The following is a 109,751-nucleotide window of genomic DNA, read 5'->3' as shown; positions in this document are numbered from 1 at the left end:
GGTTGGGCTTTGTGACATCAACCTGTCCCCGCCCCCCGATGTGCAGCATTGGGACCTTCTCTGGATTTCTCCAGTGGGTAAGTATGTTTTGCGGGTATGTTTGTCCAAACGCAGGCATGCCAAGGCTTTTTTTGGGTGGGTCTTTGACATCAGCTGCTAGCGGACACAACTTCCTTACCTGTCCAGTCCACGGACATTCCACATAGCGACTCGTACTCTTTGGGCACCATTGGCCTGCAGTTGCACTGGGTGTGGTACTTGTGAGCACATCAGCAAATTATTTAGCATCTTGCATTGTTCAACCTTGACACTGACAGTGAAAAACTCCAACATCTAGCGGCTCGGTCATTAATTGGATGCATATAACCACATTAAGGGGGTTATTCTGGTTGATTTGCAAGGCTGTGAATTCGTAGCCTTGCGAGTCCACCAAACCCCGCCTGGCGAACGACCGCCCCCCCCCCCCCCCCGCCCGCTCAGCTGCGAATGGATGTATTGCATAAACACCAGGTAACCACCCACATCTTTCGATGGTCACCGACCATTGAATGATTTTTAGCGTGCACGCCTATAAAATTGACTTTTCAGTTACTTACATTTGCGTGCACGCTGGCGGGGATATGGGCGGGCAGCTGGTGATGTCAGCTACCCGCCCCCCACACCCGCGTCACTGCCTCATTACCATGAGAACGCCCATGGAACGCTGGGCGTTCCCATACAGTAATGGGGCAGCGAAAGGTCGCCGTGGGTGCGCGCACCATACGCCTGCACATGCACAGACGCGCAACATCGGTACTGCATGCGAATGCGCGCAGTACTGATGAGATCTGAATGAGGCCCTAAGCGCGGTGGATACACTTTGTATGTTTCAGGAATATGTTTCTGAAATTCGGTAAGGATTAACCAATCCAATCATTTTCTTGTTAAATTAACATATTGATATATAAGGAAATATAATCAAAAATGATTTAATTCTACCATAAAAAAAAACTATGGTACAGAAGCCCGGCTAAGTCAGAGCTGGATTTTCCACAAGGCAACATAGGTGCCTGCCTAGGGCCCAGTAGATCAGAAGGGGTCACATAAAAATATCCTGGCCATCTAAAACTCTCCCAGCGGAGCATTGCGCTACTGCCGCGTGATGTAATGACATCACATGGACCCGCCCACACTCCCAAAGTTCCACACTCCCAATGTTCTTTAATAGGATAAAAACTATTTGGACAAAAATAAAAGGTTTCCCCCACTGTGTGCATTCAGGTTACTTTACATAAGACTTAGATTCATGTTCATTTGGAACAGGCGAGTCCGCCCCTGTTCCAATGTTTGGCAACGCCGAGTTGTTCACAGGGGCATAGATGGTGATGAACCATGGGTTTTATAGGCGTTCCCATGGGCACGTGGGTGGGCTGATGCCTACCAGGGGCAATCGGCTCGACGTCAGTCTCCCGCCCCGTCTTTGTCCCTGCGGTCGCATATAAAAGTCAGTTTTCACTGACTTTTATTTACCAAGGCAGGAGAAATCATTCTATGGTCGGGGAACATTCTCCTGCTAGCGGAGACATGCAACGGGATGTGTTCTTGCACACGTCCCCTCGTATGGTACCAAGGGGATTCGGCGGCGGGGGTGTGAAATTCAGCCGGGCGGCGTCTCAGGCAATAAATAAACTGCGATGTTCGGAGCTTACGGAGCCAACCTGAATTAGGGCCATCGTATAGTGCTATGGATTGTTTGAGGGAGGAGGTCCCCAAACCGCTACCATGCCTTGGGCCCCATGAGGTCTGAATCCGCCTCTGGCCTTACAGCTATTTACGCGGAGGCTTACATAATGAGAGGCGGCACGCAAGGATTGGTGTTAATACACAATTTCTTTACTTTGGATAATTCTCCATATGTCCAAGTCTTTAGGATAAAGTGTTCTCTGTGTTTTTTAATATAACATTTAAATTGAAACAAAAATAATTCTCTACAAAAAAAATTAAATATACAATATATATTGTTAGGATTTGTTTCTCTTATGTCTTGTCCTGCGATATTTTCTTTAGATATATATTTGAGCCTTACCACCGGCAGAGGAGAACTCCGCGACCCGCAGCTTGAGCGCTCCGTGGTTCCCACAACCCCCTCCCCCCAAGCCAAAACCTTCCTAAGCACAAAGATCAATGAATTTTGTGTCACAGTGAATGTGCGAAGATCATACACTAAAATTATAATTAGAAACATAAACCTGTATATATATTTTTTTCCGTTTAAATAAAATATATTTGGGGCTCAATAATTTGGATTTGCACGATTAGAAATGTATCTCCCCTCCCCCCAAAAACCCAACTGGGATTGTATAGGCTGCAAATTTTTCATCACACAAAGAAACAGCGAACAGTCAGAGCCAATGAGTTTTGATTCCGATGCTCCTCCCCCCTCCTCCATCCCCACTGAAAATCCTGGTTGAGGGAGATCCTAGAAGACCATCTATAATATTGTGTCTGTCCTGTGTTTTTGGCACGGGTCCATATTGTGCATGGAGATATGAAAGAGCCTCACGGTTAGGAATCTCCCTTTTGTGAGTCATATCGCTGTTATAAGTGTTCCTCCCCCCCCCCCCCTAGTTTATATTAAATGGGTAGGGGGGCTTAATGTGACATCTCTGCATTATTCAGCACTGAGTCAGCTGGTGCTTGTTGTAACGGTCACCTACCAAGAATCAAAAGCGTGGATAGATATTGCCACTAACAGTTAGTTCAAGTAGACGTGGACTGCACTACGATCCTTTAAGGACAACATTCTTCCACCCGAAGACTGCAGCGATATATATCTCCATATTGTTTGCAATAACATGGGTTTTTTCAAACTCTCTCTCCCAAAGTCCCATGCGGAAATAAGGCACTGCAGTAGTTGAGTTATCATTACAGACCCTCCCCCCGTTCATCGGAGCTTCCTCCCAAGGGGACAGCATGACTTGTAGACACCTCCTGCAGTGTGCTCAGCCATTGGATGCTCATGGTTTAAATGCCTTCCAAGCTCATTAGGAGTGTAGAAATAAGGAGCAGAGTGGAGAAAACCAGGGCGCTGCAGGCGGAGTCACAGTTCCTGTGGGTGGAGTCGCATTTGGCATCCTGGCAAAGTGCACCTTTGAAGCCAGAGGGACACAAGCACCGCTGTCCGTGGTGGCAGGTGCCACCATTCTGGCAGATCAGCAGCTCTTCATCGCACACATTAGCTGGGAATGAAAGGACACATCGGTAAGAGAGATGAGGTATCCCAAGCTGGTCATACCAATGCTTCACACCATTATACAATTCTAAGACTTTACAGTGTATATAATATAATACCAAAGTTGCAAATCTACGTAATAAAGGTGGCCATACACCAGAAATATAAAAATCAAAGCTAAAATGGTACTTGTGTATTTTGGCGGCGCCCATCGCATCGCATACCATAACACATACAATGGTATGCGATGCGACGCGATATCGTACGATAGTGCACGATGGCATACAATTTTGAAATTGTATGCCATTGTACATGGCATACGATGCCATACGATGCGATGCGATGCGATTATCCGACGTGGATAGTGGGGGTATGAAAAGGTCGTAGGACGCGTACCCCCGCCTCTCGCGGGCTCGCTGCGCTCGCCACGCTTCGGGTTCACGTTTATAGTGGGGGGGTGGCGTGGGGGTGCATTTAACATTGTAAGCACCCATTTGGGTGCTCAAAAGCACCCTTTAGGGTGCTTATACGATTTTTGGTCGTATAGGGGGTCAAAATCGCGTCGCATCGCATCGCATGCCATCGGGTGCATGGCATGCGATGCGATGCGATCTGTTCGTCGTACGACGGACATCGGGGGCGCCGCCAAAATACACAAGTACCGCTAAAATATATGCAAAGCTGCAGTTTATATGTTATTTGTTGTATGTCTAGTCTGTCTATGTTAATGTTAATATTGTGCACAATTCTACAATGAAATAATATCTTATCTGATATTTTAATAAATATTTTCATTTTTATATAAATTTCACTGTGTCAGAATTACTGAGCAGAACTGCGCTTCTTAAAGCAACATACACCTAGGTGTTAGTTGCTTATTTTTTCTGTTGATACACCAGAAAGGTATCAGGCTCAAACTCACAATTTCGGTCGATCGATTGTGTGCACATCGTGAGGTATATCGGTACGATGCGTGGGTCGAGAGGTCGATTCTCAGATCATACAGCATTGCTTGCGGTTATAAGCAGATCCTATATCCTTTTACAGCACATACGATCACTCATTCCATCACTCTTCTGACCTGCATACGATCATTCTAGTGTATGGCCAGCTTTAGGGGCAGATTTATTAAGCTTGGAGAAGAGATAAACTGGAGATAAAGCAGAGAAAAGGTAAAAGGAGATAAAGCACCAGCCAATCAACTCCCAACTGTCTTTATCAAACACAGCTGATTGGCTGGTGCTTTATCTCCTTTTACCTTTTCTCCGCTTTATCTCCAGTTTATCTCTTCTCCAAGCTTAATAAATCTGCCCCTTAGTCTTATACGTTTACAATACTGATACTATACCTCTCACCATTGTACTATATTATTATGATGCTACATGAACGAAAGTCTTATAGTCCTGCAATTATGGCTTGTGGCCAGCACTTAAGTCGGCAACAGATCCTAAAAACCTACCGATGACAACTTCTGCATTGCTGCGTAAACCAGTGGCGGGTGAGTGAGGCTCTGCCCATGGGCTTCCTAACAGCATTGCAGGCCCCAGCCAAAGCATTGCACTAGGGACGCTACATACCCATTTAGGGGAATAAATAAAGGGTCCGTCATACAGATTGCATCAGACAGACAGGCTGAACGATCCGGCATGCCCGACCCAACGATATTTTGGTATTGGTCGACCGCATACACTCCGCAATTATCTGGTGATCTTCCAATATCGGAGTATGCCCAGCATTAGACCGTACTCTCCCGTGGCGTAAAAACTGATATGAATAATAATATAATCTCTGCTTAGCGCTATGTAATATGGGGACGCCATAACTGTACAATAAATTAATAATATACAGTATATATATATATATATTATCGTTAATTATCCTTTTTTTCGTGTACTACCTTTCTGTATAGACCTGTAAAGCTCATTTCGAATTCTGCTGACAATCCCGGCATCATTTTGCAACCATAATTTGTTATCCTAATTTTCTATGTCCCGGAAATTTATCGCCCTGCGCGCCCGATATAAACATCATTTAAACTCTTAATTTAGGTCAAAGGAACATAAATCTTCTAACACGGCAGTGCAAAGGGCAGTCTGTAACCTGAGCAGATTTAATGTGTCTGCATTACTTAATCACTCTCTGGCAAAGGTCGTACACACAATCATATACGGAGACGACAGCTCAGCAATGGCGGCTGCTTCATTCCCGGACAGTTCTGCTCCTTAGTGTTCATTGGCTGAATCTGTGGTACACTCAAAGTATATGGCGCTGACGCTAGGGATATCTGTGTGTAAAATAAACATATGTAAATGTAGATTAAACCTATGATGATCAAATGTAACCCCCTATCACAAGGTAGAAGTGAGGTGGTCCAGCCAACAATGAGCTTTTAACAAGGACTCTTCCATCTGTCATAGAACAGGGGGGTTCTGCCTGCGGTGGTTGTGTGGAGAGCAGCGCATGCAGTCAGTGGGTTGTGTGACTGCAGCCTAAACTTTAGTACTTAAATGGGTACGACTGGGGCTTGACATCCTGTAAGTTGCTAATAATCTGCCAACCGTTATGACAGTCCTTACACTGACCCTTTCTCTTTTCCACTCGTTTCAGAACAATCTGCCGGCTCTGATTGGATGCAACTGTTGAATAAATGCTGCTGGCATTTGTTACCATGAAATACACAACTGTTATTAGCATACCTCCAAACTGTCCCAACTGTTACATTGGGTCAGTCCTAATAATTGGACAATGTCCCGCTGTCCTATCCGCAGGTCGCAGTGTTCCGTGGTTGGTGGGGGACAGTTGGGTGAGCCAGTGATCACCGCTGCTCTACAACTGACTAGATGCTGTTACATGCTCAGGGAGTTTCTCGTGGAGCACTTGGCACACCTCTAAAATGACAAGGTTGTGGAACAATTGGGGTTCTGGTGCTCGGCCCCGCCCTCCATCCAAGGTCCCATCCCTCCTCTCATAGACCCACTACTATAACTACGACCACTACTAAGATAGGTTCCACTTGTGGAACATCAATTGGTTGGGAGGTATGTACTAGATCTCCACCTCTGACATGAAGGAGGGAATGTAAAATATTTTCTCATCCTTGTTTGCCTCAGAGAACTCAACTGGGAGTACCAGGAAGTCTGCAATTGAAGAAGATATTCCAAGATTTGCAACAGAAGAGCTCAAGACTTGTAGAGCGCCGATAGACTGTGATGTTTCGCACTGCTCATTCGCTTGTAAATCCCGGAATCCAGCATATTTTGGAAAATTACAAGCATTTAGTGTACACACAGTGGCACTACAATGGGAATGTGGGCCTCACCTGTCACCCACCATATCTTCTCATCACACTGTCTAAGAACATGGGGAACCGACCAATGCTTGTGACAGCCCCCATGTAAAATCTTCAAAAAATGTACTTGTGCATTGAACATCTTCTTAAGGGGGTTGCGCTCAGTTCAATCATCAACTTGCTTTGTAAAGAATATCCCAGAAGGTGGTGTACCTTCTTCTCTATGTTTGACAAGCTGCACCCTACTTAACCAATTGCGCTACGATACTCCACAAACACTTGTTCTTCTTCAGCCCCCATGTAATGTTATTAAAAGAAATCCGCAGTTTCCGAGTTATCTGCATTTGTAGAAAGTAATAAGGTTGATTTTGCCATGACAGTGATTGCCGCTTTTAAAAAAATGGGAAAACTCTCCCAAATTCTCTCACTTTCCGATTCTCACCCCCTCTTACATTTGGCCCTTAGTGTCAGTGCCAAGCTCCGAGATGGTATTGAAAAGTAATGGCTCCATGGCTATAAGTTTTTTATTTGTGATCTTAGCCAGAAGGCCGAGCTGTGAGGCTACTGATGTGCCACGTAGGCATCATCAGTGTAGGGTACTACGTGGTTGGCTGGAGATCTGTGTCTTAGTGAGTATACAATTTCTCCTTCTTTAATACATGGAGGTTTCTCTGCTATAGTCACCACAGTGCTCACAGGTAAGCAGGAAGCGCGGAGAATACTGTGAGTACTGTGGTGACTCTAGAGGGGAGAAACCTCCAGCCAACCACTACATACATCCCCGTAGTACTCCACACTGCCAACCAATACATACATCCCGTAGTATTCCACACTGCCAACCACTACATACATCCCTGTAGTACTCCACACTGCCAACCACTACATACATCCCCGTAGTACTCCACACTGCCAACCACTACATACATCCCCGTAGTACTCCACACTGCCAACCACTACATACATCCCCGTAGTACTACACACTGATGGTGCCTGTGCCGCTTTGTGCATGTGTGTCCCACTATTATTAATCAAATAACCACGCATAGTGTACGTGATTCATACACCTTATATTCATTATTTGTGTTGTGTTCCCATCCCATGACAAGCTAACAGAGGGCACTACTTACGTTGGCATCCTTGCCTCCAGTGATAGCCCAGCAGGCACTCATCGCACTTTGTACCAGTGGCTCCTGGTCGGCAAACACAGTCCCCAGTCTCGTTGCAACGTTCGTGCTCGGATCCATGTTGGTTACAGTTACATTCTGTAAGGACGATAGATCTATGTGATTGATGGTCATAGAACGTCAGTACCAATAAATGTATGCATTATATAACCTATAGATGGGCCGGAGGTGTAATGTGGCCCTTCTCACTGCCTAAGTGATTACAGACATAAAGGGTACGCATCACAGGATGTAGAGCTATCTATTGTAATAAGCAAACACATATATACAGTATATACAGTATGTGATCTCAGCATTATCCTATTGGTTATATAGGGATGTATACCGCATTTCTGTATTCTCTAACCCCCCTCTGCATGGTCAGCAAAAGCTGGAGATTCCCTGCAAAACCCTATGGGCTTCTTACCGCAGCGCTGTGTGAGCCATCCGTTACGGATCCCTCCCAGCATGCCCTGCGGTCGGCGCTGTCACTCTGCGCATGCACAGACAGACTCCCGGGTCTCATCGCAAGAGTTGTCCCTTGTGTTAATGATCGCATATGTTAGAGCATATGCGATCATTAACAATGCGGTACCTGGCGAAGGGGGGGCGATACAGGGCAGCGGATGTTAGAACATCCCGCCCACAGCCTGTGACATGTCAGGCAGGAGCTGATTGGTTGGCTGTTTATCATTCTCCATTTTATCACTTTTGAAGCTTAGTGCATCTGGCCCCGTATCCCACAGAATACCTTCCCCATTGTGTCTTCCAGCACCTAGCAATGAAGCGCTATGAATGAGAATGATGCGATACTGCTAAATGCCCCCTCCTTACTTACAAATAGTAAAGGGGATGTCTACAGCATCCTTACAATTATCATTTTGCTATTATCTATATCTGTGCCATTATCAGCACTAAAAGAACATATCTGAGCATAGTTTGGCATTTGCCTTTGTCCCTCTTTGGTCTCTGTATTCTAGAAATGGCTACCTCCATTTTTTTTCTGCCTTTTCTTATGTCAATAAGTGGCCAGAGTTTGTTAACACAGAAGTTCACAGAATTCACAGAATTTACATAACACCGTCATTAATTACATCATGTTTTAGAACTTCATCTGAAAGAATAGAACTTGTAATGCTTAAAGAGATTAGATAAGTATAAAAACATCTATTTTTCTAAAGAAAACGAAAAAATATATATATTTTAAGAAATAATAAAAATACAGCATTTAAAAAAAATCAGAAATCCAGGTGTATATTCAATTAGCTGTGACTAATTGTCAGGTAATTACAGTGCAGCACAGGGAAAAAGCCTATCAATTAAATAGCCCTTTTCTGTTGCCTAAATTTGGGGAATACCAAGTTGAAACGGTTAAACAATGATATATAAAAGATTTAATATATTATACGTTTCCTTTTAGTGGAATAAAGACAGCTTAAATAACCCTAAAGTGCACATTGAAAAATAACATCTATCCTCTATCCTGTCACATGCAAGAATATCAGTAGTCTCTACACTAATAACACTGACAGGACACAGGAGACTTGCTGCGTGTCTCTCTCTCTCTTCAGTCCCAAAAGCTCTCCTCAGATAACATCATACACATAGCTTGCTGTGTATGTGGGTCGTGGGGAGAGAAGCTAGGATCCCCGGGTCACTTACAGCCCTCTCCCTCCTATCTCTCCTCTGGTCGGGAAGAACTGTGTTATATTGATCACAATCTGTCCGGTTCTTTCTTCTGCTGCTGCACAAGAGGGAGAGCAATTTATGTCAGTGTTCCCCCTTAATCTGGATCTGTGGGGCAGCATTTGACATGTGGGAAGAGTCCTCCAACAGTACAGACACATTTTGTTTGCCCTCTGTCCCCCTGATACAGGAAGCTGTGTGGTCATTTGCTCCTGTACAGTATTTGAAAACACTTCATACAACCATTTTGTATTAGAATTATTGACGGAGTGTTCCATTAGGGGAATTAAACAGTATCGGCCTATGCCTAAGGTATGTCATTGGTTACCAGAGGGGGTGTGGCCAGCCCCTTAGAGGCTTGGCCAGCTATTACTGGATATGTAACTGACTCACTAACAGAGTGACAATGCAGTCTGGAACCTGAAAACAGAGGAAGCAGTGGGCCCATCTGGGATTTCTGGCCCACTGTGTATGCTTTACCCTTCGGGGTGCTTAACTGCATCAACACAGATAACAGGAAAACTGAGGAGCTTCTGTAGCAAGATCACAGTTCCAGACAATCATAATGGGGTGTTAAGAAGACTGAGATATATAGTATATTATAGCTATCCTGTAAAAATACAGTAGCACCACATAGTGGAGCGCTACACAGGTGTCTGCAGATGACAGTGGGGAAATGGCAGATTATTTAGCGGTAATTACATTAATCCTGTAACAGTCAGTAACCTCATATGCTGTTAGGAGTTTGTTAAGTGTCAGGATAACAGATTGCCGGAATATTCTGATCTACTCCAGTGCTGTCCTCCGCTGAGAAGCTTTACCAGCAAGAGGCAGCACGTGATTAATTGTAATCAAATTACCAAAGACTTGTGACCCATTATTGAGCAGGCAGAGCGTCCGCGGCCATCAGCTCAGTGTTACAGATGTAATGTACTTATGTCTTGTCTATATACAGACTGAGTGACTTATTCCTTTATCTCAGCAGAAGAGACATTTATTGTAAGGGACTGAATAATACAAGTGACAAAGGCGAGGGAGCGGCGAGTTGGCCGCCCGTGGATCAGTATCAGAAAGTCAGAGATGATTATTAGTTTAATCTGTTTAACCTGATTTGTTTATTGAAAAATGAACGAAAGAATTTATTTTTTTTAAATGTAAAAAATTCAATGAAGCTATAAACCCAGGAGGAGCGCAGTACGCAGGGCAAAGCAGGGGTACCCAGGAAAATTCACCATGTTGGGTGTTGGGCTACAGTATTACCCAGTGCTGTGCGCATTGTCCATCATGTGCCTACTGTTGTGTTATTACCCCACATTGGACTGAATTGACTGCATGGAGAAGTGATCACATACTGTAGGACAGGCATGGGCGAACTATGGCCCTCCAGCTGTTGTGAAACTACAAGTCCCATCATGCCTTGCCACAGTTTTGCTATTAGAGAATGCTAAAACTATGGCAAGGCATGCTGGGATGTGTAGTTTCACAACAGCTGGAGGGCCACAGTATGGGCAGGCCTGCTGTGGGCTTTACATGTGCTTAGCCTGAGCAACGTCCTGTTTTATCGTACTGTATACTGTATACTGCACCTAACAGGCATCAACCAATAAATGGGTGATGTAATAACTGCGTCATGCTCCAACATGATGGTATATCGCCATGCTCTCTGCGCGTCACATAGGGGAACTCTGTGGTTTCTGTGATGTAGTCTCTAGTAGTTTGGGGGGGGGGGGGAGAGGTAGTGGAGTATCTAACCTGCTAAACAGGTGATGAAGTGTCCCATAACAACCAATCAGCTTCTTGAATGCATTTTATATAATGTACTTGATAAATGATGAGGCGACGCCTTCCCTGGGTCATTCCCTCTTTAGAAGGTTTATACATTTCTACCAAGAATCCATTGTACAGATGTAGCGCCGCTCATTCAGTGCTGGGGCTCGCCAGACCGCCCCCACTGGCAAACCGGCGCTCCATCTGACTGAAACGCGCGAACGTCCCACACGCACTCACGTCCCAGTTTTCTGGCGGTGGGGGACGGGAACTCTGCCCGTCTCCACTTCAGGGAGACGAGCAGGGTTAGGGAAGGGGGGGGAGCGGGGAGGTGGGATCGGCCGGCGGTGAATTGGTGGGGACCGGCGGGGAGCTCCATAGTAGCAGCTGGCGGCTGGCGAATCTACCGCCAGCACCTGCAAGGAAGAGAGACGCTCCATCTGTACAACTGACTTCTGTATGTATTGGCCATTTTTTAATTCTTTAAAATGATAGATAGAAGCTGTCTGGTTGCTATGGACAACTTCTTAAGTTGTCCATTTTTTCAAGGCGGCCTGATACATTTTCCCAGCGGTTTAGGAATTACACCAGGAACAACCACGTCCAAAACGACCTTTATGGTGATCAGTGAAAGTGTTTCATGTATAACTTGCTTTATTAGACCTCTGGGATATTTGGGCTGTGATGCTGTGCATCCTTCCAGTCCATACTGTACACCAGTGGTTCTCAACCTCGGTCCCCAAGGACCCCCAACAGTTCATGTTTTCCAGGTCTCCACACAGAATCCCAAGGGAAATAATTAGCTCCACCTGTGGATCTTTTAAAATGTGTCAGTGAGTAATGAGTGCACCTGTGCACCTGCTGGTTGATCTAGAAAACATGAACATTTGGGGGTACTTGAGGACCGAGGTTGAGAACCCCCGCTCTAAACCACCACACTCCCCCGTCATAATAACCCCAAACAGGAGTCACTCACGTATGCAGATGTTCTCATCTTCTAGTTCCGCAGACACGTTCCGGTAGAAGCCCAACCGGCAGTGCTGACAGTGCTGCCCTCTAGTGTTGTGCTTACAGCTGACACAAGTCACCACATTCAGGAAGTCGATGAAACTGCAGCGGCTAGAGTGACCGTAACACTCACAGTCTGAAAAAGCAAAAAACGATTTAAGCAGAGATAAAGGGGTACTATTCCTCATCACCGGGGGCTGTCCAACCGCTGCATGTAATGCCTGGACCATTTGGGGAGTGTATATTGGCTCGGCATGAAGATTCAACACCTCTAGATTGAAAACGTTGGACCTTAATGTCTCACGAAGCCATTGTCCCCTAATCGTTCCTATAGCAGGAATAATGGAAGTTGAATTACAGTTCCTGCAAGTGCTGGATGTTTCAATTAAATGTTGCTAAATCTGAAGAGGCCTTGTGCCAGATCCATGACCTTGCCGCAGGCCACGGGCAATGTTACCAGATTTAATCAAACACCAGTGGGGAACCTCGCACGCAAGTGTCAGTCTCCCTGCAGCAAGGCTGGAGGGCAGCAACCGAATGGGCCTGAGGGTCTACAAGGGGAGGGCCAGACGCTCACAGTCCCCTGTGAGGATATTATGATTACATTTAGCACAACCATTGCAGCGGTGGGCAATTTTAAGCATGATGGTGGCTGTGGACAATGATAGAAGTCATGCAGGGGTGAGATGAGGGGGGAAATGGAAAAGATTGGGTCACATTCAGGCACCCACTCACCAGGAATAAATTCCCAACATTCCTTTGACCTTGCAAGACTTGTATGCGCTCTGAATGCCAATAGTACCCTCAGCACCTCTAATCAGAACAGCCGCAGCGAGACAGGTTACACAGCAGGAGGATGTAACCAATGAGAGACACTTATTAGTGAGCATAGTTGTCACTTACGAAGGTGGCCATTTTGTGGCATGGACCAATATTTGCATGAGAACAGCATGTCAGCTCCCTAGGATTCAGCAACCTTTTGGGGTCTATGTACTAAAGCCTTGGAGAGGGATAAAGTGGACAAAGATAAACTACTAACCAATTAGCTGCCATTTTTCAAACAAAGTACCAGTCAACCATCTCCTAACTGCCATGTTACAGATTCTATCTCACTCTACTCTATCACTCTCAAGGGGGCCCATTTATCACCAGCTGCATCTGAAGATGCGGCTGTAATTTGATAACATCGTCCCAACATTGAGTGCGCCTCACCTGCACTCAATGTCGCTAATTCCTAGCACTTATTAATATGCCCCGTTCTTACATTTAATGATTTAGACCATATAATTGCTGCTTACATGGATATCCTACAATCTGTTGTCATTGATACATATAATCGTTACCTTTTGAATTCTTGACCAAGGTGTCAGTGACATAGGCCGGCGTGGGTTCCGGAGATATGAATGCCTTTGAGGATGCTTAAATTTGAGAAATAAAATACTGTCCAGTTATGCTGCACAGATGGACTGGCTACAGAGTACTACTAGGGATCCCAGCGATGGACTGGTTACAGAGTACTACTAGTGATTGCAGAGATGGACTGGTTACAGAGTACTACTAGTGATCCCAGTGATGGACTGGCTACAGAGTACTACTAGGGATCCCAGTGATGGACTGGCTACAGAGTACTACTAGTGATCCCAGCGATGGACTGGCTACAGAGTACTACTAGTGATCCCAGCGATGGACTGGCTACAGAGTACTACTAGTGATCCCAGCGATGGACTGGCTACAGAGTACTACTAGTGATTGCAGCGATGGACTGGCTACAGAGTACTACTAGTGATTGCAGAGATGGACTGGCTACAGAGTACTACTAGTGATCCCAGCGATGGACTGGCTACAGAGTACTACTAGTGATCCCAGCGATGGACTGGCTACAGAGTACTACTAGTGATCCCAGAGATGGACTGGCTACAGAGTACTACTAGTGATTGCAGAGATGGACTGGCTACAGAGTACTACTAGTGATCCCAGCGATGGACTGGCTACAGAGTACTACTAGGGATTCCAGTGATGGACTGGCTACAGAGTACTACTAGGGATCCCAGCGATGGACTGGCTACAGAATACTACTAGGGATCCCAGCGATGGACTGGCTACAGAGTACTACTAGTGATCCCAGCGATGGACTGGCTACAGAGTACTACTAGGGATCCCAGCGATGGACTGGCTACAGAGTACTACTAGGGATCCCAGTGATGGACTGGCTACAGAGTACTACTAGTGATCCCAGCGATGGACTGGCTACAGAGTACTACTAGTGATCCCAGCGATGGACTGGCTACAGAGTACTACTAGTGATCCCAGCGATGGACTGGCTACAGAGTACTACTAGTGATTGCAGCGATGGACTGGCTACAGAGTACTACTGGCGATCCCAGCGATGGACTGGCTACAGAGTACTACTAGGGATTCCAGTGATGGACTGGCTACAGAGTACTACTAGGGATCCCAGCGATGGACTGGCTACAGAGTACTACTAGGGATCCCAGCGATGGACTGGCTACAGAGTACTACTAGGGATCCCAGAGATGGACTGGTTACAGAGTACTACTAGTGATCCCAGAGATGGACTGGTTACAGAGTACTACTAGTGATCCCAGCGATGGACTGGCTACAGAGTACTACTAGTGATCCCAGCGATGGACTGGCTACAGATAACTACTAGCGATCCCAGCGATGGACTGGCTACAGAATACTACTAGTGATCCCAGCGATGGACTGGCTACAGAGTACTACTAGTGATCCCAGCGATGGACTGGCTACAGAGTACTACTAGTGATCCCAGCGATGGACTGGCTACAGAGTACTACTAGTGATCCCAGCGATGGACTGGCTACAGAGTACTACTAGTGATTGCAGCGATGGACTGGCTACAGAGTACTACTAGTGATTGCAGAGATGGACTGGCTACAGAGTACTACTGGCGATCCCAGCGATGGACTGGCTACAGAGTACTACTAGGGATTCCAGTGATGGACTGGCTACAGAGTACTACTAGGGATCCCAGCGATGGACTGGCTACAGAGTACTACTAGGGATCCCAGCGATGGACTGGCTACAGAGTACTACTAGGGATCCCAGCGATGGACTGGCTACAGAGTACTACTAGGGATCCCAGCGATGTACTGGCTACAGATTACTACTAGTGATCCCAGCGATAGACTGGCTACAGAGTACTACTAGTGATCCCAGAGATGGACTGGCTGCAGAGTACTACTAGTGATCCCAGCGATGGACTGGCTACAGATTACTACTAGTGATCCCAGCGATAGACTGGCTACAGAGTACTACTAGTGATCCCAGCGATGGACAGGCTACAGAGTACTACTAGGGATCCCAGCGATGGACTGGCTACAGAGTACTACTAGTGATCCCAGCGATGGACTGGCTACAGAGTACGACTAGTGATCCCAGCGATGGACTGGCTACAGAGTACTACTAGTGATTGCAGAGATGGACTGGCTACAGAGTACTACTAGTGATCCCAGTAGTAAAACACATATAATATATAATATCTACACATATAATATCTACAGTACTGGTTTCTCTACATATGACGACTAACACAACGTATTACACCTGGCAAGGGCCAGATCCTGCTGCATCAAGGTACCTGTCTTAGGATGTTTCTTTCCAGAAGAAGGTGTCAGAGGCGGCTCTCTGTGAATGGGTGGGGGAGCTGCATGTTATAAATGCACAGGGAGAGATAGGACTACTGTTAACAACAGGGATATTCAGAGGAACATCAGTTTGCTTAAATCTACCCAGCACAGGTGAGGGTATGCTGCATACAATACATTTATAGTGTCCCTCTGTGCAAGCTACATAGCCGGACTAGACAGAGGCGTCTGGTGCCAGCTGCCCAGTGAGCAGCATTTATATATGGCCTGGAAGGGACCCCTGGAGACTCGCCCAGGTTGTGGAACCTCCTTACTATAGCACTGGCAGGAGATAAGCCTGGGTTGTGGAAGCTCCCTACTATGGCACCAGCTGGAGACTCGCCCAGGTTGTGGAAGCTCCCTAATATGGCACTGGCAGTAGTCCTTACTATGGCGCTGGCAGGGGGCCAGTCCATGTTGTGGAAGGTCCCTGCTATAGCTAGGGTTACCACCTTTCCCTTTTAATTCCGGACACATATTAATTACACAGGTTCTGTGGCTGGCTGACTTCAAGACTCCATATCACCTGGTTTTAAACTTCCACAGAACCTGTGTAATTAATATGTGTCCGGAATTAAAGGGGAAAGGTGGTAACCCTAGCTACAGCCCTGGCAGTAGTCCTTACTATGGTGCTGGAAGGGGGCCAGTCCATGTTGTGGAAGGTCCCTGCTACAACCCTCCCAGGCCATGTATGTGCAAAGTGTGCATGCTCAGTAATTGCTCCTAGTCCTTTATAGACATGACAAAGCTCCTATGACTTTATCCTCCACAGCCACTGATACGTACCACATGTACACCTGAAATAGGCCAGGTCCCCAATATCACTAAGAGTAACAGTGGGGTCAGGTAGAGAGTTATACATTGGTTATATTCCGTAACCTGTTTGGGCAGCCTGAACAGGCAATGTCACCGAGGTACGATACAGCTTATTGAGGCTTTCCTTGCTATTCCGACCATACGCCAGTGCAGGCATGTGCATTGCCAAGTGTGATGTATTAGACTGACAGCCGTGGGGTCCAGAGAGTTCCCTGTGCAGTGTTTAACACAGTCACCGCTGCGGGGATCATTTCACTTTAATATGCAAAGCTCCTGTACGCCTCCTAACATCAACAGATGGATCGTTACAAGTCAGTGCGGACTAGTGTGAGACCTAAGGCTACCGGGTGCCATTGGACAGGTGGCAGCAGCTCGGGGCAGTTTTCTTAGGTCCATGTTTCCACGGTAACAGCCCCGCACATTATCTGCAGTGTTTGATCAGCTGTGATGACAGGGAGAGCGAGATGGGCAGGTGGTACTGTCGGTATTTATACTGAATATAAAGATTGCAGAATCTGAACATAGAAATAGTGACATCATCTGGTTAATAAAACCCCATTTCCTTACATTGAATACACAAAATATTTTTTATAGCGGAAATTTGTGCATGAAATTCTATATTCCTCACATTGTTTTTACTGCTCCAGATCTGTCCTGTCTTTTCTGCATTTCATCAATAGACCCTAAACTGAGCAAATGGATTGGGCCTGATCATTCAAAGGGGTTAATGGGTTTGGAGAACTGTAATGACCCATGCGAGGGTCCCTCATAGATATCGCTCATTTTAGTCTTTCAGTGATAATGATATTCTTACTCAATATTGTTAATGATGACTCTTGCAGGTCATTAACGATGTCCTCCGTCACCTGTACATGCAGCTCACTTTGACGACGTACCCAAGGAATGCATGTAGGGAGCAGGGACAGGATGACATCGCTGAATGATAACATTATCAATAGTGTGCATGCTCTATATTATTTGCCCAGGAGTTCAACATGAATCGTTACCGATATCATACCCTCCAACATGACCCACTCCATTAGGTACAAAATGCTCTGTTCCTGGACTTCCCTGCCAGTGGTAATTACAGAGGTTGGACTCCAGCACAGTCCAAAATTCAAAGAGGGGCAGTCACATCAACTGCCAGTGAGTCCAGGACAGTGATGTTTGGAGTGGCACTAGGTGTGGCTTCCCTATTTGAATAGTGGACTGTGCTGCAGCCCCACCTCTGCAACTGCCTCTGGCAGGGAAGTTCAGAAACAGAGCATTTTGTACCTAATGGAATGGGTCAGGTTGGAGGGTATGCGATATTGCATATGGAGCGAATCATCTAGGGACAGATGTATCAAGCTCCAAAAAGTGTACAGTGATAAACAACCAGCCAATCAGCTCCTACCTGTCATTTTTCAAATCCAGCCTGTATCATGACAGGTAGGAGCTGATTGGCTGGCGGTTTACTCGTTGATGCCTGCACCGCTCAGACACATTACCAAACCTAATTCTGTTATGTACTGTTCCAGGAAAACAGGGACACCTGGAACTTAAGATTAGCATTAAACCCAGCGGCGGCTGCAGCACTGACCCTGAGGTGGAGGGGGGATTGCTAAGCATATATATATCTATCTTTACATACATGTTATCATTGATTTATATATGTGGAGTATTGATTATTATTATTTTTTTTATTAAGTTTCTTATATAGCAAAACAAATTCCATTGCGCTATACAATTGGACACACAGATAATACAAAACTGGGTAAAGACAAACAGTAGTAGAGGTAGGAGGGCCCTGCCCTCAAGCTTACAATCGATCCCTGGGGATCACCCGCACTGAGAGCATTGGCCATACGGAGCCTCAGAATCAGCATATAACATTACACAATGTTATCCGTTCCCACGACTCCTGTTTAACTAGATAATTGGGGGATCAATCCTGCACACATATTACATACATGATAACATGTATGTATATACTGTATATATGTGCTTAGCGGTCTCCCCCTGCACTTCATGGTCAGAGCTGCTGCTGATTAAACCTATTCCTGGCTTTTAGGGGAATTCAGGGGAAAGCCGTTAATTATTGCAGTCACACAATGACCACCAGGTGGCAAAGGAAAGTTCTTAATTCTTCCTTTGGATTCCTATTGGTCTGTAGAAAGTTCTAGGTCAGGACTTTATATTGTTAGCATACATTTCTTCACAGTATTGTATAATAAAGTTATATAGGGATGGCCAATGGTGGGTTATCCAACAACGGTCACCATCGATGAAACTACTGACTGTTAACATCAATGATTTCATCCTCCGATTGTTCTCACGACTCTATTACTCGCCAGGCAGCTGGCCAATCCTAGTTAGGGGGAAGGACTATGCTGGTTGCATCAGGGGTGGCCAAAGGCTCTGTGCCCCTGGCAACAAGGAGATAAAAATAAAAGCCATGGTTTGTTCTATCAGTGATGGAGAACCATTGGATGATTGCTATTGATGGCAAATACATCTATCAATGAATGTTCACCATTGATGGTCGATGGTAATCCCTATTACATACTATATGCAGACTGTAATGCTGCAGGTTTGTTTCTACATAAGACAAAGGGAGTAATCAACTTCAGCCCAAATTAAATATCTCCATACCCCCCCCATACAGTGGAAGTTACAATCACAGACATACCTCGGATTTTTTCTGGTAGCTCTTGGCGCTGGACTTTAGGTTCCAGCAATGGAGGTGATGGTGAAATCCACGGAGCTTCAAACAAACACATTTTAGGATGAGACTTGCAGGGAAGAATGGACTCTGCAGAAGACTAGGCAATGGCACCGCTCCTAGCTAGGCCTATGAATAATAAGGGAACTGCCTGGCGTGACTAACGCAATCGTAGAGAACAAGTATCGTATACTGACTTTATTGTCGACAGGTAAAAAAAATTGTCAACAGGTCAAAATGTCGACAGGTCAAAAAGTAGACATTCTTTTTAAACTTGTTTTTGGGGTGCCTATATCGACACCATATCAGTGTAATGCGTCCCCTCACATGGCTCACTGCGCTTGCCATGCTTCGTGCCTAGGGCCTGGTTATATTCCCCCTCCACATGCACTGGGATTGTAAAGTATGCACAAGTTGGTTTAAAAGAAAATATCATGAAAAACTCATGTCGACTCTTTGAGCTGTTGACAGTTTTTAAAATGTCGGTATTCTAACCGTGTTGGCATTTTGATTGTCAGTCAATAGTGGTCGGTATTTTGACCGTCAGGATTTTGACTGTAGGTAAATTGACTGCACCCCGTACTACGTTATGCCATGTAATTGATATTAAGCAGATTTTATTCTCCAGCAACTAATTATCTGCAGGTAGCATCCTACACAGGGCTGCATAGCGGCAAGCTGCGGTGCTATCTGGGGTGGCATCATAGCCCATTGCGGCAGGATGGGGACCTACCTTCATTGTGGTGGTGAAATGTTCCTGAGTAGGGGGAACCCACCTGTAAAGGAGCCGCAATAGAGGAGCTGGTGTGCTCTGGCAACAAAGCTGACACAGGAAAAGCTGATAAGTTCCGCGAGTAGAAGAATAAACACTTACTGAGCTCTGTCATCCTATGGTGCGCCCCCTACAGCCCTGACAGAGGAACTTCAAGAAACAACTTTTCATTTGACTGAGTTAGACACCCAGGGCCGCCATTAGGGGGTGCTGTGGGGACAACTGTCCCGGGCCCAGCCGCTCTGACTGACTTAGAGAATAGAGTGTCACACACCCAGGGCCGCCATTAGGGCGGGCGCCATTAGGGGGGTGCTGTGGGGACAACTGTCCCGGGCCCGGCTGCTCTGACTGAGTTAGAGGATAGAGTCTCACTCACCCAGGGCTGCCATAAGGGGGGTGCTATGGGGACAACTGTCCCGGGCCGGTCTGACTGAGTTAGAAGATAGAGTCTCACACACCCAGGACCGCCATAAGGGGGTGCTGTGGGGACAACTGTCCCGGGCCCGGCCGCTCTGACTGAGTTAGAGGATAGAGTCTCACACACCCAGGGCTGCCATAAGGGGGGTGCTATGGGGACAACTGTCCCGGGCCCGGGCCGGTCTGACTGAGTTAGAAGATAGAGTGTCACACACCCAGGACCGCCATAAGGGGGTGCTGTGGGGACAACTGTCCCGGGCCCGGCCGCTCTGACTGAGTTAGAGGACAGACTGTCACACACCCAGGGCCGCCATAAGGGGTGCTGTGGGGACAACTGTCCCGGGCCCGGCCGCTCTGACTGAGTTAGAGGATAGAGTGTCACACACCCAGGACCACAATTAGGGGTGTGCTGTGGGGACAACTGTCCCGGGCCCGGCCACTCTGACTGAGTTAGAGGATAGAGTGTCACACACCCAGGACCACAATTAGGGGGGTGCTGTGGGGACAACTGTCCCGGGCCCGGCCACTCTGACTGAGTTAGAGGATAGAGTCTCACACACCCAGGGCCGCCATTAGGGGGTGCTGTGGGGACAACTGTGCCGGGCCTGGCCGCTCTGACTGAGTTAGAGGATAGAGTGTCACACACCCAGGGCCGCCATTAGGGGGGTGCTGTGGGGACAACTGTCCCGGGCCCGGCCGCTCTGACTGAGTTAGAAGATAGAGTCTCACACACCCAGGGCCGCCATTAGGGGGTGCTGTGGGGACAACTGTCCCGGGCCCGGCCGCTGTGACTGAGTTAGAGGATAGAGTGTCACACACCCAGGGCCGCCATTAGGGGGTGCTGTTGGGACAACTGTGCCGGGCCCGGCTGCTCTGACTGAGTTAGAGGATAGAGTGTCACACACCCAGGGCCGGCATTAGGGGGGTGCTGTGGGGACAACTGTCCCGGGCCTGGCCGCTGTGACTGAGTTAGAGGATAGAGTGTCACACACCCTGGGCCGCCATTAGGGGGTGCTGTGGGGACAAATGTCCCGGGCCCGGCCGCTCTGACTGAGTTAGAGGATAGAGTCTCACACACCCAGGGCCGCCATTAGGGGGGTGCTGTGGGGACATCTGTCCTGGGCCCGGCCGCTCTGACTGAGTTAGAGGATAGAGTGTCACACAACCAGGGCCGCCATTAGGGGGTGCTGTGGGGACAAATGTCCCGGGCCCGGCCGCTCTGACTGAGTTAGAGGATAGAGTCTCACACACCCAGGGCCGCCATTAGGGGGGTGCTGTGGGGACATCTGTCCTGGGCCCGGCCGCTCTGACTGAGTTAGAGGATAGAGCGTAACACACCCAGGGCCGCCATTAGGGGGTGCTGTGGGGACAACTGTGCCGGGCCCGGCCACTCTGACTGAGTTAGAGGATAGAGTGTCACACACCCAGGGCCGCCATTAGGGGGTGCTGTGGGGACAACTGTCCCAGGCCCGGCCGCTCTGACTGAGTTAGAGGATAGAGTCTCACACACCCAGGGCCGCCATTAGGGGGGTGCTGTGGGGACAACTGTCCTGGGCCCGGCCACTCTGACTGAGTTAGAGGATAGAGCGTAACACACCCAGGGCCGCCATTAGGGGGTGCTGTGGGGACAACTGTGCCGGGCCCGGCCACTCTGACTGAGTTAGAGGATAGAGTGTCACACACCCAGGGCCGCCATTAGGGGGGTGCTGTGGGGACAACTGTCCCGGGCCCGGCCGCTCTGGCTGAGTTAGAGGATAGAGTCTCACACACCCAGGGCCACCATTAGGGGGGTGCTGTGGGGACAACTGTCCTGGGCCCGGCCGCTCTGACTGACTTAGAAGATAGACTGTCACACACCGACCAGTTACTTGTACTGGTTACCCAGAGAGAGCCTGGACCCCGGTACAGTATGTACATTATGGCTTCATAACGAACAACAATTTCAAAATGTAACATTTGACACTGAACAACTGTATATTATAGTTTTTGTTCTATTCACTTATTCCCATAACATTTCTGTCATATAAAATATATAGAAAAAAAGAATTATAATAACTGCTTCATAAAGTAGCAGCTGACAATTGACACATTATCTATCTACCTATATCACACACACACACACACACACACACACACACACACACACACACACACACACACACAGCTACATAGCTATCTATATATGGACATTATCCGCTACGCTGCTATGTACTGATATTGGTTTTCAGGTATTTGCTAGAACATAAATTGTTGAATTGCATCAAACTATATGACGGCGGTCTCCCAACATCTATTCTACTGCTGGCACAATACAATCTACCCCTTAGGGTACCTGCTTTATGTTTCGTCTCCGGGATACGAGCGAGGTCTGAAGTCTGAAGAACCGGATCCACTGATGACCGTCAGAAATGACAAAAAAAACCTATCAGGTGCAATCAATGGTAACATCCTAAATACGGGGTGAAGCATCTAGATTGCATTCTACAGGAAAAGTGCAGTCTCCACTACGTACTCTATATGATGAGATTTCCCACCAGTGATTCTTCCTCTGCACCTACAGCACCTATAGCAATACACTGAGGAACACAAGGGCGTTTCAGATGCTAATATGCTTCTTTATAATTGCCGTCTGTGTTAACAACAAGAATGCTACCTTGATGTTTTACAATACCTCCATAAGCTTTCTACACAATTACATCCAGGGCCGCCGACAGGGGGGGTGTCCCAGGCCCTGGCCTCTGCACACAGCCTCCCCCCGCACCCGCACACAGCCTCCCCCGCGACTGGACCGGCGCCAGGAGTGCACAACACACAGTGCAGCCTGCAGAGCACTGAGCCTAAAGGGGGGCGTGCGGCGGAGATATGGCACTGTGCTGCTGAGGGCCTGGACTGTAGCCCCAACATTTCTAGTGGCAGCGCTGATTACATCCCTTCTATACAGTCCACACATACCGTAGCTCTACATATTTTTCCCTTTTTTTCACGTTCACATCCGGCTAACCCTAGTTCAGCATTGAGTGATTGCATCATGCACCCACCAAGGACCTCTGCAAGCTGGCGGAACCTGTATCATTCCAGCACCTATCCTTCTGTATTTCCCTATAGATTGCCAGCATGCGAGCAGGGCCCTCTTGCCTCTATGTCTGTCTGTCATTACCGAGCCTTCTTAACCCTAATGCTAACCATAGCCATAACCCTAATGCTAATCCAAATCGTAACCCGTATTCTAACCTTACCTGTCATGCTAACCCTTACCCAAAGCCTTACTGTAATGCTAATCTAAACCCTAACAATAATTATATGGCTAGCAATAGCCCTGATACTAACCCTAACCCTTATTCTTACTGTCTCTGTAACTCTAATCCTCACCCTGAACCTAACCATATATCTAAAGGCCCCCATACACCGAGGCGATTTGGTCCGATTTCGGCCGATTGCGTCCAATCGGCCCATTAAATCAGAACAAATCGTCCCTCCCTGACAAGCCATCTGGTCCAATGCGCGGTCCCGTGCGCATAGGACCCGACCAGGTGGTCGGACCGGCAGGCATGCGATCCATCACAACGGATTGCATGCGTCCCTGGCGCCGGGAAGGTCCCGGCGACTCGCAGCCTGTCGGGTGTCCGTACACTGCTGCGAGACATCGCAGGCAGTGTATGGGCACCTTAACTGTAACACTAAACCTAACCGTAACCCTAACCATAACCCTAACTGTAACACTAATCCTAACCGTAACCCTAACCTTAACGCTAATCCTAACTGTAACCCTAACCATAACACTAACTGTAACACTAATCCTAACCGTAACCCTAACCTTAACGCTAATCCTAACTGTAACCCTAACCATAACCCTAACTGTAACACTAAACCTCACCGTAACCCTAACCTTAACGCTAATCCTAACTGTAACCCTAACCATTACCCTAACTGTAACACTAACCCTAACCGTAACCCTAACCTTAACGCTAATCCTAACTGTAACCCTAACCATAACCCTAACTGTAACACTAATCCTAACCATAACCCTAACTGTAACACTAATCCTAACTGTAACCCTAACCATAACCCTAACTGTAACACTAATCCTAACCGTAACCCTAACCTTAAAGCTAATCCTAACTGTAACCCTAACCATAACCCTAACTGTAACACTAATCCTAACCGTAACCCTAACCTTAACGCTAATCCTAACTGTAACCCTAACCATAACCCTAACTGTAACACTAATCCTAACCGTAACCCTAACCTTAACGCTAATCCTAACTGTAACCCTAACCATAACCCTAACTGTAACACTAATCCTAACTGTAACCCTAACCATAACCCTAACTGTAACACTAATCCTAACCGTAACCCTAACCTTAACGCTAATCCTAACTGTAACCCTAACCATAACCCTAACTGTAACACTAAACCTAACCGTAACCCTAACCTTAACGCTAATCCTAACTGTAACCCTAACCATAACCCTAACTGTAACACTAATCCTAACCGTAACCCTAACCTTAACGCTAATCCTAACTGTAACCCTAACCATAACACTAACTGTAACACTAATCCTAACCGTAACCCTAACCTTAACGCTAATCCTAACTGTAACCCTAACCATAACCCTAACTGTAACACTAAACCTCACCGTAACCCTAACCTTAACGCTAATCCTAACTGTAACCCTAACCATTACCCTAACTGTAACACTAACCCTAACCGTAACCCTAACCTTAACGCTAATCCTAACTGTAACCCTAACCATAACCCTAACTGTAACACTAATCCTAACCATAACCCTAACTGTAACACTAATCCTAACTGTAACCCTAACCATAACCCTAACTGTAACACTAATCCTAACCGTAACCCTAACCTTAAAGCTAATCCTAACTGTAACCCTAACCATAACCCTAACTGTAACACTAATCCTAACCGTAACCCTAACCTTAACGCTAATCCTAACTGTAACCCTAACCATAACCCTAACTGTAACACTAATCCTAACCGTAACCCTAACCTTAACGCTAATCCTAACTGTAACCCTAACCATAACCCTAACTGTAACACTAATCCTAACTGTAACCCTAACCATAACCCTAACTGTAACACTAATCCTAACCGTAACCCTAACCTTAACGCTAATCCTAACTGTAACCCTAACCATAACCCTAACTGTAACACTAAACCTAACCGTAACCCTAACCTTAACGCTAATCCTAACTGTAACCCTAACCATAACCCTAACTGTAACACTAATCCTAACCGTAACCCTAACCTTAAAGCTAATCCTAACTGTAACCCTAACCATAACCCTAACTGTAACACTAAACCTAACCGTAACCCTAACCTTAACGCTAATCCTAACTGTAACCCTAACCATAACCCTAACTGTAACACTAATCCTAACCGTAACCCTAACCTTAACGCTAATCCTAACTGTAACCCTAACCATAACCCTAACTGTAACACTAATCCTAACCGTAACCCTAACCTTAACGCTAATCCTAACTGTAACCCTAACCATAACCCTAACTGTAACACTAAACCTAACCGTAACCCTAACCTTAACGCTAATCCTAACTGTAACCCTAACCATAACCCTAACTGTAACACTAATCCTAACCGTAACCCTAACCTTAACGCTAATCCTAACTGTAACCCTAACCATAACCCTAACTGTTGGGTAGATTTATTAAGCTCAGTGAAGTGATAAACTGTCTGGTTTTTATCACTGGCCAATCAGCTGTTACCTGTCATTTTTCAAACCAATCCTGTAGCTTCACAGGTAACAGCTGATTGGTCGGTGATAAAAACCAGACAGTTTACCACTTCACCGAGCTTAATAAATCTACCCCTGTAACACTAATCCTAACCGTAACCTTAATGCTAACCTTAAACCTAACCTTTATTTTAATGCTAATTATAAACCTAACCATTACCGTAACACTAACCTTAATGCTACCGCCAATCCTAAACCTAACCAGGACCCTAACGCTAATCCATACCTTAACCTAACTTTCACCTCAACCCGATTGGAAATATCTACATTATGACAATGTCAATATTTCCTATGTCAACATTCTGTTAATGTTGACATTTTGACTTTGTCAACATTATCAATGTCAAACTTCATAATATCAACATTATGATGGAAGATATAGTGACTGCCTTTAATTACGTGAATTGTATTCAACACAGTTATTTGTCCGCTTCTTTCAAATAAGATGTTTTACCCACAGACAAGTACTCCCCCAGCAATAGCAGCATGAAGCAAACTACAAGGGAATCTGCTGACATTCCCAGGAGCAACAATAAAGTTTGGGCATAAATAGGGGAGTATCTATAAGGTGGGATTTTTACAGACCACAAATTTTAGAAACAATTTTAAAATACCCGTTTCGGACATGAAGCAGTTAAAAGGAGAGTTACATTGTCAGGTTTTATAATTTTGTTTGTACAGTAGATATTAAATGATAATATTTTCATAATATGCATTCACAAGATAACAAGAAGTTACTCTGTGTCTGCAAAATGTGGTTGTTTACCCCCCATGAAGTAATTCTCACCAGAGGAACAGTCCCCTTCCTTATGTATTAAGAAAGTATGGAGTTTTTTTTTTTTTTTTATTATTTTCACATTTATGTTTGTTTCAGCTTAAATATGTTTAAACTATCAAAGAAGCATTGAAAAATGAATAATAAATATTAATATCAACCATATATTCTTAGGCTCTGGGATAGAGGATCTACCATGTTCAGGTGGACAATACCATGGTTGACTACTAGTGGTCGACAGCATCTAGTTTTTTTGTGGGTTTTTTTTGGTGCCGAATACCAGAGAGGTCCCCATGGACACTATACATGTGCACAGCATCCCCTCGCATGGGTCGCTGTGGCCCCATGCTTTGGGCACACTATTGTAATCTAACTCTATCTCCACTTGGTTAGCAAAGTAGGAACCAAGTGGACCGGCACCAGAAAAACACAAAAAACTCCTGTTGGCCTTGTTATTTTTGACCACGTTCCTTCATTTACATCCATCTGGCTTTACTGTCTATCTAGATGCCGTCGACCACTAGTATTGGTGTTCCCAACATCCGGATATGATATTTCTATATAGTGTTGTCCCCCCCCCCCCCTAAATATTACACAATTCTGAAACATTAACATATAAATTTGAAATAGAATGGTAAGGCACAATTTGGGTGCCCATTGATGTTCCCATACTCTATGTAGACCCCACTCGGCCTTTCTGAGCATGTCCAGGGGAAGGTATATGTATAAAAAGCCCTTTAAAGGCCTTCATTGATGGGACTGTGCATATGCTGGCCCCTGCGCAGGAACCGGGGCTTAAAGCCTCTGCGCCCTTTGCCACCACCGTAGTCCTCTTCTCACAAATGTTATGCCCATCTTCTGCTTTCGGTAACTCCTGATACAATGTATTGGTCAACGAAATTCTCCCATTAACTATTTTTCTAGAAGTGGAACGTTTCATGAATTTGAATTCTCAGGATACATCAGGAATCGGTTCCCAGAGCTACTGCCTTTATGCTACTTGGGACCTACGGTATAAGCATGGGGTGAATTCTATTGTATAAAATCATTTCAGGTCGTTAAAAAGTCTAAAGTGCACATTTGTTTTCTTGTGTTTCTAACTAATTTTTTGACAGATTGGGTACATTGGTAAAGCTGGTAAGTTGTTTTGATTGATTAGCCTCGCCACGTAGAACGATTGCAACTCTGAGACTACTCTTAGAAATTCTGTGACGGCAATTGTGCCCACTGCAAAGCCGTATCTGCAAAATCACTATCGGTGACGTTACACTAAATCTACTTAGTTTTCACTTAACTGTAGGGTTCCACAAAGTGCAAACAATGAATAATCCGACATTATTTGACTGATTTAGTGCAAGTTACAGTAAACGGTGAAAGTAACGGATTGTTGCAGGTTAATACACGTTCTCCAAGCACATAAACATCAATACGATTATACAATGTGAACAGTCTGACTGCATTTTCACAGACGTTACACATTGACGTTTCCCTGGCACAGAGAAAGTTTTGAATTTGTGATTGAACCTTGCGCCGCATTTCTCCGCTCCTGATTAATTACTTTGTAATTTACAGGGCAGGAGCTGACCACACATAAGCATTCTCTGGCAGATGTATGGACCTGTAATGCATGGGGAAGACTTCTAATAATTACTCAGTTCACACAGAGGTGTTTTTTTCTCCCATTTTTTAAGCTTTTACAGTTTTTTTTACTTCTTCTGTTTTAGACTCTCTTAATACTGTGTGTGTTTTTTGTATCATATACTAGCCCATTATTATTATTATTGATAAATTTATGGATAGACAGAGGTGCAACTGCATAAATGTACCTAAAGGTGGGATGCAGTCAACCATTGGCAGTCAAAATCCTGACACATTCAAAATGTCAACATGGTTGAAATGCCGACAGTCAACTGCCGACATTTAAAATGTCGACATGCTTTTTTGTTTTGTTTTGTTTTTCTTTAAAACTGACTTGATCTTACTTCACGAGTGGGCATACAGTTAGATTTTAATAAGTGTGCCCAAAGCATGGTGGGCGCAGCGAGCCATGCGGGGGGACATCGTACACTTATACAGAGCCCATGTTGACCTATATTGACATAGACACCCAAAGATTACATGTTGACTTTTTTGGGCATGTCGACATTTTAAATGTCGGCATTTTGACCATGTTGGCATTTTAAAGATGTTGGGATTTTGACTGTCTGCCATTGCTTGTCGGCATTTTGACGGGCTGTATTTTGAATGTTGGGAATCATACTGACCCCCTAAAGATGACAGGTATGCACAATAGACTTAATATCATTTTTGCTGATTATCTTAAAAAAGAACTAAAGCCTAAAGGTGCCAGGAGAAAGACAATGCCAAAGTTCTAGAGCACAGTGATTCCTGAACGTGACCACTGATATAGGGCGGCAGTATTATCATTAGCTTAATAATGTGTTTGTGTGGAAAGTTCATGTGTCAGTTCCATTGGCAATGCTTGGCACGGAAAACTGGGTCAAACATTCTCAGAGCAATGGAAATTACGTCGGCAATGTGGTAAGTTACCACTTTGGGGCGAGGATCACTACCTGAAGCTCAGCTGCTGCCGCCATTTCTATTCCTAACTTCAGATATTTTTTTAACATTTTTATTCTATAGCTGCATAAATAAGATAAACTTAGTGCCGGGATGGGCGAGCGAGTGATATAAGATAACATGAGGCGGCAGGTACAGGAACACAGATATTTGTGACCTATTGCTGATTCAAGCATTTGTTCTCCTCCTGGGGTAGCAGGCCCCAGTGGCATAGAATGTATAATGGGGTCTACACACGGGGAGATATCAGGGCATTTTCCAACGATCTCACTAGATAGAACATCGCTCTGTGTGTAGGGGCCATAGCGATAGCAATGAGCAGCCACAAGTGTTGCTATCGCCCGGCGAGTAATATCCAGCAGCTGGATAAATCTACTTAATCGCCGGACAGGGCCAATGTTGTCCCTGGAAAACACTGGCCCTGGCAGATCGCTCAGCACACAGCGCTGTGCGCTGGGCTAACTTGCTGAGCATTCTGAACGATCTAGCATCACTCAGAACGCTCCTCACATATCCCCGTGTGTAGGGCCCATAAGAGTTAGGGTCAGATGTACTAAGCTTCAAAAAGTGATCAAATTAAGAGTGAAAACCAACCTGCTAATTTGCTCCTAATTGCCATGCTGGGTTTGATAAATGACAGGTAGGAGCTGATTGGCTGGTTGTTTAACACTCTGACTATGTGGCATACAGAACAATGGGGGCTTCCTCTTGGCCTGACCATGTGGCATACAGCACAATGGGGGCTTTCTCTTGGCCTGACCATGTGGCATACAGCACAATGGGGGCTTTCTCTTGGCCTGACCATGTGGCATACAGCACAATGGGGGCTTCCTCTTGGCCTGACTATGTGGCATACAGCACAATGGGGGCTTCCTCTTGGCCTTACTATGTGGCATACAGCACAATGGGGGCTTCCTCTTGGCCTGACTATGTGGCATACAGCACAATGGGGGCTTCCTCTTGGCCTGACTATGTGGCATACAGCACAATGGGGGCTTCCTCTTGGCCTGACTATGTGGCATACAGCACAATGGGGGCTTCCTCTTGGCCTGACCATGTGGCATACAGCACAATGGGGGCTTCCTCTTGGCCTGACCATGTGGCATACAGCACAATGGGGGCTTCCTCTTGGCCTGACCATGTGGCATACAGCACAATGGGGGCTTCCTCTTGGCCTGACCATGTGGCATACAGCACAATGGGGGCTTCCTCTTGGCCTGACCATGTGGCATACAGCACAATGGGGGCTTCCTCTTGGCCTGACCATGTGGCATACAGCACAATGGGGGCTTCCTCTTGGCCTGACCATGTGGCATACAGCACAATGGGGGCTTCCTCTTGGCCTGACCATGTGGGCTACTGGGTAGTGAGCAGGTTCTGTTCCTTGTACACTAGTAACAGTATAAAGGAGCACGTTGGTTCATGTAACTGTTAAGTTGTGGTCTAATGAATACTGGTTCCAAGCTAAGAATGGGGCATCTACTGTTTAAGTGACCGGTGTGCTATGCAATCCTGTAGGAACAATTCAAGATACTTGTATGTACGGTATGAGGACACCTGCTGTATGTATGAAACTGCTCCATAGCCCATAGCAGCCAGAAGATTAGCATTCATTCCCTAAACTGTACTACAAAAATGGCCATATCTGATTGGTTTATAACACCATCCTATTGACTCACTTTGACCGTACTAGACTTCCTGTATCTTGATCAACCTACCAACATACTAAGATATAGCAGGGGTTTGGAACCATTGCTAAGCCAGAGGAGGAACACAGGCGCTAGGTAGGGTGGGGTGGGGGTGAAGTCACACCTGCTTGCTGGAATTCACAAACCTGGTGTAGTGATGGAAACAGGGGTTGCATAAGAAGTGTTTAGATCAGTTGTAAGAACTTGTTGGACAGTGGTGACCTCAGGCCTTGCTGTGTCTGATACTAGTGAGACATAAAGACAGAATATGTATTTGCCATGTGGTAAGGATTTTTCTTATCCACTGAAGAGTTTGTTATGATCTTACAGTTCCAAAACCTTTACGTCCCGATCCACGAATTGACCCTGGTACAATTATTCTGTTGCGTTTCAGAAGTATCAACATTCGATAATAATCACCTGTACAGAACACCGCAAATATTATTGGTCTTTGATGTCATAAAGGCTTCAAAAACATGGTTGACAAAGTACCGATTTCTGTTTTAAGAAAGCACCTGTGGAGTAAATTCATATTTGGGCAATGACAAAAATCCTCTTAGTCTGTTTTAACTTTTTCCTAACGCAGCAAATGTCATACGCCTGGTAACGTGATAAGGCGGTGATAAAGTGGAGGGTGATAATGTACCGGCCAATCAACTGCTGTAATTTTTCAAACACAGCTGATGCGTTATCTCCTTCCAATTTATCACCACTTTACCAGGCTTAGTACATCTGCCCTAAATTGTGCAAATGCATTCCTTTACTGATTAATATGATCACCGAACTGTAGTTACTTTAAAATGTCACAAGGTGGCGCTGTAGAGTCAATACTGAATGCTGCAAGGTCACGTCATTTGTGTTTATAACATAATAATTAAAAGAAATAAAACGATTGTAGGTACAAGTTGCTGGTCACAGTGAATTATAATTTTGGATTCTGTAGTACAGTACAGTATGTGAAAAACTACAGATGGTAAGCTCCTAAGAAGGTTCCCTTCCCTTCTTCTTCTATACACAACTATGCTAACTGCAAATTGTTATTCTATACCGGCGTGAATTTATAATCTGTGTATATAGTAGTCAGTACTTATGTGTCATGTATGTCACAAACCGCTACAGAATCCCTTATAAGTACAAATAATAGCTTAGGGGGCAACCTATTAACCATGAAAACATATTTTTTGCGGCAGAAAATGCGGCTTTTTTTTACACCAATCCAATTGTTCATACAATAATTCTCCATAGGATTTATCACAAATTTCTCTTCATATACTCTGAGCAGGTGAAAAGTTGGGTAAATCCCTATTTTTGGGTAAAAATGTCAATATCCCTTAGAAGTTTGAATTATTTTTAATTAATTAATTAGATTAGAGTAATGGTATAATATGCAGCGGAGAAGGAGGAGATTAGAGGCCCCGATATCGTCATCTAGAAAAATGAATAGGTAACGGTTTCAAATAATTAAAAAAACCTTTGTAAACGGTCAATAAACCTTCTGGTACAACCTGGACAAGAAGCAGCAAAGTTCTGACAACTCAAACAGAATTCATTGCAAGGTGCATAAAATACCCTAATATTATAACAGAGAACAAAAACCTAAAGCACAGAGGTAAAGTGACATAAGCCAAGGTTTCCCAACTTTCATGTATATATCTGGGAATGTTCTGGGAGCTTCTGTCATGTAAGGAAACTTAATATATACTCAGTTACGTGGCCCATAAGATGCCAGTGATCGGACGTGGGCATCTCCCCAAATTCAGATGCTTTTGTTTGTTGAATCATTGGGGATTAGAGCCAAGCTGTGGGTCACACACGACTATTAGCGCTCACAAGTCACTGACATCACTGAATGTACTAATAGGATGCGGGGTGATGAGATGGGGGGGGGGGGGGGGAGATGAAATGGGGTGCAGATGGAAAGGACAAGACAGCCATGCCAGGGATCTACTCACTGCCAAGAGCGGAACTCGATGCTGCACCTGGAAGGAAAAGATAAGGCGTTAGCTGGGCCCTACTTTACTAAAAGGCTGTGAGAACACAAGGTTGCCGCAAACCAGCAGCGTCGGCCATTCTTCAAAGTCGTCCTGTTGTTTTGGTTGCAAGAAAAACTGAAAGAGATTTTTGGTTACTTGTTGGAAATCAGGTTTTGTATTTACTAATGAGAAGTTTTTTCGGAGCTGCAAATCGTTGGCAACTTTGAGCGTTCGGTTTCAAACGGCAATAGGAATCAATTCTAAAACTGGCTTTTTAGGCATTGATTCCTGTTGCCGTTTTAAAACTAAAGGTGCCCACACACCGTGCGATGGTCAGGTGCATCTTAAACTTGATTGTTCAAAGCGCATCACATGCAATTCACATCGCACCGTGTATCTTTTGGCTTACAATGCGACGCGCACTCCCACGTATCGCATATCACAGTCAAAAAGTATACGCAGCCAGAACTTTTTGTACTGTATCGCATCTAGTTCAAGTGACATGCTGTTGTAGCATATCGCAAACAGTTTGAACTAGATGCGATCTACATTAACGGTCAAAGCTGCTACCGATTGGCAGCTTCAGCTAGCTGACAGTAAGTAAATATACACCAAGATCTATGAACTGGAAACACTGGTAATAGAAGAAGACTTCTATTCCTTATACTACTAAAGGAGGATTTATGAGATGCTTAGGTAAACAGGTAAGTCTTGAGTCTTTTAGGTTTAATGATCATTAAAAAAAAAAAGTGAACTAATTTCTAACTAATGGACAAAACCATGGGCCTTATTCTGATCGGTGCGGCCGGATCCGAATATGCGGCCAGGACCGTGCGTGCGAAACCCCGCCTTGCGTACGGATCGCCAACTCCGTCCGTACGGGGTAAGAAGCTGGCCGAACGGACCGCACGTGTATTTTTCATGTAATACGCCTCCTCCATCTCAGGGAACCTCCCCCATCATTCGATGGTCGCAGACCATCGAATGCAGGACCGAGTGGTCCACCAGCTCCCGCAACCTCAGACCACACAGACATTTTTCCGTGCAAAAGCAGGGATCTGGGCGGGCAGCTGACATCCGGCGATGTCATATGTCCACCCCCTACACGTGCGTCACGGCCGCATTACCATACGTACGCCCAGCGTTTGCATGGGAACGCCCATGAAACGCGGGGCGTATGCATATGGTAATGAGCCCAAATAGCCCTTCACGCCCCTCTCCACCCCCTGTTCGGAGTGTTCACATTTCATGCGGGATTTGGCCGTACGCCCCGCTCGCACATGCGCAGAGACGCCTCTGCACATGCGCAGACACAAAACATCGGCGGCACGTACGCACGCGGATATTACCGCACCAACCAGAATAAGGGCCCATGTGCACTGCAGGTGGGGCAGATGTAAAATGTGCAGAGAGAATTAGATTTGGGTGGGGTTTTAATTCAAAGTGAGATCTATATTGCAGTGTAAAAATAAAGCAGCCAGTATTTACCCTGCACAGAAACAAAATAACTCACCCAAAATCTAACTCTCTCTGCACAAGTTACATCTGCCCCCTGCAGCGCACATGATTTTGTCCATCTAAGAAGGATTTTGTCAGAAAGAGTGAACTAGAATAAGGCCCACAGTAAGATGCTAGTGTGACTCCCCTATGTGTATTTTGGACTGCGTTACAACCAGGGCACTGGGTGGACTCTGGGGAAGGGGGTGTGTAATATATTGTACATACCTCCCCACACAACCCATTCCATAAGGATCAAATTGCATTCCACCCGCACTTCACTCTTAATAAATGATTGGCACCACCACTGATTACATTGATAATAAAGTATTTATTCCTAAGAATTGTATTCCTCCTGGACTGGGTCATGTTGGGAGGTATAGATTGTGTACATTACATTTTAGATTAAATGTGAACCATTGGATAGATTAGATTTAAACTAATAGTGTAACTGGCTACTGATTGTATCTACACCTCACTGAGATACAACTGATTCCTAAATGTTTAGTATAGAGGAGCAAAGAGCACAGAATTCACATCAATTAGAAGGCTGTAATAAGGCTGGACGTTTAACCGCGCATTCATTATATCAGGCAAGGAGTCTGCAGAGAATGTGCAATAGGCAAAAATGTAAAATAATCAACTGAATACTTTCATCCCTGTATTTTATGGGACATTGTAACTGGTTATAAGTTGTTAAGTAACGTGGATTAAACCACAGTTGTCCTTTGCAGGTCCCTGGGCCAATGCAGACCTCCGAGTTTTTGGATGTTTGTCGCCCCCTGTTTGTCACCATACCTGAAACAGACTTTGTTGTGTCACCAAAAAAATTTAATATTAGTTTTAAACCAAATGCAGCCCTCTTGGACCACACTGCACTGAACGAACATGAATCATGTCCACATATAATGTCACAGAACTGTAGCGAATCCAGGGTTAAATATCACCCAGAGAAGGACAGATAGGAGGATGGGGAGCGTTCAAAAAGTACAGAGAACAAGGATCTCAGTCTAAACCCTGCTTGTCTTTGTCAGGTCCTTTGAAGGGCTGCAGGCTCCTGGCTCAATCTGACAAGCTTGTTCTCTTTGAAATTCTCCTTCTCTCCGCAGTCCTGGTGACACCTCAGTCACAGTTCCTCTGAATGCTTCGGTTTTTGCTTTGATCAATTTAAAGTGCAGATGTTTAAAGAGAAAGCGAGGGGAGAATCACACCAGTCTCCGCAAAGCTCCAAGAGGACAGGAGCTTAAAAATAAATGTGTTATTGTTCGTCTAGTGAAAGTTAAGAGGGAGAGTCTGTAAGATCCCCCAGCTTGGAGTAACATTTCATTGTAGCGCCAAGAGATTCCTGGTTTACAAGGACATGTAAATATTGTTATTGTTTTTTTCTAGCACTTAAATAAAAGATATTCGCAAATATTTCTGGGGTGCACAGTCAAAGTGATGGCCGTGGCCCACTGGTCGATGCAGAGAAGTGACTGGTAGACCACATGTCTCAGTATTTGAAAGTGCATGCCCCTGTACTTACTAACACCCATGGTGGTTGTTAGAGGAAACACAATGACATGTGACTTCAGGGGTAGCCCCAGTGCAAGATATGGTATGGCGGTCCAACAACCGGGATACCGACGGTCAGTATCCCGACATCGGAATCCCGACTGATGGTGCTTTGCTTGCGTCACTTACCACAGGTTCTAGTCTCCCTCTATGGGGTTCGTCACCCCCCACAAGGGAGAAAAGCCCCTGTTAGTTGGAATCCCGACTGTCAGGAAGTCATCCGGCACCCGTGAAAGTAAGAGGGCTACAGCTTCACAGGAGAGATCAGCCCCAGAGGAGGTTAGGCAGAAGAAGAGAGCAGCCAGAGGGAATGATCAGCCAGACTAAAAGATCGGCCACATCTTAGTGTGTCCTGCTAGATACATACTGTACCATTTGTTTGCATTATAATTGATTGTACTCTATTGCCATATCATGTTGATAGATATTACATGATATGTTTCACAATCAATAAAACCATTTTGAAAAAAATAAAAATACCAGCCAGAGGGACAGACCAGCCAGTGGAAAGGACCAACCAGAGGGACAGACCAGCCAGTGGAAAGGACCAACCAGAGGGACAGACCAGCCAGTGGAAAGGAACAACCAGAGGGACAGACCAGCCAGTGGAAAGGACCAGCCAGAGGGAGAGACCAGGCAGTGGAAAGGACCAACCAGAGGGACAGACCAGCCAGAGGGAGAGACCAGGCAGTGGAAAGGACCAACCAGAGGGACAGACCAGCCAGTGGAAAGGACCAGCCAGAAGGACAGACCAGGCAGTGGAAAGGACCAACCAGAGGGACAGACCAGCCAGAGGGAGAGACCAGGCAGTGGAAAGGACCAACAGGAGGGACAGACCAGCCAGTGGAAAGGACCAGCCAGAGGGAGAGACCAGCCAGTGGAAAGGACCAGCCAGAGGGAGAGACCAGCCAGTGGAAAGGACAAACCAGAGAGACAGACCAGCCAGTGGAAAGGACCAGCCAGAGGGACAGACCAGCCAGTGGAAAGGACCAGCCAGTGGAAAGGACCAGCCAGAGGGAGAGACCAGCCAGTGGAAAGGACCAGCCAGAGGGAGATACCAGGCAGTGGAAGCAGCTAGCTAAAGGAAGAGCTTAGCAAGAGGGAGAGACCAGCCAAAGTGAGACCAGCCAGAGAGAGAAAGAAAGAGGCCAGTCAATGAAAGAGACGAACCAGATAGAGACACCAGCTAAAGAAAGAGACCAGCCTGAAGATGCGACCAGCCAATAGAAGAGACCAGAAAGAGTTAAGAGACCAGCCAGTGGGAGACCCCAACAAAATGGATAGACCATCCAGAGAAAAGAACCAGCCAGATGATGTGACCAGCCAATGAAAGGGACCAGAAAGAATAAGAGACCAAACAGAGAAAGATACCAGTCTAGGGAAGAAACCAGCCAGAGGAAACACCAGTCATGGAAGAAACAAGCTGGAAGAAGAGAGCAACCAGTTAGAGAAAGACACCAGCCAGATGAAAAGACCAGACTAGGGAAGAGACCAGTCAGACGAAAGGACCAGCAAGAAGAAAAGAGTCAACATTGGCGACACATGACATGGAAGAGAGATAAAAAGTTCTATTCTAATTCTCTCTCCGCTTAATCATGGACCCGCTAGCGTTACCATGTTGTAATTTTGACAACTGGTCCTTTGGTGGCCATAAAAAAAGCTATTTTTTCTTTATTGACTATTATTGTGATAGTAGATAAAAAGATTATTATGTGAAAAGTGGTGTCATTAAATTTTTTATTAAGTGGTATTTTTTCATTGACTCTTGATGTCCAGCAGCAAAACAACCGCTTTCATTGAGATTATAACAGGCCTTTAGCCTTATATTGGATGTTGTTGTAACACCCACAGGAAGTGGTCAACCATGGAGAAGCTGGAAGAGAAGACCAGCCACAGAATGGACAATACGGAGGAGGAGACAATCTAAGGAAGATATCATTCAATAAAATATCCATCTACTGTAGTAAGATGGTAAAACATGTGGGGAGGTCTTCAAACATGTTATTTCATAAACATATTAATAATAATAATAATAATAATAATAATAATAATAATAATATTGGGTTTGCCCCAGTCTGTACAAAACATAGATAACATGTCAAAAATTTCCAGGCACCTAGGTATTGGGTATTACAAGGGCAGCAGTATGCCAAGACAATTTCTCTTCTGATACAGTTAGGAGGAGGGTTGGGAGACACACACACACACACACACACACACACCCACACACACACACACACACACACACACACACCGTTTGGAAAGCCGATCCATACTAATGACTAGAGACGCTGCTTTAGCATAAGGCACAAATAAAAGATGAATTGAAAATCTTTTTGTCACTCCAACCCATACAATGACAAGGAGGGACCCAGAATTCATCAGCAGTCAATGTAAGTGCATATTACTCACATGCATTAGGAGATCCATGAGGCATGGGAGTGTAGGAACCGGCACGCCAGGAGCGGTTGCGGAAACTCTTCTTGCACCTGCCACAGTCCTGTCCGGTGGTGTTATGTTCACACTCGCACTGCAGAGCCCCATCTCGGAAGTTACACGCGTTGGAATGTAAGTTACATTTACACCTGCGGCAGACAGAGAATAAAGATCTGAATGAACAATGGTTGTCCCTAAATACACAATAATCTACCCGCATGGTGTAGTAATACAACACAACATCTGAGATCCACTTCTAGAAACCCGCAATTCAGTAAATATACCCCCAAGACTGGCAGGAGCATGGCCAGGGCCCGTTCTACCAGGAGCATGGCCAGGGCCCGTTCTACCAGTTCACATTTAACCCAAGGTCTATTAATATACACTGTGCTTAATGTGTGATTAGACATGTTCCGTATTTGGGGTATTGAACAGCACCAGCATTTCCCCAACACTCAGCCCCCGGCCGCTACATAACTCTGACTTGTCTGACCAATCACACGCTATTTTTCACAATATATTTTAAAGAAGACCTGTTAACAGAAGGGGTTGTCCCTGAGTCGGCATACAGTCATTAGGTTGACCCGATTTAGGTTGACATGCATTGGTTCGACCACTCAAGGCTGACATGGCTTAGGTTGACACCTGAAATAGGTTGAAAGGCTAAGGTCAACAGAGTTGGAAGGTTGACACAAGCATTGGGAAGGTCAACAGTCAAAAGGTTGACATGAGTGTTTACATTTTTTTTAGAAGCCAACATGTGCCGACAGGCGGTACTTCATGCCCTGCCATCCACTATGGCATGGTGGGAGAATAATATAGTGTGCCCGGAGCATGACGAGCGCAGCGAGGAGACACGGTACACTTCAACAGTGTTCATGTCGACTATGTCGACCTTCGGGACAAAAAAATTGTGAAAACTCATGTCAACCTTTTGACTTTGGACTTTCCCATTGTCGACCTAATGCGTGTTTTGACCTTCCAACCCTGTCGACTTTAGCCACGCTGACCTATTTCATGTGTCCACCTCCAGTAATCTACCCAATAACCCGCACCCCCTGAGTCCCCCTTTATTGTGCTGATTCTTAGGGGGAAATATACTAAGATGAGAATTAGACTTCACATGTGATGTTGCTGTGGGCAACCAATAAGGGAAATGATTTAGGATCGCCATTAATAAAGGTAAACTAAGGGGCATATTTACTAATGTTCCTAAAAATAGAAATAGCTAATGATGCTCACAGCAACCAATCAGATTCTATCTTTATAAATGATAGAATCTGATTGGTTGCTATGGGCAACATCACCCCGTTTCATTGTTAGAAGCTTTAGTACATTTACCTCTAAGGGTTCTATTCCATGTTGTTTCCAACTCTCCAACGTTTCCGACAATCGGAATATTGGCTAAATCAATGTCAATGGTCAATCGGAACTCAATCTTCTGACTGTCGGAAACGTTCCGGCACCCAGAATACACCTGCGTTGTCGAATCCACGTGTATTTTGTCGAAGATGGCCCAACCCCTACATAGCTTTATTCTGACGCTCTACATAGACTTAGGGAGCATTTACTGAAATGGGAGATCACATGGGATATCGCTATGGGCAACCAATCAGAATCTACTTATTTATTTAGCACCTTCTAGAAGGTAATAGATAGTATGCCATTGGTTGCCCATGTGAAATAGAACTCCCATCCTAATAAGTTCCCCCCTTGGGTTGGGATCGTTTGGTCGAATGCATTATGGTCGAATGTCATTACATCGAATCCATTAGGTCGAATTGCTAAAAGGTCAACATGATTCTAGGTCGACATGGGAAAAGGTCGAAATGATTCTAGGTCGAAAGGTCATTAGTTCGACAGGTCATTAGGTCGAAAAGGTCATTAGTTCGACATTGTCTAGGTCGACATTCACAAAGTCGACATGGGGTTTTTCACTGTTTTTTTACCTGAATGTCAACACAGTAGACATGGACACAGTTTAAAGTGCACTGCATCCCCTCGCATCGCTCGCTGCGCTCGCTATGCGTCGGGCACGGTGCCTCGCTACGCTCGGCACACTATTTTATTCTCCCACCACGCCCTAGTGGATGGTAGGGCATGAAATACCGCCTGTCAGCACATGTCGGCTCAAAAAACAGTGAAAAACCCCATGTCGACTTTGTGAATGTCGACCTAGACAATGTCGAACTAATGACCTTGTCGACCTAATGACCTGTCGAACTAATGACCTTTCGACCTAGAATCATTTCGACCTTTTCCCATGTCGACCTAGAATCATGTCGACCTTTTAGCAATTCGACCTAATGGATTCGATGTAATGACATTCGACCATAATGCATTCGACCAAATGACCGCATCCCCCCCCCTTAGTCTTAACCCCTACGGAGCTGTAATCCTAACCCTACAGAGCCTTAGACCTAGATGTTACTTAATTGTAATCCCTACATAACTGTGGTCCTAACCTCTAAACTCGCTTAGTTCTTACCACTACGTAACCCTAGACGGATTCGGTATGAAATCCCGACAGTCCCGACAGTCAAAATACCGACAGCTATTGTCCGATGGTCAAAATCCTAACATGGTCAAAATACCGACATTTAAAATCTCGACAAGGTCAAAATACCAAAATATACAATGTAGACAGGTGAAAAAGTCAACATGACTTTCGGTCAACAGGTCGCGAGGTTGACATGGGTTTTTCCACAGTTTTTTTTACCTGAATGTCGACACAGTCGACATGGACACAATTGGAAGTCAACCGCAGCCCCTCGCTTCGCTCGCTATGCTTCGGGCACGGTGCCTCGTTACACTCGGCACACTATTTTATTCTCCCACCACGCCCTAGTGGATGGTAGGGCATGAAATTCCGTCGGCACATATCGGGTCAAAAAACAGTGAAAAAACCCATGTCACCCTCGAAAGTCATGTTGACTATTTCACCTGTCTACATTCTATATGTCGGTATTTTGACCTTGTCGGGATTTTAAATGTCTGTATTTTGACCTTGTCGGGATTTTGACCATGTCGGGATTTTAAATGTCGGTATTTTGACCTTGTCGGGATTTTGACCATCGGAATTTTGACTGCATCCCCCTAGACTAACCTTTACATACTGTAACCTTTGTTCTAACCTCTACATAGACTTAACCTTCTCATATTTTTAGTCCCAACCTCTATATAACTTTAGTCCTAACACGTACATAACCTTAGTCCTCACTTCTAATTATACTTAGTTCTAACCCCTACATATTCATAGTCACCCCCTCTATATAACCTTAGCCCTAACCCCTCCATAGCCTTAGTCCTGACCCCTAAATATCCCTAGTTCAGACCTGTGCGTACCCTTAGTCCTAACCCCTACAGACCCTTAGTCCTGACCCCCTACATAGCCTTAGTCCTAACTTCTACAAAGCCGTATCCTAACATCCTCATATCTATTACCCCAACCTCTGCATTTATACTAACCCCTTGCACAGTATAAACCCCACGGAATTATGGCTCCCCAGTGATGTCATCTTCCCCCCACTGTCTTATTGGTACAGCCCAGTAAAAAACTGTACAAACTAAATAAGAATTAATACAAAATAAAAGTTATGGGATTCAGGATCCAAGGATTATTTTAAAGCCTGGTGGAGTTTAAATTGTTCATTATTGTTTCTCAGAATACATAGTAAGACACAACACGAGAGTGTCTGAATGCCTTAGAAATCATCAGCTACATAATTGTTGTTAATTACAGTGTGCCACAATATTTCCTACTGTCGCACATTGGGGAATTAGACATTATACATTAAACCTAGTGGAACAGCAAGAAATATGACCCAAAGACTAAGGGGGTTATTCCATTAAGGATTCCGACTGCTGTAATGTCCCAACAGTTGGAATCCTGGCTGTTTTCCCTCACTTCTGACACTAACTTGACAGTTGGAATTCAATGTTCTGATTGTTGAGTGTTGGAAAGTTTGTGGTTGGCGAAAACAGCCGCAAATTCGACAATCCACGGCCGTTTCCAACAAAAGAGCTTTGTCTTTAAAAAAAGACGGGAGATATCGGCACAGATTGAATACCGTGTTGTATAACAAAAATACTGGACCACAATATATAATACTGGACAAGCCTAATACAGAACTTCCAGTATTCCATAACACACATGTGGATGAAATGGGTAGGGACAAGATGACAGGAGGAAAGGGGGAATTGCTCTTAAGAGCTTACAGTCTAATGCTGACTATATTTTTAGAGAAATTAGAACACACCTCACTTTCTGCAATAAAGCAAAATATGCATTTCTTTCCACTGGCATAAGGAACAGTGAGGGCCTGAATTATTTAATGTCTACAGCTCACTGCGTCCCTCACCTGCCAGTTTAATCAGAAAAGTTATTGCAATAAAAACCACACATACACACACACACACACACACACACACACACACACACACACACACACACACAACATACGCATACAGTGATACATGAATGAACACAGTGAATCTTCCCAATTCTATATGCAGAATCCTTTAGGATTCTTGTCTCTGACTCTGAGATAATATAGAAAGGATGGAATGCGGGGGGGGGGGGGGGGGGCCTACAACAATATTACATTTTACCACACAATGACCACAATTGGCACCCAGTGCCCTCTATTTGTTATACAATGCCCCACTAATGCTACAAAGTGTCTCCTATTATGCCACACAGTGACTGCATTTATGCCAGTATCCTCTTTTATGCCACTCGGTGTCCCCTACACTGCCCAGTATTCCCTGGAACAGGTGCCACTGAAAATCTGTTATCGTGTTCTGTTCGACCTTGTGTGGGTGCCCCACGTGAGGTTGCCAGGAGGCAACCGCACCAAATGCCTTCCTATATTGGTAATCCGGTCATTAATGTACTAGCTCTTGAGGTTGACACTATATTGATCATGCAAACAAGGAAGACAAAGCAGCTGAAGATGTTCCTGAATATGCAGCATTTCCATGTCATCACTGCGCATTTGTATGCCTATTTGTAACTGTTATTCAAAGGCTTGGTTTGAGTCTCATCATCAACAAGATTGTGTATTTACACAAGCTTATACTTAACCCAAATGATATAGGTGATAGCACCCCCAGTTACAGTGCAGTATTTGCAGATGCCTAGAAGTTGGTCTAAGTGCATGGCGGATTAGCGGAGGTTAGTCCATGTGTTGATTCCAAACTAAAGTAGGTTTTATTGATTACAACATGATACACTTGATGGAAGACAACATGATACAGCACTGTGGAGCTCCAGTAACACAGAAACAGACGTGTGCACATAATTTTCTAGAGGCATGTAAACAAGTACTGCACCTGAAGTCTAGACAGCTAACCTTTTGTTTCGTGAATAATATTTACTCAGACATGTTATATTATTTAGACAGACGAGTCTTGCAGCACTCAATCATTTAACTACATATCAACAGCAAGTCCAGATACACAGCTGAAATTTCTGCAATTCAGCATTGTCCTTAATGTTCTAATGTTCACAGCTTGTTATTCTCTTCCTAGCAGTTACGTGAACAATATGTCTCAATTTCAGTGCAAAATAGGGGCACTTTAAGGAGGAGATCACTGTGTTTTATATATTTAAAGTTGAACTGCTTCTCATTTTTCTACTGACTTGTGGTTGAGAAACATGGAATCTTATCACCTCTGAAGGAATGTAGCATTTCTCGGTACTCTTTACCTAGAACGGCGCCCGTCGCGGGCATCGCGGGTACATTTATGCCTGCCCGCGACGCGACCGACGCGATGCCCGCGATTTTCCCATTGAAAACCATGTTAAACCTGAAAAATCGCGTCGGTCGCGTCGCGGCCGGCCATAAACGTACCCGCGATGCCCGCGACGCGATGCTCACGATTTCCCATAGGGAACAATGTTAAAAGTCGCGATGGACCCGATTTTAGTGTTAAATGGCTCAATCAACCCGATTTTGCCATAGGAATCAATGTTAAATGGGCCACAGAGCCCATTAACCCTTAAATGTCCCCAAAAATTTTTAACGCCACCCCACGATCCACGCGAACCCGAAGCGTGGCGAGCGCAGCGAGCCCGCGAGGGGCGGCGGTACGCGTCCTACGACCTTTTCATGCCCTACTATCCACGTCGGCGTGGTGTGAGAATATAATAGTGTGGCGAGCGCAGCGAGCCACCGAGCCCGAAGCGTGGCGAGCGCAGCGAGCCCCGCGAGGGGACGCGGATACCTTCACAGTTATACGCGTCCCCTCGCGGGCTTCACAGGTGTCCGTGGCGACCCGGACACCTGTGAAGCCCGCGAGGGGACGCGTCTACCTGTGAAGGTATCCGCGTCCCCTCGCGGGGCTCGCTGCGCTTGCCACGCTTCGGGCTCGGTGGCTCGCTGCGCTCGCCACACTATTATATTCCCACACCACGCCGACGTGGATAGTAGGGCATGAAAAGGTCGGAGGACGCGTACCGCCGCCCCTCGCGGGCTCGCTGCGCTCGCCACGCTTCGGGTTGGCGTGGATCGTGGGGTGGCGTTAAAAATTGTTGGGGACATTTAAGGGTTAATTGGGCCTAATTCAGGGTTAATATGGCCAAATCGGGTCAATTGAGCCATTTAACAGTGAAATCGCGGTCAATCAGCCTTTTTTAACATTGTTCCCTATGGGAAAATCGCGGTGATCGCGGTCATCGCGGGCATCGCGACCATCCAATTTTACCCGCGATGCCCGCGATTACCGCGATCACCGCGATTTTTACCCGCGATGACCACGATTTCAATCGTGGGCGCCGTTCTAGGTAAAGAGTACCCATTTCTCTTACAAAACAAAGAACACAGAACTAACAGTAGCGGTGGCTGCCTGACAAGTCCTATTAAAGTAGGTGGTGGAGGCAGAGTTGTGCGAGTGCTAAGACTACTACCGCATATATGCAGACTGATTTAATAACACATATAGTGAGGGCAAAATGATATAGACTGGGTTAGGACATCCTTAACTACTTTTGAAAAAGCATTTCATGGAGATTGTAGAAGTAACATGAAGAGGATGTGGACAGCACCTTTACTGATATAACCAAATCTCTCATTGTATCATTCACTAATGCTCTGCATTAATGAATGTCAGGATACTCTGGAGTAAGCCAGATACTGCCATGTATGACAACAGCTAGGGGACATGTTTATAACAAGCCAAATGGATCCATCTGTCTAACTTTATTGATGAGGTCTCCAGAGATAAATCAAAGAGACGCAAGTTGGGCTACACTGGTTGGACCGCAGGGCTGTAACACTGACATCAGACCAGGCTCAAGTCCAAGTCCAGGAGTATATGCCAGAAATCACTATCAGGGCACCACATTTAGGGCAATTAGCAGTACAGCTGAAATCCTCTCCCTGTTTTTATTTATTTATTTTATATGCACCAAAATTATATACTGTTTATATAAAGGACTAACTACTCCTCACCTCTAAGTACCGCCACTGACCACCAGAGGCCACTAGACGGACCAGATTACTCCTAACTGTTACACCCCAAAGCATAATATATGAAGCAATCCAGCAATGGAGTGTTTGCAAACAGTCAATCACAGGTGGTTTTCTGGGGACCAACAGCATAATCCTCCAGCAAATGTGCCTAAGGGGGTCTTAGTCCCACTTCTCCATCCGGAACCCAATAGCACAGACAGCTCATTTGGAATCGCCCCTATTTCTCGCTATTGCACAAAGCAAGAAGAATAAGTGAGGGAGCGTGGCCATTGCGGTTGCATCATTATAGCCACACCCCTCACTGTGTAATGCCGGTATTACAGGCATTGCACAGCAGCAGGTCACGATGAAGTAATTCATGTCATCTGGTCCCCGTGGATCTTCCCCACCAAGGGGGGATTGCGGGAGGCTGCCGCCATTGCAGGGGACTTGTCCACCTTTCCGGAGGGCTGGGAGGTGGACCTGATTTTTGGGAGCCTCCCAGTCATCCCGGGAGGGTAGGCAACCTTGATTTACACTGAAGCCATGTCTGCATGTCACTCACACGCACTCCCTTGAGTTGGACCTGTTCATATGTCGCTAATCAAGAGCTTTTAAGCATAACCTGGATTGATGCAGTTACACAGATCCACCTTAACAGCAGTGTGGGCCCCTGGGCAAAGCAATGCACTGGGCCCCCTAATAACCAATCTTCCCTCAGTTGGGTAAAGGTGTGTGTGTGTGTGTGTGTGGGGGGGGGGTTCTGTTGTAATGCTACATATTTTACCTGCCAGCTTTTTTTGTGTTGAAAAGCCACCACCACAATGAGCAGATGTGAAGTATCATTTAACCTCCCACCCCTATCACTGTCGCACCTGAGGCTGTCCTGCCAGCCTGAACATACATAGGCCCTTATTCAGATCGGTGCGGATATTCCCGCATTCTTACGGAGCGGTCCGCACGCCACGGTGTTTTGCCGCATGCGGCCATCGTCCGTAGAAACGCCCACGTGTCCTCCGCATTCGGACGGACTCACTCTTTAAGAACAGGGCGTGTTTACGGACGACATACAAACCATGCGTGTGCGGGAGAAACACTCCGATTCTGCACGGTATTACAGAGTATTACAGAGTATGCTCGGAAATACCGCATCCGAACGGGAGCCAAGCGGTGCTACCGCCCGTAAGCGGAGTATTTACGCCAAACAACCCACTATGAAGTATCTTCTGCAATACATCACATGACCCACTTATTCAATTACATATCCTCATAAAAAACAGCTTATTTGGAATTGGAATCAATTAGATGCCAATATATCCTTACAAGCATGCCTAACACATGCATTGCACACATTAACCCTTACAGCAATGTAAGTGCAATGGTTTGTATTACACCCTGTGTAAAAGATTATAAACAATCTACACATATACTGTTTCAAGTGCAAATAAAACCAACAACTGTGAACTTGCATAAAGAATTTATTAAAAAACAACATTAACATAGAAAAAAAAATATATAAAATAATAAATTAAAGCAGCAGATCGCGGATGTCCTGCAGGTCTGCTAGAAGGAGCCTCAAGTGGTGCTCCGCTCGCAGGACGGCCCCACGCACCCCCTCATCTGCCGGTGTGGTGTCATCTGTGGGCATGTCAAAGGGGCAAAAATTAGTCATGTTATTCATGCATACATTTCACATACTGCGACATAAATTGCACAAATGCTAGGTGACATGTGTGTATATATATATATATATATATATATATATATATCTATCTATGTAGAGAGATAGAGACACACATAGATAAATAGATATGACACATACATATATACATACATGCAAACTTATTTACTACATACTGTCTTTTTTGGCCTCTACCCTTTACTCTGCAGAAGACATAACAGTCATATTGTTTCTTCTCAGTCACAACCCACCCATGACTAACCAATGACAAGCATGTCATGGCCTCCGTCAATAAGAACTTGTCACAATCTGCTCAGTCTAAGTTCAGTGATGGTTCGTGGCATGGGAGTTATGCAAATGTCAGGAATGCACAGTACACATCCTCAAAATCATAATTCTGTCTAAACCAACCTACAATTCTGTGACGGCAAAAAAACAATCTGAACTACAGGGGGTGTTTAGGTAGAGGAGGCTCCTGGGACACTGGCAACTTCTGACTCCATTCCAAGGTAGGCTGGCCCCTACTCCATTTATCGCATACATCCTAGAGTTTATAAATAACATTCACCAACAATATAGATTCCACTATTTGATGGGTCATAATCTACGCTTGCAGCAGGTGATTTTAATCCACAAATGATCCACTCATCCCTTTACTCCTGGATCCTGTTTAACTACAACGGTTATGTGGCAGTCAAAATGGACCTCCAACCCATCCCACAAACCTGTGTAATTGAGAGGTGTCCTGGATGAAAGGGATGCCTTGGACACCCCATCTAACCCGTACCTGTATCTGTAGCTACCCACTTTGGGGTCTATATGAATAGTATGGGCCCAAAATTTTTTCTCACCAGTGCTACATAACAAATACCAGTACAACTACTTCATGAATGATGCATTATGTTAACATACCGATCTGCTGGGACTCCGGGGCCTGGCACGCCTCCTCCCCCTCGTCATACGAATCGTCCGGGGCAACCGTGGCCTCCTCAGCCCCCTCCTCCGCCAGCTCCTCTGCCACAAGAACCTCCTCCTCCAACTCCTCCTCCACCTCCTCCTCCACCTCCTCCTCCTCCTCCTCCTCCTCCTCCTCCTCCACCACCACCACCTCCTCCTCCACCTCCTCCTCCGCCACCAACACCTCCTCCTCCACCACCTCCTCACGCACCTCCTCCTCCTCCACCACCTCCTCCACCATCTCATCCCACATTTGCTCCTCCTCCACTTCCTCCTCCTCCACCCTTGCCGCCACCTCCTCCTCCGGGTCTTGGGCCTCCTCCTGGGCCAGGTCTGCCTCCGCCTCTTCACGGGCCTGTCGGGCTCGGGCTCGTGCTGTGTGGTAGAAAAAAACATCATGGTCAATGTAGGGTCATTGGTGCACATGTATTAATCCATAACAAGACATACATGGAAGGGTGATAATGATGGCAAACGATGCAGGAAAGTAGCTCCTTACTGTTAATGGACTCCAAATTGTGACATTTAAATTATTATGTGATTGTTAGTAATTTGTTCACACATTACAACCCAGCCATTTATCAATGTGTAACACATATTAGATCTGGCACATTGTATGCATCAGAATCCTCAATGCTATGGCATTACATATAAAAGCCACATGACTGCATGTTAACCAGGAAGAAGCACACATAACAGTCTATGGACTTTTAAACCCCTGGACACCCACTTATCATGAGACACATTTTATTGTTTCTAGATGCTATGTTGTAAGTGCGAAATTTCATAGCTAAAATACTCACACTCAGCAATTTCGCCCCTGATTTGATGGAGCAGCTGGGGCTGGCGCCTGCGGAGGTCCGACCACCGCCTCTCCAGCTGCCCGAGGGACCTCCGCACCCGAGTGCGGGCGTAAATACGGCGCCCTGCCGCAGCATACGCCCTCCGCTTATGGCGGTTTGTGATGAAGGGCCCCGCACGGCCCAGCCTTGTCTCCATGACGGAGACAAGAACCCTCAGCTCCGCATGTGTGAAGGGTTCTGCCCTTCGTGTCTCCGCCATGTTGACAATGGCATCTATCAACCAATCAGGTGGTGGCATTGGTTGATCACAGTTATTTGTGTTAATAACTTTATTGTTCATCTTTACATGAACAGCGTCTCTGCGCCAACACAAATGGTGACAAATTCGCATGCCTTCAAAACAGTAGTGTTGATGTATGGCAATGAACAAATCTGATATATATAAAACACAGTGTGTATGCACTTAGCAAATCCAATGACGCCTCGCTCCGCCAAGCAACGCGTGCTATAGCTTAGCAACGTATAGCTGTAGTTAGCATTACTTACTCTATGCATCTATGTGTATGCGTACATTTATGTGTAAAAGACACATACACACACTTGCAGGTATCCTGAGACCAGCATTATACACCAGCCCTGCCTGCCTGCCTGCCTGCCTGCCTGGCTGCCTGCTCCTTGAAATGTTGAAACATGTGAATAAATTCAAATATCATATATATAGATATATATATATATATATATATATATATATCTATATATATCTATATATATCTGCAAACAAATCAGACATCAACACATGAAAAAATCCCCAACACATTACAGAATAAATCAATGTACTCACCAGTCATCAGGGATAGTATCAACTACAATAATGAAGATATAACAAACACATAAGATCCCTTGAACAAGGTATAATAATTAGCACCTATATTTAACTTCCCCCAAAACTAAGCACATATGATAAATATCTACTATTTCTTTGCCATTAGGAGGGCAGGCTGGCTAATTTTCGTGTTGTAACACTGACAACTAACACACTGTACTTATTTGAAGGGGTGATTTTTACAATAATTGGTGTGTTCTGTCAACTCGATAACATGTACCTGAAGTATCTTTGCGCCACAGAGTCCCGCAGCTGGTATCCCCTCCGGCATTCAGGGGCGCGGGATGGGCGCATGGGCGGATCTTGCGGCTCAGATGGTACCTCCCACTCATCAAAGGGTATCTCACGCCGCACAGCAATGTTGTGGAAAAATATACACAGGCCCACGATCCTCGACACCATTTCAGGCGCATATTGTAAGTCACCACCAGTGCGGTGGAGCACTCTAAATCGACCTTTTAAAAGGCCAATTGAGCGCTCCACCACTTGCCTGGTGGCAACATGCGCCCGATTGAATGCCTCCTGTGGGCCCGGTGCTGGGTAGCTGTACGGCGTAAGTAGCCAGGGCGTACATGGGTAACCGGAGTCACCCAGAACCCACGCATCACGGCCTTCCAGCTCTTGTAGTCTTTGCCATATCCCGGTTTGTCGGATGACATGAGAGTCATGGGCACTTCCGGGAAACTTCGAGTTGAAGGCGAGAATCTCCATGGATGGGCCACATACCACCATCACGTTCAGTGAGTGGAACAATATGCGGTTCCTATATATCTTCTCACTTCGAGATGGAGGCACAAATGGTACATGGGTGCCATCCACAGCCCCTATCACATTAGGGAAGCCAGCAATTTGATGGAAGGCCTGCTGGCTTCTGCGCAGGGTCTCGGTGGCAAATGTCATGGCCATGAAGTGCCCCTTGCGCCTGAACATGGCCGACGTCACACGCCTCAGGATTCGGCAGAAGGCCGGCTGAGATATTCCAGCAAGTACTGCCACTACTTGCTGGAATGATCCTGAGGCGCAGAAATGCAACACCGCCAGCAGCTGGGTGTGAGGCGGAATTGCTGTCGTGATCCCGTGTAGAGGTTCCAGATCGCTCTGAATTAAGGTGAGCAGATCCAGAATTACATGTGGCGGTAACCGGTACCTAGTAAGTACCTCATCATCGGGCATAGCAAACAGAGTCACCCGTGTGCGATAGATTCTAGCACGTCCTGGCCTCCTTGGGCGACGAGTGGGGAGAGCCGCAAGTGCCCTTAGCCTCCTCTCCATGTAGCGCATCATTGCTTCAGCAACCTATAAAGAAATGAACATAAATACTGATGCACCTATGCACATAATGGCCATATCCCACTACAAATAGATTTGTAGCCTTCAATACGTACAATAGATGGCCGCCCCGTGAAATCCCGCAGATCCATTTGACTCTCTAATGATGACACAATAATATGAACTCAATACACACCGTCCAAAACACACAGATAAAGGTGTCAGCATTTTTTGCCGACATCATGTACTATGAGACATTTCATCTATTGCTGGGACATGTTGTCCTGCAATAGATGAACCCACACAGGTTTAAGACCTGTGAGTGAAATAGTGAACATGTGACATGTTGCAATAATGATACACGCACTTTGCTGGCCCAACAATCTGTAGTCAGTGAGGCAATGGTGCATACATTCATACACTTACATTGTTAATGGATATCATATCTACAAGGAGCATGGAAGAGCTTACCTTAGACCCTGACAAGTCCAGATCTGGAGACAAATGATTCTAGCAGCAAGTCACTATTTATAGGGCTCTCACATGTGTGGTCTATAACAGTAGAGATGAGTATTGCATGACTTGTGGCCTGGATTATCTAAGGGATTGGGCTACTTTTAGCTTGCAATGAAACGCCACAATACCACAGTAGTCATGAATCAAATGTCATGTCATGCTAGAAAATAGCATGTGTATTGTGCAATAGTCACAGGTGTATCAGAAGATTCTATGCAATGTTAGCATTGGTGCCCAGTATTTCATGTCGAACTTTCGCCAGGTTTTACACAATGGAATTTCAGCCACCGTATGCGGCGCGAAAAAACAGCGACGTACGCTCACTCACGGAACGCAGCTGCCGCTGATGTCCGCCAAACAGGATACACAAACAGTATATAAAGGTGTATTAGAAGGTGACAATGTTGTTGCAAACATGTCTGGATCCCAACCAGAGCTGGACCCAGAGCTGCAGCAACTTTTTCACCAGCTGGACTCCAGCACCACCTATGTGCCACTGCACATGCAGGCAGTGGGTAATGAGGAGGCTGCTGGCCCTTCTACAGCAGGGCAAGCTGCACCTGACCATTCTACAGCAGGGCAACCTACACCTGGCCCTTCTGCAGCAGCCCAACCTGCAGCTGGCTCATATGCACCATCAGCAGAATTGTTTGGAACACAACAGGGGACTTCACAAGGTAGTACCATGGCCAGCACTTCAAGTGCAGCGACTGGTGCCAGGGGGCGTGGCCAGGGACGTGGCAAGGGGCGAGCCAGTGCAACAGCGGAACCACCCAAAAAAAATAAGGCATATGAAGCACAGGAGCTGGCCATCCTGGTTCCCCGAGCACGTGATTGGATAGAGTGTCCATCCGAGAAGCTGACACACACACGCAGATGGAAGATTTGGGAACAGATAACGGCAGAGATTAATGAAGTAGCGCCACAAGTTCGTGAGACGGACCATGTGAAGAAGAGGCAAGTTGTTTTGTGATATATGTGGCCAGTAATAGCCAAGTAATGATTGAATTGATGCTTAGATGCATTTTGCAAATGGCCCGTGAGGTTGTTACGATACACATACATTATTGCCATGTTATTTCGTTGAGAGTTAGAGTAGGGTGATTGTGAATGTGTATTGTAACGGTTGATATCATAGTTGCATGTAATATTATATATGGGACATTAATCACATGTTGTAATATGTAGCACAGAGCAATGGATGCAACAGCTAACATTGGGAGTGACATGTATTAATATGTCAACTTACATTGCAGGTGGCAGGACTTCAAAACCAACCTGAAGAGGAAGATGACCAAGCGGTGGGAACACAGCCAGACATCTGGGGCCGGGCCCATGCCATCAGGGCTAGAGCTCACCCCCCTGGAGGTGATGGCCGAGAGCTGTATATCAGTTGAGGAGATCAGGGGGGTGAGCACGATGGATAGCGAGGCCCCAGCTGAAGTGTTTGCGTCTTTTCTGGAAGGTAAATATTGGTCATGCCATAAACTTGTGCAAGTAATTATCGTAGAATGTCTCCTAATTGTGTATATCTTTTCCCACAGACACCCCACCGCTTGGTGACGACTCTGCTCAGGAGGTGGAGGAGTCCGTGCCACCTGGCCCCAGAGGTAGGCCTGTGCAGCAGCAGGCATCGGCCCAAGCCGATTTGGCCGCCTTGGCCCAGATGCTTGGGGACATCAACCAGCAGGGAGACTTGGCATCAGAACGGGTGCGTAGGACCGAGGAGATCCTGGCGAGCTTGGTCAGCACCCAGCAGTCCATGGCTGCGAGCATGCAGGCCATGGCTGAGTCACATCAGGCCATGGCTGCAAGTGCTCAGGTGCTGGCCGAGCAAGCCACCCGCCAAAATGATCTCCTCCTCCACCATAATGAGCTTATGGTGGAGCTGGTTACCAGCAACAGGGTCCTAATGTCATCCGTTTCTGGTGCATTACCACCCGCAACACTCCCTGCTGGCAGGAGGGGTAGACCAGCCAACCCCTCCACATCATCTGCTCCACCTGCCCCAGCATCTGGCCGTCCCCGAAGAGCTGCTGCACAGGCCAAGGAGCCTACCAAGGCCAAACGTGGTCGGAAATGAACTTGTGGCTGCATTAATCTCCACCGTTATGTGTTCCCAAATCTTCCATTGTGCTGTGTGTGTCAGCTTCTTGTGTCCAATCACGTGCTGAGGGTAACCAGATGAGCCCTTGCTTCATATGTCCTTTGTGGTTCCCCTGTTGCCCTCTTTTGCCTGCCATTACTGTCAGCTGTACTTGAAGTGATGGCCATGGTACTATCTTGTGAAGTCCCCGGTTGTGTTCCAAATGATTCTGCTGATGGTGCATATGAGCCAGCTGCAGGTTGGCCTGCTGCAGAAGGGCCAGGTGTAGGGTGCCCTGCTGTTGAATGGTCAGGTGCAGCTTGCCCTGCTGTAGAAGGGCCAGCAGCCTCATCATTTCCCACTGGCTGCATGTGCAGTGGCACATAGGAGGTGCAGGAGTCCATCTGTGTGCAATTATATTTTTTTTGTATTATTATTTATTTTGCTGCATTCCTGCCATGTTGTTTATTGTTTGGATGTATTATTTTATGGTCATTGCATCACAGTGGCATTGACTGTGACATGAATATAAATAAATGTGTTAACTTTACCCAAAATGTGTGGTTTCATGAGTACATGTCGAATACACATGTGTATTGATAGTATTAATATTCTGTCATGTCCATTGTTAGCAGTTTGAAAGTGTCTGACAAGTACAGCATATGTGGGGGACTAGTAAGGTTTCCTTGAAGCAGCAATGGTTTCAATTAAAGCACTGACAAGCGTCCTATTAGTGAGTAATGAGTAAAGGAGTAGATTCTATTGGGTTCAGGTGTTAATGGTTGTAGTCATTAGGCGTACGTTCGCCTACCGCATGAACGAGTGGTGTCCGCAAAGCAATAGTACACTTGTGGACACCGCACATTTCTGCCCTTTTTGATCGCGTGCATTCGGAGTGGTTTCCGAATGTACGCCCCCCAACATAAGTGTACTCCCCCGTGTCCGCCCATGTTTCCGCCCCGTTTTGCCCACTTTGAAACTACGCCCATGTGTCATTCCGCATGACGCCCATAATACGCCCCTATTTCCCGACTGATAGCGGTGAACAGTTTTGGACGGGATTTGGCCGAACTGGTACCGAGTCAAGGCGTGGCACATGCGCGTAGCGTTCTCCACGCATGCGCAGACGCCGTAAAGACGCGATCCGAAAGTATGCGGTAAAGTCCGCGGCAATCAGAATAAGGGCCATAGTGTGGTACGGATGGTGGAATTTTGGGATCCCCTTTGATTTGGATCAATATTCTATATTGCTATACCATCAATACCGTGCCTGACAGCCTGTTTTTTGCTGTTTCTTCTTTTTCCTGTTCCACATGTGGAGTTATATCCCTTCACCCAAGAAACAACATCGCTGGTGAAATCAGGAAAACCTTTTGTTTGAGATAACAATTATTGATCATCGTTATTGAGAGGATTAGCAGCGCAGAGATCTCTAAACCCTTTTTGTTGATATATGTACCTGTTTGTTTTGGCATTTTGTAGTTGTCAATTCTAGAGATCCGTGCAGCCGCTTTGAAGTGAAGCGCCGGTTGTTTTATTACTTCTTCTTGGATGGTGTCAAAATCCCGGCGGTCGGAATCCCGGCAGTCGCAATACCGACGCCGGAATCCCGACTGCCGAAATCCTGACAATTTCTCCCTCTATGGGTGTGCACGACACCCACAGAGGGAGAATAAAATAGTGTGCCGAGCACAGCGAGGCACCGGGCCCGTTGCATGGCGAGCGCAGCGAGCCTGCAAGGGGGGGTGATCCACAGCTCCCCTTGTCGGGATTCCGGCGTCGGTATTTCAACTGCCGGGATTCCGACCGCCGGGATTTAGTACTGAATCTGTGTGGTAGAGTCAGCATTCGCCCACATGAAAGTAATGTGAAGGATCCAGACTGGGTTTTTGGAGCAGTATCAGAATCCCAGGTGTGTAATCAGCAGCACCTGGGATTTCCTGATATAAGAGTTTCCAGGGCAGAGTCTCCTTGCTCTTGAGGGTGGAATGGCTACCTAAGTGATAGGCCAGGGGGTGTTCTATTGTAGGACCACTGGAGCCTTTCAAGGGTCTGCTATGCTGTGACTTGCTGTACAAAATAAACACCAACAGTCTTCATCTGAGTCCCCGTGTTTGTGACCCTTGTCACAATATGCATAAGGAGGCACAAGAAGATGGCCATGCGTGGGCAGTCTCCTAGGGGCGAGGTACAGCTTCTCTCCATACAACTCCACCCTGTGTGTTTCCTTGCATGACCCATAGTTCCATACCCACATCTGCTTCCTCCCCATGGAGACATTTTGTCTGCTACTGGGGAAGGGGGGTACTAACAGCTACAGGCTTTTGGCGTTATGGGGCCCTTTTGTAACTGCCTATTTGCTCCTAGGCAAAGACTGTCCTGACAGAGTCGGATCCCCAGCTAATTTGAGTGTGAAACTCACCAAAGCCGCTCGCTCTGCTGGTCTGAATCGGCCCCTGTGTGTTATTTATGTAAATATATTTTTCATAAGTTATATTATTAGGATCATGTGAAATTCGTTCAATCAAAATCAGATAATTCTACCCAGCTAACGAAACTCTCTCATACATTGCACAGAAGGGTGAGACTGTCACTTAGGGCCTTATTCTGATCGGTGCGGCCCGATCAGAATATGCGGCCGCAACCGTGCAGGCGAATCCCCGCCTTCCATACGGATCGCCACCTGCCGTCCGTACGCGGATATGTGGCGATCCGCATGAAATTGGACGGGGATACGCCTCCTCCGTCTTGGGAGCAGCCCCTGCATTCGATGGTCGCCGAACATCGAATGCAGGGCCGCACGCTCCACCAGCTCCCGCAACACAAGACCACACGGACACTTGTCCGTGTGAAATCATGTATGGGGGCGGGCAGCTGACATCCGGCGATGTCAGATGCCCGCCCCGTACCCACGCGTCACGGCCTCATTACCATGCATACGCCCCGCGTTTGCATGGGAACGCCCATGAAACGCGGGGCGTATGCATAGGGTAATGAGGCTAAGTAGCCCCTCACGCCCCTCTACGCCCCCTGTGCGGCGTATAAAGAATCCGTGCGGCGAAATCGCCTGCACATGCGCAGAGTGACCTCTGCACATGCGCAGACGATCAACATCGGCGGTCCGTCCGCATGCGGGAATATCCGCACCGATCAGAATAAGGCCCTGAGTGATGAAAGATAGAGATGCGCCACCCTAGTATGAGTGTTTACATGCAGAGCCTGTGATTGGGATGCTAAGCGTCAGATTGCGTGCGTTATGCTAATGACACGGTACACCATCTTCTGAAGAGTCACAGTAATTAATCCAGAATTGATTTACTTCTCTGGAACCAGATTCTGTTTAAGTGACTGCATCGGAATATCACTCCATGCCTGATTAACTTTAATTAGACCCCATTAGGGCTGTCGTGACAGAGTAAACTGGGAAGAAGCAGAGCCCCTCTGATCCTAGTAATACTGAGTCAGGAGACAAATGATTCCGCTGAGACGAGAGGAAGGAGGGAGAACACGGATCATTATGAAACAAAGGAAGTTATTGATTCCATTGTTATGCTACATATGAACAAATGTATATTGGTTCTTTCCATCCTTTTAGTGGTACATTAAGGGGAATTGGAGGAAAACATTTTACATACGTTTATGCATTGGTTAGTCCTCATTTCATAGAAAAATTGATATTTAAAAAGTAGAACTTAGTTTCACTTTCTTATTCTTATTCAATCTTTAGTCACACACATCTATATATATATATTAAAGGCTAAATAATCCTCACCTCTGAAGGGAAGTACCACCAGTGACCACTAGAGGCCACTTGACTGACCAAATTACCCCTTAACAGAAAGTGAAAGCAAAATGATCTGTTTCAAACTTGCTTGGTATGGAGAGAGGGAGCTGTGAAGACAGAGATTGGGGGTAGGGGCAGATGGGGACCAAGCCGTCATTCTGATTGGCTTTTAACTAGTATCTTATAATAGTCAACTTCCTGGTCACCAAGGTGACATAGAGGGGGGCATGGCACTGCAAAGGGGTGAAAATGAGCAAGGGCCTATTATGCGCAATAATAGGGGTTGTGGCCAGCACCTAATAATGTGGGGGCGTGACCAGTGTTCTGGTTCGGTGGTCTGCACATGGGTGTGTCTTTATTTGTGTAAATACTTTCAACTAATTATATATGCCTGGAAAAGGCAGGGGGCTGGCATAGGAAAAATGCAGGGAGATATATTGCCGGGTGCCCAACAAAGGTGCACCCGCAGGACGCCGATGTCCTAAGATACTTGCGGGGTGAGGCGGCACTCCAGTCATAAAAAAAAAGACTGAAAGCCGAAACTTGCTAGACAACATTTCAGCACCTTTTATGTGATCACCTAAATTAATTTACCACACCATATACCCCTTATACAAATCATGGAACACAATAGTAACCCCCTTATACTGTACTTGCCTCTTACACATTATGCCACCAAAATTCACACCGACTAAGCCAAAATTCACATTATGGCACACGGATTGAGTAATAATTCACATTATGCCACACAGATTGAGCCAAAATACAGATTATAACAAAAAAGATTGAGCAATAATGCACAATATGCTTCATAAACAGGGGAATTGCGCACATAACACCATAATGCCCATTACATGTTAAACTTCACACCATAATGTTCATTACATATATTATGCCAAACACCATAATGCCTATTAAAAATTATGCTACATAAGTGCTACTTACCTACATACTCATCGCCAAGGGGGAATACATGCTCATTGCCAAGGGGGAATACATGCTCATGTAAATGGGGGACAGCCACCGCCGCTGTATTTAGAGCACTGCAGGTCCCGGCTATTTGAAGTAATACCCCTTTCACAACAGAAAATGCAGGGACTTACCCGGGAATATGGTCCCAGGATCATGCAGGGACATTCCCTGGCTGGCCCCTTTTACACCAGCCTAGTCCCTGCATTTTCTGGTGTGAGGGGGGAAAGAACCCCCCCCATAAACCAACCAGCTATATCTTCGGAACCAACTGACCCATTTACATGAGACCAGTATCATATTGAAGAATTTTTGAGTGGGCTTCTAATGATTTTAGTCCCGTGAAACTGGGCCGTTAGGTTCCAGAGAAATCTGCCCTCAAACAACATCAACAGCCATGAAATTACATTTCAGAAATTAAAAAAACTGGTTTACCCGCAATATCTCTGGAACCGATGAACCCATATGGACCATCCTGGTATCAGATTGAAGGCCCAGCGATTTGGGTTTGACTGAGATCTGGAGGGGGTACTGGCAGCCATTGGAACTGGGTGGGGGTCGGAATTAGCGGGTCCCATGTTATCCTATGGGGAAAACGTTCTAGCTTTGCCTGGCGGTATCTCTGGTTTCTGGGGGGCTGGCAAAGCGAGGCCAGGCTCGTTGGAAAGCAAACAAAACAAAATGGGCCTATTTGGAGAGTGGGCCTGGAGCTGTAGCCTATGCCCATAGGTGCCTATGCCCATGAGATACAATGTTGAGATTACCGGCATTATACAGCAGGAGGGAAGGATTAATGAGGTGGTAAAGTGAGTAACCGACTAAGTGAGTGAAATCGGAAGACTTGTCTTTTCTTCTGGGGGACTAAGCGAGAGACCCAATTTTCAGGAGCCTTCCTGCTGTACCGGGAAAATAGGAAAGTACTGTATGACATATCTGCCTTGGTACCCCTGCGTTTGGACAAACCCACCCAAAAACGCAATGTTTCCTCCCCTAAATGTTGGCTTCCTGTCAATCAAAATGTGATTGCATTGAAGAAGAATATGTATGTAAATTAGTAAGCAAATTGCGCAGGCACAGATTCAAAAATCAACTGGATTGCATTTTCTCAACTCAACAATCCATGCTGAATAAGACCCCATTTTTGTTTCTCTCCATCTCTGCTTCTCTTTTTTTTCTCTCCCCCCCCCCCCCCCCGGCACCAATTTTGCTCACCCCTTACTCTCACCTCCCCCACCCTGTCTCCTCCCATACCCTTCTCAATGTACTTTCCTGGCTATAGCTGGAGTCTGACTCCAGTTACTCATGGGATCAATATGTACAGGACACATATTGACAAGCAAAACTTGACGGACTCAGTAAGCAGCTGGCAGACTGAGAACCTGCAGGAAGGAAGTCTCTCTCTCTCTCTCTCTCTCTCTCTCTCTCTCTCTCTCTCTCTCTCTCTCTCTCTCTCTCTCTCTCTCTCTCTCTCTCTCTCTCTCTCTCTCTCTCTCACAGAGCTAATTCTTAACTGCAGTCCCCTAAACCCATTAAAGGCCCATGTTTTTCTGCTTCTCCTTTATGGGAACAGGTGGGCTAATTACTGATAGAGACGAGTAGATTCACCTGAACATGATTAAAGAAAAATCCTGACTTAATAGTTAAGGGTTTAGTTGGACTTTGCTATAAAATAACATAAAATCCTAATTGCTCTATTTAGAACTAAACGTTTTAGGAACTGAAGTTATAACTGAAAACACATGAGATAAGGTTAAAGTATTTATCAACGCAATAGGTCTTGTACCGGAGCCACCTTTGCATACCGGACACCATGACCCATTCCAGGAGGGAAAAATTGCTCAGTTTTTTACTTTTCTTATCAATGAACCTATTCAAAACAGGAGACGGAGATCATAAATTAAGAAGGAAGTTCAAACCAGTCCTCAAGATCTACCAACAGTCCACATTTTCCAGACCAGCTAGCTGGTGCACAGGTGTAGTCATCATTACTAACTGTCACTTTCCATCAGACCACCCAGGGGGTGCACAGGTGTAGTCATTACTAACTGTCACATTCCCCAGATCACCTGGCTGGTGCACAGGTGTAGTCATTACTAACTGTCACTTTCCATCAGACCACCTGTCACATTACCCAGATCACCTAGCTGGTGCACAGGTGTAGTCATTACTAACTGTCACTTTCCATCAGACCACCTGTCACATTACCCAGATCACCTAGCTGGTGCACAGGTGTAGTCATTACTTACTGTCACTTCCCCCAGATTACCTAGCTGGTACACAGCTGTAGTCATTACTAACTGTCACATTCCCCCAGATCACCTAGCTGGTGCACAGGTGTAGTCATTACTAACTGTCACATTCCCCCAGATCACCTAGCTGGTGCACAGCTGTAGTCATTACTAGCTGTCACATTACCCAGATCACCTAGCTAGTGCACAGCTGTAGTCATTACTAACTGTCACATTCCCCAGATCACCTAGCTGGTGCACAGGTGTAGTCATTACTAACGGTCACATTCCCCAGATCACCTAGCTGGTGCACAGCTGTAGTCATTACTAACTGTCACATTCCCCAGATCACCTAGCTGGTGCACAGGTGTAGTCATTACTAACGGTCACATTCCCCAGATCACCTAGCTGGTGCACATGTGTAGTCATTACTAACTGTCACATTCCCCAGATCACCTAGCTGGTGCACAGGTGTAGTCATTACTAACTGTCACATTACCCAGATCACCTAGCTGGTGCACAGGTGTAGTCATTATTTACTGTCACTTCCCCCAGATCACCTAGCTGGTGCACAGCTGTAGTCATTACTAACTGTCACATTCCCCAGATCACCTAGCTGGTGCACAGCTGTAGTCATTACTACCTGTCACATTCCCCCAGATCACCTAGCTGGTGCACAGCTGTAGTCATTACTAACTGTCACATTCCCCAGATCACCTAGCTGGTGCACAGCTGTAGTCATTACTACCTGTCACATTCCCCCAGATCACCTAGCTGGGTCACAGGTGTAGTCATTTCTAACTGTCACATTCCCCAGATCACCTAGCTGGTGCACAGCTGTAGTCATTACTACCTGTCACATTCCCCCAGATCACCTAGCTGGTGCACAGGTGTAGTCATTACTAACTGTCACATTCCCCAGATCACCTAGCTGGTGCACAGCTGTAGTCATTACTAACTGTCACATTCCCCAGATCACCTAGCTGGTGCACAGCTGTAGTCATTACTAACTGTCACATTCCCCAGATCACCTAGCTGGTGCACAGCTGTAGTCATTACTAACTGTCACATTACCCAGATCACCTAGCTGGTGCACAGCTGTAGTCATTACTAACTGTCACATTCCCCCAGATCACCTAGCTGGTGCACAGGTGTAGTCATTACTAACTGTCACACTCCCCAGATCACCTAGCTGGTGCACAGCTGTAGTCATTACTAACTGTCACATTCCCCAGATCACCTAGCTGGTGCACAGGTGTAGTCATTACTAACTGTCACATTCCGCAAATCACCTAGCTGGTGAACAGGTGTAGTCATTACTAACTGTCACATTTTCACTGCATTCATTCAACTGATCCACAGGTGGCCTGGAAAACATGAACTGTTTGCAGATCTCGAGGACCGCTTTAGGACCGCATGGCTTCCGTGACTTGGGAACAACACTTAGTTTACTCAGATAGTTGGAGGGGACAATACAAACCTATTGCTTAATAATCCAGAAACTGTAGAATTCTACCAAAAAAAGGCCCCTTTTCCTCATTTTCTAGAAAATTTGCTCTATCTAAATATAGATTTCCATACAGAAAACATGCGTATACTGTAGGAATAAGGTGCTGTAGAGACATTTTTTATCAGTATGAAAAACGGCCTCTAAAATGTTGTTGCTATTGTTTGGTGATTTTCATCAATTTAGCCAATCAGAGCAAAGGATCAGCATCAAGCCAATTGACACTACAATGGCCAGGGCTTGTCACAATACACAAACCCTACATTCATTTTTTTAGGACACATTTGTTCAAAATCCATGATGGATCAGAACAGTGTAAACGACTCAGCCCACATCAGGTTCCATAAACTGCTTCAGCAGGTTACCCCCTGTAAACGCGACTTCCTGTCAGCCATAATGCGGGGGGATCGTGATTAGATTCTTCGCTTTTCCCCCCGTTGTTTGGCCTCCCGCGTGCGCAGGGCTGGCAACAGAAATCTTGGGGCCCTGTACAATTATATTTCTGGGGCCCCCACCTAATCCCAAATCCACACAACCCTCTTCTGTACGAGCCTCATTTAACCTTTCGCTGCTCCAGATCCTGCTTTCAGGTGCATACTTCTCTCGTTCTCAGTCCTGTTGGCTCCTGGCTGCTGCCTTCTACTGGCCTGTGACTTTCACGAAAGAACGCAGAGCACTACAAGCAGGCACGGAACAGACGACCCGCGCATGTGCTATAAAGTACAGGAGCCAGAGACTGAGGCTACAGTGCCAGTGGCGGGTATGGCTGTGCACCTGCGGCCACCGGTCATGTGCACACACAGAGATGGCTCTGAGCACCGAACGGCAGGGCGCACACAGTAGACAGCACTGGCACACACTAGGGCAGATGTATTAAGCCTTAACAATAGATAAATGCAAGGATGATAAGGAGAGATAAACGTCCAGCCAATCACATCCTAACTGACTTTTTTCAAACACAGCCTGTAACATGGCAGTTAGCAGGTGATTGGCTGGACGTTTATCTCTCCTTATCACCCTTGCATTTATCTCTTGTTAAGGCTTAATACATCTGCCCCAGTGTCAGTCAGACTCAGCCACACACAGATGGTGCACAGTAGACGGCCTGGCCCGAGGGTCACTGACAGGCCAGTGGCCATGATGGGGCATGGAAGCTCTGGGGCCCTTGAGATTGCTGGGGCCCGTCACACTTGTCCCCCTTGACCCCCCCCCCCTGTTGCCTGCCCTGCGCGTGCGCATTACTATTCTTATGCATGTGCAGTCATTCACTAATCAATAGGATTGCGAATTCATACAACAACTCTGAATAACCCCCATGCTGCTGTGGAACAAACATCAAGACCCTTTGGGGTAGATTTAGGGCAAGCTGAGATGTTGCTAATAGCAACTGATGAGATGCTAGCTACTATTTTGTAAAATGTACAAGACAGCTGGCAACTGTTGCTGTGGGCAATGCCTTCAAATCCTCTCTTTAGAAGGTTCGACAAATTTCCCCCCTTTGTACATATCTTTAAATAAACATCCAAATATCTTCCTAGATAGAAAGAAAAGGGAACGTACAGCTGTGTGGTTTAATGAAGCAGATCGTATGGTCCAATTCTATTCCATTTCACTGTTTAACCCTTTGGGTGCCAACATTGCTGTGAGCGATCCTCAAAATATCCACTAAAGATGCCGGCTCCGCCCACAGCGACCGTTCTTTAGTATAAATAAATACCAAATCAATTCATTGAAGCTTAGGTAAACGTTGGCATTCAAAGGGTTAATAAAAAGGTCTGATCGCCAATTTTTCACACCTAGTTAGACAAATTCCTTTGGCACTCGATGGGTAAAAAAAAATTTGCACTAAAAAAGTTACGCACAGTCCACACACAAACACAGATAATCATAGTTCAACACTAAAAATGTCTAATTCCCCTAACTGTGTGCAGCCCTTCCCCGCGCTCTCCGGCAGGTAACGGGTGCAGCTGTGATGTGACGCAGGGACCCCAGGGTGCTCTCACATGTCAGTTGTCTCAGCGTTGCGTTAAGCTTTTGTCCGCTATTGATTTAAGGTCTAACAATAACCCTGCTCTAATTTAGCTGCATGCTGACATTTCTCTATTTATCCTGCGTTTCATCAGCTCTTCTTTCTTCTGTAATGGGGAGTCGGGAAGTAATGACCGGCGTCTGGGACAATGGAAGTAATACGGTTTGGTATCTGGCTACATGTCTTAGGGGGCGATGTATCAAGTGCCCCGGATCTTGGGGATGTAGACAAGGGTAGAAATTGCCCATAGCAACCAGCTTCTGCTGTACTGTAGCTAGCATGGATCAGGTTCGTAACATGATTCGCAGGATCTGTCTTCACGTTTCCATTGTTTAGAAGGTTTGATGCATCTCCCCATAGTCACCAGTCCATGGTTTGTGGGCATTTCCTGGGCATATGCCATGACAGTAGTGTCGGTCACTGCAGCAAATGTTTGTACAGAGCAACATAAGAATCTCGTGTTACTGATGATTTTGTGCATTTGTATTTAGGAAAAATATATGATGTTAGTGCCATTAATTCCATGTGTAAATAGTTTTATTGTTCTACATGAACATTGGCCTTTACTCAGATCTGATCGCAGTACACATTTGTTCTCAAACTGGGCAAAACCATGTGCACTGCAGGTGGGGCAGATGTAACATGCATAAAAGAGTTATTTTGTTTCTGTGCAGGGTAAATACTGGCTGCATTATTTTTATACTGCAATTTAAATTTCAGTTTTAACACACCCCACCCAAATGTAACTCTCTCTGCACATGTTACATCTGCCCCACCTGCAGTGCACATGGTTTTGTCCATTTTGAGAACAAATTTGTACTGCGATCAGATCTGAATAAGGGCATTGTCTGCACCAGCCGCGCTTTAAGAGGATGAGGCCCGTGCGCAGACCCCTCTGTTCTGGCCACAGCACCCCGGCAATGTAGATCGCTCAGACCTCAGGGGTTTATCCATCCCCATGACCAGCCACACTGCATTCCCAGATTCCATTGTTCTGACCTTATTGGCTGCCACACCTAACAGTTTACATCCCCAACCACATTGCGAGGCCTTTGTCCCATACGCCATTGCCAAATCTCATTGCTCAGGTACCATTGCCAGTCACAAAATGATTACCCATTTCCTGAGCCAAAATGCCAGCCATAACATTTCACGTTCAAGACCAAGCTGGCCTGTGGAGAAGTTGCCTATAGCAACGTGTCTTCATATCTACTTTCTAGAAGACATGGTATATCAACCCTGTAAAACATATGGACAAAACGACTAGAACAACTGCAGCTGCCTTTAACATGTGTTGGGTCAATGATTTTGGAGGTCATTTCCTTATAATGCCACAAGGTTATGCATTTATTCACCTAATTATTACAAAGTTATGGCTTATGAGGAACACATTGAGCCCCTAAAAGTCTGTCAAAGATTAGGAACGGTGGTTTAACCCTTTGGGTGCCAAGTGAATTTGTCAAAATAGGTGTGAAAATTGCCAAGCAAACATTTGCATTCATCATAATGACCGGTAACGTTACCTTATATAGGAAATATCATCTAATTTTACACAGTATTTTTTATTTGAATTTATATAACAAATGTGAGCGACGCTGGTATTTTTTAGCGGATATCTTGAACATCTCCCACAACAGACATTGGCACTGAAAGAAAAGGCCTCACCTTGCAGTCACCTCTATGTTGGAGATGGCATAGAAATACTTTCTCAAATTATCTCGCTGCACATAGGTCCCACCTAGCGCCGGACGCAGGAGCCGAAGCCGCAAGTCAGTCAGAGTGAAAAAGTCCTTTAAACCTTTGGCACTCTCCATCCTCGTGTACAAGTTTTCCATCTTTCTAAGGTCTGGGCCAGCAAAGATTGCAAAACGCTCCCGAACCTCGAAGCGCACATTCTTCTCCTTTTTGGAGCCCGCCCAGCGGGAGTACTCCTCTGTGCACAGCACGCGGCTGATGTTACTCGCTATAAGATTCTCCACCTTCTTGGAGGTCATGCCGAAGGCTTCAATGCAGTCGTCAGCATAGTATTGGTACGGATGCCAAGTCCTGCCATAGTCCAGTGATTTCTCCAACATCATGGCGGTGGGGCGCCCATACTCAAACGTCACCACAATGTCATCCGTTAGCTCTACAGTCTTGTTCCAGGACAATGTGATGTTAGCAACCAACGGCTCCGGGTATCGTTTCCATGTGACGCTTTGCCAGTAGGTGGCCAGGCCTTCCTCATCTTTATCGACCATGAAACTGGGCGGGTGGGCGAGGTCGGGGGCGGAGGCATCACATTCATCGCTGCAGAGGTATGGATTTTCCTGGTGGGAGAAAGACAGAAGAAAGTGCGATGAGGATCTTATGTTCTATGTCCCGTTTCATTTGAAAATAATTATGGTCTGAGAAACCGATACGTTTCTGTGCACTAGAAAATACAAGACACTAAGGGGTAAATTTACTAACGTGGGAACCTATTTCACATGGGATGTTAGTTACTAAGGGGAACCAATCAGAACCTATTTTTTATTTATTTAGCTCCTTCTAGAAGATAATATTGGGTGGGATTCTCTAAACGAAAAATGAGGTAAAACCCCGTTATCGGGTTTTTACCACATTGTGGGATGCGACGGGGGCATCATCATCAAAAGCTGGTGTTGCCCCATAGAAGACTATGGGCTTCTACCGCGACCCACTGCCGCCCCGAACAGACCCCCGCTGCCCTGCACAGACCCCCACAGACCCCCTCACCTGTGTCCGGGCAGCACAGCGCTGTGCTGTCCGGACCAGTGACCTCCTCCTCTCTGTACTGTAAATCCTCTTCGGGGTGCAGGGAGGAGGAGGAGGAGGAGAGGCCGCACCACAGCAGCAGCCCCAGGTAAGGGAGGGAGGGGGGAGCCGCCGGGACCTGCTGCACATCGCCGGCCAGAGTACAAAGGACAGCTCGTAACGCATAATTATCGCATATGTTAGTACTAGGAATGCCAATCCTGGGATCGGGATCGGTGGGATCCCGGAATTTAGGGCATTTTTGGCCGGGATTTGAATCCTGGGATTGGAGGCTCCAATCCCGGGATTACGGGATTGAAATGCGCATGCGCATTTGATCCCCTTCTCATGTGTAGCGCTGAGTGGGCCGGGGAGGAGGGTAGATGCTAAATTGTAGCGATCTAAAGGACCTTTCACACCCAGGGGGAGGAACAAGGCCGGGGGGCTTACTCCTTCACTATCCACGCCACCACTGGTTGCCTTTAGTAACCAGGTGGTGAGCGAAGCGGAGCGAGCCGCCGCGCCCAAAGCGTGGTGAGCGAAGCGAGCCCGCGAGGGTCCGTTTGGGACCCTTTTTCCAACCTTACCCCCTCCACCCCCTCTCCTCCCCTGTGACGTCAGGAGGTCCTTTAGCCCACTACAATTTAGACCTAACCCGGGGAGGAGGTGGTTAACTTGAAGTCCGGGCAGATGCGGCAGTGTTTGAACACTGTGGCTGCGCAGCGTGACCTCTAACATCACGCTGCGCTGCCTGACAACAAGTTGTGTGGCTGCACAGCGTGATGTGAGAGATCATATCACGTTGCGCAGCCACACACTGATTCCCACGCCACCGCATCTGCCCGGACACAGTGTTACCTGCCTTCTCCCCGGCCCGCCGAGCCACCTTGCCTCAAACACCGCCGCACATTTCCTCTATGCTTAGAGGTAATTTATTAATCATTGGGCATATCAGGAGGCCAATCCCGGGATCCCGGGAATTCCGGGATTGACAGTTTTTCAATCCCGAATCCCGGGATTGAAAAAATGGCCCTGGATTGGCCTCCCTAGTTAGTACATATACAATAATGGTGTCTGCGGTAGCCGGCAATGTGCGGCTGCGGTTATTAGAGAATCCCACCCTGTATCTGATAGCAACATCCCATGTGAAACAGAACTCCCGTCTTATAAAATTTCCCCCAAATACCCTCAGGATCCTGCAATGGACCAGTTAAGGACAGATAGTAATACAATGCAGCGGTCTCTAGCCTCACATTGGCTCATATATTCATGTGTCAACTATCCCCGAGGCACCCAAGGGTCCTCCAGTTTGGTTCTACAAAGATCAGCATAAGCCCCATTTTTGTGCACCATAAATATTGTCAATGTATTTATTTTGTCTCATTTATATGTGTAGCGATAAATAATAAAACACTGAAATATCTGTGACAGAGACATCTCCTCCTATTTGGGAACGTGATGCGTACTGACTGTCATTTGCCACCCTGTCAGGAACCGCCACAATGAACATCTTGCAACTTACATTATGAAACTGTCAGATAACGTGTATGACTGGCGGAAGCGTCAGAATAGTCTGAGCCGCCGCCGCCGTACCGCGTCCTCTCACTTTATATCCTATGTAAGCGCGCATTGTTTACAGCGCAATCATCTCTTTGCACAGTATGAAATAAAATCTATAAATAAGAATAAAATGAAAATAGTGCGGTGTAAAACATTTAATAAACTGCAGGGTGCAGACAGAGCACATCCAGAAACAGAGAATTGTAATTGAAAGGGAATACTTCAGCGGCAGTACCACTTATTGCCTGCAGGCACTGGTTGCTGTGGGCAACTTCCCATTTCAATAGAGCTTCCGTCAATTTACCCCTATGACAGTGGTTCCCAAAATCAGCCCACAAGAACCGCCAACAGTTCACATGACGGCCAGATCACGGGATCCACGCTGATTCACATGATTGTGGCCCTGCCCCTCCGCTGTACACTGACTGTAATACCGGCATTGTGCAGTGGGGGGCATCACAGCGATGATGCAATCACAATGGCCACACCCTCAACATAGCCTCCTTCAATATATTTTAATTTTTTGGACTTTACCATTCACATAAACTTCGATCGGGAACGGTGAAGTGCGAGAGCATGGCAAGCGATACCAGCCGAGCGAGAGGACGCAGGACACTGAGTGGGGGTCCAAGTGCTCCGGTCTCGCCATTGACATTAAGAAAAGCGAAGAACTCACGTTGACCTTTTCATATGTCGGATTTGTCCATGTCAATATTTTGATTGTGTCGACCTTTTGCTGTCGACCTAGAAATTGTCAGTGAGCTAGGGATGGCCATCAACCATCGATGATTAGAAGTCATCAATGGTTTATGGCCGATGTCAAATAGTTTTGACATTGATGGGGAGACCCAGATGGTTTCCAACCATCGATGTCAAGCTTAACTGAATAGTTTCGGTTTTCTTTTTGAAGCCCCGTCCCCATATTTTGATTGGCCCACAGGCCAATCTTTCAAAGCAAATGGATGACCATTGATATGTATAAACATTGCTGGTCATCCATTGCATACTTATACACCGTCGATGGTCACTTTTTGTCATCGATGGCCATCCCTTCACACGCTCAGTCCGTAATCACAGTATAAAACGCAGCAGCAGGAGTTACCATTATCAAAGCCATACATTGCCCTGTTATGTAACCCTTAGGTAGGGATGTAACCCTTAGGTAGGGATGGCCATCGTTTCCATTGCCATCGATGGTTTCCATCAATGGCAATTCTGCAACTGGCCATCGATAGTGCTAAACTATGCAATGGATGATCATCGATATTTTTACATATCAATGGTCATCCATTGTGTTTGATTGATTGGCCTGTGGGACAATCAAAAATGGGGGGCGGGGCTTCGCGGGGCGGGGGTGGAGCTATGCTCTGTGTCCCGGCACTTTGAAAAAAAAGCAAAACACAGTTTTGCTGTTCCATCGATGGCTGGAAACCATCTGTTCTCCCCCATTGATGGCAAAAGTATTCAACATCGGCCATGAACCCTACCCTTAGGGTTACATTTACTAAACATTCAAAAAGAGGTGATGTTGCCCATAGCAACCAATTAAATTCTGTCTCTCATTTCTAAGCTGCATCTAAAATGATAGACAGTTTCTGATTGGTTGCTATGGGCAACATCACTTATTTTAGTTTTTAGAACATTTAGCAAATTTACTAAAATGGGCTATTTCAGATGGGATGTTGCTTTGGGCAACCAATCAGATCCTATGTATTATCAAGAATGTGATAATGAAATAAGAAATAGATTCTGATTGGTTGCCCATAGCGACATGTGAGACTGGTCGCCACCTATCCACGCTCTATTAGCAGACAGTGGTAAGCATTGGGAGTAGCCGCTGGTGGCGCCATTCACGTGTAAGACCTGCACGACACTGAACGTATACAAGGACGACCGATTGTCATGACGATTGATATAATGATAACAACTTCATCGATGCCTCATCTCGGAGGCTTAAATAAATCCCTACCAGGAGGCGGCCGTTCTATATTGTCTCCTCCACACACCAAGCAGCACTGTCTGATTCCTATAGATTTCCGAAAACCGCATCAAGCAAAACTAATCCATGGGTAGGAATTATTCTTCATGCTACTTAGTACGAAGTATCCCCCGGTAATTAAATAAAGATCATATGTACAATGCTGCAATGTTTGCTGGGATGCCCCAAGGAACCAGGCAAAGGATGAACAAGAAATTCCATATAACGATTCTGAAATGATGCGCAGCGACTCCTGAATACCAAGTGATAACGAGCAAAGGGAAATTAAAGACATATTTGCATTTACTTAAAGGGGAAGATATACCCTTTATTCATAGTTATTATTTATATTTATTTGTTGGGGGGCTCTAAAATGCCGAGACGGGGACACGCGAGCGCCTCACATGCACACATGTTCCATTTGGTGGCGTGTTGGCGCCCCCTCCCCCTCTCCTCCTCTCCCCCCTCTCCCCTCTCTCCCCCCTGTCTTACCTGTCCCTGTTCGTGGCCGGGAGTCGGGACCGCAGATCTACTCTGCACTTCTAACCTCCTCCAGGCTCCGAGTCCTTATGACAAAATGTCCCTCAAAAAATGGCCACCCCCTTACTGCTGTCCACTCTAGCATCCTAAATACTGTCTGCTGTAAGGGGGCGGTAATTTTTTGAGGGACATTTTGTCATATGGAGCTAGGAGGAGGCTAGGAGCGCCGGGACGCAGACAAAGTAGGTCCCGGCTCCCAGCCACGAACGCGGCATAGCTCCCGCAGACCCACATCACTCAGTGTCCCCCCCCCGCCACCACGGAGTTTGCTGCACGGTCGCTACGCCACTGGTTCCATTCTCTGCAAATGGCATCCCGAGGTGGAAAGCGCTGGCAGGAGGAATAAACCTGGCTCCACTTGTATAGATTTAGAGAGAGATAAAGTGAATGGAGATAAAGCACCAATCAACCTGCCCCAAACTGTCACCCATAACACCCTGGGCGTCCCCCTCCTGGAGCCATTCGCTCCTGGGGTTTGCACATGCGCAACCCCCAAACCATCGGACACAGGGATGTATTCGGACCCGAAAGGGTCAATCAGCCCCAAAGTGTAGGAGTTGCCCAAGGCACTGGCAGTCATTTCAAATTGGTTGCTTTGGGCACAGTCACTTTATTTCTCTCCAATGCCCGATACATCTCTCCCTGGTTCCTTTACCTCTCTCTGCTCTGTAGACACGTGATCCAGAGTAAGTAACTCTACTTGCAGTTGGGGCCCTAAATACAGTGGGAGCATGGGGTGCCATTGCTATGTGCCCCTGAGATTTAGTGGGCCCACATCCTGGGTTCCCGGTTCCTTCACTACATCCAGCACAGAGCCATATCATACCTCTCATTATTTCCTGGCCTGCAAGATGGGCAAAATCCCTGGATTAGGGGGTACAGCCCGCTACCACTGCACTTTCCGTGAGGCCACACCATTTACGCCTCTGTGGGGCAGCCCTCCGTACAGATCTGAATTGGGCCGCTATGTCCTTAGCCTCTCTCATAGATATCAGTCATTTTATCATAATTCACAAGAGATCCGCAATCTGTTATTACACTCAGGATTGTTGGAACATTTCCCTTTAAGGCAACAGTCAATTCATATATTCAAAATAACAGATGATCATCTAATGAGTCACCAAATGTACCCGTGCATACTGTAACTGACTGGCAGCCACCTTACGTTAACCCTGCGTTTCATTACTAGACACTGAGGAGAGCGCAGGCATCTACGGTACAGGGAAACCAATGCTACAGCGTCGGGGAACTAACATGACCCCTTATTTATATTCTGACAGCAGGTCCCACATCTGAAAACTTTATTTAAGGTCATTAGTTAGATTTACAGGTACAGCAACCACCGGTGTTCATGTATATTGGGGGAGAGCTACAGTATGGGGGCATTAGGGCATTAAGCCTAGTTTTAGGTTCATACAGTATATATTGGGAGAGAGCTACAGTATGGGGGCATTAGGGCATTAAGCCCAGGGTTCAGGTATATTGGGAGAGAGCTACAGTATGGGGCATTAGGGCATTAAGCCTAGGGTTCATGTATATTGGGAGAGAGCTACAGTATGGGGGCATTAGGGCATTAAGCCTAGGGTTCATGTATATTGGGAGAGAGCTACAGTATGGGGGCATTAGGGCATTAAGCCTAGGGTTCAGGTATATTGGGAGAGAGCTACAGTATGGGGCATTAGGGCATTAAGCCTAGGGTTCATGTATATTGGGAGAGAGCTACAGTATGGGGCATTAGGGCATTAAGCCTAGGGTTCATGTATATTGGGAGAGAGCTACAGTATGGGGGCATTAGGGCTTCACCCTTTTCCCTTTATTCCACATTGTTTCACCAACAATTGGTTAAGTCAAATGATAGAAGGTCGGCATGGCTTATGTCAACACATGAAATAGATCAACATGGCCGATGCCAACATTGTTGAAAGGTTGACAAAAGCATTAGGTCGACAATGACTAAGTTGGTACTTGTGTAGTTTCACGGCGCCAGCATGGCGTCTGAGTCCCCTTGCGGGGCTCGCTTCGCTCGCCATGCTATCTAAAATCAACTCCATGCCAACATGGATAGTGGGGGTATGAACTATCCACGTTGGCATGGAGTTAAGTTACTTTATTTTAGATAGTTGTGGTGAGCATAGAACCCGGAAGTAGCACGGCGCCAATGCTGGCGCCGTGAAACTACACAAGTACCACTAAGTTGACAATCAAAAGGTCAATATGAGTTTTTCATGTTTTTTTCTAACCAACATGTGCCGACAGGCGGTTTTTCATGTCCTACCATCCACTACCGCAGTGGTTCCCAACCCTGGTCCTCAGGTCCCCCCAACAGTGCACGTATCCCAGGTCTCCTCGCAGAATCACAGGTGAGATAATCAGCTCCACCTAATGTGCCTGAGTAATGAGTGCACCTGCCGGGTGACCTGGAAAACATGCACTGTGGGGGAACTTGAGGACCAGGGTTGGGAACCACTGCACTGGGAGAATAGAATAGTGCGCCCAGCGCAGCGAGCCATGTGAGGGGACGAGGTACACGTTGATGGTGTCCATGTAAACCATGTCGGCATTCGGGACAAAAAAAAACATGGAAAACTCATGTCAACATTTTAACTGTTGACCTAGCCATTGTTGACCTAATGTTTGTGTTGACCTTCCAAACCTGTTGACATTAAACATGTCGACCTATTTCATGTGTCATCTCAAGCCATGTCGACCTTCCAGGGTCAACGCAATGTCTTTAGGTCGACCGAATGACCCATACCCAGTGAAATAGTTACCAAACTGGCTACCATGGTGCCTCTGGTGAGAGCCCTTGTAACCACCCAGTGCAGACCCACTCCTCTCCCGCCCGCCCGCCAAGCTCCTGACTATTCTCTATTGTACAAATTCTTAGGCCCTGGTAACATTCCCTAATTCCACCCAAAGCGAAGTCTCAGCGCCACTGCCAGTGTGAGCGACACTCTGTTACACGGGGAGGAGAGATTAAGTAAAACATTGCACAATAAGCGACATTCATTTCCTGCGCTTGGTTCCTCTTTGATTATTCTCCCCCAGCACTCGGTGTTTCTGCAGAATGTTGCAGTTTGCACTTTCTGTTGCAAATATAGATGACTGTGTCGGCATATTCCACAGCTGCAAAACAGGTGTACTGACAGTGCACCCAATTTATTACAGGTACATCCCCTGCTGTCTCTGTAGTTCTGAGTCCCGCGCTGCTATATTTATACCAGACCTGGAACATAATAAGCAGAACTTACATATGGCGACATCGCGGAGGAATCTCCCAGCATAAAAGAGAAAACGTAGCATCACTGCGATATATGAGATCTGTAGGTTCGAGTATTGCGGTGGTGATATACAGCACCTACTGTACATACTCCCAATCGTTCCTGTGTAAGGCCCAAACATACAACCAATACCATGCTAGTCCTGACTACAAAAATACACCTTCAAGTACTGTATGACTAAACAGCACAAATACATATAACACAAACTCATATAATAATACTACACCCCACTGAGGTCTGACTGTACATTAATGTCCCCACACCAGACCTTGATCAGTCAGTAAAGCAACCTAGTCCTTTGCATGGGGCCCTGTAGGTACTGAGGGCCCTGGTTTGCTGTTATTATTTAACCCTTTAAGTGCCAACATCTCTGTGAGAAGATGCACAAAATATCCGCTAAAAATACCAGTGTAAGATGTAAGAGAATTAGATTTGGGTTTTACTTAAAGTGAGTTCTATATTGCAGTGTAAAAATAAAGCAGCTGGTATTTTCCCTGCACAGAAACAAAATAACTCTTTCTACACATGTTACATCTGCATACCTCCCAACATTTTAATCCCTTGAAGAGGGGCGCGCACGCCAAAAAAGGGGCATGGCTCGGCTGAATAGATGCTGTACGCATGCTCACAGCGTTTATTCCCTTCAGGCTGGGGGGACTCCCAACTCCCTCCCCCCCCCCCCGCCACGGGACACTGCCTGCTGCAGGTGGGGGGGGGGGGGGGGGGACCATCCCCCAAAAATGGGGGGGTCCCACGAAAAAAGGGACAGTTGGGAGGTATGCATCTCCCCCCCCCCCCCCCCTGCAGTGCACATTGTTTTGTCCATTTGAGAAGGAATTTGCCTTTGCGAATGAACCAGAATAAGGGCCTATATATTTCAGCTTGCCGTGGTGTGATTCCCACTCCACACAACCAGCAATAAGCAATTCTAAACCCTAACCGCAGCCTTCAGATAACCTTGGTCAAGTTGCTATTGTTGCCACAGGAAACAGATATAACTTGTCCGTGATGTGTGTTCAATGCTGAGGACATTTGATATAATGCAGGATGCATTACTCCAATGGACACCAGACTTTCTATCTTTATCCCTACCGATCGACACTCCAGGCAACTTCTCTGAGAAGGACGTGGCTGATAACAGAGAGCATTAGCTTGTTGAACCCACAGTAAATATAAACTAAGAAAACGTTCACAAGTTCTATGAAAACATCTTCTACCCCTATGATTGTCAATGACACAAGATGTCTTTTCAATCAACTTTTATTGTAGGTTTTGACCCCACCAGCAGCAGCAGCAGCAGCAACGTTCCAGGGTTCACCAGGATGTGGCAGTGCCCTAGGCTGGCATCCTGGGATATGTGCATCACACTGGTCTGTCTAATGGCAGGTGGAGCATTGCCTGCAAGCAGCACAGGCGCCTCTGGCCTTAGAGGGGTTAAAAGCCCTGACACAGCCACTTTCATCTGCTCAGTAAGCAAAAAATAAAGGGACAGGCAGAAAGGGAGGAAGAGAGCCGCGTGTACGGAGAAGCTATTTCCTGCCTACTGGTAAGAAAACTCTAAGCTGAGATAAATTATTCACACAGCGGAAATGGGGCCCTTGTTTCGGAGAGTTTCTAAATCTGGCTCCTTAATGTGCTCACTCGCTCTCTCTCTTTGTGGGTTTATTGATTGTGCATTCTGCTGGCATCTCGCTAGGTCCCATCACGTACAATCCATAGGTTACTGGACTGCAAGGTCAATAATCACCCCCCTCTCACCAGGGTGGCATTATACAAAGGGGGGACCCTGAAGCGTCACATTGCCATCACTGTAGCTGTGTAGTAATTCTACAGAGATATAGGATTATAAATTAATATTGTATTAGGGCCCTCATTCTGATTGCCTTGACTTGTTCGCACCGAGGATCAATGTTTTTAGCAATGCGTATGTGCGCAGATTCACCTATGTGCATGTGGAGCCCGTCTTCAGAGACTTCTATAGTCTCCGTGGCACATGAAATCAGGGAGCACGCATGTGTCTGCAGTAGGAAACGGGGAGCGCGCATGCGTCCGCAGGAGGAAACGGGGAGCGCGCATGCGTCCGCAGGAGGAAACGGGGAGCGCGCATGCGTCCGCAGGAGCCAACGGGGAGCGCGCATGCGTCCTCAGGAGCAAGCGGTGCTGTGAGAGTGGCATATTGAGCCTTTTTATTTAAACGGATGTACCTGGGCAGCAACTGGGCACCAATTATTTAGACACAAGTAAATAGGCCTGATGAAGGGTTCCAACTGTCCTAGGCTAGTACAGAAGTAGCCGTCCGCCTATCCCCAATACCAATTCCAATATTTTGTAACAGGCTCCGGCCTCAGCTCCATTCATATTGCCACTTACCGCCCTAGCAGTGGCATCAATCACAGAATCGCGGCAGAGCCAGGGACGGCTCTCACAGGATCTCCTCTTCCCAGCGTCCCTACCTCGGTGACACCAGCAATCCCAGCAGCAATGCTGCTACCACAGTACCCAGGGAAGATCTAACGAGACCTTACTTGACCCCAACTCCAGCGGTGCAAGGACGTGCTCCCATCCGAGCACAATCTATAGGGCAGGTTTTTTTTCCATCTTTTTAATAACTTTAAAACATTGGGGAAACTCGTCCCCATATTGCAGTGCCTGTTGAATCCCCTTGGTGGCGGTCACGAAAAGTCTTACGCCAGCCTGAGATTTCTTAGTAAATTGCTGTAGTCTATGTGCATATATCTGGTAAATGATCATGTAAGGAATCTATATATATATATATATATATATATATATATATATATATATATATATATATATATATATATATATATATATATATAAAAGGCTAACTACTCCTCACCTCTATGAGGTAAAGTACTGCCAGTGATTACTAGAGGCCACTCTATGGACCATATTACTGCGTTGTATGCTTAAAAAATAATAATGTCATGACAGAAAGTGAAAGCAATTGTTGCAGGGACAATGATCTGTTTTTAACCTTGCTGGATTAGAGGGAGCTGTGAAGACAGAGATTGGAGGAAGGAGCAGATAGAGACTGGCGGTGGGGAGGAGAGTTTGTGGTCTAAAAACCGCCACAGATTAAAGTGAGAGTACATTGCAGAAGCCGTCATTTTGACGGGCTTTTAACTAGTAAATAAGTGTCTAGTGTCCATTTGTGGGTCTCTGAAATACTGCCATCTAGTAGCCTCTGTGTTGACTAGCCACACCCCCTCTGGGACTGCCCACACCCCTAAGTATGGGCCCCTCCCACTGCATTCCCTGCCCTTCTTGCCCCAGGCTGACATCTCTGATATGTAAAGATCTGCACATAAGCAGCACAGCAATGTGAGTGCCACCGGCAATGTCGATCATCGTGCCCCAAACATCGCTGGAGTGACAGCAAACATTACAGAAAACATTTCCTGTGCGTACTGAGTAATCCGGGGGTTACCCAGATGACCAATACTCATGCAGATGATCCGATGCGCCCAGTGCTATTTTTCAGCAGGCTCCAGCAGGCTCCAGCAGGAACTGAGGCCCTTATTCTAGTTCACTCTTTCTGACAAAATCCTTCTTAGATTGACAAAACCATGTGCACTGCAGGGGGGAAGATTTAAAATGTGCAGAGAGAATTAGATTTGGGTGAGTTATCTTGTTTCTGTGCAGGGTAAATACTGACTGCTTTATTTTTACACTGTAATATAGATCTCACTTTGAAGTAAAACCCCACCCAAATATAACTCTCTCTGCACAAGTAACATCTGCCCCACCTGCAGTGCACATGGTTTTGTCCATCTAAGAAGGATTTTGTCAGAAAGAGTGAACTAGAATAAGGGCCTCAGTTCCTGCTGGAGCCTGCTGAAAAATAGCACTGGATGCGCCATTGTAACAGCAGCGGATCAGAGAAGCCAATGGGAGGAGTCTATTTACTCAAGATGTCTCCTGTGGCATTAGCATATTATCACACAGTCAAAGACGCAGCAGCTCCAAGATCTGACCTCATCTCTGAATCAGGCCCTAAAGCTGGGTACACATTAGACAAAACTGACAATATTTTGAGTGATTTGGCCAATGGTTTGGAATGACGAATTGTCCAATGAATGTGCACCATGACGTTGATGATGTGTGGGCACAGGATGGTGGGGGACATCGCTAGTGAGGGACATCTGGCAGAAGTGTTCTGTCACTGCTCTGTCACTGCTGGCAACGGCAAGTATGAATGGCAAGTGTGAATGTACTTGCCGAAGTTCTCACACTGTCATACCTCCCAACTGTCCCACTTTTCGTGGGAACATCCATGTTTTTTAGGACGTTCCCGTGTCCCACCCGGGATTGGCAGTGTCCTGCGGCGGGGGGAGGGAGTCCCAGCCTGAGGGGCTGGGGACATAGCCAGCAGCTTAGAGAGCCACTAGCCATGCCCCCACAGCGGCAAAAATGTGTTGCGGCCTCGACAGAATAGGCCACACCCGTGAGCCACTAAAATTTCGGCCGGCCGATCGCCTTTGGTGCACGAGGTGTCCCTCTTCGCACCTGCCCGATGTTGGGAGGTATCCGCAGTGTACACATTGGCTATTGTACCCAGCTTAGTCCATACAAATATAAGGATCATACAGTATATAAAACAAAAGCTCTGTTACTTGCAAAGTTCAAAATGGACATGGGGACAAGGATAACTTAAAGAACTATTATAAGAAACACAAATGGACTTATAAAGAGCTGCTGATAACTAACAAAAACAGGTTACAAAAAGTTATTCCTAAAGAGCCTGACGAAAATCGGATTCCTGTACAGTCAGACTCCTTGAAGGACATTTGAAGGTCAAATTTAAGTTTTAACTGATAGACAGCAGAGAACAATAGCTTACACTTAACATCATAGTTATTGAAGGAAATGTACTCAGATGCCATCTATTATCTTCTAGAAGGTGCTAAATAAACAACCGCAGCCTAGGGAACAGGTGAACACAGCCCCCCCAGCACCTGAATCCCCTCGCCAGCAATACACCTGACTGTTACACATGACTGTGGTCGTCAGTGGGCAGAACCTGTTCTGCAGGATCCGGGCACATCGCTATGTATGGCCACACACAGCCTCCTTGCGGCGCAGCGGGCCCTGCTGAACGGGACCCAATGCGCCGCGATGTGTGGCTGCAACCTTAGCCACCACCGGCAGAAGCCTTTAAGGAACTACTAGATACTTTCTTAGATGGGATTTTCCGGGCTTACTATTTCCAATATGAAGAAATCATTCTCTCTGCCAGTTTTACCACCGCAGGGGCGCCTCCGCCTACTCCTTTCAGCACAGCTGTGTGATTTGTACATTTCCAGGATGCATCTATAATGCTTGTTATTAATATTGTATACTGTGTTTGTAGAGTATATACATTGAATTAATATTTTAGAAAAGGGCAATGTTGGAAGTTCACCTGTTAATGTCCTGCGGTTGCCCCTGGCTTTACAGTAACACATCTAGTGTTAGTTGTTCAATTTTATGCCAATTTCCCTTGAAATACTGCAACAAATAAAACATTCTGGTTAGTGATTTATATGGGGCGGGCGATGATTGTAAGAGGAAGCCTCTCGTTCTCTCTCTCACGCCCGCTCCCTATGCTGACGCTGATCAGACAGCTGTGTACTGGGACAACACTGATGCTGAATTTGGTACTTAAAGACGATGTAGCTCTATAATAAGGCCACAGGGGATTCGTGATCCTCTTACATGGTTATTACAATTTTATCACTAATCCTGCGTATGAGGACACTCTGCGCCACAACAAACTCAGGGACCTTAGGGGCCCGGCGCACACTAAGATGACAGTGAGCGCCGAATCCAGACGAAAGAACGCAACCAGACTACTGCCAGATGACTTTAGCATTCAGCTGAAACCAGTCGCCTATTTTAAAAAGGGGCCCATTTACTAATGGTATTTTTACTAAAATAATGGGAACATTTTCACACTATTTCAGTATCGCCTGAATGTACTAAAGGGCTTATGGAGCAGTTGTGGTGAAAAACTGCTCCACGCCCTTCAATTGACAGATTTTTTTTTTAATAGGCAGATCACATTTCCTATACTTATAATGGAAATGTGATCTGGCCAAATTGACTAAAAAAGAAAAACTTAAAAAAAAAAAAAAAAAAAAATTGCATTTGGGCCTGTGGTAATAACGCCAGCTTCAGCTGACGAATCACAGGGCTCACATGCAAACTGGCAGCTTCTGCACAGCTCTCTCTACTGCTAGGCAGAGAAAGCTGTGTGGGAACCAGCCCACGGTGATCAGCTCATGTCTGATGGACACACAGGCTGATCACCATGGGAAAAACAAAAAAAATCATGCTCACCTCCCCAGGGTCTGGGGATCTCTGCTCCGGTTAGGGGTGCCAGTTTCCAGGGCTTCATGCTGCGCTGTGACCCCGATGCAGTAAAGTAACGCTGCAAATTGGCAGCTCACTTTACAGCACCAGGGGTCACAGGAGAAGAAAGACCGGCAGGAGCCGATCCTAAAACATGACCATAAAATTGTAGGTCGCACAAATTAATATTTTTCCAGGGAGATGAATGAAACAATCCCTCGCTGCATGCGAATAGCTGAACTCGGGTTCCAACCAAGGGCCACAGACTGGGCGAACATCGCAGCTTACCGATCGCCTGAGACGCCGCCCACCGACCGGGAGACTCACAAGCGGCCCGTCCGAACACCCGCTCCCCCGCCGATTCCCCTTGGTAACATGGAAGGGGATGCACATATAACGAGAACACATCCCCCGCATGCTTTCGCTGCCTGAGAAATCATTCGATGTTTGCCAACCATCGAATGATTTCTTCTGCCTTCGCAAATAGAAGTCATTGAAAACTGACTTTTATTTGCCTGCGCCGGGATGAAGATGGGGCGGGTGACGTATTGTGATGTCAGCCATTGTGATGTCAGCCATTGTGATGTCAGCCATTCGCCCCCGGAATGTCTGCAAATGCTGATCGTTCCCATGAGCAAGCGCCATTCCCACCGTTGTCTGCCCCGGCCCGCCCCGATGCTTGCGTATGGCTAGAGGGGCTGCACGTGCGCTTAATAGACCATGCGCAGTCCCCAAAACATCGGGACGGGGCCGATAGCTCACTATTCAGATAATAGATAGAACCTGATTGGTTGCTATGGGCAACATCTCATCTTCAATAGAACGCCCATCTTAGTAAATTTACCCCAACATGACAACCTGATTTTAGTTTTATTTCCCTCTCCACAGTGTTCCGATATGTCCCATTATCCGATGTCTGCGTGTGCCCAGGTACCTGTCGGGTTAATCGCTGTGTGTTCGCTATACTAGGGATAAGAGGATAATCTATCTGTGTTTGGGTTGAGTGCTAGATAAGCTAGCAGGCCACAACCCTCCCCCCTCCCCAATCCACCATCTGTAATCCAAGCATCAGCTGATGCCGTGGGGCCTCCGCACTGCTCTGTGCTCGGTGCCCATCTGCCAAGTGGGGAACCAGCTCAAAAGGGCAAGTGGGTGAGGTGCTCCGGGGTTAGACGAGAAGGTTAAATGTTTCGCTGCATTAACCCCTCCGGAGCTTGATTTATAATCTACACTTTATATGCAGCAAAAATATTACATAGAAACATAGAATTTGACGGCAGATAAGAACCATTTGGCCCATCTAGTCTGCCCCTTTTTTATCCCTCAGGTAATTTCAACCCTTTTTGATCTTTATTACTTATATTATTTAAGAACTTCTTGTTTGTGCTGCAGTTTTATGATGACATACACACATTTATATATATATATATATATATATATATATATATATATATATATATATATATATATATATATATATATATATACACAGAGAATGCAGAGAGGGAATGACTCTCGGACATCGCCAAGGGTAAAATGTGAAGAGTTGCAACAAGAGTATAGTCAGACAAGGCAAGGCCAGGAATCCGGAGTGGGACACCTTACAGCAAAGGGTCAAAGCTGAAGTGGGTAGTCAGCCAAGCAGGTGTCCATACTAGGAGCCAAATCATAACACAAAAACAAAAGGACACATCAAAGACAAGAACGGGGCTTATACCACTAGAACCTACAACAGCAAGCGTTCACACTGTATTTATATATTCTCCCAGAATGTCCTAGAAACTCACAGATTCTGATTATGTGTAGTTCCCCCACACTCTAAAAGACAGTAGATTAGCCCCCCGGATGCCACCACTGCCCAAGCGAATCATGCTGTTACACCCACCGCAGCAACCCCTGCACCCCTACCTCCAAGGAGCTCCCCGAGGGATAATCCTCACTGGAGGCAAGAATGCTTAAAAAATAGGATGTGTAAAACCGGAGAAATAACCATGGAAGTAGGAGGTGCATCTGTTGCAGAGAACAAGGTAGGGGAAGGGAAGGGGAAGGGGGAAGGTGAGGTGGGAGGGGCAAGCAATGACAGGTTGCTCAACCCTTTTCCAATGCTATGTAGTACACTTTATTCTCAAATTATAACAAGGGGACAGATGTATTAAGCCTGGAGGAGAGATAAACCGGAGATAAAGTGAAAGGAGATAAAGCACCAGACAATCAACTCAGTTTAAAAATGACAGTTGGGAGCTGATTGGCTGGTGCGTTATCTCCTTTCACTTTATCTCCACTTTCTCTCTTCTCCCGGTAATAATACATCTTCCCCCGTGTCACAGATGGGCCCTTAACTATGGGTGCTGCTAATGTTTTGACCATGCAGCGACTAATACAACAATAGTGGTCACAAGGCCAAATTCACAGAGATACACAGGATATAACAACCTCCAATGAACAAAGAGGCCTCATCCTCCCAGAGGCTGCTGGGAATGCATGACAGCTGGAATCTGCTGGGGAAAGCAGACACAGAGTACAGAAAGAACTAGGCGAGCACGCTTATGTATTTGTGGAACCTCCGCTCCAGTGGCATGAGGGTGCTTGGTGCTGAGATTTGTGTCAGTATTTGTATGTCCCCTGCTGCACAATGCCATGATTCGTTGGCATCACAGACTCCTCGGGAGGGGAAACATGGATTGTACCGAAACATTCCACAGCACCTGCTCCGGCAGCCGAGAGAGTGAGGTTCTGACACTGACAGGCAGTCACAGAGTCGCTGGATTTCAGGTCTTACAGTATAATACAGTATTAAGCTGCATTCTTACATGACACTACGTATTACTTTAAACCAAAAATTTTAGGAATCTAATTTCTTGTCTCCCAGTTTCTACAGATCCATGACGCAGATTGGCTAAACTAATCCAACAAATGGATTCAGAGTGCGCTAAACCTTAAATGAAGCATAAAATATATTCAGGTAATATTTAATAAGAATGTCCTCAGGGTGTAATAGTGGGCATACATGTTTTTAAAATATAGTTCAGTGAATAAAAAAAGATAAAAAACGATCCTCAACTACACATAATAGTCAATCAGACAAAATGGTTAGACCAGCGCGTTTCGTCATGGTGTTGACTTCATCAGGGGCAAAGGGTACATCAATTTGTTGAGATGACCACACAATCTTATTGGTAGTAATGGGATTCCTCAAAAGTGTGTATTGGTTCAATATAAATTCCTCAGGTATTGTGGATTTGAAGATATCCACCATCAGTTGTTCTTCAAAGTTTTAGAAGAGTTCTTATACTTCTTTCAAATTGGTGAAAACAGGGCGCTATGTGGTTTAACATCAGTCGGCAATCATATAGTGATCCAGTAAGGGAAGAGAGCACAGCTCAACTCCTAAATCAGGAAAGCAGGAATATATATATAATTCTAATGGTTGAGATATATTATTTTCTGAAGTGTACAGAATACATCAATGGCTGGGCAAGTTTATTAAAGTACAGCAATTAGAATATATCTGATTTTTCCCATAGCAACAAATCAGATATTCCCTCCTTGCTGGTCTATGATAGGTTGTATCCTGTTAGTGCTCAGTTGCTCTGATCACATTATTGGTCCCAGTCTGGTCTGTACAGAGTCCGTGCTCTGTTTTCCATGGCCTGCCCTCAGCTCATCCCCAATGCTCACAGATACAGAGGCCAGGTATAATATATGATACAGCGCTGTCCTGATTGTACACCTGAGTGTACACCTGATTGTACACCTGATTGTACACCTGATCGTACACCTGATTGGACACCTGATTGGACACCTGATTGGACACCTGATTGATGTGTTGCAGTAATATAAGGTGCCTACTGTGCCTGACATGCGGAGCTAGTTATAAAACAGCCGAACCAGCTGTAGCGCTGTAGTCTTTATAAGTGGCGATTGAATCTTAGCGGGCGAATCCGACCAGCTGGTCCCGAGACGAATTTGCTACCATGTCCAATTGTTCGGGTTTGTGCATGCACAAATATGCGCATGTGTAAACCCCCGGAGCAAACGACTACGCCAGTGGGAGGGAAGGGGATGGACGCAGGAGACCGCCCATAGTTTCATGGGTGTGCCCACAAAAACAGTGGACACGCCCATAGAAGCGCTGGCTGTACGCCAGCAGCCGTGTTGATGTCTGCTCCGGGCAGGCCGCTGTCACAGGACGCCAGTGCCCTCCCCGAATTTGTCCATCTTAAGCCAGTCTAGATTGACTTTAATTAACGGAGGGAAAAAAATCTGCCCGCGTGCTGGTGAGCAGATTCGGGTGACGGGGGGGCAGACATTTGGCGGGACAGCGGGCGGCGTTTACCTGCTCACTAGGCACCGGATATACGCCAGCACAGTGAGCAGGTCTGAATCAGGCCCTTAGTGGAAAATATGCTGAAGTTATAAATCATTAGGATGCAATAGAGAAATGGCCCAAAGAAACTGATTGGTTGCTATGGACAACATCTCCCATGTGACATTCGATAGCCAATTGGGAAAAAAAAACAAGTAAATCCGAGTAAAACTGAACACGCACATCACTAGAATTAGGGGTACACGTGGGAAATCCTCCCCCTGTGTAAGGAAGATAAATATAAAGAAGACAAAACAACACAAGAGAAAGAAGATAGAATCGCTACAGCAGCGCCACCTGTGGCCAATAGGGATACATTGCCAGCTGACTGCACCCTGCAGCTTGTGCTCCTGCACAGGGTGTCCACGGGGGTGGTGGTATTTCTGAGTACCCAGAACCCCCCCCTTCAATCAAAGACCGACCCCCCTCTCACTGCAGCAGTGAATGGACCCTGCCAATATGTCCCACCCCTGTATCCCAGAGAATCACTGTGTCATGCTAGGAGGGAGTTGGGACTAATGACGCGAGGAGCCCTATGAGGAAGGTGACGGACGGCGACAGGCAGCAAAAGTATGTATGTATACTACTGTCTGTGTGTGTGTGTGTGTGTATATATATATATATATATATATATACAGTATATATATATATATATATATGTCTAGTGTCCGTGTGTAACTGAAACACTGGAATCTGCTGGCAGCGAGTGAATCTACATATCTGTCTCTTTCACACATACAGATACGAAGAGGCAATCACACATGCAGAAACACACAGAGACTAGCTTTTCGAAGTTTTGCTTCGAGCAGGCTTAGCTAGTATATATATATATATATATATATATATGTATCAGCAATAGTGAATAAACAAGCAGGCACAGCTGATACTTTATATACAGTGCTGTATATACTGTATGCTAGTGGCACAATCTCGACTGCCTCGAAACCTCTTGTTCCACCCTATTTCCTATAAGGACAACATTCTGCGCGGCTGACTCCAGGCTGGATACAAATGGGCGCACCACAGAGCCTATTGATGGTGGCCTGTCTGTGACTGTATGCAAATGCCACGGCAAACTCCTCCCCTTTCTGTATATGCATACTACAATAGCGCACCTCTCGGAGAGGCAATATACAAGTATGCTGTGACTGAGAATCAGGCCCTAAAGGGATCTTACTCATTCGTAACTTTTTCAATGCATATGTCTGTACATTCCCTTCTGGAACTTTTAACATATGATAGGGAATTCAATTACCGGCGAGTATCTCATTTGGCCAATTTTTGAACGAACCCCAATGGCAGTAGGATCTCATTCATAAGTGTTCACTACCCCATAGGGTAGAGGGAACTCAGGGGTGAACAATGGAGGGAATCAGCTTGGCGAAGGATGCAGATCGGGCTGCTATTGCCAGCAGATAAACACTGCAGCAACAGCACTTCGCTTCCTTCACTGGCAATTGAATTCCTCCATATTTTATGTGCATTTCATTAGGGCACTTGTACTGTATATTCTCATTGCCCTTGGATACTACACAGTTCCGTTGTGAATCATGAAGGATTCTGTTACCTTTATTACCATTATGCATCTATGTATTACCTGCATATATTTCTATCTATTTAAATGTAGCCCTTTATGTTATGGCAGAAATTTAAGGAATTGTATTGATCACCAGTGCAACAATAATGGCGCTAAGTAGAATTTCTCTGAATACAAAAACTCAACTAAAAAAGAATACATATCATTTATGTTTATAGGCAAAGGGGCTTTTTACCCTGTGATAAATATTCCCCATACAGTTTATCTGTTATAAGCAGAGAAAACACCATAGAAAATAAGAAAAAAAAAACATGGGGCCGGGGAGGTGGCCCCTGATAGTGGTCCTGCCCTTGTGCTCATACACTATCGTCCGTCCTAAGTGCATTATTGATTAGAAGACTTTGAAATGCCTACAAAGTAGGAAAAGTGTTGTGATGTTTAAAAGCTTGTGCGGGATACGGAGAGACTACTGAGAGAGGACATTGCAGCTAACACATCAATATTTCATCATGGAAAATAAAGATCAGCTTATTTGAATGACACATTATTGAAGGGGAAAACGGAATATAGCAGATCATTGAAGAATGTTTATGTTGGCAGAATTATTGGAGGAAAAAGGGAACCGATCGTTTTAAGACAACTTCAAATCTTTCTCACAGTTGAATTATAAACACATCCCCAACTTCTTTAATAAATATGTACTGCTTAGTATTCAGAAATGGATGCACTGCTGCTATTGGATATAGTGAAGCGATCTACTGTTCGTGCGTCCCAAATCTGGGGTACATGTGTGAAGCTTGGAAATGTGGGTGGGATGGTGGGGGTAGGATTCTCTCTCCAACTCTCTACTTCACCGATACTAGACACCTGCCACATTAGTATATAATAAGTAAAAGATTTATAGTTTTCATGCAAGCTCAATGTTGAATACTTAACAACAGCCCCAAATCTATTGTAGCTATGTAACATGAAGCTAGGCCTCAGCGGGTACTTACATGTGTGCAGAAATACTCTGCCGGATCCCCACAGGTAATCCCAGGGGGGTCCACTTTAATTATGGCATATTCTTTCATAACCATGGGCTTTGGTTGGCAGGCATAAAATTCCCAGGAAGGGCCCTCATCTGAGGTCACCCAGGATTTACAGATGTCATAGTGTCCCAGTGCCAGAGGCAGGCACTGCATGAGGAAGACAGCCAATGGCAGCATGGTAACTGGACCCAACGCTGGTGATCTCCAGGAGTGGAGATGCCTAGTAGACATAGAGGGGAAACTTCAGGGGGCTCAGGTGCTACTGTCAGGATCAGCATGGAAACACTTCATTGACAGGTACAGAGATACAGCTGGACTCTCCACACTATAGGTAACGGATAATGTTTAGTATATTCAAACACATGAAGGACTCAGTCTGCATATCTACACCAAGATCATTGTGTCGCTGAGACAATTCCCATCTTTCCAGGTCCCTTAGACTCTGCATCGAAGCCTCCACCGTTGGATACAGCGAGAAAGCAATACTGTATTTAAAAGTCCATTCTTAGGCACAGATGAGGGTTTATGTTACTCAGCAAAGCTTTCCGAGATGGGCACTTTCTCATGTTATTTATCACCACAAAAAGAATCTTCCTGTTTAATTGGTTGTCCTCTCCAAAGTCTTCTCAAATAGGAACTATGAAGGTCCAAGTCTTGTGACGGTAGAACCACATGGTCCAAGACATCAGGTCAAACTAAAAGGTCCCACGATAAACCTTGTCTGGTGCCAACTAGGATAAAGGTCAGTTTGCGAGTTTCAATCACGTCGACATTCAACACTGGGAAATAAGCTTTATAATGTAGTCAAATGTTTTTTCTTTCTTCTTGTGGAACTGTCCATTTAGTCAGAATAACAAGCATTGTCGTTTAGGCGAGACGTTATCAGCCAACGGTCCCTGCAAAAAATATAATGGACAAGTTTACACGTTACAAAGAAAACAATCTTTGGAACTCAGTTTTCATCCATCGTATCTGCCAACCACATCCACACAACAGATGGTTTGTCTTTTCCATCTAGACATATTTCTCATTTCAGAACCAATGCATTTATTTCATAACATACAGGGGGAAGGGGGGGGGGGGATCATACGTAACCCATGGAGACCTCTTACTAACCCCATGTAATGTTCAAAATCCTAGTAACAAACATATAAAAAAATACTACACAGAATGTATTTAATTGGTAAACATACATTATACACTAAACAAACCACCAAAGTGTTATGTGGGACATACTGCAATTATAATCCATAAAACTAATATAAAAGACACATTTGTTCCAGAGGAATTGGATGGTATTTATTAACAGCTTTTAAATATTTTACAACAAAAAAGCAATTTAGGTCATAACTGAAGTGAATTAAAATTGTAATTTTAAATTCCATATAGATCATCTTAGTATATACTGTAGCATATTAGTGTATTAAAATGTGAAATCTGAGCCAGAGAAACAAACAGTACTAAATATAAGTAGATCTGAAACGTGGTTATCATATTTGGGGAAGATGTATCAAGCTTTCAGGAAAGATAAGGTAGAGATGTTGCCCATAATAGAATCAATATGATTTATCACGAGTTTCTTATATAGCGTACACATATTCCGCAGCACTTTACAGAGAATATTTGAACATTCCCATCAGTCCCTGCCCCAGTGGAGCTTACACTCTATTACCTACCACATGTACACGCACACACATACAGACATTCTAGGGATAATTTTCATTTTTTAGCCAAATAACCTACCAGTATATTTTTGGATTGTGAGAGGAAACCAGAGTACCCAGAGGAAACCCACTCAAGCATAGCTAGAATATACAAACCCCACACAGTTTGGGCCATGGTGGGAATGGAACACATGACCTCAGTGCTGTGAGGCAGTAATGCTAACCATTACACCATCCATGATTTACCCTCAATCACAATAATGATGGACATATTACCGACCTGTTCAAAATGCTGACATTATGGTCAAAATGCCGACACGGTCAAAATGCCAACATTTAAATGTCGACATGTCAAAAGTATATTTTTTGGGGGGGGGTCTATATTGATATAATAATTATAATCTAACTACTCTAAGCCCACTTGGATCGTGAAGTAAGAACAAATTGGTTTCAAAGAAAACATCATGAAAAATTCATGTCGAGTTTTTGACATGTTGACATTTTAAATTCAGCGTGTTGGCATTTTGACCATGTCAGCATTGTGGATATTGACATTTTGAACATGTCGGTATTTTGACTGTCTGCGAATGGTTGTCGGCATTTTGCCCGTTGGTATCTTGACTGTCGGTAAATCGTCTGCATCCAACATAACAACCAATCAGTCTCGGACTTCCATTTGCGCGGGGCCTTGTGAGGGCCGAGGTGTTCGCAATACAGCAATGCAATCCCAGGACCTGTCATGCCCATGCCCAGGAGGGTCCTGTTCATGCAGTTTACCGATTATCAGGACACTGCTGGTTGCATCGCTTATGTAATTCAACCTTAATGAGGGCCATAAGCAGCACATGTGCAAGAGATAAGCTGTAAGGTTACAGGTGTTAATCTATGGTGTTATGCATTCAGTGCCCTGTCACCTACATACAGCCATTCCTGTTTATATGCACATTACAGATTCTCTTCATTTGCACTATTGGTTAAATCTGAACAGTGCAGACTGTACTTAATGTCCCAGGAAGGAAGAGAATCTTATAGGACATACAGTATGCTCTGCACTTTGCCAACTCATAATGTAATATGACCTCCTGATGAGGACTCCACTCAGATTTAGGTGCTTGGAAGGAAAATAACCAGCACTCAACCGAGGTGCATCCTGTAGGGAATAAGTAGTACAGCCGCCATAATGCAATGTATATTTAAGTGCCAAGCGCCGTTCATCCTTGTAGCTTTAATTCATTTAAATCATAATGTTAGCTGCAGTGGATGTTTTGTGGGTAGAGTTTAGGGTAATTCCAAGGTTTCAAGAACATAGAGAAAATGCATGGAGACTAATACGGTCTCTCCTAACGCATTCTATTTAAAGGGCCGGTGAGGGTAATGGCAGAGTTTAGCTACTGCGCTAAAACTCCAACTAAACCAAACTGACTTTCTTATTTCAACAAAGTTGAATGCTGTTCTAGGTGAGACTGATACAGGGCGGAACTCATTCTGCTCTGTGGCGTGTGGGGTATAATAACAAGGGACAACTCGTCGGCACCTCAGTATCTGTCCAGCACTGAGGAGACAGGGGATGCCAATAAAGTAGCCATCAAAGATATTTCTTTCCTGTACTCAGAAGTCTGAGCCAGTACAAGAAACCATGCCGGAGACCAGAGGAGAGAGTTGGTTGATCGACCTTGGGTAGAGGACTGAAGACAGGACGCGCTACAGGTAAAAGCTCCTGCTGGACTGTAATGACAGTGATCTTTTTTCACTATCCCCTATGGTTCTTCTGGCATTGTCCATCAGTTGAGAGTTGGATGACATTAAATCAGGGCTGGTGCCTTTTTATCAGCAAGAGAGAGAATACTTGTTGACAACTGGGCCCAAATCGGAGGCCTCTGGGGTTGGCCATATAGAGACCAATTATTGCATTTGTAGCCCTTTATGTTGATTTGCTATTTTACAGTGGGATTGCATAACTGTTCTGTAAAAGAATATTGATGGTAAATAAGGGTCCTATGATACTGGATGGGGACTTTGGGGGGACCTATGAAGGATGCTGCATCAGTGTTGATTTCCGGAGATGTATGGTCCTCTTCATTACCTGTATACATTCCATCTGTTTGCATGCATGATACATGCGGATGATTGGTTGTGGGGATACCGGCGTTCAGAATACCGATGCTGGAGGGAATACGTACAGGGGTTAGGTAAGTATACTTACCTTCCCCCTGTCCCCCTCCCTTAGCCCTAACCCTTTATTTTTTTATCTATTTATTCCAACACACTTTTAAATCTTTAGAATGTATAACTGAATTAAAGAGTCCTTTATACAATTTAATTTGCTATGTAGATGAAGAAATGAGGGCCTCCCATCCTGTATTTCATATGGACAAAAAGGGGTCTAAACGTGTAACTAAAGTGCAGGTTTATAGAAATTGAGATGTTGCCCATAGAAACCAATAAAATTATAGCTATTACCTATTGGAAGGTGCTAGATAGATGATAAGTAGAATATAATTGGTCACTATAAGAAACATCGCTACTTCTATATATCCGCACTCTAGTAAATATACCATCGAGTGCAGAGGTTGGTGTGTGCAGGTGCATATTAGAGGATATTGTCAGGTGAATGTCAGAATTCATATAATATACTTGGTGCTAAAATTCAATATGATACATAAACTATTCTATGGAACCCAAAATCCATTCTTTCTAAGAAAAAACTGCAGCCAGCGCACCCCCAGCTGTGACTAAGAGATGTACGGTGATTGGCTTATGAAATAGAACAAGAGAAGCTTTATGCGTTATGGGAAAGAGAAGCAGCTACAGGTATTGTATGTAAGAAAAAGAAAAAACTAAACGCAAATGCAAATGGGAATTTATGAACTTTGCTTAACAAAGAGCCTGTAACCAAAACCATCAAGTCCTTAACTAGGGATGTGCGATCCACGCTGGGTGCAGCGGTGGCACCGGTATTCAGCAGCCTGGCGTTATGCCCCCAATACTCAGTTTTCTTTTCCCATCTCTCTCTTCAACAGTATGACGCCATGATATGTGCTGGACATAGAAGTTCCCTACTACAGTGCTGCTAGGGACCCTGCACCTTCCAATATATAACCCAATATATATATATATATATATATATAGTATAACTGGTTTTCTGCCGATTCCATTCCTCACTGCATGTTAATGTCCCTGTTACATGTAGCCCTGTACTCATTAATTCATCACTCATAACCTGACGTATTAAATGCTGCTTCCTCTGCTATTTAACACGCGGCGGCCGTATGATTATTGATTAAATTGATATCAATAATCGCACGCAGGGAAAATCTGGCAGGAATCTGCGCCTGTAATGGTGGTCCGAAGCCTAATCAGGGTAATTTTCAGGAAAGTTACCCTGACCATGAGCTGCGCATGTGCCGCTGACCAATATCACTGCCACTACCAACAACCCCAGCACCGCCTCCCGTCGTGCAGACCCGCCCTTCCCCAGATCATAGTCACCAACACCTGGGGATCGGTAATTGGAGCTCCTGGAGGGCTGCTGGTCATCAGGGCTTCCTGCTGCTGTGAGCTGACACTTTGCAGCATCACTTTACTACACTGAGAGTCACAAGAGCCGCTTGGAGCCCCAATGGCCAGCAGCCTTCATTGGAGCAGCGAACAATGGACCCTGGGTAGGTATGATTTTATTTTTTAAACTGTAATCAGCTTTTGGGTCTATCGGATATACACAGCTGATCACACTGGCCCCGTCCCTGCACTGCTTTCTCTACCCACTATGTAATATGTGATGCTGTGGTCATTCCTCTGTTCTGATTGGCTACCTATTGCACAACTTCTGCCCACTGCAAAAAGGAAATCACAAAGAACGGTAAATGAAGGCGGTGCTTAGCAATTTGGAAGCAGAAACTCAAAAAAAATTTTTCCTGAGATTTAGGTAACTGTGTGACCAGTCAAAGTTCCCCAAGAGTTTTTTCCTAATTCGTAATGGTATTTTAAACTTGTATATCTAACAAAGATAGAAGTATCTCTGCATGGAGGCCAACACATTCAAGGGTATATCCATTTCAGGATTCATTACTTTCCTTTTTTTTTTTTGCAAGGGAGGGTCCCTTCTTTTTTACGGACACTGGCTAGGAATATATCAAAATGTGAATTCTGCAATAACATCAGCAGAAGGCGAACATGATGTCCTTTCTTCCAGTACACGTTAATAAATTCTGGACAGAACCACAGGTGGGCAGTGGCGAACTGTCCCCTGAAGAAGATATACGGGATATTGGAAGTATATTATTAAACAGCGGCCAAGCATGTTCATGTTGAAACAATCTCGTCAGTTATATACAAGAAAATCAAAAACAAATATTAGATTTGCAGCCTTAGAGCTGTGGGAATTGTATGCACACATTGATCCATCGTAAAGCATTCATATATCCATGTTAAGGTCTCTTTCACCCCCTTTCAAAGATGAAGGCCACTTGATTGAGACAAATGACCGAAACAGGCAAAAAAAATCTATCTCTCATACTGTAGATTCGAATGTTATTGAGATTGCTGTGAGCAGCACACCTCATTTTCACCACCCAAACACAAGCCCCCCGCTTCAGTTCTAATATTGCCTCTGCGAGATTATTGCAGGAGGGGTACTGTCCGCCATCTCATCTGTAAAGCCAGATCCCATGCGGTTCTCAATTAATGTAAGAGAGACTTTTCATCTACAAGTGTTACTTGTACAAGTGTAAAACTGTGCTGCTAAAAAAAAAGAAACCTCATTAAATTCCCGATAATAGAATTATTAACCTCTAAAGAGCCAGTAGGGGAAGAGACTTCATTTTTAGTTTTAAAAGGAAACTAATGCTGCTTATTTTGCTTATTTAATTAAGTGTCTTCCGCGAATCTGAAGCAGAACCGCCTCGTTTAATGACATTTTCCTAAATGTTACATTTTCATAATAGAAGTCAATATGAGACATACATAACAAATTGTAGTCTTCGTTAACTAGGGCAGTGTCTCCAGTCTTACGCCAGACGTGCAGAGCAGACGCTTTATTAGATAAGACCTTTAGCCTTATTTATGAAAGGCTACAAAGTGCTAAAGATTATTTCTGCCACACTTTAATAACATGGCAAAAATAGCCAAAATTGAATTTACTGCAAGCCATAGCGGCCCATTAAACATTCATTTTGATCAGTATATTGCAAGTTAAGCAGAAGAAAGGTAATAATCCCTGATTTGTTACCGTAGCCTGAAGCAAATTTGTACAAGTTGTACATATTAAATATGTCTCATAATGAATCAGTTCAGGGATAGTTACTGTATTTACAATTAGCACTTTATGAACATCTACAACACACTTTAATACGTCTGGTGCTCTTTATTGAGTGTGAATGAGTTACTATTCTTATACACCTGTATGATAACTGAGTCAAAGTCAGTAGAAGTTGTGTGAGAACGTTCTAGGATTTGCTAGTATTCCTCTATGGAATGCGTTACCTATGGACCATGCGAGCAACCAATCCCTCCTACAGCCGGGTTGGCCGAACCGGTACTCAAGATCTACCGAAAGTCCATGTTTTCACAGTCACCGATTTATATGTAGATCTGTAGAATGTGTCGGAATTTACCAGTTAGGAACGCATGCAGCACAGGTTTGAAAATGTGACAGTTGGTAATGTCTGCACCAGCTAGGTAAACGTGAACTGTTGGTAGATCTCGAGGACCAGTTTGGCCAGCCTGGCCTTAAAGGGAATTTATACCCTTAGCCTGAGACAGTTTAACTCTAAAATGTCTCCTATGTCAAATACAGCAGAACATGGTTTGATTTCCCTTCCTGTTAAGCCCTCCGTGGAACCGATTCCTCAGGAAGCAAAATACAAACTAGAATAAACGTTTGTTCCTACCTAGGCCCAGGGCTAGTGGTACCACAATAAGCCACTTCAATGTACTTATGAGATAAATTCTGAGGCTCATATGCAGATACAGTACATACAGGGTTTACTGCACAGTGAAAAGCTGCGAATTTAACGTCCAGAACCAGCCACTTTTTTCAGAGTGATAAACCCACATGAAACATGTTGTAACCCATAAAATGCAGACTCCGCACGGGTTGTTCTAACATCCGCTGCCCCGTTTTTGGTCCCCTCCAGCAGCTACCGCATCGATACTAATTGCATATGCTCTAACATATGCGATTAGTTAAGCAAAGGACAGCTCTGGCTTTAAGAACTGTCCTTTGCAATGCAGTGCCGGTGGCGGGGCATGCTGGGAAAGAACAGTGACGGATCCCTCACACAGCGCTGCGGAGAGAAGCCCATTGGCTACTACAGGGTATCACCAGAAAAAGCTGCAAATTCCATCCGCAGCACTGACGTGGCGTGTGGACATTAGGGCATGTGAAAATGTGGTTTTCGCTTTAGAGCACCTCCCCCTCTGTGCGTTCTAACGCTGACTTTTCCACGTGGCACCTGTGTCTGCAAGGAATAGTGCGCCATAAAAGCACAGAGGGACAAAGGACCTGATAGAATTTATTTATTGTTTATTAACAGCTGTTTATATAGCGCACACATATTCCGCAGCGCTGTACAAAGAATAGTTGAACATTCACATCAGTCCCTGCCCCAGTGGAGCTTACAATCTACATCCTCTACCACATTCTAGGGGTAATTTTGTTGGGAGCCAACTGACCTACCAGTATATTTTTGTATTGTGGGAGAAAACCGGAGCACCCAGAGGAAACCCACGCAAACACGATGAGAATATACAAACTCTGCACAGTTAGGGCCATGGTGGGAATAAAACCCATGACCTCAGCGCTGTGAGGCAGTAATACTAACCATTACACCATCCATGCTGCCCACATAGGACCATGTTGACAATTAGTAGCATGGTAAACTCTGTGGCTAATTGAAAATAAATATCACAGATACCTCATCCCATGATACTTTAGCCACCAACAAGTCATTTTTCTGCCAGACACAGGAAGGAAGGGGAGGAGCAATGTTCCATGTACGCTATTGGTCTCTGTCACTGATCTTTATTCAGATCTTAGAGCAAATTACAGCCCATCGTGGAATTTTGTCCTGCCCCTCCACAAGCTGCTGAACGGGGGCCATGTTGCTGTAGTGTGATTGTATGTAGCCTTTTCCTCTACACCTACAATATGCACGTCCCGCCTCCCAGATTCCTCTGTCGGCCCTCTTCTGCTGGTTTCAATGTGATTGGCTGTGTCCATCGCTGGGACTGCATGGTACACATTATAGTACAGATCAGGAGTGGGCCTGTAAAGGAACTGCCTTGCTCACAATGTACCATCTACCTCGTCCCTTCACGTTCCAGCCTTCCCCTGACTCCTGCTGTTCCCTCTATACTTGCATATTATTTGTCTCTATCACCCCATGTGTCTCTCCTTGTTTTTGCTCTCCTGCCTCAAGTATTTTTTATTTGAACCTCTCTTTCCCTATCTTTGAATGGGGAAGTAATGCTGACGAGTACTTATAATAGGTGTGCATGCTTGTGTAATTAGATACATAGGTATACAGTGTTTTGGAGATCACTGTAGTGAATGCAAGGAAACTGGTTCAGCTAAGGCTACTGTATGTCTAAGGGCCTTGTTCAGAGTTGCAAGCAAAGCAAAACTAAGCAAAACCAATACTCCTGCAGGTGGGGCTGATATAACATTTGTACAGAGATTTGTATTTGGGTGGGCTGTATTGTTTCTGTGCATGGAAAATACTTGTACAGTAGCTCACAAATGCTAGACGACTTTATTTTTATACTGCAATTTAGATTTCAGTTTGAACGCACCACAGCCAAATCTAAATCTCTTTGCACATGTTACATCTGCCCCACCTGCAAGGCAACATGATTTTTGCCCCGTTGTGTGCTTTGTTTTTGCTTTGCGTATAACAATTTGCGTGTAATGATTTTATTTTCACATTTGCTTTCATTCATTAAACAGCATCAAAACTCCTTAAAAAGACAAGTAATGAATGCCAGTGACTATACTTCATTGCCTTAAGACGTCACGGTGTTCATTGCAATGTGGGGCATAATGTATGGTGATTGTACAAAATGTACAACCCAATGCCCAATTTGTTCGTGAGTACGTTCCAAACTTATTTGGGAAATATTTTTATTTTATGTTCACATATAATCAGGGGCGAATTATCTCTGTATCTTGTGGGTCCCATTGTCTGTGGGTCAAACCCCACACTCACACCCCACCATGCCTTCTTACATCGGAAGGAATGAAGAGTCACTGACTTGTCACGTGGGTGATGACTATTTCCTGCTGACGCTATACCAAAAGTAAAGAACGATATGAGATCAGGTTCCTGGGTCAGTGCTTTGTCTTTCCTTCCTGGTAACTTGCCCCACCCAGTCCATCAGGTAGCCATGCCCCTCCAGCCCATAGGAACCAATCAGATTCGGTCTATCAATTCTCTATTGCATTCTGGGAAATTATAGACATATTGATCTGATCGATTGCTATGGGCTACATCCTTTTTTTTTTTTCATTCCAAACACTTTAATCAATATATCCCACAGAGTTGTATGGGTCCCTACCATTGCATTCCTCATGCGTGACATTAATGACAATGTAGGACTATTAGGAACTTGTAGTCCCCCAAATGCTAGAGATCTGAACAATTGTTACAAACTAGGTTTATAATATATATATATATATATATATATATATATATATATATATATATTTAATTATCTTGACTCCTTGTAAAGTCAGTGTGATATAAGCAGTTTTTAGCATTGGTTTACTTAAAGCCTATGGATTCTCATGCCCAGTATGAACTAAAATACCAACTCCTCCTCAGTATCAGGAGTATCAGTATCAGGAGTATCAGTATCAGGAGTATCAGTATCAGGAGTTGGGTGCTGCACTCTAACATTACATGCAGCACCCAGCTCCTGTTATAGTGGATGCTGGTCATACCCCAAGGAGTGACAAAACAGGTCACCATGCTTGACCATGCTGTCTTCACTTGAGGCCATGCCCCTTTTTGGCAGCTGGGGTGTCTGAGAACCCAGTGACACTGCTGCATGCTCAGACTGAAAATATTGTCCGCTCGTGTCCGACTTCGCCATTGTGTGCACCACAGGCCCACATTCCGCAGCAAATGACAGAAACGTCCATACAGTACGTCGACACATGAGATTTCCGTAGTCCGACACACAGACTGAACAGATTTCCCTGTTTTTCAGTGTCCTTTGTTCAGGATCATTAGAATAAATCACTTACTTTGCATATTTCTCAAAACATTTGTGAGCAGTCAATGTGAATTATTTCATACCGCGCTATACCTAACAATTTGTAGACCATTTCTGTTTGTTGATTTTATATTTCAAAAGCGAATTCTTATATAATCACCTGTGTTATTTTAAAAATGTCATTAATCCATACGATAACTTTTGACTTTACAGCCACATATTCGGCAAAGACATTGATCTTTCTCCCAAAGCCTTCATGACAACTGCTATTGTTGAAGCTTATTTTGGAAAATTCTCTGTAATACCGTATACGCTAACAGTAACCACATTAAGCCATGTGGACGTTAAGCCGCATAAACACAATATTTACAAATTCAATGCAGTTTAACGCTTACAAATGAAATGTGTCCAAACCATACAGAACGTAACCATTTAAGCGGTAAAATGGACATAAATATTCATAGTATGGCTTAAGGCACAACAATCGCATAATAAATAAGAAATCTATACCAGTAACGTAAAAGCGATCAACCTTTTCATTAAAGATTGCATAATGAAATTAAACCCACATTTTTCTTTCAATTACATTGGCAGAATTAGTTGAGGGTGAACCATATAAATAAGACATTGCCATTCTATGATAATCAACAAATAAGAAAGGTCATATTTGGGAATCGGCTTGAAATTAGGCTAGTTTAAGAATAGTTCAGTTTGCATGTTTGCATAATATTTTTTTTAACTTTACTTACTGTCTGAGGCTTTGTGGCCTAATGAAGACGAACAGACTTTTTGGGTAGGTCACTACACTTTATCGCCAAATATTGCCTTTTATAATTATTTTGTTTGTTTTGAATTAAACACTTAAATCAATGTTCATTTGTACAGTACAAGAAATAAGAATGAGAAAGAGACCAGTTGAAAGAGCAAGAAGGGTTGCACACACACACACACACACACACACACACACACACACAAACATACACACATACACAAACACACACATGAATAGGAAATTAGGCCGCCATCTACTAATAGTGAGCAAGGACAGTTACAGTATTAAGACTTCCAGCATACAGTCATCTGGAAGTTCTACCAGCAGACGGATAAGTCATGAAACTTAAATGGGACCATATAGAATGTTTTGTATAAGGAGAGTGGCAAAATCATCAACCAAAGAAGCCCATACATTAAACATTAAAAAAACTGTGTATTTGAATTGAGAGGAAAATCTGCTGTGTAAAATATATTAGCCTCATTTCTTCCCATGTATCAGGATTTACTGATGGAGAGAACAAGAACCATCAGATAGAATAAAGTAGGTTTTCTGCCAGCCACAAATTGATTATTTTTGGTGGCAAGCATTTGTATAGCCATCTTCTAAACCTTGGACTTTACTCCAGAAATGAAGGCCAGTTGTTGCTTTAGATGCTGTATTTAGTAAGTATATACAGTAGTATGTTTGCTATATTTTCCTATAGTTGGATATATTTTCTGTAGATCGCTCTATGCTCTCCACTGATAGGGATAGAGTTAGGGAATAGTTTTTTGGTTTCTGAGACTTGTCTTTCTACTTTGAACAAGTTTATAAAATGCGTTTACAAAGCAAACTTGTTATTTGTCTTGTTCCCCGCTACCATAAATGAGTCAGTGTACAGACTGGACAGTATTTCTCACAGACCAAGGATATGAAATAGATTGGACACATGCATTATTTAATAGCAGGGAAGGTGTATAAATACTACACTAATGGTCATCCCTACATTGGTGCCCCTTGTACATTGTACAAATACATATATGGAAATGCCCACCAAATACACAAATGTGTCTGTTCGGCTTCAGAATATAAATGTCTATCTATCTATCTATCTATCTATCTATCTATCCATATATCTATCTATCTATCTATCTATCTATCTATCTATCTATCTATCTATCTATCTATCTATCATAATCTTCTGCCTGTATAGCAACCTTGTATCTTGAAATATCTATCTATCTATCTATCTATCTATCTATCTATCTATCTATCTATCTATCTATCTATCTATCTATCTATCTATCTATCTATCTATCTATCTATCTATCATAATCTTCTGCCTGTATAGCAACCTTGTATCTTGAAATATCTATCTATCTATCTATCTATCTATCTATCTATCTATCTATCTATCTATCTATCTATCTATCTATCTTACTCTTTTTAATATCCATGTTCAACATATACTCCTCTGGCACCTGTTTGGTTAATAATGCAGCATTATCCTTTGAGGCTTTTTTTAATTGCAATTTTATTTTCTCTAATTACAGCAGTTACAGGCCTGGCAGGAAAATGTATAGAAAAAAAAGCTGATATATTTTATTTGGCGGATGTAGCCTGATTCTGTGCTACTGAGAAAAAGTTGTTGCGGTGTTCTGTAACCGATACCTGACGAACGATGGCAGAGGTCATCGGTGTCTGAAGACATTGTGGCAGCTGGGGAAGTTTTACCTTTCTGCACTCTTTTAACTAAGCTGACTTGATGGGAATGAATTTTACCAGTGACATTTTCAGCAGGCATTATTGGAAGACAGTGAGCTCTGCACTAGAAAGAGACAATCAATGCTAGTTCCCTCCTTTTAGGAGAACTTACTCACCACTAGGGAATGATAAGCAATGTATTGTGAACACAAAATTAGATTGTACAGTAGGTGGATACATAAACCCAAGTTTCTTTTTTTTTCTTCTTTTTTTTTTGTATTGACTGGACATTTTTGCAGTTTGCCTTAACCATTTGCTTCCAAAAAACCAAGCAGAGAGGACAGTGGGATGATCTCTTGGAAGTACATAGCAATGGGAGTAATGACAGATGGTACCTCTGTAGCTTTGTGTGAGATTATTATACAGTGCTGAAGTCTTTTATCTTTTGCATATTTATGTTTAGAAAATAAAAAATAACTACTGAAATCTGGTTGTACTCAACAGCATGTACTCAAAAAGTTGCAGATTATCCACCATCGCCTTCAGAAGCGGAGGGCTAAATATATACTGTAGTCAGATTTATTACCTTCAGTTGGAAGCCTGATTAGAGTTACATCATATAAATATTTTACATCTGACACACATTCTTAGCGGGTGATTTATCCTTCTGCTAAAGAGTTAGATGTTATTTTAGGAATTGAGCATTCTCGCAGAAGGAACATATAGGGTCTATCTATCTATCTATCTATCTATCTATCTATCTATCTCTCTCTCTATCTATCTATCTATCTATCTATCTATCTATCTCTCTCTCTCTATCTATCTATCTATCTATCTATCTATCTATCTATCTCCCTCTTATATCTATCTATCTATCTATCTAAATATCTATCTATCTATCTATCTTCATCTATCTATCTATCTATCTATCTATCTCCCTCTTATATCTATCTATCTATCTATCTATCTATCTATCTATCTATCTATCTATCTATCTATCTTCATCTATCTATCTCTCTATCTATCTTCATCTATCTATCTATCTATCTATCTATCTATCACTCTATCTATCTATCTATCTATCTATCTATCTATCTATCTTCATCTATCTATCTATCTCATATATCTATTAATATTATAACTATAAATATGTATCATTCACATATTTATCTTACTATCTACAGAGTGTCTAACTTTTTAGAGTGTCTCTTTATCTATCTAATAACATATATGTATAATTCAAATATTGATCTATCTACAATGCCTGTTTATCTATCTATCTATCTATCTATCTATCTATCTATCTATCTACCTGGTGTCTATCTATCTCATATCTTTATAACTATATATTTTCTATTTATGTATCTACATAACTATTATTACGGCATGTAAGTTATTTTGAGTTGTTTTCCTCCCAATGTGAGCGTAATAGAGCGGGTGCTAATAGTTTAGAAAAGTCGGAGCAGCAGAAATGACTGCACTGAGTGATGAATGCAAATCAGAATATGTAATAAAATGGCTTAATATGCAGATCAAGTATCATGGCTGCTGTTTATTTGTCAATCCAAAGGAGAATCTGCTTGCACTGCAAATGTTTATATGATCTAATTTACTAACAGTATTACAGAGAGAGAGCAGAATCCTCACACACAAACTAATGTGACATTAGAGTAGTATCTGGGCAGCCTGTGTGTACTGTGCTGACTGCAAACCACACAATACAAACTGTGTCGCTGATTTCTAAAGTTCCATTCAAATCACATCCTTATGAAGCAGGTATAGACTAGACGTCTTGTGGGCAGGGTAACCTGCAACTCATCGCACTGTCTGAATTTATACACCATTGAATATATATATATATATATATATATATCAGTGTACATACTCCACTAATATAGATGAATTTGATAAAGATACGCAGAGCGTGGATTATGTGTAAGTACAAATATATGGAGCGCCGGTATATTAAGGAATTTTTGCTTTTATAGAATTACTTTTGAAAAGAAAATGCTATTTTTAATATGAAATTATAGGACGAATCTTGCAGGGAAAGTATATACTGTACTGTACCTTATATTAAAGAGAGAGAAAGATCCAGACAGGGATATAAAGTATATTTGTCAATTCTGGTTGTCACACACAGTCCACAAATAAAAATGTGCCTTTTTTAAAAACCATTTAAGTATGTGTGGTATGTGCAGAATATACAATAGGAGAAAGATAGATGGATGGGTAGACAGATAGATAGATAGATAGATAGATAGATAGATAGATAGACAGATAGATGAATAGATACTGTAGATAGATATGAATCCCTAGCTTGAAACTTATAACCAACCCCTAAAAATGTGTATTTTAAAACCCTTTATAAAAGTTAACCAAATCCCCATGTATACATACAGTATACTGTACAACTATATCACAGGGTCTAGGTAACCTTTGTGGGCATTACACTAGAATATAATGGCAGATTATCCGTGGGTGTGAGTGAGTGTGCTAAGTTCACAACTTCCTGCTCATAGTGTAGGAGTGCCGTTACCATGCTGCTCTGAAGCCCCTTTGCCGGACAGCTGGGTCTAGACTACGATGCACGCCTGATACTATCACGGTCCATGTGTCAGTGTGCTGTGTGCTCTCATAATAACAACTCACCAGCTCGCAGAGCTCCACCAGCCGCTCACACGCCGAGATCCCCCTGCAGATACAGGCAGCAGTCCCGGGATAAGAGGGGGGTGATTCGCCTCCTCGGGTGCCGCTCAGTGCCTCATAGGGTCCGGACTGCTCCCATCCCATGGAAACTTTACCTCTATCTTGCCAGTTTCCTGTGCAGTGTGCGGCGCAGACAGGACGCTCAGTCCCCTCCCTGCAGGTCACGGGCAGATGGCGGGAGGCTTATGCGAGATCCCCTCTGTGCTTCCTACCTCTCCGAGTTAATGCTGCAGCTAAATCCTTTAGCCATCACTTTCAATCACGGGAGCAGCTCTTTATCTCCCGGCATGATCCCGGCTGCGTAACTTCCTCTGGAGCCCTGCGCACCATCCCACCAGCAGGCAATGTGCTGCTTAAAGGAGCCCAGCAGCAATAGTGTGTGTGTGCGGGAGAGGGGCGACCCGGAGCGTTTCAGCACCGCACTGTGTGGACAGCTCCCTGGTAGCCAATGGTGCGTGTATTGGAGGGGGACAGTCCGGATGGTTTCAGCACCACGCCATGTGGACAGCTCCCTGTAATGGGTGTAGAGGAGAGGGACAGTCCGGAGTGTTGAGCCGCTGCTTTCAGCACCACGCTGTGCAGACAGCTCCCTGCAGCCGGTATGTGTGGGTCCGGGAGAGGGACGATAAGGGAATGTTTCAGTGCCACGCCGTGTGGGCAGCTCCCTGTAGTTGACGGGTGCAGGAGATGCACAGTCCGGAAGGTTTCAGCACCACGGCGTGCGGACAGCTCCCTGTAGTTGATGGGTGCTGGACTCTCACAGTCCGGATGGTTTCAGCACCACGGCGTGTGGACAGCTCCCTGTAGTTGATGGGTGCTGGACTCTCACAGTCCGGATAGTTTCAGCACCACGACGTGCGGACAGCTCCCTGTAGTCTTGATGAGTGTATAGGAGAAGGACAGTCCTGAGTGTTGAGCTGCTGCTTTCAGCACCACGCTCTGCGGACAGCTGCCTGCAGCCTACAGCGAGTGAGTGGTGAGGTGCACTCAGGAGGGTTCCTGCACCAAACTGTGCTGGCAGCTCCCGGTAGCCTGTGTGTGTCTTTGTGTGTGTACACGTTGTGAGAATAGAATAGTCAGGGGTGTTGAGTCGCTGCTTTCAGCAACCACGCTGTGCTGACAGCTTCGGGACACCACACCCCTATCTCTCACTGTAGGGCGTAGTCTTACCGTGACCCCTGCTGTTTAATTATTGTGGGAGAGAAACATCATCTATTCATTCTGATGACTTCCATCATCTTCCAAGGATCCCATCACATCGCACATAGCAGCACACTGGGGATTGGAAAGGAGGAGACTGGAGTATTTATTAACGTCGGGGGTTTGGAGCGGCTACACCTGTACAAGTACGGTGAACCCTCCCAGAATATTGCCAATTAATGAATATTGGCAATGCTGTATGCCAATGAGAGCTTTTTATTGGCAGTGGTACCAACATTTTTTTTGAAAGAAGTAAATATTTTAGCATAGTAAGTTGCTACACTCATCCAAAAAAATCTTATTCATGGCTGCACACCTATGAATGTGGGAGGGAGCTCTTGGATAGAAATATGTATTGGCATGGGATTCTTATAGAAGATTTTAAGGGAAAAAAATAAGTCTAAATAAATTCTAGTTTTGGGCATACTCCGTGTCTGCTATATTATGAAAGGTGTATATATGCATCTAATCTCTATAAGGTTGCTTGGTTGTAGGTTAATGTTGTGTGTTCAGCTTCTGTTTGCAAAAACATGCATTTACATTGCTTTTTATACCGTTTGAAAAATGTTTTACAAAATATGTTTCTAAACTTGCTCTGGTAACCCCCCAACCAACACCACCACCACCACCACCACCACCACCACCACCACCACCAACTGACTGAGCAATACTGATTTACAGTAACAATTAAGGGCAATACTGGTATAGCTAATCATTGGCATATGTATGTGTGTGTGTGTGTGTGTGTGTTACTAAGTCTTAGGGGTATATTTACCACAGGCCAATCTTTCAAAATTGATTTTGCATATTAGACACTAGATTGCACATTTACGAACAATAAAAATCCATATAAAAATGAATCTGTCATTACATGTACATTTTAGACTCTGATACACAATATCTGTTTTGGTTGTCAAAATCAATGCAAATTGGCAAAAATTGTCTTCACTTAATATATCCTTTAGTCTGTAACTTTTTTCCTACTATTACCTAATGAACTGAACCCCAACTATTGTATTACAATTTTGTTTTTTTATATGTTCATAGTGAAAACAAAAAAGCCAGGGCAGAGGTTATAATCATAGTTTAAAATAACATTACAGTACACTATATTTCTAATGAAAATGAAAATAATTAAGAACGGGAGAGCACTATAATGTTATTATACATACTGTAGCACTGTAATGTAAGAGGCACTACAGTGTAACATAATATGGAGCACTGTAATGTTGCACTGGCAGCCCTACAGTGTGACATTGGAGGTCATTCTGATTGAACCGCAAAGCGGTGAAATTCCCATCTTTGAAGGTCATTTAAACCCCTCCCGCCACCCGCACTAATGCCTGCCCCCCCTCGCATGCTGATTTCCTTGCACGCATGTGAATGGATGTCTAGCATACTCATCCATTCGCAGACTTGTGTGCGACATCATTTGATTGTCACCGATAATCGACTGATTTCTCTAGTGCTTGCAGACCTAAGACACTACTTTGGTTCCTTAAATCTGCAGTGCCCCTGTACGGGAAGAGGGCGGACAGCTGAAATCCAGTGACATCCATTTCCATGGGAATGCCCAGTATTTTCATGGGTACACCCATGAAATGCTGGGCATTCTCATAGGCACTACACCTTGCCGTTGCCCCCTACATGCACTGCTAGGTGCGAACAGGCCGGCGAATAAGCAATTTTCCTCGCCTGTTGCACAAAGTGGCTGCACATGGGCATAAAGGTGTATGCCCATGTGCAGTTACTAAACATCACTTCCCATGCAAATGTGCAGGGGAGCGATGCGACCAGAATGACCGTCATAATGGGAACTTGGGCACTGCTATAGGTTATAGAATGAACATGGTAAGTATTATGGGACATTCAATTAGCAACTGCTGCAAAGAGGGGTCCACTAGTAGCATTGATGCATGGGCATTTATAAAGTGTTCCTATGCATTCCCTTTTCCTGTCCTGTCTCTCCAGGTGCAGTCAGGCTAAAGTGACAGGGTGCCCACTTTCTGGTCCTGCGCTATAAGGGATAGGTGCCCACTTTCCAGACCTGCGCTATAAGGGATAAGTGCCCACTTTCCGCACCTGCGCTATGAGGTTTCTCGTTAGGTATACACTAGTTACTCATTATTATTATTCTTGCATTGTTGCTTTAATTGATGACCACCTTAAATTAATATATTACACATTGATTTTTCATAGCACTAACATTTATAGCTAGTTTTAATGATAAATTCAGATTTTGGTACAGTTTTCTCTACTATTGTCCTGTTTTTATAGTAATTGTTCGCTGGTTGAATTTTTTTTTTAAATTGCCTGTACTGATTACTCAAGCATTTCCTTCACAGAGTATAGAAGCATTGTCTCCAAAATACTTGCCTACATTCCTGTAAAAGCTGTGAGGGTCCTGAAATATTAGCTGGTGCTCCAGGCCCCGCTGAAAGGTTGCAAGTATCCCGCTTTTTAAAGATGGGTTAGAGATTAGAAATATATTTTAACCAATAAAAATGTTTGTCTATACAAAAAAAGACAGTCTTCAATGCTCTCCAATATACAGCCCTTGTTGGATATTGAAAAAGACCATCACAGTTTAACAAACCAACTGGGCTGCTACTTTTGTGGCTGAAGCTTGGTTTTATTAGGCCTCATTATTAGGTCTCATATATTGTCATTAAAATAATACTCCATCACTCTATTGTTTCTGTTGATGGTTACTGTTTTAGATTGAGCCATGAAGTGTCATTAATTTTGGGCAATTCTTTTTAGGCCTGACCAGATGCCATAATATTATGTCACTCTGGTGCACTGAGTGCACCTTATGGCTAGTGGGTCCTTGGGAAAAAGTAATTTTTTCCTGGCATCAGCTGCAGTACTAGTAGTGGGTTGCTGCTCCTGCTCTTCTATTAGTTGACCCATATAGATGCCTAGCATTTTTTAACAGTGGCACCTAATGAATGTTATTATTTCTTTAGTTGAACCTGAACAGCAAACATTTTTTACATACTGCTATGACTCATATCTCACCTAATGAACATTACATGTTTTTTACAAAAAAATGTCTGAACCTGAATAACACACACTTTAACACAAAAATTGTACACAATTTTGCGATTTTGCGAGGCTATGCTGGTGTAATAAGTGGAGGCTATGCTTGTTTAATCAGTGGAGATTATGCTGGTGTAAACAGTGGAGGTTATGCTGGTGTAATCAGTGGAGGCTATGCTGGTATAAATAGGGGAGGCTATGCTGGTGTACTCAGTGGAGGCTATGGTGGAGGCTATTCTGGTGAAATCAATGGAGGCTATGTTGGAGTACTCAGTACAGGCAATTTCAAAATTTTACAACCAGAGGACAATTACTTTAAATTCAAATATAGAGAAAAACTGATATCTGACTTTATCACGAAAACTAGCTGCAGATGTTTTAGCGCTACAAAGAATGCATTTGTAATATGGTTAATCAATTATAACACTAATGACACAAACAGTTCAAAAGTACTGCATGCAAAAAGATGTAGTCATCAGTAAATTAGATGAAACCATATTAAACACATTCTTTCTACTTATTTTGTACTTATTTAATTTCCTGTTTACGCCTTTTTAGATGAGTTATGTATTGTTGTAGAAGTAATGTTTAGCTCAGTGTCTGTGATATAGAGTATTTTGTTGTATCTGTTTTTCAGGGTCTAGTTCTCCAAATGCTTCTTTTGGCTCTGAGAGCACTGTACTAATACAGATATTATGAGTGGGAGAGGAAGGCTTTAATAAATGTATTAACCATTTGGTCATTAGTAGCTTTGCTAAATAGATTTCTGTCTTTTAAAAGAAGATTATTACCTAAAATGAGCATCTCAATGTAACATTAGTTTTCTAAAGTTTATTAATGATTGCTCCAGTGTCTGGAGGCTAGCCAACACAGGAGCTGAGGATAGATTTGATTTACATTAAGAGAATGTCAATAAACTTTTCGAGCCTCATTGTTCCTTTGCAAAACATAACCTTCGTTTGCCTGAATATTTGCATGATGTTAGTTTATTTAACTATTTAAACATCTGCAAAGCCCTGTGTATTAATTATGCTCTCAGACGAATGGAAAATCTGCAATATTTAATGGAACCATGAATTGTACATTTTTATTCCCTGTCCAACAGTCCTACACCTCACTTGGGCCCTTAT

The 109,751-nt window shown here is 44.9% G+C and overlaps 2 protein-coding genes across 2 annotated transcripts; both read right to left on the bottom strand.

The window, feature by feature from the left end:
• Positions 1-1,850: 1,850 nt before the first annotated feature.
• On the bottom strand, positions 1,851-105,660 carry NTNG2 (netrin G2). Its single transcript, XM_083160918.1, has 8 exons — positions 104,323-105,660; positions 88,300-89,231; positions 66,603-67,246; positions 38,748-38,920; positions 33,264-33,290; positions 12,093-12,260; positions 7,628-7,762; positions 1,851-3,218 (listed from the first exon to the last, which is right to left on the bottom strand). Exons 2-8 carry the CDS (start codon positions 88,564-88,566, stop codon positions 3,004-3,006), a joined length of 1,629 nt encoding a protein of 542 aa, XP_083017044.1. The 5' UTR covers positions 88,567-89,231; positions 104,323-105,660; the 3' UTR covers positions 1,851-3,003.
• LOC146035719 (uncharacterized) lies at positions 12,272-23,741 on the bottom strand. Its single transcript, XM_083159315.1, has 5 exons — positions 23,735-23,741; positions 22,831-22,890; positions 19,277-19,351; positions 15,744-15,809; positions 12,272-13,542 (listed from the first exon to the last, which is right to left on the bottom strand). Exons 1-5 carry the CDS (start codon positions 23,739-23,741, stop codon positions 13,445-13,447), a joined length of 306 nt encoding a protein of 101 aa, XP_083015441.1. The 3' UTR covers positions 12,272-13,444.
• Positions 105,661-109,751: the final 4,091 nt, after the last annotated feature.

The sequence above is a fragment of the Crinia signifera genome, chromosome 9 (assembly GCF_055691185.1).
Source record: "Crinia signifera chromosome 9, ASM5569118v1, whole genome shotgun sequence".
NCBI lineage: Eukaryota > Metazoa > Chordata > Amphibia > Anura > Myobatrachidae > Crinia > Crinia signifera.
The sequence above is the reverse complement of the archived record's forward strand: the minus strand, read 5'-3'. Positions and strand labels throughout refer to the sequence as shown.

Coding starts and splice junctions, on each gene's coding strand:
- LOC146035719 (XM_083159315.1), bottom strand. Junction 15,810..19,276: donor GCTACCAGAAAAAATCCGAG/GTATGTCTGTGA, acceptor TATAACATGCAG/CTCCCCCACCCATTCACAGA. Junction 13,543..15,743: donor AAAGAAACATCCTAAGACAG/GTACCTTGATGC, acceptor CTCAAATTTAAG/CATCCTCAAAGGCATTCATA.
- NTNG2 (XM_083160918.1), bottom strand. CDS start 88,566: ATGTCTACTAGGCATCTCCACTCCTGGAGATCACCAGCGTTGGGTCCA. Junction 38,921..66,602: donor AACATAGAGGTGACTGCAAG/GTGAGGCCTTTT, acceptor TGTCTGCCGCAG/GTGTAAATGTAACTTACATT. Junction 3,219..7,627: donor CTGGAGGCAAGGATGCCAAC/GTAAGTAGTGCC, acceptor TTTCATTCCCAG/CTAATGTGTGCGATGAAGAG.